A 126,502-nucleotide genomic window follows, 5' to 3' on the forward strand; every position below is an offset into this window, starting at 1 on the left:
CTCTTGGTCTCTCCCTCCCCCTCTGTGGATCAGGTGTCTTGGTTGATAGTCAGCACAGCTGAACAAGTCCTGCTGTCTGATGAGCTACACAGCTACAGCAGCCCCGACCTTTAACCCTACCCCAGGTGTTCTATCCTCTGGGGGGGGGGGGGGGGGGGGGTTGTTGCTATGCCTGCTAGACCCATGCTAACAGTGCCACGTTGTCATGGTTCCTGTGTGTCAGACTTCCCGTTCCCGTTCGGCTGGGTGACGGGCTACATCGCCATCCTGGTGGGCGCGGGGATGACCTTCATCGTCCAGAGCAGCTCCGTCTTCACCTCCGCCATCACGCCCCTCGTAGGTGGGTACCTCTGTTGTCCTCGGTTACCTGTCGGCAACACACGCTAGCATCCAGCCCTGTCCCATGACTAATGTGTCCCCTTTGTCTTTGCTCCATCCATCCATTCTCCCCCTGTCTGTCCATCCCTCAATCCATCCCTCTATCCACCCCTCCATCTACCCTTCCTCTATCCACACCAACCCATCCCTCCCTCCCTCTCTCCGCCCGCCTCCAGGCATTGGTGTGATCAGCATAGAGAGAGCCTACCCCCTGACCCTGGGGTCCAACATCGGCACCACCACCACGGCCATCCTGGCAGCCATGGCCAGTCCTGGAGACAAGCTCGCCAACTCCCTGCAGGTCAGCCCCCCCCCCCCCCCCCCCCCCCCCCCCCGGCGCTGCCAGCGCACTGTGTCCCTGCTGGGGTGTGGTGTGAGTGTGTGAGGGCGCGGGTTTGAGTGTGTGCATGTGTGTGTCTGTGCGTGTCCCCCGCGTGTGTATGCGCGTACGTGTATACGTGTGTGTGTCTGTGTGTGTGTGTACACATCCAGTAGCTGCTATCTGATCCGCCCGTGTCCCTGCCCTCCTCCAGATTGCCCTGTGCCACTTCTTCTTCAACATCGCGGGCATCCTGCTGTGGTACCCCATCCCCATCACGCGCCTGCCCATCCGCATGGCCAAGGCGCTGGGCAACCTGACGGCCCAGTACCGCTGGTTCGCCGCCCTCTACCTCTTCCTCTGCTTCCTCGCCATGCCCCTGACGGTGTTCGGCTTGTCGCTGGCCGGCTGGCAGGTCCTGGTGGGCGTGGGCGTGCCCTTCGTCCTCTTCATCCTCGTCATCGTCCTCGTCAACGTGGCGCAGTCGCGCTGGCCGCGCTACCTGCCCGCCGCGCTGCGCTCCTGGGACTTCCTGCCCCTCCCCCTGCACTCCATGGAGCCGTGGGACCGCGCCGTCAGGTCCTGCATGGCGTTCTGCGGCGCGCGCTGCTGCTGCCGGTGCTGTCGCCGCGGCGCCGAGGACGAGGAGGGAGGGAAGGGCGGGAGGATGAAGAGTTTGGAGGCGTTCGATAACCCCGCCCTGAGCGGGGACGGGGAGGCAGAGGAGGTCGCCAGGCAAACGCAACTGTGAAAGAAGAAAAGGGTGTTTTAAATGTAAAGCTCGAATGTAAGATAGATGTAAGTAGCTTGATGTTTATATGGCATGTTGTTAGTGGTAATTGTTTGAGGTTTCTCAGGCCTTATTGATGCTTCTACCGACCTACTAACAACAGGAAGTGTTTAGTGTATTCCAGGAAGTATTGCATATGACAACAGGAAGTGTTGCATAGAACATTATGAAGTGTTGAATGTACAGTCATTCTGTATGGGACTGGTACTATAATCTGTAGGAGTGGGGGGAAACATTGATTCACATTTGAATTGCGATTCAGTCTTCTAGCGATTCAGATCGATTCACAAATTTAAAAAAATCATTTTTTTATTCTTGTACGTTTAATCACAGTCAAATAGAAACAAGTAGAAAACTGGAATCAAATGTAAGCATATATTGAATCGAAATTTGATTAATTTGTTTTGTTTTTTGGGGGGGGGGGTTAAATCGAATCGTGACCCCAGGAATCGATTCGAATCGAATCGTGAGGTACAAAAAGATTCCCACCCCTAATAATCTGCTACGTGGAGATACCATAGAGCATATTTTGTATTCCTCCTATAAATGTCCTTTCTCTTATGTATATATATAAGTGTTAATATCCTATAGGAACAAGAAAAGATGCATAGATGAATGTCTGTTTAACTTGATGTAGCATCCTTAATATACTGTGCTTGTTTTATGGTATTGGAATGTAAATAAATAAACATATTTATAGTTCTGGTCTCTGATCTCTTCTTGGGTGGTGTGTGTGTTTGAGCTGTGAGCCTATTGTTACATAGCACAACATAGGATGGGCATGTACTGCAAGAACCGTACATCTTACTGAGTGTGATAATCTGATTTTTCGATTTTTACATCTATTTGGACTTCAGTACAAATGGCTAATCTAGTGTTTTAATTTTAGTAAACAACACATACTTAGAGAAACCTTATCAAGTGAAATTGTGCTTCCTGTGTCTCAGAGACACAGTGAGATGAGAGGAAGTGCTCGGGATGAGGACGTGACCAGCGGATAGATATCCCCCTGGGGCCAGGCCCGGGTTTAGAAACCAGCTGAGACACAGCCGAACATGCCTGCCTGCCTGCCGACACTGTCTGGATTGAAATATTATTCATAGGTCAAGTGTTGGGGGTAATCTCATCATTCAGCTTTCATTAGATATCCCTCTAATTAATCAAGTAATAAGCAATCACATAAAAAAAGACAACATTCTAAATTATACTGGGCATAGAAATAATTTCAAGTCTTTATGGATTTGGGATGATTATTGTTGTGGCAATCCTACCACCTTGTGGCATATAAATTCATGACATGTTCATGACAGGCTAATAAATAAGTGACTTAGATTAGAGAAGTGGTCTTCAACCCTGGTCTCCAGAACCCACTGTCCTGTATGTTTCAGATGTTTCTCTGCTGCAAAACACCTGATTTAATTGAATGACTCCCCTCTCATCTTGGAACTGGAGAAATGGAAGGAATCTCCCTATTGGTGTCAGCCTGTTAATCTCTTCCTGGATGCTGAGATGCACATGCTCAGTGATGTATTGCTGTCAGAGCGTGACAGAACGGCCTTCAACAGCTGTAAATGCCAAACTTCCAACGCCACAACAGCCCACCTGTACCTCTCATGCAGTATACAGTTTATGTGCGTAGATGTAATTACAGTATATGCTGAATAGAACTATCGATGACTTTAGTCAATGTCGATCAGAGTTTGTTTCAGGATTGAAACACATGAGGGCGCTTAAGACAGGGGACTGATGGTGGAGGGTGACGTCCATTCGAATAAGGAAATGAAACGAACTTATCGAAATGGTTTGGACTTATCGCCTATTTCCTTATCGCCAAAACGAGTTTGACCCTTTCTCTCTCCCTCCGCAGTGTGTGCATGTGTATAAGTAGTCCTATATGTGAGGGGATTTCTCTAAAAAGATTTATATTTTATTGAGGTATAGAAACTTTCATTTATTACAAAAGAATTGCCAACAAACAATTTAAGGTAGCCTACAAACTGAAACATGAATTCGACTTGTCACATGCCAAATAATGACAATAAATTTAATGAAAAGGGAGTGACATTTTCTCATGTTATAAATAGCTCACAGCTGAAATGCCATGAGGGAAATATATAAGATAAATATTGAAATCTCAGGCAAAAATTACTCTTAAGACAGATACACTCTGAAACATCATCCCCTCCCTTCCTTATTCTCTCTCTACAACCATCCCTCCATTCTTCCACCCATCTCTGCCTCCAGTAAGTCCCTCCATTCTGTGGCTAAGCCTGCTGGTTAGTATCCAGGGGCGAATGGGGGAGGGTGCAGATACTCTGGAGGTAGTCCGTCTACGGGGCTGGAAAGGGCCACGGTGCTGTTTAATGGAGGGGCACTACAGTGCTGTCCTGTCAGCTCCTGGTACTCGTTCTCTGAGGCCTGCTGTTCAACCCTGTCTAAGGCCCCTGGAGTACCCCCCTGGCCCTGCCTCTTCTCCGCATCGACGCATATCTCGGAGTACATGTGATTCTGAGAGGAAGTTCTATTCTTCTGAAACTTCCTCTTGATGTTGTTGATGACTGCAGACTTCCCTTCCTGGATCCTCCCAGGCTGGTTGTGGTTGGAGTCGTTGTGGCCCGTCTGCACGCTGGGTGGAGGGAGGCTTCTCTCGGAGCTGATTACCACGGGGGTTCGTGGAGATCTGTTGGGGGCCGGGCAGGAAGCCTGGCTGGGGCTCAGGTCCCACTGGGCTAAGCAGCCTCTGGCTGGAAGCTTAGGAGGCTGGTCTGCAGGGATGCTCGTGGTCACGGTGGGGACAACAGCAAGTATTTTCCTGGGTAGTGGGATTGGCCTAATGGAGGGTTCCACCTGAATTGTTGAAACAGAGAAAAACCATCGTGAGGTCAGACATGCGCCAACTGTCATCTACCTGCAATACATCATTTCTTGGGGCTCATCGATTTGTCGACAACATGTCATCGTCCGGAGACGAAACAATAATATTCTTAGCTTGTGCCCTCAACAAAGAAAGTACTGGAATAGTCCAGAGATCCAAGGTTGTCTTTACCAGGGTGGAGGACTGTAGTGTGAATGTGAACATCTCTGGGTCCAGGCAGGGATAGAGTCTGGGTGGAGCGCTGATTGGAACAGCAGGAAGTGCTTTGTTGGAGTGAATGGTAGAGGGGGCCTGCTCCTTCATTGTGATTGGTCGAACTGGGAGGGCGGGTGGGGTCTCCTCTGTTGGCTTCAGGTGTGCTGTGTTGTTGTGGGAGGGGGGGTTGGTGGGAGTTGGGGCCTGGCTCGGCTGCATAGGGTCTCTCTTCGTGAAGAGCATTTCTGCGTAGTCAGTCTTGCCTCCAGATAGCTGTGAAAACGGGAAACATGCATGTTGTGCTGAGTCATGTTTCCAGGTCGACGCACCTGCTGGATCAAATGACGGCATATAGGCATGAAAAACGACGACAACTCACCTGTCCACAGGCGACAGTCAGAACTTCGTTGAAAGGCATGATGGGAACTCTGCGGTGAAAGTCGACCAGGTCTTGGAGAGACTGATGCTGCGTGTCCTCCCCAAGGATGTTGTATCGACCGTCGCGCATCACCTCGATAATGAAGTGTCGACAGCGGTCATCCGCACTGAAGGGACAAACAAAGATATATCAAAGACAGACAGTATGTATCTTGTGTGTACAGGTATGAGTGTGTATCTTACAGCTTACAGACTCACCAGTATGAGAGTGTGTATGTCATATAAACTTACCAGTATGAGAGTGTGTGTCATACAGCATAGACTCACCAGTATGAGAGTGTGTGTGTCATATAAACTTACCAGTATGAGAGTGTGTGTCATACAGCATAGACTCACTGGTATGAGAGTGTATATTACGTATAGAAACCTACCGGTATGAGAGTGTGTATCCTATCCTGGTCTCACTGACACGCACAAGGAAGTAACCTGGAGGTTTGGACTGGAGCATTTCCTCTGCATCTCTGTGGATGAACAAATGAGCTCTTGTCTCACTTTCACAGAAGCCATTCACTGCGGTGAAGCTTTGCTAAGTACATGACAACAAGACACATACATTGGCTCTGGACTAGCCCTGTGATACAAAATCTGGTCATTCCTGTATAGCAATGTTGCCTTGATGACATCATGGCAGTCGGTGACACAGTGACTGAGAAATCTTACTTCCTGGAAATGACTCCATGAAACCATTCTGGAACAATTCCATTCCTGATGACACTGTGTAGTTGGAATTCTGTGAACCAGGCGATGGCTGCTGCTGCTGCTTCCTGGGTTTCCTGCATCACTGTTCTGTCCTGTCCTCAGTCTGGCCTGCAACACACAGGGAGACTTTTAAGAATTCATCAGCCAGTGACCCAGACTGGTCCTAAGCTCAGGGTGCGAATTACAGGGGGGTTTGGGGGGGGGTCTGACCCCCATAATTAAGACTTGGACCCCCAAAAGAGGTCAAAACAACAGGTCGGGGGGATCGATACAAGCCCTGGAGAAGAAGTTGACGCCCCCGATTGTCATTATATAATTCGCACTCTGCCTAAGCTTACCGTGTACGAAGATTCTCAATTAGACTTATTAAAATATTTGGCAAACTAGGCTTTTCATAGTACACACAGTTCCACATTCTCACAATTCAAGTTCCACTTATGGCCATAATATTTACTGTTCTTTCACCATGGTGTTTAGTCGACAAGACCTGCACTTTGTTTTGGCTATGACAAAGCTACATTTTATATAATAAAACACATTAAATAAACATATGATGTGGTAGCCTAATCGTTCTTTTATTACTGCAAATAAAAATAAGGAAAACTTTGAAAAAGACCGTTAACAAAGTGACACATTGATAGCTTATTTTATGCAAATCTTTTTTCACACAAGGAAGCGCTCACAAAATGGCAAAACCTTTCATTTGGTCTAACCTACTTATATATTAGGAGATAGAAACACTTTAAAATTATCATCACATTTCCACTAACATCATTTCATAATGGCTTTAAATGTCTCTAGTCTACCCGGAGTATCTTACCTGGTGAGGAGCGACGAGCGATGTAAAACAGTTGACTTCACACACCTTTACCTGTTGACTGCACCCGGGCGAAAGGGCGGGGAAATTCCGTCCAATTTACTGTATATTATCGCTACGTTTAGCTCATAAAGTCAGCAAAGGAGAATAGCAGAAATGGAACAAAGCTGTCAGTTCAGTAAACTTGTGCCTTAAACTTTCGATTCTGAAGTAAGACCCTATAGCGTAAACCATAAAACGAGCTCAAATAACGTAAAATGTTACGTAAAGCAACAGGTGCTATTATAGGACACTCAAGACTGGCGAACTTCACGTCTCTCTATACTGTAGCCTATATAAAAGGTGTGTTAACCTTTTTATAATGAACTCATTACGATTTTATCAAAGTAGTGAAATGAATACAGGTCTGCCAAATAAGCCTGTTTTAAAGAATCTCATTTTAATTATAAATCATCAGATATCACATATCGACAGAACATCTCAATACGATTTTTAAAAAGCATGGTACAATCATCTTAATTTTATCGTATTATTTACATTTTTTAAATTCCAAAATGCAAATTTCTCTCCCATTCAACCCACTAACAAGAAATCAAAATAATGACTTGGACAAGCTAATGACGTTCAAAGAAATAACTTTATAAACGTTTAATGATAGACAAATAAGACAAATAATAGTAATAATTGGGAGGGGAAAACCTTCAGATTATGGTCAAATCAAAAACAATACTGCCACATGAAAATCTGTCAGATTTAAAGAAAACCATGATCGTGAGCCTTCCTGCAAGTGTGGGACTGGGAGGAGCATAGAGTTCTGGAGCTTCAGAGGGTTTTTAAGGCCACTAGAGAAAACAGTTGTGTAAATTCAGAGAAAGGTCATACAGTGAAGTGTTCTATGCTTTTAATTTTCCTATAGACGCTTGCATTGAGGAAGAAACTCACGAGCGACATGAAGACAAAAATAAATCAGGAATGATGGGCGTGAAAGAAAAATGTCGAAAGAGAAACATAAAAGAGAAACCAAACAGAGGAATAGAGACCCTTTGCACATTTCTATTTTCAAAGAGAAGCATGTCTTTTCATCATGTGGAATGTGCTGTGATCCGACAGCCCTCCAGTCTCCAGGTGCATAGTTCAGGCGGCCGCGATTGAGAAGAACGACCCTCAATCAGGCCTTGATAAGACACAATGTGTTGATATGGAACAGGGGCGGGCTCAGAGGAAAGTATAGGGAAGGGAAGGCCAGGCAAACAAAACGATAGGTCAACAATAATGAATCATTCTACACCAGGAAATACAAATAGGAAGACCAGCATGAGAACATCTCAATATTGTGGTCTGGTCTGGAGTAATGTGGAATATAGCATCAAGTTCACCCTCAACTAGTCCTGGAATAAAGAGGGCTACAGGAAAGTGCATGACGAAGACCACAAAAGAGCATCTTTAAACCAGAAACCTATTTCACTCATTGCTTTTTACTGTAGATCTATTGCAAGTCTTTTGCTCCACACTAAAGTATAACAGTATGTTAATTGCGCTGTTTATTATTATTAATACTCTAGCGCCACGAACAAATCGTATGTGAGTAATACTAATATCTGGTAAACTGATCTCCTATTCAAAATCGTCTTCCCGGTCTTGGACATATGCGGTTGCCCCCTGGTGCTTGTATTGTTACTTACAGCTCAAAACCCTGACCAGCTTAATCAAGTGCACAACAGTAGAATGCTGTTGGGAATAATAAGGCCTATTGAAGGGAATAATACTGGTGTGTAAAAACTACAGACCTCAGAGCTACAATACAACACATACAAGGATAAAAGATGAAACTATCAGAAATGGAATGTCACTGTGTATTGAACCCCCCCCCCCCCCATTTTTCAGATGAAACGGAAATCCCATGAGGAAATATGCAATAACCCTGACCATCCATATTTATAATCTAAACAACAACAGGGGTTAGCCTCACTGAACTGTATCACACATCATCTCAAAAGACACAGCAACGAGAACATCCAACAAGGTAGGTGTAAAGTGGCTTTGATTTGGAAAACTTCAGCCCGTACTGGCAACCGTTTCTTGAAAAACTGCTTTCAATCCAAGATGTTGAAGTAAGGATGCTCACCAAGGAAACACACATTTTCAATTGAACATAAGTGGAACTCTGAACAATTGGAACTCAACCTGGCGTGGGAGGAGGAAAATGCCGGAAGGTACAGACTTCACAGTAGAAGTTCACTTGGCATGAGTGCGACTCCGAACTGACAAGCAGTTGAGTACCGATAACAAAACAAACGAGGGCGAGAGACATATAGCGAGAGAGACAGAGAGAGAGAGAGAGAGAGAGAGAGAGAGAGAGAGAGAGAGAGAGAGAGAGAGAGAGAGAGAGAGAAGGGGGGGGAGACAGTGGGAGGAGGACAACCTTGGTGGGACCTTCAGGGTTCAACCTGGTCTGAGGTCTGGACAACGTGATGAAACAGGAGGCACCAGGTCCTCCTTAGACCACTTAATCACCTGACTGATTCCGATGATTGTTAACCTGATAGTAATAAACCAATTAGAGCACCACCGCCCTCAGGACCTGGGCACCATGGTGAGGCACAGGAACCAACCGCCTGCCTCGTAAGGCATGGGAGAGTGGGATCAACTAAGGCAGGGTGAAAGAGGAGGGAGGGAGGGAAGAAAGGAGGAGAGCTCTGAGCACGCCCAGTCCAGTTCTGTCCAATAAGGGACAAGTTAAGGCGGAGGGGGAGGAGCAGACCTCACAGCAGGGAGCAGCGGAAGAAACTGCTCTTCTTGGGCTGTTCTGTGATCTTCACCCCCTGACTACTGCCCTGGGGGCTGTTCCCCTCCTGTGAGGGGGAGAGAGAGACAGACACAGACAAAATAAGTACGTAACACAATAAATTCTGAATTTGTTTTGTGTAATCCCTAGTCATTTTATAGTAACACACACACCAAAATATTTTATAGTTATAGGCGTAGCTCATCATGCTCACCAGTTTCTTGTCCATTTTGGCTTTGATGTCTCTGGCAAGCGTCAAGAAGGCCTGTGCATGACAATAAGTCATATTTTAGAGAGCCAAAGTGAAGTCTACATAGTGATTACTGGGTTCCCGGGACTTTTCTATCAAGGAATTACTGACGATTCTACATTGCCATGTTTCAAGAGTCAACCTGGCAAACCAGCCTCCCGCTTGTGTACCTGAGCCCAGCTCAGATTAGGGTCAGACGTCCCTTCCTCTGTCAAAGAGGTATCGGGAACAACAGTGGCCTGATCTAAAAGGGATAGCTAACTCACATTCTCCACGTTGATGTTGGCCTTTGCACTGGTCTCCATGAACTTGATGCCGTACTCCAACGCCAGCTGACAGCCGGAGATAAGAAAGTCATAAGAACACAGCCAAACAGGAAGCAATTCAATTGTATCACAGTACTGAAACCTGTGAAGACCCGTGTCTTACTCCGATTTTCAGATGTCCATGTTTTTCCCTAGTATATAGATGTGTTGTGTGTGAAGTTGTTCGGGGCTACAAAGTGTGCCTCGGTAAAGGTAGCTAGGTCGCTAGCGGTTCCACAACCGGCGCGAACGACGGGAAACGGCGGCCCACCTTCTCGCCCCTGTCTTTGGACACCTGACGTTTGTCGTTGACGTCACACTTGTTGCCCAGCACCATCTTCTCCACGTCCGCCGAGGCGTGCTGCACAGAGGGACAACGCAGCTCAAAACCCCCCGACACGGATACACAACGCCCTGATGCTGCGGTACGTGATGCCGTGAGGTACGGCGTGCGCATGCACGGCGTGCGTGCTTCCCGTCACTCACCTCCTCGATGTTCCTGATCCAGTTCTTGATGTTGTCGAATGACTTCTCGTTGGTGATGTCGTACACTAACATGATGCCCTGGGGAGGCGGGGGGGGGAAAAAACAACGACACAGAAATGACCAATCCCGAGACACCATCATCTAGGATAAAGGATATTGTGGAGAACCGTGTCTGGTAGGAATTGTAAAGGTCTAATGGTGAAGCTGTGCTGATAGTGAACTTGTCTAACAGGATTCTGGCAGGGGGCGACTCCAGAACTCCCGATCCACAGATCAGGCTTGTAACGTCATACTGACCAACGCAGGTATATCAAGGAATGTGAAAACATGCACGCACGCACGCGCACACATACCAACCAGAAAACTGTGACAAGAACCGCTATGTTTTTAGGGGACGTCAACAGTGGCTGCTGCAAGGACAGCGTTTTATCATTCCCACGGTATGTGGTCAAACTGAACATGGAACAACTTTAACAGCAGGAAAAAAACAGTGAGCCTTGCCTGCTAAAACAAACAAAGATGCCATGGTAATCTGACACACGGACTGTTCAGTCTCTGTGCATTCCTTGACACATTACTTGGCCTCCTTGGCCTCATTACAACAATACAGGGAAGGGTTAGGACTACGGATGTATGTTGGGTTTAACTGCCTCGTTTAGGGATGCACTTCTATACCAGTTCTATACCAGTTCGTATACCCAGTTCTCACACTCGATTCAAACAAATAATGACTTGAGTGCCTAACTGCCCTGCCCACAGCAAGACATCTGAACTCCATCTGGCAGGAGACAAAGGGCCTTATGAAGGTGTTACAGAGGCTTGGCTGAGTCATTCAAACTGATTAATGTGGGTAGGGACCCCATTCACAAGTCTACAAGTTAACACAGTGGAGGTTGACCTTGTCCCGTCCGGCCGTCATAGTAAATAAAGTTTGGTTCTTAATCGTCAAGGATGTGTAAATGAAGGAAATATTGTGTGACTGACCATGGCTCCCCTATAGTAGGCTGTTGTTATTGTTCGGAACCGCTCCTGCCCAGCTGTGTCCCTGCATAGAAACAACATCTTAGTGACAGTCTGTCATGCTCATTTACAACTAATTATGATTGATAGGGAAAAAAGTTGATGAACGGATGCGTGGATGGATGGATCAACAGTGGTAGGCTTCCTTACCATATTTGTAGCTTGATCTTCTTTCCATCTAGCTCTATCGTTCTAATTTTGAAGTCGATGCCTGTGAAACAAGAACACTTTTTTAGTTGAGAGACTAAGTATGTCACACCGTGTCCAATTACTAACGTTATGTTGTAATTGGACAAGTTGGCTAGCTACACAGATTACACCAACATCAGGCTAGCTGCCGATGCTCTGGATGTTTTTATAGCCTGTGAAGTTCTCGAAAACTCCACACTGTGTGTGATGCAGAGAGAAAAGCCGGTTAGGCTGCTTCCAGACTGGAGCCAGACAGATCAGAATGCTAACCAAACTAAGGCTGGGTGGCTGGAAGCTAACTGACTAGCATGACAGGATGGGCGATGCACTGCGAATTGCTAGCGACCTAGCTAGCTACCCATTATACTAAGGCATACTTTGTAGCCCGAACAACATACACAATTCACACACAACATACCTATAGTAGAGATAAACGTTGAATTGAAGGCATCTTCTGAAAATCTGAATAAGACACATGTCTTCCCGACGCCTGAATCTCCGATCAGGAGTAGTTTAAACAAGTAATCGTAAGTCTTCGCCATGTTATTAGCTAATGCGGATATCCCGCCCGGCAGCCGCAAAGCACCAAAGAGAGTCACCGCGTGTCAGTTTATGGGACCGGTGATTGGATGTTCAAAATGTCAACTTTCACAGTCGTAGTGACAACGGAAGCTCAGTACTGACGCTCGTCTAGGCGGCTGTCAATCAACAACAAAAAAACCAGCTGATGTTCTACTTCCATCCGCCCCTTTGCACGCAGTAGCCGAGACAAACACCACAACTGGAACTGAAAGCGAACGAGCAGATACTTTACAGTCAAGTTTATAGCCAAATACGGTATTTGAAATACCGGATTTTTGGGAGACAAGCAATGCCGGTAAGTGGTAATGATATATAAAACGTAATAATAAGATATCTTTATTATCTTTATTTAATTACAAATTACCGTTTACAGTTATTACAGCTATCTAAATTACAGTTATATATAAGTTGATTCTGCTCATTTGTTTTAAATATTTTATTTGACAACTTTGAACAACACTCACAAACACTCATTCTCTAGCACACACTGGCACGGAGATTTTGTCCAGGTTTCTTCATTAAATACGACAAGAACAAAGTTTGGATATACCGTAGGCTGAGTCTGGGATACTTGTCCGGGCATGCCCCTTATCCCAGCCTTTTGCTGTTCCCATATCAGACAGTAGAGGGAATCATTGATCCATATATAAAATGATGTAGTCACAATCAAACAGCACACACCAAAGGGACTACGTCGGATAGAATGTGCTATTAGAGACTTGTTTTGATCCAATGAATTCTTGACCCCCGCTGTAGCTGGCTAAGGACCTAATTCATCCTGATTTGGGGACTGAGAGGAAAAGGCACAAGAAGAAGAGGCTGGTTCAGAGTCCCAACTCCTACTTCATGGATGTCAAATGCCCAGGTGAGAATGCAAACTAACAAACACACAACATCGTGTATGGATATATTTACATTTAGCAGACGATTGACAGTAAGTACAGGGACATTCCCCTGAGGCAAGGGTGAAGTGCCTTACCCAAGGACACATTTTGCACGGCCGGGAATCGAACTGGCAACCTTCCGATTCCCTAACCGCTCAGCCACCTGACTCCACCATATATATTGATACAGAGCATCATTTACCACCTCCCTGTCAATATTTACTGATGAGAAATGTGGACCCTTTGTATAGTTGCGTAGTTGAGGGTAGACGGTTATATGCAGACATAGGATCATTTAACATTCTATTGTCCAGCAGTCACCATTTAAAGGAGCCACGCTAAGACGCTAGTATGAACGAACATGATAATTGATTTCTCCTCTTAATTGTGATCCTCCTGCTCCCTCGTTTCGCCCTGCCTCTCCCCACCCTACCCCCTCCTCCATGCCTCCCAGGCTGCTACAAGATCACCACTGTGTTCAGCCATGCCCAGAGTGTTGTGCCCTGTGGGGGGTGCTCTATCGTCCTGTGCCAACCCAGCGGGGGGAAATGCCGCCTCACCGAGGGTATAAACTGTAAACTGTGTTATCAAAACTCCAGCTGGTCTTCTTTTCCTTTTTTTCATTGATACTTCCCCGCCCTCACTCTTATCTTTTAAATGCTAAATGCTCTCCGGTGGGTTCTCTGAATGCTAAATGAATGTGTTCTCCTCGTTTTTTCTTTACTTTCTCCTCAGGTTGTTCCTTCAGGAAGAAGCCCCGTTGACGCACCAGAGCTGGTAATAGCTTCAGATCTGTTAGCAGACCTGCTCAGTGAGGACCGGAGATTGATGGGCCAGCCTGGTGATTCAGGGCCAGGAATCTAACCGTACCCTCATTTAGGTGATGTCAGGGAGAAACTCTGCTTCAGAGTTGCTGTCCTGCAGCTTGGATGGGTTCCAGCTATAAGGGTTGTTTACCCAATATAAGTACCAAACAAGATCAATAGAATAGAATTGAACTTGAGATTGAAAAGATCAGTTTTTAATCGGTATGTGCAACATCTTAGCACTAGGTGTAATGTTCTTCTATACACTTTTAATATCATGTGTTCTTTTAAGAAGCAGTCACAAATCAGTAACGGTGCACACAAAAGACTGTTCTGTAATTGTATTTTGTACAAATTTATTAGATTGAAAGCTGGAAATAAAGCTGGAATAAAACAATGGAACTGTCTCGAATGCAAGACTTTGACTTCCGTCAGTAACAAAAAATTTGCGTTGGTCACCTTCACATAAAGGCATGACATTTTGGTGTGTGAGTGTGTGTGTATTCTTGGTTTTTGGAGTGTCCTCCTGTAAAGTGGTGGAAGACTAGAGCAACACAGCATATCTTCAACCATAACTAACATTCTACTATATACAATAAGTATCCATGGTTTGTCACAAACTTAACTGAGTCTCCAGTGGTTCTTATTTGGGTTTATATTTGAATATTGCTATTAGCATGTTAACATGTTTGACATTTAGGGGCATAGGTTGTCTTGGTGACCATGTTTAAACACACACACACACACACAAGCAGGCCTTGCTCACTTTGGAGCTTTAACAGACTCACAAGTGACGGTTCACCTGGTTTTTACTTCCCATGAACTGTTCACCTGCCAACCACAAGGTGGTGCTCAGGAGCCACGCTACAAGTTTGACGACACACAAAACACAGACTAATGGCTCAGAGAGGTGTACAGTATGTAAACTTGGGCATAGTCCATTCTCCCTAAAGATGTTCTGAAGGAAATGGAACTTTCCAGACAGGAACATGCTGTAAACATACGTAAGCATATAAAAGAGATCCGAGAGAGGTGGTGGAACAACGCAGCATTTTCTCGTAAGAGGAGAGAGAGAGAGAGAAAAGAGGTGCCTTAAAAGAAAAAAAAAATACAAAAAGGTAAAAGTATTAAGTTAATTGCCATTCGCGTGGAATTAGGCTTTTACAGCTCAGAACATGGAATGAAATGGAATATTTATGGAATGTTGAGAGACGTTGTTCCCCTGTGTGTCATTGGTGTTCTTTATAAGCTGTTCAGCTCCTGCAGAGTCTGGTCCAGGACTTGATGCATTCCCAGGTTCTCTTCCTTGGCACTTGATAATTTTTCTAGAAAATGAAAGTACAGAATTACTTAGTAATAGTAACTCAACTGATCAAATGGATGAAAACCATGCACTAAGGATAGTAAACAATAATTTTATGGGCTAGTGTTTGGTTAAACAATAGATCTTGCATAAATGAATGCAAGGCAATTGATGCTCCAACTGTTTTGCACAATTTCTCTATTGAACGTAAGTTGTTCCATATGCAAACCCCAACCACACAACCATTCCAAGGCCAAAACAAAAGTATTGTCATGCATAAACTGGTGATGGTTACATTCGTTTCAATCACACGTGTGAAATACATTTGTCTGATTCAAAGTCTGTTGGTAAACAGTCCCAAAGACAAACAGCTCCATATGTGCAATCCTATGAGCTGTCATCTGACATCATGATGGAACACAAACCCACAACTGAGAGTGTATTAGGACACAAGCACAAGAGGCAAGTCATCGTGTGATGTTATTTCAAAACAAGTGGATAACCCTGCACAAATCCAGGCCAAACTTCTCACCTTATATGTGGTTCATTCCATCCAATGAGGATGCATTATACAAAAGCACAAGAGATTCGCAAATAACCATCGCTTAAAAGGCAAGGAGGGGAAAAAAAAGAGCTGCAATGTGGATATGAAAGGAAGAACTTTTAATGTGTTCTGTCATTTTTGCAGTTTTTTTTGCAAAGGGGAGACGGATGGAAAGGCACTGAGAATATCAGACAGAGGTAAAAAGGTGAGAGAGAGAGAGAGAGAGAGCAGGTGAGAGAGAAAAAGAGAGCGAGACGTATAGTGGGGAGGGGGGGGGGGGAGCGAACAGAGGAGGAGTGCGTCTACAGGGAGGTCATGTCGTTAAGGGCATGGTCCAGCTCCTCGCTGATGGCCTTGTACTTGAGCTTCTGAGCGTACAGTTCATCTGAGGGTCAAAGGTCGCCAGGAAGAGAAGGCAGGAGTGGGGGGGGGCAAGCGAAGCAGCAGCAGCAGGAGGGAGAGGAGGAGGAAGACGGGCGAGAGGCCGGGGAGAGGGAAGGGAAGAGAGAAGACAGGTCAGCTGCGTTGATACAGGAGGAAGAGATAGCCAACAGTGAGAGATATGCATCTAGAGTCAAGCTTTTTGAAAGAGACAACAAAACCGAGACTACAGCCAAAGAACATAAGAGGAGAGAAGCACCTAGGGTCAAATATCTGTACTTCTGTGAGAAACGCTGTACTTGAATTTCCTCTACAAAGCCCTGTGGCGGCACCACTAACATGCTGACCTGCTAGGATTGAAGCACACTCTGTTCTCAGTTCTGTAGTCACAATAAAGGTGTCCTCAGCAGGCATGGCCGTGTGTTCCTCACACAGAACGGGGCTAGCATATTTCTTTACTCTGGAGACCCCGGACAGTAGTTTATTTTATTAGCTTGTCTCCGAAGTTTCCATGCGTTTGGCAGTGTGGCCACAGAAAGTATTTCCAGCCATTTGAAACACAACGCCCCTGAATGCTCCGTGTCTCTATATACACTAAAACATCGCAAATTTCTTTCTTTGCACAGAAGATAGTATGCGTGTGCCTCCGGCATTTCCCTGACGGCTTGTGACCTTCCACAGAGCATTGTGTGACACCATTTTCTCATACCTTCCAGGTCGTCGATGGACTTCTCCAGTTTGGCCACAGTCCTCTCTGCAAACTCAGCACGAGTTTCCGCCTGCAACAGAGAAAGGAGAGATTGAGAGAGAATAAATGGGAGAGAAAAGAAGAGAGAGAAGGGGAAACAGTATGGGGCAGAGAGAGGGGGAGATGTAGACAGGCACACAGAGAAAGAGGGAGAGAGAGGGGAAGAGAGAGATAGAGGATAGGAGGATAGGGAGGTCAGGGCAGAGCATTACAGAACAGGAAACCATACTGGGCCCCCAGTTACAGGGCGGGAGCCAGTGAAGATTCGTACTGAGGAGATTGGAGGACGCTCACCTCCTTCAGCTTGTCACTGAGAACCTTGATCTCCTCCTCATACTTATCCTCTTTTTCTGAGTACTGAAAGAAACCCAAGACAAACAATGTCAGGAAAGCACACACATTGACCCCAAACACACATACAGACAACTACAACGACAAACGACAGGAAGTAGGTAAGTGGTAAATATCCTTCTTGTCCGCCTTCCTTGCTGGTAAATGGCACCCTTTACCCGGACCATCCGAGTGTGACCAGCATGCAATAGCACGCTGCTGTGATGCCAACCATGAGAGGGGCACAATTTAATCAGGGCAGGAGAATGTGGCGGAGAGCGTGGAGGCACGTCCACAGACTGGCGTTGGAACTGATGGGCAAGAATGCGTGTGTGTGTGAGTGTGTGTGTGTGTGTGCAGCGTGTGTGCATGGGATGCAAAGAGGGTAGAGTAGAGATAGATACAGAGAGAGAAAGAGAGTTGAGAGAAAGAAAAAGAGAGACATGCCCGTGCTGGTAGAACTATTACATTTTTGACTACCACAGTCACTCCTGGAATTAAACCCCCAGCTAGGCAGTTAGCCAACAGATGGAGAGGTATTTCTTCATACACTCCTTGGGCTTGTGGCACCGAATCCCAACACGACGAGGACAGCAAAAAGATGCGCTTGGACACTCTTACTGTTCACACACATACGGATGCAGACGGAAATCCCCACGCTCACACACACGCTCACACACACACGCTCACACACACACCTTCTCAGACGAAGCTTCCAGGGATTTGAGGTTGTTGGTCACATTCTTCAGCTCCTCCTCCAGGTCACTGCATTTCCTGCAGAGGAGATGGGGGGGAAAGAGAGCATTGCTCAGCGCTTAGCTTTTACCTCAGGTAGTCGCACAACCCCTGGGCTGGACTTACAGCTGAAGAAACACCAAGACGTGGCGAAAGCCTTTCAATGAAACTGTTGTGTACCTTAAACTTCTGCCCTTCTTAGAAACATGGTCCATGAGGAACCTTGTAGTGATGGTGTGTACCAGACACAGAGAAGGACGGGAGGGATGGGGGGGGAGTAAAAGAAGAAAAAGAAGCACTTACAGTTCTGCGACTTCAGCCCGCTCCTCTGCCCTCTCCAGCTCCCCCTCCAGGATCACCAGCTTGCGGGCCACCTGAGGAAGGGCAGGGCACAGATGTTTGGCTTTGCTTGTGTTGGATCCCTTTCAGACCGATATTTGGGGCGGTGCTCCTCTCTATATCGAGGATCCAGACCTGTGGTCAGGCAGAGTCTGCATCGTAGGAGTGGTGACCTGAGGAACGGGTCTTTGAGCTGTTCATTTGAATCAGCCAACAGTAGGTGGTTGCCAGTAGTGCAACTCTGTAGGTTTTGGGAGACGGTTGTAATAGGGTTCACCTCTCCCACCCTCCGCTCCAGCCTCAGCCCTATGGCCTCAGCCCTATGGCCTCAGCCCTATGGCCTCAGTCTTGCCCTTAGCAGTAGCCCTGATTTGGTCGTTACCTCCTCATACTTGCGGTCGGCCTCCTCAGCGATGTGTTTCGCCTCCTTCAGCTGCATCTCCTGGATCTCCATCTTCTCCTCATCCTTCATGGCCCGGTTCTCTATCACCTTCATACCTCTGAAGGGACAGGACACACACAGGGCTGTTACAGTGACACACACACACACACACACAAACACACTTCCATAGGTCCGCTCATGGGTGCTCGCTGTCCAACACTGACCTCTCACTCTCGTCCGCTGCCTTCTCAGCCTCCTCCAGTTTCAGCAGCGCGGTAGAGAGCCGCTCCTGGGCCCGATCCAGCTCCTCCTCCACCAGCTGGATCCTGCGGTTCAGACCCGCTACATCTCCTTCAGCCTGGGAGAGCACGTGGCAGGGAGGGAGGGGTGGAGAAGGGCAGGGAGGGAGGGAGGGAGGGAGGGAGGGAGGGAGGGAGGGAGGGAGGGAGGGAGGGAGGGAGGGAGGGAGGGAGGGAGGGAGGGAGGGAGGGAGGGAGGGAGGGAGGGAGGGGGGTTGAGGGAGGGAGGGTGGAGTGGAGAGGGGGAAGAGGGGGAGAGAGAAGAACTAACGGTTAACTTAACCTTATCAGACTTCAAGATTCTGAAAGCAGTGGAGCACAGAACCAGCCTCTGTGTCCTTCTAAGGCTTCCTTAGCAATATCAGGAAACAGTAGAGTGAAACAAATAGCCAAACAAGACCAAAATCTGAGGTAAACATACATCATGTATTTGAGTTTGATCTTCCAAAGACAATATCTTCATGTTTAAAACATACTCCTAAGCGTCAAGTTTCAATAACTTGTGGATTCCGGTTCCTTCCGACTGTGACTGGACTAAGGAAATGGAGGATGAATGAGATGCTCTTTACAATCAATAAACAAACCACCAGTCCAATGAGAAGGCAAACAGGAAAACAAACAAGAATTTCCTCTCAGTCCCTCGGTGTGTGAGCGTGTGTGAGAGAGTGAGTGTGTGTGTGAGAGAGTGAGTGTGTGTGTGTGTGTGTCCACCTCCCAAGGAGTTCTGTTAAACAGAGATTCATCAGCAACACTGTCCCATTCACTAACCATTGTTCTATTGTATATGGATTTACATGACTTTCATTCTATCTGTGTTTTTTTTTAACCCTGCCTGCATTCATCCCCAGAACAAGTCTGTTGCAGGTCTCTAGGCCCTAGTATAGCCCCTTTCCTCATCCATCCAGCCAGCACAACATCTAGTGAGTCAGTGTGATAGATAAAGAAGTCGTGTAGATAGAGAGGTAGTGTAGATTGAGAGGTAGTATAGACCGAGATAGTATAGATAGAGATGTGTGTAGATATAGTGTAGATGGAGAGATAGTGAGATAGACAGAGAGGCTATATAGATGGTCCTGGCAGAGGAGGACTGATTCTCCTGGATCTCTCCACCTACTCTGCTCTGAGAGAAGTGCTGAGCAGGGAGGAGAGTCCTGGCTCCCTCTTTCCATCCATCCATCTCCCTCTCTCTTTCTCATCGCTAACTTTGCCGACATCACGTCAATGAACAGCTCACTCTGAAAAGTGCCATGTTGGAGAGAAAATAGAAACGGTGTCTGGATAAACAGATGCAGTTGTTTCCCCGAGTGAGGCCAGAGCTCCACTGAACAACGCCTCACTCCCACACATACAAACAAACATACTATTCACGAGTGCCGGCCAGTCAGGTATGCAGGTCATTGCAGTAAAACAGCTACACACACTCAGACCAACAGTTAAAGGGCTGTTGCCATAATAGCACACAGAAACATGGGAACCCATGCTTGTCCAGCAGAGACAATGAGGCATACTGTTGCGTTGGTGTAAATCAACAACAGTCTATCTGCCGTTCACAGTTTATACAGTCATATGGTGCATGTGTGTGTGTGTGTGTTTCAAAACGTGTTTGTCCTCAGTCTTGTCAGGTCCTTCACGCTCCACAGTGTAGTAATCCATTCGGGAGGAACTTCCAGATGGAAATATTGATACGGGCCGAGTCCCAAAGCCTTAGATAGCAGAAGTCTATCTCTAGGCGTATGTGCCTATACGTACTCTACTGGTGCATGTATCTGAACCATGAAAAAAAAAAAAGAACTCCCTTAAGTGTTTTCCTATTCAAGCGAATTTGGGTGCTTATGAAACATGCGCTCCCACTGCAAGGGCAGTTGAATGGGTTGTGGGAAAGACGTCGGACAGGAAACCCTCTTACTCTCACCCCTCGTTCCCTCCCTTCTCCGTGTCTCGCTCTCATTTAGTTCAGGGCCCAAATTCCCTTTCCCTCCTCGTCTCTCTCCGTCTCTCTCTTCCCCTCTCCGGCTGGCTGGCCACGCCCCTTCCTTAGTCACACACAGAGCATTCCCCGGCTGCCTGGGATGCACGCCTTATATGGTAAAACATACTCCAGAGAAGGTTTGTGGTGGAGCGCCAGGGAGATGTTAGCGAGAGCGATCACACACGCGCGCACACACACAGACAGACATACAAGGTGCCGGCCCACACCACATACTCACATTCTCAGAGATATAAGAGTTCTTAGGCACGGTCACAAAGACACACACACACACACACGTTTTGAAAGAGAGAGAGAGAGAGAGAAAAGAACTAAATGAAACCATCTGTAGCTACAGGGATCAGGAAAGGGAAAGACAGATGCTACAAGAAGCAGCCCTGTTTGTGCTTTTACTCCATCACCCAGAAATCACTGATCCAATTACCCACCAGTCATAAAACCCAGACACTCTTCTAGGCTATCAGTAAATCAACACATCATACATAAACTGGTGTTAAAAACCGGTAGGTGCATTTGTACAATTTCCGAATGTCAGTACCTGTACAGTTTACGTTTAAAAATAAATAAATAAATAAAAAAGTAAACAGATTTCTATCTGCAACATGGGATTTCTGCCAGTACAGTAATAATGTATCGGGCGATAAGACTTTAGGACAGCGCAGAGTTAGCTAGGATTTCTGTCTGTGCTACCAGTCTGGAGTGCCCAAGAGCCAGCCTACGAGGTCTGCTCAAGCAGGGCCCTCTCAGGTGCAGCTGGCAGCAGATGACAGGAGGGACGCCCGCTGACACGAATAACACGCTGCTCTCGTAGCATCCTCGGCTAGCCACCAACGCTACAATACACACGATGTTCTAGAAAACATCTGGATCCGGCTCACTGAATGGCTCCCTTTGTCGTGTCCCCTCATCTCTCTCTCTCTTTCTCTCTCTGTTCCAGTCTCTCTCTCTCTGTCTCTCTCTCTCTTGTTTCCAAGTGTCTTCCAATCGTTACACTACCAGCAAGTAATACATTGCATTACATAGACTGTATAAGAGTGTAATATATCTACGAGATACTTTATCTATGACCGTTGCCTATCCATGGGTTGCAATTATGTAAATACCCAGCTAAAGGCTACAGAGATACTATACGGTTCCCTCCTTCATCTCTGCCTGCATGAGGCCACCTGCACCAAGTGTATGGGAGCGACGGAGAGAGGTAGCGAGAGAGAGGTAGCGAGAGAGAGGTAGCGAGAGAGAGAGAGAGAGAGAGAGAGAGGTAGCGAGAGAGAGAGAGAGAGGTAGCGAGAGAGAGGTAGCGAGAGAGAGAGAAAGAGGTAGCGAGAGAGAGAGAAAGAGGTAGCGAGAGAGAGAGAGAGAGAGAGAGAGAGAGAGAGAGAGAGAGAGAGAGAGAGAGAGAGAGAGAGAGAGAGAGAGAGAGAGAGAGAGAGAGAGAGAGAGAGAGAGAGAGAGAGAGAGAGAGAAGCAGAAAAATCTGATTAGCGGTTGATTCCAGGGCAGTGGGCTAATGAGGAGCACAAGGCTGTGGAAGTTATTCTATACACCAATGTGTGTGTGTGTGTGTGTGTGTGTGTGAGAAAGAGAGACCGAGAGAGAGCGAGAGAGTGTGTGAATGTCTGCAAGAGAGTCTGTGTGTATGAATATCCTAGTGTGACTGATCCTCTCCTGTTTCTATTGAATTTGAATTAGCAAAGACAGTGTCCTTTAAGCTACCCAGCTCAAAACACAGATATGTAAAGAAAGGGCTGTTAAACTCTCATCCACATGCCTCTACGGAAGCTTTACAGGCCTTCTAAATGCAAATAGGACATGGAGTGACATGACCTAATCTTCCAGACACATCCATATCCTGTTGCAATTCCTTCATTCTGAGCGTAGCTATCCGACTACAGGAAGTTCCTTCGTGCATATGTTCTGTTTGTAAGCCTGAGTTGGACCCAAGGTTCTTCTTTAAATGTCTGACACAACTTAGAAACTAAACGTTTTCCCTCCAAGAGGTTAAAAAAAGACAACCAGATCCCAAAAGCCAGACACTGAGGGTCTCTGTGAAACCTACTGCCAGCCATGGTTCCTGTGGGTCTTGACCTCTGGACCTGACAACGATCCAGAGTTAACCACCGGGAGGCCATGTCAACACAGAGCCAGTAAAACTGTTTACAGGTCCGTATATCACTCTGAGGGCCGGTTCTGGGCAGGTTCAGTCCCAGTACAGGCCAGTGTGTCCGGGCTACCTGTGGGGTCTCATAGAGCAATGCCACCGGTCGAATCACAGCGGTGAGTTTACTCTCTGGGTTTCCGAGGTCAGGCGAGAGCAAGGGAAATGCACTCTTAAATTGTTAAGGTCAAGACAAGGGGTGGCCAACACTGAACAAAGAGGCACGCTCAATACGGAAAAACAGGATTTCATTGAATTGAGTGGTGAAGTGAGACTCCTTTTGTTTTTTTCCAAGGTTTTCCTTCATGTGAAATTCCGTTCTCACCCCGGCACTGCACGTCCGTCAGGCCTGAATCTCCCCATCGTCCCCTCCTTCTGATGCTAAGCAGACATGGGAGTCTCCCAAGGACCTCCAGCTGATGCCTGCCAGTGCAGAGTTATATTGGGAACGTTACAATATTCCCAGGGAGCGACAGAGAGCCCCGGCTTGTGCAATCAGGAAGTCCTTGTTTCCATTCAACATGGAGCTGCATCATCACAGGAGCAGTTAGCGACAGGAAACCACGGTCCAGTTAAACCACAGAAGAGAGCTGAACAGAAGTCCTCCCACACCCAGGCCTGCGCTCACGCGACACGGTCTACACACTCTACTGGAGCCTACACACGCTTGGACCTACCAATTAACAGTTTTAGACGTTAAATAAGGGTGCTGGCTGACTTTGAGGGCTGCAGTTTCAGTCTGTGTGTGCTGTACTTTTCCCTCCGTTGAGGGAAAGGCCCTTGGGAACACTGTCATTACAGTTTGCTCTCTGAACAGAACGTGTTCTTCTGTAGAGTAACCATTACATCACACACAACCCTACGTGTACACCCCTGTGTACTACAATATGCTGTATTGCCGGAGGTGTGTGTTTGAGTGTGTGTGTGCGTGCCTTCCTCCGGCTCTTGTGCTAATCTTCCTGTTGATCAGGGCAAGGGCAGAGCGGGAAAGGAAGTCCTGTAGCAGGGCAGGAAGCTACTTCCTGTTGGGAGTGGTTTGGGAGGGGAAAGCCGGCAATGGACAATGATCTCTGGTCATGGTTATGGTATCTCGTCAGTAATGGTAGGAGTGGTGGATCTGGGGAAGAAAATGTTAGGCCCCAGGGGTAGGGGGTTCAGAGTGGTAAGACTAGAGTATAGAATTAGGACTGTAGTAAGTTAGTGGACTGAGGTAAGATGTAACCTCTGATCCCAGGTCTGTTATGAGGCCCAAGTGAAGGGATGCACAGCTGGGAGGATGTAGTACGTAACTGTAGCATGTAGACCTACTGTGAGTTAAGCCTTTAGGTAGATATCGAATGTTAACTTGATTCCAGCAGCATTTTCTCCTACTTCTCAAGGACTATACTGATCACTTTCTAGAAGAAGTTGTCCAACAACCTCCACAACCAAACGAAGTCCCACAATGCCCTGAAAGCTGATTGTGAAAAACAGAGCTGGTAATCTCGCCTGCTTCCAGGTGTTAAAATGTCAGTAGCGCACCGACAAAAGGCGAAGGTGTTGAGGGACCAGTCGATGGCGCCTTCAAAGGCAAACCCACTTGGAGGAAAATAGCATCAAGCTGGTTCGCTCCAATACAGAGTGAGAGTTCAAGAGACCGATGATCACACACCCTGTTCCTGCTCTCTTTGTCCCATGAAAGGGGGTTGTCGTTTCCCAAGAAATCGCTGGGGCCGGCCACAATCACTCACACATGGGCCAGACTAGCCTACCCCCTCCAGGTAGCAAGTCCCCCCCCCCCCTCATGCCTCCACCTCTCCTCATCCTTGAACCCTGACTCATAGCTGCAGCTGGAGAGTCCTTGAGAGGGTTCTTTGAAAGGATTGAGCTCCTTTAAAAGACAGGAGAATGTGACTTAATTATTCATGAATGCATGTCCGTGAATGCTACCTGGCCACCGGAAATGATGACGTCAGTTATTAGAAAGCCAGACGCACACAGACTTTGTCAACTTCCCCTTTCAAACTAAAACCAGGGTAAACCCCTCCAATACTTTTCCTATGACTTTACCTCACCCATCTCCCTAGACAAGACCTGACACCTCTCTTACCAGCACTCCTCTACAAACAACAGGGCTCATATCATACCATGCCAAGGTGGTTTACATCACCAGACAAGACGGAAGTCTGTGTTGTAAAGAACATTCCAGGCTCTCTTTCGAAAGCCCATGCAGCTTAGTCAGTAGTCGTGATGCTTCCTGGCTCCCTGGAGCCACACCTTTCTGTAGGTTAGGGGGAAACAGCTGACACTGCCTGGCTGGCGGATGGTGTTTGGAGGCCTAGGCAACACTTCTATCACCAAGTTTTGTTTCAGGACTTGATGTACCGTCGTGGATGAGTGACTACAGCATATCTGTATTAGTAGGCTTCTGGAACAATCATAGTCATAACCAAGTGGGAGTATTTATGCTTTGGTCTTTGTACCGGGAAGCCCATGGTCAATTATCGTTTTAGTATCACATTGTATCATATTTTTCACTACTCATCCAAGGATGAGTGGGTAATTCAATGGCCCTGTTTGACCTCATTAGTCAATATCTGCTACAGTTCTCTTTGTTTCTCATAATGATTTATTGGGTCATTATGGGTGAGAGGATAGAGACCTGTTGCTCAAACCTTCTCATGAACAAAGATATTGAATATCTATTTTTATATCAGTGAAGGAACGGTTAAAAGGCACGCGCTAGGACCTTAAGGATTCCATTTTTTTTCTGGAGAGACCAACGCCTTTCACTACACCGGCATTTCCATGAATTAACGTGGCTTTTAACGGTACTGTTATACACGATAAGTTTTATCATGTTAAACTGTTTTCTCATCTCTGACCTGACCACCGGAAGGAACGGTTGGAACGGTTGAAAGAGAGTTTATGATAGAACCGAAAGATAATTAAGAGGAGAGGAGATGCGAGAAAAGTATTGTCTTACTTTTTCCCGATGTTCTCGTTCACCGTCCAGCTCTCTCTGTAAAACCTGTGTTCGGTCTTCTGCGTCGTCGGCTTGCTGTTGCAAACACTGGATCTTTCTCTTAACCGCGTCCAGAGAATTCAAACCTGCCATTGTCGAACTATTTGGCGTGAAACTAAACGTTGCGAATAAAAAACTAAATGTGCAAAAGTAAGTTGCTGCTGCTTTGGTCTATTCAAAGTAATAAAAAAATACGTTACATACACAACCTGAATATTTTAGGTCTGTGGAATGGACAGAAGTGGCAGAATAGAAAAAAGTATTTAAAGTGCAAAAGAAAAACAATTATACAACCCAAAGCAGTGTCCAGGTGTTTCCAAATGTCTTTTTAGAAACTCAGCGTGAGTTGAGAATAGTTTAACAAAGGTACTTAAAGATTATCTTTGGAATGTAAGGACGCGTGAGCTAGCACCGCGCTCCAGTTTGGAGAAGCAGATAAAAGCGTCTGGAATGATGAGAGACGTTAATGCGTGAGCGTCCAACCCAACTAGAAGTGTGATGATTTGGATGAGGTCACAGTTCCAGGATAGGCGGGGCGTGTCTGCGTGATGCTCTGGCTGCGTTTATGTGTGCGGATGTGTGTGCGTGTGTGTTCTATGTGTGCGTATGGTGAGGTTTAAAAGTCTTAAAGTGGCTACAATTTAAGTTATCCTATTATTAATTGGTTTTTATTGTTTTTATTTATTTTGTTGTTTTTTTAAACATTGAGCAGACTTGATAGTTAGTGATAGACTAGTTTAAACATTCACATCATCTAAAGTTTGTGTTGGTGTTAGGACTGGGTATTCAGTTATGAAGTACACCACCCATCCTGGCCAAGGATATCAAACCAAGGAGGTTTTATTCTTGAGTGCCGGTGTTCTGTATTATTCCCCCTGAGAAAGTCAGTCTTATTCTCTCCACCGGAAAAGCTGGGAGCATTGATTTCATTAGGCACATGAGTGTGGGCCGCTCTGTTTGCTTTCTCTGCATTCCTGGCATACCAATCCGGGTCTGGGCCAGAGTAACCCAGCCTCCCCTCCTGGAGCTGCCTGGACCTTATCACTGCCAGACCTGCCTTCTCTCCCAGTCTCTCTCAGTCTCTCTCAGTCTCTCTCAGTGTCTCTCTCTCTCTCTCTCTCTCTCTCTCTCTCTCTCTCTCTCTCTCTCTCTCTCTCTCTCTCTCTCTCTCTCTCTCTCTCTCTCTCTGTCTCTCTCTCTCTCACACACACAATTAGACACACCTATTCATACACCCATGCCCACAAACAAACACACATTAGACCACTCCTTAACGTTGGTAAGATGTCGGTTCACATGATTGTACAAAAGATGCGCTTCAGTGATTCTAACCTAGAGGGGGGGCTGAGAATCAGCACCCTATGGTGTTCCTTTAGCTCAGCAGGCTAACACAATTGACTCAATGCAACCAGGTAATCTATAGTATCATACATATATCACAGTAATTGGCTACTTCAGAATTAGCCTTGGCATACCACAAAGGTTACAGTTGTTGTCTGCCTCAACAGCTAACCTCCCAGGCCCCCCCAGGTTGGGCAGTGTGAATTTAGATGTGTAATGAGTTGACTGCTGCTTCTAATAAGTGACATGTGGCAGAGTACTCGGGAGTCTGGTGTGTTTTCAAGGCAGAGCTGAATTCCTCCCCGCCCAGCTAAGAACACAGAGAGAGAGAGACAGAGGGAGAGAGAGAAGGGGCAGACGGAGAGATGAGCTGGTTTGGCCATAACCCTCTCTTGTCTGTCTCTTTATTTCTCGCCCGGAAACCCAAGACAACTTCCTTGCAACTGCTGGAGGTTAGAACACACACACTCACACACACACACACACACACACACACACACAAGCCTGGAGTAGCTGTTTCAGGACTTGGGGAATTCTCTTTTATCCAATACTTATTCTTGAGTTACTTACAGGAAGTTTTTCAGGAACCGGAGAAGATATGAATAACATGGACATGTTACGTTTTGGTCTGTTTAAAGTCCTACCTTGAGGACACACACACACACACAGCACAGACATTCACACACACACTAGCACGCACTAAGGACAAATGTAAGGAAATGAAACGTGTATCTGGGTAATGGGATTGATACACTAAAATCCTTCTTGCCACGGGCCACATACCAACGCTCGTTTCTCTGAGGAACAGCTACTGTATTCAACCGTGATTTTGTCTGTGAAAACCATCAGACATGGCTACAGCCAGCCAGACAGACGGACAAACATTCACTTTGTCCAGACGTCTGTCCGTTATCCTGCAAGGCAAATGTCCCGTGTTCATTTCAGGAGAGTTCTTTTTCTCTCTTCAGAGTGTTTGTATACAGCAGGAACACCCTCCCCAACAAGGACACTCCTGGTGTTAGATAAACACTTTGACATCTGCGGTGTGGCCAGCAATGTTTTAGCTGGAAAGGGCTGTGTGTTTGTGGCGTGTTTTGCTTCCATGTGTACACTTGTGCGTGCGTCTGTGTGTGTGTGTGTGTGTGCGTGCTTGTCATCATGAGCCTGTCTTTCAGGACTGGGCGCAGAGGAATGCATGCCCCTGTGTGTATTCCTTCAGGCAGGTCTGATCAAAGCGTTTTCTCTCAGCTGGCACTGCGGCAGACAGCCAGTCAGAGAGAGGGAGAGAGGGGGAGAGCGGGAGTGCTGACAGAACAGCCTCTCCCATGGTGATCATCACCACCTGCATGCAGCCCTGGCATTGGGTTAGGCTGGCATGTGCACGTCGGGTGGGTTTGACTGCAATGTGTTTGAATAGGTTGATGGGATGACGATTTAACTGTGCGTGTGTGTGTTTGCTATGTGTACCGTTGTCGTTGTGTGTGTACGTTTTCGTGTGTGTGCTGACAAAAACGCGGACGAGAACACACGCATACAGATGTATGCGTGTGTCTGTATCTGTGTGTCTGCGTGTGTGTGTGTTAAGAGTAGTCTCCACTCACGTCAGCGGCTGTCTTCTCAGACTGTTCCAGTTTCTCCTGGGCATCCTTCAGCGCCTCGGAGTACTTGTCCAGCTCGTCCTCAGTCCCCTTCAGCTTCTTCTGCAGGCCCACCAGCTCGTCCTCCAGCTGCCCCCCAGGAGGACACAGCACATGGTCAGAGCTGTGTTCACAACTCACTTTCTCTCTCACCTGCTCTCTGTCTCCCTCGCTATTTCTTTATCTCTCTCTCTCTCTCTCTCTCTCTCTCTCTCTCTTTCTTTCTTTCTTTCTTTCTTCCTTTCTTCCTTCTCTCTCTCTCTCTCTCTCTCTCTCTCTCTCTCTCTCTCTCTCTCTCTCTCTCTGTCTCTCTCTCTCTCTCTCTCTCTCTCTCTCTCTCTCTCTCTCTCTCTCTCTCTCTCTCTCTTTCTCTCTCTCTAATCCCAACATCAAAGAGGGAGTCGAGTTACTAAATTATGAAGTCAACCTTGTCATTGATGGATCGTGTGGTTATAGGTTGATTAAATGATAGATGTAGCGCAGCAATTTCTACACTCTCGTGGGGCGTCGATAGCTAAGTTTATATTTAGTCTGGACTAACAAGGACACATGGTAGCTATGTACACACACACGCGCGCACACCACACCCACTCAGCAGGGTAAAGTACCTCCCTAATCAAGTCTTCCCTGGGGATGTGTGGGGTCTCTGAAGTGCTGTTGATAATCCCAGAGGATTCCAGCAGGTCTATCTCCTTCTCCTCCGCTCTATAAATACAGCTGCTATCACCTGGTGCCAGGGACGCCTGTCTGACTGCTATCCTCACCCTGGTGATGGAGACACCTGTCAGGTTGCAGGCTGTACTTGCGTGTACTTGACGCAAATGTCCAGCAACTGGATGTGGCACGTTGATTACATGACGTTTTGTCAAGTTTTTGTAGACTGGCCCTGTGCCTCTGTGACTTATTATTAATATTCTGTCTCATGTCCATCCACACAGACAAGAATCCGAGCGCTATCTCTCCGCCCAGTGACAGTGGCGACATGGCTTGTTGGTTTGGATCCTGAGGAATCCATCTCAACCTCGAGGTCTGAGTCTGGAGGTTTAACACCTACGCACTCTCCTGTTGGTTTGACCTACCCCAGGTCACTTTGGCCTGTAGTTTACTCTAACATCGTGCTGTGTCGTGCCCCGGTCAATCACAAGACCACCACAGTGAAAGAGTCCTTCACATTCAAATGGATTGTTTTAGACCATTTAGAACTGCACACTTCGCAGCGGCTGCTTCACAAACGGACATCTTCTGTTGAAGAAGACCATAATGTTGGTGCAGGTTCAAGGTTTTGGATGGAGGTTTGTTATAGCTTCTACTGTACGATCAGACATGGAATCCACAGAGTGTAACTAAACAGACGATAGGTGTGTTTACTTGCACTTTCCTCACAGGCATGCGTGGAATGGCACCAATGTTATGGTTGGTTTACAGGGGGAAGAGCTTGCGTGAGGAGCACAGCAGCAGCACAAATAACGTATTTCATTTTTCTACGGGGCAGCGAAACAGCGTCCCTCTGCTTTTACAACAGAGAAGATTCTAGAGAAGGGGGGACTCTCTATGGGGTCCACGGCCTTTTGAGGAGTCGTATCTCCTTTTCCTCTTTTTCTTTTGCTCCTTCTCCTCTTCCCTTCCTCCTCGCCTTCCCTTCTCCCCAGTTTCCCTCAACTCTCCTATCCTGTCCTGCCTTCACCTCTCCTCCTTTCCCCCTCCCCTCTCCCTCTTCCTCCCCTCCTCTCACCTGTTTGCACTTGTCCTCCGCCGCCTTCTTGTCCGTCTCCGCCTGCTCCGCCCGGTCGATGGCGTTCTCCTTGTCCAGCTTCAGCATCTGCATCTTCTTCTTGATGGCCTCCATGGCTGCGGGGCGTGTGGGTCCTGTGGCTGCTGCGCGGCGCTGAGATGAGAGACGTGTAGCCTGGAGACACGCAGAGTCCTCCGTTCGTCCGCGGGGTCTGAGATGGAGACTGTGTCGAGCTGGAACCTGAGCCCACTGGAGTCAAAGGAGCAGGGAGAGGTGGAGAGAGAGGGATGGGAGAGTGAGGAAGAGACAGAGAGAGAGAGAGAGAGAGAGATAGATAGATAGAGAGGGGGGAGGCGGTACAAGGGGTGGGGGCGCAGACTGCAGCCCACGTAATTCGTCTGGGCTTTAAACACCAACCAAACCTGCCTGTATTCTCGCCCCCGGTCCACCCCGCCCTCCCCCTCTCTCTTTCTCCCTCCATCCCACCCTCCCTCCATCCCGGCCTCCATCCCTCCCTCCACTCCCCAGACTATACCCCCCTCTCTCCCAGGCCTTTCTAAGGAATGGTTGCAGAGTTGCGCTCCAGAGTGGAGCCCAGACCAGCTCCTTATTTGGCTCGCTGTGTTTTCACCCTGACAGGGAGATCAGACAGCAGGCCGAAACACAGAGGTTGTTTCTACATTTAACCCTGCGTCTCTGGAAAACACTGGCTGACACCCTGGGACACACACACACAGGCGCCCAGGGCTCCACACACACATCCCTGATTCAATGCATGAGCTCAGCGTGTGTGCGTGTGTGTGTATGTGTGTTTGTGTGTGGCAGGTAGGGCCCCCTGTGTGGGTAAGACAGAGGAGTCACAGAGCTCGAGAGCTTCCACTCTGCAGTGCTCACCTGGTGAGGTGAGGGAGGGGTGAGCGAGGGGGGGGGGGGGGGGGGCGAGGAAGGGGTGAGCCCGACCGAGATCCGTGACCCAAGTGAACAATGGTGGATCTGTGGAAGGGGTTGTTTATGAGGGGGGGTGTGGAGAGAAGTGCAGGACGGGGGGGCGCGAGAGAAAGGGGAGGAAGAGGGAGGGAGCACCGGGCCAAGGGGTAGATGAAGAGATGGGTGAGAAGGGAGGGGGGGGAGGAATGTGAGGGCGAGGGAGGGATGTGAAGCAGGACGAGTGTAGGGGAGACCGCCGGCGAGAGACGGGGGAGAGGGAAGATGAGGAGAGAGAGGCATACAGAGGGGAGAGAGACGCAGGGCGAGAGAGATGCCATTGATGGAGAAAGGAAGGTTTGGTGGGGACCTGGATTACCCCCATCTCCTCTTTCTCTCCCCAGACCTGCACCCCTTAGCCTGTCTATCTGTTCACAGATTAGACCCAGCAGCTGCCCCGTGCACAGCTAATAAATACAACTAAAAATAACAACTCCATTGGATGGAAACCAATTAGTTTGAACTGACAAATGTTTTCATTGTTGATAAAGTATACCTAGGTAGTGTAATACCTGGCCGTGCTCACTCGACATATCACAGTATGCGCATACACAGTGTGGTGCTGTACAGTTTACAGTAATGTTCTTGGATAATTCCCTTTATTCTGGATACCGAGATCTGTGTCTGGCATCAACCAGTGGCATCAGCCCAGAGCCCCAGCTGGCCAGTGTGAGGTGATGTGGACGATGTGCTAACCTTCCAGAATGTTCATCAACCACCTCCCTTGTCTCTCCCCCGAGGCAGCGGAGCAGGCCAGGAAAAGCCCCATGTTGAGAAGAGGAATTTTTCACTATGTAGACGCCCCCTCCCCCCTTCCCCCAATCAAGTGCCTGCCTGTCAGCCACCCAGCTGAGAAACCACCCAGGTCCATTTAGCATGTCCTAGCGCACGCCTAGGGAGCGCTGGATTGAGTTCACCGAGGGAAGCGGATGGGACGGATTTCTTGGAGATGAAATCGAGTCAAAAGATGCTCAGTACTGTGTCAGGAAGGAAATTCGCTGGCGTGCAGCATTGTGTCTGGGGAACAGGCGGTTTCCACTGATCTGATAGGCTTACAGAATCGGAATCTTCAGATATCTGACAAATCCCTCTTGGTGATTCGCTGGTGGGAGAACAGGGTTGAATATGGAATATGGCTGTTGTGCTGTTGTTGTTGGGATTAAAGGTATTTGACAAAGAAAACCGGAGCGTTGGGGGAGATTTGGTGGGATCGAACCCCAGTTTCCTGCTCGTTAAGCCCAAGCATCTGTCACCGGGCCAAGAGGACCTCCGTAGTATCTGAAGGACACACGAAATTGTCGACGGTTAGCGATTCCTCTCTGCTCCGTCTACCAATCACCCTCCACCTCTTCAGCGTCTCAGACAGAAACCCTATGACTGTAATTACGTTTTTCATATCCCCGTCCTCAGTTCCAGCTCCACAATCCATCGCGAAAGCAGAGCCACAGAAATGTTAACAAGAAGGCTAAGGCTGACATGAAATGTGTTGCAGACGTATGTTGGGGAAGTGATAAAAAAGAGCAAGGTTTAGACGTATGGTAGGACTCATATGTGTGAGGAGTCTGTGTTGGGAAGGGTCAATGGGTTTGAGGTTTGTGGTTTGAGGGACCACAGGGAAGGAAAGTATTGGCCTGGACTGGTGTGTTGGTATTTACAAGTAAACATACCAGTTCTCTTTTATTTTTGTCTAGGGGAGAAAACTAGTTTGGTTATGACCCCACTTAATCTAAATTACTTTCATCTGGTTTATGTTCTTGTGTCATGTCACTAACTCTCCTGTCATTTCACATTCTGACACTCCCTCTTTCCATGAAATCACCTTCGGATTTTCCCTTCCATCTCCTCACTTTCAATTTGAAGTTTTCCAGCATTCTTCATTCCTATTTATTCCAGACCTGCCTGTTTTGGACTCTGGTTGCCTGCTTTCTGGAGCCAGGACCCCCTGCATGCCCGTTGTCAGACTTGTTTCCTGGTGGACTGATCTCCACGTTTTGACCTTGCCTGATTGACTAATGGACTGAACTCTCCTTGCAACTTCGTCTGTTTGCTCGTCATGGTTTCCTTTTTGGTTCAAACCTGCCAGTGTCAGCGAAATATACACAATTTAATGACTGAACAGAAGAGTTTGCAGAAAAGCACTGCTGAGGACCACAATCAAGAGATTATTAAAGTGTTTGATATTGTTGTTTCCTTTAATGTTTTAACATATGTAGCTGTGTGCTAGCCTGTATGTGTTTCGGTTAGATTCTGTAAGACTGTGGGATTTGAATTAACTTCAAACTGCTAATAAGTGCTGCTGGTTCACTTTAGGGCAGTTTAGTTCCCTCTAAACTGATTGTGAATCAGTTTACAGGGGTCAGACCCCCCGGGGAGAGATGAGTCATCCTAGACAGGATACCACCTGGTCAGAGTTAGAACACCGATGATGATGTCGTGCTTCGCACCTGTGCAATCAAGGCACATGTTTTCCTTCTCCTGATTGGCTCCCGTGCCAGATCGAATGACGTCATGAAACCCCCCTGGCCATCCACAGATGTTTGGATCACAGCAAGCCAATCAGATGTGAGAAAGTCCACGGAACTAGGGCAGGAGAACTACGTCATGTACACACACACACACACACAGACAGACATGCTCACAAACACACAGGTACTAAACACATGCACTGGCATGCTTACACAAACACACACACAAACACACCTGTGTGAGTAATGGTCTGCAAAGCTTTGTATGTGGTCACGTGGACGCTCTCCTGTGTCAGTACATCATCATAGTATTGTGCTTCCCAATAGCAACACCCTTCAGAAATGTCCCGGGCTGTCATGACACCACCCTCTCAGAAACTGTATGACACCTCTTCTGCTGTCTGTGACCGTCGAGAATCACACATCAAACACACCGCTCCCAGGATGCCAACAGCCAGGCCCATCAGTTTAATGGACCACGGGACACATGTCGTGTACATACATCACTGTATGATTTCAAGTGACAGTTGAGAAGAGTCATTCGGGTAAGGTAATTAAAGAGTGTCTCCCGGCAACTCAGGTCAGAAACCTGTACCACGAGTTTGGGGGGGGGGGGTAAACATCACTATTTCGATGCGATCAGGGAGACTGAGAACCAGTATTAGAAAAAGAGAGAAAGTACTCAAGTGAAAGAGAGAGAGAGAGATAAAGAGAGAGAGAGAGTATCGGGCTGAGAGAAAGAAAGAGATTGAGAGAGAAAGACGAAGAGGCAGGGAGAACATGTCAAAGCAAAGGTGGGAGAGATAAGTAGAGAGAGAGAGAGCATCAGGCCAAGAGGGAGAGAGATCGATAAAGAGGGAGAGAAAGGTAGAGGCAGAGCTAAAGGATTAGAGATGAGAGCGAGTAGCCATGTTAGCTACAGCATTGCTCTCTCTCCCTGCTTCATCACACTAAGCATCGCACACCATTCCTCGCACTCCGCCCTGTGTCTGACATCTCATACCCATGCTGTGGGACACTGTGTGTATGCACTGTAGTGTGATGAACTCCACAGTCAGTGCCATGATGCAACTCTTCCTGAGTGAGGTCAGGAGGTCGACCAATCCTATCAGTGTTGTCACTCCAACACCTGTGGTCTGTCCCGCACACGGAGCAGGGCAAAGCAGAGGTCCTTATATGGACTTTTTACAGTCTGGTCTCAATAGAATGATGGTTCTAACACTTAGGAAGTCGATGAGATGATTGTCAGTCACACAGACATGCGGCGCGCACGCACGCACCCACACACTCCCTCTTCGTCATTGCTTGTCTTTCCCCATTTTTCTCTGCCCTCTCTCTCACCCTTATTCCCTCCCTCTCTCTCTCTCTCTCTCTCTCTCTCTCTCTCTCTCTCTCTCTCTCTCTCTCTCTCTCTCTCTCTCTCTCTCTCTCTCTCTCTCTCCCCCTCTCTCCCCCTCTCTCTCTCCTCCCTGCTCTGTTCTCCCCTACAAAAGCACACCAGGCAAGACACTGCTTCGCTGTGGTAATTCCCTGTTGAGTAAGAAGGCCAGTCAGGAGTTTGGCGCACAGACGATGGGGGGAGTCATCCTGTAGACACGCACACACATGGGTATACACACGCTTGCATGCACGGTGTAACAGTGTGTGTGCGTGTGTCTGTGTGTTTGTGTGTGTATATATGTATGAGGGAGTGGCCGAGTGAAGTAGCCAGGAAAGCCAGGCTTGCCACTGGAAAAGTAAGGAGAATGAAGGAATGAGAGAAAAGGAGAGAGAGAGAGAGAGAGAGAGAGAGAGAGGGAGGGAGGGAGAGAGAGAGAGAGAGAGAGAGAGAGAGAGAGAGAGAGAGAGAGAGAGAGAGAGAGAGAGAGAGAGAGAGAGAGAGAGAGAGGGAGAAAGGGAGAGAGAGAGAGACAGAGAGAGAGAGGGAGAGAGAGAGAGAGAGAGAGAGAGAGAGAGAGAGAGAGAGAGAGAGAGAGAGAGAGAGAGAGAGAGAGAGAGAGAGAGAGAGAGAGAGAGAGAGAGAGAGAAGGAGCAGGAGCAGAGGAATGACCATGGAGAGTCAACCTCTCAGTTCCACGGTCAGAAGAAGGAAGTCCCTCCCACAGGAAGCCTGAACTGTTCTACTCATGGCCTTTTAAGGTAAAAAAACTCCCCAAAAAGCCGGCTGCCTGGGGAATAGGGCTCAGATATAGCTGCCCTTAAAGCCACAGCTACAGGGAAGGAGGTGGGGCAGCTGTGTTGAACTAACACTAGGTTGGTAGCACTCTGCTAGCTTACAATAACTAGCTGGACGTTTAATATAAAAGAATATCAACAACATGCAGGTTATGAGTCATGTGGCATAGGCATCCTTTGACTTAACTTTACATTCTGACAGAGAAGGATTTCCAGAACTGAATGTGAAGTACATCACACATTCTTCTACCATTTCACTAGCAACAGTGTTTCATTGCATCACACACAAGTCACAGTCCTTCCTGTGTTAGCTTTAGCCAGCTAGCCTAGCGTAGGACCAACGTGAGAATGGTAAACATTCCAATGCGAGGAGTCTTCTGTTCACAGTGTCTGTGGTTCAGCATAATTCATATGGAGGGGTTGTGGGAAATGAAATGTGCAGAGCACATTGGCTTAGCTGGAGGGGGACAGGAAATTTCATAAATTAAAAGGAAGTGCAAACATGAAACATGTCCATAAACTCTAGCTCAACACTCTGGGCACACGGCAAAAAAATAAGAAACTCCTTGCATTTGCTTCACCTCCACTCCCCCCCCCCCCCCCTTTCGGCCAATCCCAGCTGCCCTTTTGCCTTCAGAATCTCTTTTAGCCAATGACGTCCTCCCCCTGCCTCCTTCTCACACCGACCGGCACGGTGGGAGGGTGGCTGTACGTCGCCGGAGTGTTGCTGTGAGGTCAGAACAACAGATATAACTCAGCTCGGGGAGCAGAGGTGACGTCATTGTGTTGGCGATGCCCTCGAGAGCGTTAACATCCAGAGGAGTCGCTTACAAAGACCTGTGTGTTGAGACCAGCCTCGACATGACCCTCGTTCCGTCAAGGTTATCTGCCTCAGCATTTGCCTCCTTCCACTGTCCGGAGAGGCAGTTCAAATAAAGATTGGCGAGTTTGAATGGCCGGGTGGATAGAGGGCGGCGTTGTGTTTACAGTGCTTATCGCCTCATTACTTTCACTCATTGAATGACCTCCACCTCAGGAACAGGTGATGAAAGGAGGAAGGAGTTTGTAGGGAGTTAGGTGGGATGGAGGGTAGACATGAGGCTGTGTCGGGGGAGATGGAGGGATGGAAAGACTGAAAGTCTGGATCAGCAAATGGGCTCAGTTTGCAACTATGAAAAGTTTCTCTCACTGTACAATCCTTTATCTCAGTTACTTTCTGACCTCTTTTCCTCTCTTTATCTAAACTTATTTTTCTCTCTTTCTCACACACACACACACACACACACACACACACACACACACACACACACACACACACACACCACACACACGTACAGTGTATTCACACATATACACACACACACATTCATTCTGACAGCATGAGTTGTACACTGACGCTGGGTTATCTGGGTATTACTCTTGACCATCCAGGAAAAATGTATGACGCGATCTGCCTACCATTCAACTGATAGCGCACCAGCCAGTCTGCCAGAAGTAGCCAGCAAGAAACAGTCACCAGAATCAGCAGGCAGACAAGAAGCCAGCCTACCTCTGACCTTTGACTGCGAAGCCAGCCTACCTCTGCCAGAGACTGCAAGGTCAAAGGTCAGAGCGGGGATGATTGACTGTCCTCTTCGGAGTACTGAGTGGTCAGAAGAAGAGGGGTCAGGAGGGCAGAGGAGGGGGGAGGAGAGGGAGGAGAAGTAAGAGAGAGGGTGGGAGGAGGAAGAGTAGAGGGAGGAGGGAGTTTGAAGAGACGGGGAGGAGGAGGAGGATGAAGAGGAGGAGGAGGAAGAGGAGGAGGATGATGATGAAGAGGAGGCTGAAGAGGAGGAGGAGGAGGAGGATGAAGAGGAGGAGGAGGAGGATGAAGAGGAGGAGGAGGATGAAGAGGAGGAGGAGGAGGAGGAGGATGAAGAGGAGGAGGATGAAGAGGAGGAGGATGAAGAGGAGGATGAAGAGGAGGAGGACGACGAAGAGGAGGAGGAGGAGGAGGAGGATGAAGAGGAGGGCGAGGAGGAGACCTCAACTCAAACCACAGGAAAGAGAAGGCGATCCTTTTGTGCCTCTGCCCCAGAGGGGAGTGTTGGGGCACACCCATTCATCATCCATCTCTGTTTGGGATGACAAAGGGATATATATGACAGGAAGTCCGAGTCAGCAAGAAGGGATTTGGGGGAGTGAAACATCTCCATCGGCAGGAAGAGCGTGGTCGAGGATGAAGAACATCAGAGTGACCAGACTGTCTGACAGCTGTCCCTGGGGTGAATCAAGTCTCACACATGTCTCTGCTGCCCCAGGCAACTAGATACACACACACACACACACACATACCCACACGCACAAACACACACACGCACACACACACTACCACTGGCCCCCTCTCTGCATGTTTCACATGGTGTCAAACACATCGCACCATTTTGAGAGCCTGTGATGATAAGCTGTTGAGCTGAAAGAAATACTGAGAGATAAACAAACAGGCTGACAAATAAACAGATACTCCACTCATGGGGTGGAGGGAGGTTGGGGGGAAGATGGATGACAAGTTGGATGGATTGAGGCCCACCATGCTAAGGTATGTAGATAGAGAGGTACGGGGTGGAGGGATGAAAGGTTGGATGGACAGAGGGATGGTGGGGTAGGTAGATGAGGGGTGGAGGGGTGGAAGGCTCTGCTCTTCCTGTACCACACCCTGCCAGCCTCCCTGGGGGAATGTTCCATACGGAACTGTATGTTTGGTTGCACATGGCAGTCTCCCTCCCTCCCTCCCTTCTCCCTCCCTCCCTCCCTCCTTCCCTCTCCAAGTCGTGGGAGCTGTTTGAGACTATACTGCCACATACTGGTGGGAAGAGGACGTTACAGAAAACACTAGCTCTGCTCTGGGCTCTGGAAGTCCTTCCATCTGGGTGATGGTTATGGCACCCCCTACCGGCCAATGAAAACAGTCTGGCCAGAGCTGGGTTCTGATGTGTCCAAACATCTGCGGAACACTGAACTAAAGACATCAAGGTTCTCCTTCAGAAACATATTATTTCTCCATGCCAGCACCCCCCCCCCCCACCCCCCTCCGTCTCAGTCCAAGTCCTTGTCCAACTTCCTCCTAGTAATCTGTGTCCCGCACCTACCGTCTCTTCATCTTGATGTTGAGGTTCATATATATGTCCAGCAGAGGGTAGTATTGCACAGTTTACAAACATTGAGCTTGAGGTTGGTCTCCCAGAAAGCCGGGACAACCGGTGCTAGTGGTTCAACAGTAGCACCGGTTGATCAGTTATCAGGGACTAAGCTGCCATCAGGCCAAAGAGACGTTCCCCGAGGTCCATGGGGAAATGATTGTCTCCTCGTATTGTCCACTGACAAGAGTTTTACAGGTGTGGATGTTTATGTGTCTATGTGTGTGATTGTCTGTGTGTGTGTGTGTGTGTCCATGTGTTTGTGTGTGAGTGTGTGTCTGTGTGTGTGACATATCCATACCAGCTACATGCGAGCCTCTCACTGGGAAACGTCAGTCACCCTGACGACGGGCCTTGGGAGAACAACTGATGGTTAAAGAGTGTCTCCCGGCAACTCAGGTCAGAAACCTGCACCACGAGTTTGGGGGGGGGGAGGTAAACATCACTATTTTGTGCGATCAGGGAGACTTAGAACCAGTATTAGAAAAAGAGAGAAAGTACTCAAGTGATGCGTGGATTAGATCTGTACACACACACACACACAGGATGTCTCTACGACGCCGCTCAGATTGATGATGTTTAATTTAGAAAGTTGATTACAAGTATTCATCTCATAGTTCGGTCTCAACGATTCTTGAATGATTCTTGAAGGTTTGAGTGTAGATTGTGCACCAGTGAGTGAGGAGACAAAACCAAAGAGAAGCTTACATTCTCCAACTGGAAATGAACCTTTCTCTCTCTCGCTCGCTTCCATTCATTGTTTTGCTCTCTCTCTCCCTCCCTCTCCCTCTCCTTTTCCCTCGTTCCCTCATTCCCTCCCTCTTCCCCTCCTTCCGCGTGGATTGGGATGTGAAACAACATCTTCTTGGTTGATAATATTGTGATGACCTGCACAGAGTCCTAACCCCACCTGCTACCAGTCAGATACCGTACCAACACGTGTGAGAGGAACGTGAAGAGATCCCCCTGAGCCGTGAGCGGAGCCTGTTTTCTGATAACACCTTGCCGGCGCTGCCCTGGCCCAGGATGTTTTATATGTTCTATCTATGCTATGTCCTGAGAGCTGAACCAAAACATTCAAGGAGAAGAGTCTATGTGGAAAGTTTGCTCAGTCACAACAGGAAAAATCAAAAAAAAAAAAAGAGAGGAGGAGGGCAGAGGCGGATGTGTCGAAGAAGGAGCAGGAAGAAGAGAGAGAGGGGGTTGATGAACCTCGGGCACCACGGAGCTTCTTCTGCAGACTGCTCAGCCGCCACCAAGGAGAGGACGGGAGAGGGAGAGGAGGAGGAGAGAGAGGGCTGGAGAAAAAACACGGAGGATGTCTCACTGCGTGTGTATGAGAAAGAGAAATAGAGAAAGAGAGACAGAAAGAGAGAGCGAGGGCAGCAAAAGAGATAGATAGAGGAGAGAGAGAGAGAGAGAGAGAGAGAGGAGAGAGAGAGAGAGAGAGAGAGAGAGAGAGAGAGAGAGAGAGAGAGAGAGAGAGAGAGAGAGAGAGAGAGAGAGAGAGAGAGAGAGAGAGAGAGAGAGAGAGAGAGAGGAGGTGAACAAAATAGACCCCCTCAAAATAGACCTATACCTCAAGAGCTTCTCAGGACAGATAAGAGATCAAACTCCACCCGGATACAGCTGTGGTTGTGCATCGTCAGGATGAGACAGAGATGGAGATAGAGAGAGAGAGAGATAGGATAAAAGAGAGAGAGAGACCAAGAATGACAAGAATGAGAAAAATACTGTTTCATAAAGACTGGCACATGTTCAAATACAAAAGACACATCGTTTGCGGGTGCTGGCAGGTTTGCTGCTCATCCTAACTTAACAATCAAGTACACACACACACACACACACACACATACATACACTGACACCCCCCCACACACACTGTTTATAGTGTTTTAATTGACCAAAACCAAAACCCCAGAACGTCCTCGAGTGACCTTGGGAGGAGAATGATACCATGTGTTTCTGTGTTCCATGTTTGTGACACAATTCTTCAGACATGACTGATCCCCCATAGAGGGAGGCGAGGGACGGGTGTCTGAGGTGGTTAGCTCTGAAGATGAGCCTGCCAGATTGTTTAAACACGTTAAGCTTAGCACCAAAGTAAAAGCTATGCTAGGATATCTAATGGATAACTACAACTCCAAACCCAAACTAACTAGTTACTGGCTGAGGCTCATTCCCAGACCAACAGGCCACAGGTACTGGTCTGGTTTTGACTGGTTGGTTATTAAGAAGAACCGACCAGGGAGGCAACTCATGTCAAAGTGGAACATTTGCAGAAACACACTGAGGTGGAATATATTACTATATATATATAATATATATAATATATTTAATCCACCTCAGAAATGTTCTGTTTTCTGAGAACAGAAAATGTTCTGTTAACTTAACTCATGAACTTATTGAAAATACAGTAGCTGTTGGTTTGCACGTGTAACCTCTACCTTGTTTCTTAACAGGGGTTGTTCAGAGGTCTTTTGTTAATGCGTATTAAACGGTGGTTATCTAAGTGCGAAGTACATTCTTGGCCCCATCTGTTTTTGGCTCCTATACAGTAAGTACTATGTGTTCCAGTGCTTGTTTTGGCATCTATCCAGCCCTCCATGATGGACATAAACACACATGCATGTATTCACACACACACACACACACACACACACACACACACACACACACACACGCACACAGCCGCTCACTTGCACACAAAGCAAAGTGTTTGGACAGAGGCTGCGAGACAGCTTGACCTCACAGAACCATGAGGAGAAGATGCATGTCTCTGCTGTCTCAACCTCTGTCATGGTAGGTTTGCTGAGTGCGAATCAGAGACACACACACACAACAGCATGATTTAGAGGACAACGGCATCCAGCTCTGTTTAGTCTCTATTGACATCCAGACTGTGTGTTTATGTGTGTGTTTGTTTGAGTGTTTGAGGGTATGTGTGTTTGAGTGTGTGTGTGTGTGCGTGCACGTGCGTGTGAGTGTGTGTAAGCGCGTATGTGTATATCAAGATTTATGGCGTTGATGTTCTAAGGCATGTCTAGGCAGGCTCCACACTGGGTGACAATGTCTCTGTGGCACATGCACAAACACCAGACCAGCACACGTTCATGTCTATGACTGACTGGGAGGATCAGATGTGTCTCAATACACAAATATGTTCTGTCTCTTGCACACGTATCAGGCAGCGGGAACTTTACCCTAATGACACCACCTCAAAGTGACAAATAGACAACGTTGTTCCTCAAAATGGCCTAAATTGATCACTGTCATTGGGACCGTACCCCGATTGGCTCAGGGTGGTGTGACACTGGTGTGTAGGCAAGCGAACTGTCCCCCAGTTCGTGCTTTGAGGGGTGGGACACATGCAGAGGAGTGTGTGACATCACTTCCTATCTCTGTGGGATCACATCATGTGGTGACAACACTGGGTCGCATGGATGCATACACACACTCTTGCACACACACAGACTCTTGCACACGCACACACTCTTGCACACACACAGACTCTTGCACACACACACACTCTTGCACACACACACACTCTTGCACACACACAGACTCTTGCACACACACAGACTCTTGCACACACACACACTCTTGCACACACACACAGACTCTTGCACACACAAACACACGTGCACACACCCAACCTATGTTCTCCACGTTAGCTCCGTAGTTAAAGTAGCACAAACGCCAGATTTAAACCTGTCCATAAATTGATTAATAAGATTTGTGTGTCATCAAAGTCTGGAATGTATCCCATAGCTTGGGGGGGGGGGGGGGGGGGGGGTATCTGTGTGTGTAAGTCATGTGTGTATGAATGTTTGTTTGGGGATGAAATGTGTATAAATAAACATCTGTATATTAGGGTTAGCTAACCCTAACCCTTCCTGTTTATTCTAAACACCAAGCTTTGTGTAACTTCCCATTCTTTGTGGGTCACTTAGAGGGTAACATGAATAATCGTGAGTGATGTCCAAAGCCAGATAGCGTGGGAGCCTATTTTAGCAGATGCGTCACCCACAGCTGAGATGTTAACATTTCTGTTGTTTCTGTTTCTGACATTCAATGTCATTTATTGAGTAATAGTTCACGTCAAGCTCTAGACGGAATCCAGGTGTTTAGTCAGTGTGCCTAATTCACAGCAATCTCCTGTCAAATTACAGTTGTTAAGTCATTGTTCGTAATTCACCTAAATCTCTTCACAAATGAATTCTAGATCCATTGTTGGAACCTCCCGGCTGTCTTTAGTATGACTACTAAACAAGTCTGAAACTGCCTTGGCTTGTGTGGGCTCAGCCCAGGCAGGAGCTGCATGAACGAGTCACATTCCACTGAGAAACAGGTAGAGGAAGAGAGAGAGAGAGGGGTAGAGAGAGGGGTAGAGAGAGAGGGAGAGAGAGGGAGAGAGAGAGGGGTAGAGAGAGGAGTAGAGAGAGAGGGAGAGACCATCATGTCGCTTCTCCCGTGCCGCTTGTTGTGTTTGCTGGTCTTCTTCCATGCAGGTAGATACACTTCACCTTTACGCCATCTGACATTGGACACCGCTAGCGTTGGGGTTGGGGTTGCCAGTGTTGGGGTTTAACTGCCAAGCCAGTGTTGGGGTCTGAGTTAGGGTTCATGCTGTGTTGAAAATGTGACTGTTGAGCTATGTGGGAGTGTGACGATGGGATCGTCATGCCGGCGATGTGCTGGGGTTGTGACGTACAGGAGGCCGGTGTTGAGCAGGGGGGCTCTGATGTTGTTTTGGACGTGTGTTGGAGATGTGAGATGTGGCCCGTGGCTGGTGGGCGGGGGGGTGTTGACGGGATGGGATGTGATGGTCGGGGATCTCTGGGGCTGTCGCTGTCCTTTCAGGTGGCTTCCCTTCCCTCTCCTTTTCCTCTGCCCTCTTCGGCCTCTGCTAGACTCCTCCCCCTCTTCTCCTCTACCCTACCACCCGCTCTTTCCCCCTTTGCTACTCCCCCTCCTCCCCTCTTCTCCTCCCACCCTTCACCCATTCCCCCAACATCTCCTACCCCCTCCTCCCATCTTCCTCTCTGTCTTTCCTCCCCCTTCCCTCCCAAGCCCTTGCCCCCTCTTGGCCCCGCCCCCTTGGCCCCGCCCCCACTCTCACCACCTCCCCCTCCTCGCCTATTTCTCCCTTCCCTCTCCTGTCAGCCCAGCTGGGACCTGTCAAACGGATAGTAGATCTGTCTAAACCTGCCCTCCGGTATGCTTGGACCACCACATGGACATATCCTCTGAACACGGTCGACAAAGCCACTTCAGGATCTCTCCAATCACACGACGAGATTGCAAACGACATCGGTGTCGGCTGAGGCAGAGATTGCTCATGTGCGTTTGGGGAAGGGGGTGTTTCTGCGTCTGTGATGCGGTGTTCAGTTTGACTATTTGCGATTACCCAGAGGAAGTGAAACCAGCAATGTTGTCTATAAACAGCAGCGGTGACCTCCACGGGATAAGCCTAGTCAAGTCATCGTGTGTGGTAGTCTTGTCCTCAGGCGACCCTTGCAGCCATCTTGCTGGTTCATCACACACGGTGAACACACATGGCAAATTACAGTCATCTGTTATCCATTCAAGTGATATGAAGGCCAGCCAAGCATTTCACAAGTACTCATTAGAGCCCTGGATGGTGCTGAACTCGATTAATACTAAGCAAACAAGAGTCTGGACCCGTAGGTTGGGAGGATACCATCCCAATCTTGTTTGCACTCTTTTCCCAAATGTTTGTACATAAAAAGAGATGATAATATGTATTACAATAAACCAAGAACTCTCACTTCTGATTACGATTTGGAGTTATGACTGTTCCCCCCTAACGAGACACTAACCTTGACAAATGCGATAGTCTGGCAGAGTCTCTTGGGAGCCCCCTGGGGGTCGGGGCCTGGGATTACAGCTCGTTTGTCTTCTCGTGGTCTGCGACCTCCTGAGGGGAGACGTTAACAACAGAGGATTCCCTTGGTCCACCACTAGGGGCAGTGTCAGGCCTCAGCCCGTTTCTCAGGCGTTACGAGGGCCTGTCCTACGACAGAGAGGAGGTCCACCGGAGACACCAGCGAGTCAGGCGGGAGACACGGCACCAGACCCTGCAGCTCGACTTCCCAGCCTTCAACAGGTGTGTGTGTGTGTGTCCTTGCGTGAGTCTTTAAACACTTGCTGAGAGATTGCCTCTCATTTTAAGCCGGCACGCTTACACACCGATGACGCCCCGAAGCACAGCTAGTCAGTCGAATGAAGCGCACCCGGTGTGTGACGTCGCCTCTCCTCAGGGTGTTCCGTCTGCGTCTGAGGAGGGATACCGGTGCGTTCTCGGAGGGCTTCGCCGTGGAGTTGGAGAGCGGGCCGACCTCGGCTGACCTGTCTCACGTCTACTCAGGACATCTGGAAGGTGTGCATGGCGCGAGATGACCTTCTCCCTGTTTGTCTGTCGGTTTGTCTGTTTGTCCACCATTCATCCACCCACCCCGCTGTCCAGTGATCCGTCAATTCTTTCATCCATCCAGCCGTCCATGCATCTATCTAGCCATCCTTCTAGAGTATGCAGCCATCCATGAATCCTTCCGTCCGTCCCCCATTATGCCCCCTCTGTGTTTCCAGATGAGAGGGGCTCCTCGTGCAGAGGCTCCGTGCTGCAGGGCCAGTTTGAAGGCTTCATCAACACAGCTGGAGGGACCTACCACGTGGAGCCTGCTGAGAGATACACCGGCCAGCCACCCCTGGACCAGCCCCACACCAACCAACCCCACTTAGACCAGCCCCTCGCCAACCAACCCCGACTGAACCATTCTATCATCTACCACATCGATGACCTGGGTGAGAGACACACTTCCTAAAAATAAATAGAACAGAGGAAAGTATTTTCTGTCAAACTGGATGCTGGGATGGGCATTTGTTCAATTTGTTCTCAAGGATGGGCATTTGTTCATTTAGAATTCATTCATTAATCTTGAATGTGGCGTGGGGTATTGAGGGTGTGGCAGTCTCTGAGGCAACAGTGTAAGTGGCTCTGGGTCAACCATCCGGTCTCACCCTCAGCTCAACAGAGCTGAAGGGGTTAAAGCCTCACAGCCGGGTCTGGTTACAGATCTGTGTGTGTGTGTGTGTGCGCGCGCGGGGGGGTACGAGGACTGGGGCTTTGAGCTCCAGCCAAAGAAAAGACAAACCTGAGATGTTGTGCTCGACCGGGAGAAGAGGAGGAGGGGAGGGGGGGAGGAGGAGAGGAGGGGGGAGGAGGACGGGAAAGGGAGGAGTAGGAGGTGGAGGAGTATGATAGAGATCGAGGGGAGTAAGGGGGTCTAGAAGAGGGGAGCGTAGCAGGAAGAGGAGAAAAGGAGGCAGAGAGGCGGGAGAACAGGAGAGGAGAGCGGCAGGAAGGAAGGAAGGAAGGAAGGAAGGAGGGGAGAGGGGGTGCAGGTACAGGAGGAGGAGGAGGGAGGAAGACCAGTGTCACAGGATCAGGTTCGGAGCACATTTGAGTTGGTTCCCACAGCGACTCCTTAGGACCCGATGCAGGAGGCCTGCAAGATCGCCTGTCAGGCGGGCTCCGGAGACCTGACCAGGTGGCATTCATTGGAGCCGTCATCCTGTTTGAAATTGGTCTGTGCGTGAGTGTGTGTTTGTGTGTCCGCCTGTGTGTGTTTCGGCTTTAAAAGAAGTTCCCGGAAAGCAGTTTGCTGGAAGAATAATGTGCAAGGCGAGCCAAGACACACCCCCTCCCTTCCTAAGCAACTCCCTCTCTCTCTCTCTCTCTCTCTCTCTTTCTCCCTCTCTCTTACTCTTTCTCGCTCTATCATTCTCCCTTAAAACAACCTTTCCACAACTGTACTTTATGAGGTTCGTTCACGCTCATGTCCTGTGCTTGGCAGTGGATGAGCAGGAATTTCAGATGTGTGCCGTGCGATTTCTCCCTCTGAAAACGTTTGGTGTCTTATGTCTTGATAAAGCCATGAACAATCAGTGAAATCTATCCACCAGAACCTGAGTTAATGGGTCCATTTATAGATGTACTGCCCGTTGTTCTGGTCTATTTATTTCCACTTCCTGTGGTTGTAGTCTGAGGTCCTGAGGTTGTGTAATTATTCAGAGACAGACTGTCCTATCATAACGGTCACGTGTGCTTTTACGACTTTTGAATCCGGGATGATCATTGGAATTCCCTTTCTGGCTTTTGTTTTTTTTGGCTTGTTTTTGTTTTCACTGGAAGGTCATGTGACAGCAGGAGGAGGGTTGTGTTACCGTGCATGAGGTCAGAACCAGTGCAGGCCCATCATCTCTTCACAACGCTTCCCAGATCTAAGAGTTTCCCTGCAACTCACAACTACAACTTCCGCTGTTGTGTAAGACAGCTCACCAGTACTGGTGTGATCTGTGGGTATCCCTCTCTTTTGTTCAACTCATCTTCTCTCTCTCTCTCTCTCTCTCCCTCTCTCTCTCTCTCTCTCTCTCTCTCTCTCTCTCTCTCTCTCTCTTTCTCTCTCTGCACCTGGAGGTCCAACCCTCCATAGTGTATACACACCGTCTCAGATTCAAGAGTTTGGCAGATGTCCTTATCCAGAGATAATAACATCAAGCTTCTTCAAGTCAAATAGATGAAGATGACACTGTAACGTTGGGCAATTTCATTTGGATGGGCATAAGGATTAAGGAAATAATAAAGTAGGGGTGAGAGTCTGATGAACTAGTGGTTCGAATGAATAACCACTAGTTCATCAGACTCTCACAATAATAAACATGTCCTTCTTTGGTTTAACGTTTTTCCCGCACACATTCTGCCAAACCAACCCAAGCGACAGCTTTGGCTTGGAACACAGGTATCAATCTGCAGATGAACTAATCCACAGTTTCATAGTGAAACCTCATTCGGTTTAGCAATGCATCCCACAAGCAAAGGTTCATCCTCATGTGCACAACATCTCCACCTGATAGTCTTCTTCTACAGTTCTCCGGTCAGATGACCCACTGCTGTGTTTGTGTCTGTCCCGGGTTGAGGAGCAGAACATTTTGGCTTCACTGAAAGGTGACCATGCTGTGCTACGCTGAAAGAAGAAAAGCAGACGCTCCGGTTTCACAATACCAGAGTGAGCATAGTCTGTCTGTGTCTGTGTGTGTGTGTCAGTGCCCTGTAGTTACACAAGGTCACATGACCTCTCTTTTGAAGTAACACCATATAGCCCATGTGAGATAAAGGTAACTATAGGGCAGTTCACATGCTTCCCTGCCGCAGACACACACACACTCTCTCACGCACACACACACACGCATGCTGTTTCTGCTTCCTGCCCAGTGTGCCACCACAGAGATTTCACCCTTAGAAATACACACGCACCGCCTCATGTCCTAAACCTCCATGTTATCATAACATGTAGGACATTAGTATGGGTGAAAAGTCAGCCCGCATTGTCACAGCTCTCTAAATATTCAACCCATGTGGTTTGAGTTACGCAATACCTTTTTTATTTGTGACCAATAAACCATGTATGTGGAGCTTGACAGTCTTGTAAGTAGGCCTGTTAAGAATGGCTGCCATTTTTTCTGATTGCCTGTAAATGAGTGGAAACACCTGCAGAAAACCTACACTTTCCAGATGTGAGGCATCAGCTCTTTACTAATTAACTCTTTAGTTTGATGTGCTCACATTGTTGTCGATCCTTGCCAGCCTTTCTCCACACATTGCCCTGTATCACCGTGAAAGCCAGGATTAGGGCGGAATAGGTTTCAACCCTAAAACAACTCAAAGAATCACATATTGAGGTAAGGCCAAATATTATAACTGTCTAGCAGCTCTAGAAGGGCATCACGGTCTGGTGGGAATGTACTTGTGTTGTGGGGGTGAGGGTGGTTTAGAGGAAAGTGGTTTTAATTCTTCTTCGAGTAAGGGAAGCTAAATCCATACAGTTTACTGGTCTGGTGGGGACCAAGGTGGTCTGTGAGAGGGTAGTCTCAGCCAGATCATTGTAACTCCAGGAAACCCTCCAATGAGACTTAGCCAAAAAACTCAGTTAAAGTGTTTCTAATGAAAAACATGACTGCTGTGGGTTGGCCTGGGCATGACTACAGCAAGCCAGGCCCAGTTCGGTGATACAGTTTGGCAGGGAAGGCTTGTAGACACAGCTCTGGCTGAGCGACCCGCAAACCTCTCCAGCATGTGCTCACCTCTGTCATGTAGACCCTCAGTTCAAGGCAGAGCCTGGCTCTGAAACCCACGGAGGGAGAGCAGGGAGTATAGCGGAAAGGAGGGAAGTAGAGAGGGAGGGAAGGAGGGAGGGAGAGGTCTGGAAATAATTCTGTCAATGGGTCAACTCCCGGTGGTTACATCCCTAACCCTCTGGCCACACCCCGTCCATCTATAGGAGCGAGCCCCTGCCTCTCATTGGCTCTCTGCTTCCCCGGCGTATGGTGTGACCGTGTCGTGCGTTTGTCAGAAATGCAGTGAGCTCATCCAGATGGGTCAGAATGGCCAACATCCAGTCCCTCCTCCCCCATTACGTTCTCTTTACAGTCTCGCTATATCTCTCTCGCCCTCCCTTTCTCTTTTTCTCTCTCACTCTCTCACTTTCTCTGTAGCACTCTGCACTCTGTCAACTGGCAACTCTTTCTTGTACTGTGTATTTGGGTCAGAAAGACGCCCTGGTTTTGCTGTGCTCTGATTAGTGTCGGGCAATTACATGTGAATCAGATTATGTCACAAGATGCCTTTGTGGGTTTTAGAAGTTTTATAAAAAATAAAAATAAATTATGGACTGGACATTAATTAAGGCCTTTCTGCAAAGTTTTGCTTAATACTTTTAGGCTAAGCCGGATCTTGTATTGTGTGCAGCATAGGGGGATTTTATAGTGAATAATCCCACAGAAAATCTTTGATTCTGGTTTGAGGATTTACCTGGTTATCTGAGGGGCGTGTGTTTGTGTGTGTGTGTGTGGGGGGTGGGATTGGGGGGGGTTGGGGTGATGGGGTTGGGGGAGGGTGTGCATGCTCAGTGCACTTGAGGACACAAATAGACAAGTTCAGAGCCACAAGCAGGGAGGTTTCTTTAGTGTGTAAATATTGTTCATCCACATTATTTCCGAGAACAAGCCTACTGTGTGTCTATTGAATTTTGGTTAGACCATTAACACACGATGGGGGAGGCAATCCATATCAGTTTTGATATCTGTTTCTTTCTTTTTGGGGATCTGATGTTTTTTCAATCAAAATACATCCAATGTTGGTTGGTTTTGTCTAGAATAAATTCCTTTTGTCGCAGTCTGTGAGACGTTGGTTCTGCTGGCAGTAATGGCCATTTCAGAAGCGTGTCTCACCGGCCAGTGGCCACACTGCGCGCATTCTTTATAGACAGTACAAAGTTCAAGCCATGAACTCCATGGTCTCTACGGAAGCTGTTGCAGAACAGGGAGCTGCACAGTCCTCTTAGCTGCCTTAAGAAGCCCTGACTGCACAGACCCAAATATCACACCACAGTCCACAAGCCGATCCGTGCGACAGAATGTCTCCCCTGACACTTGTTACTCCATGGTTTCAACATCACAAACGTGTCTGTGTGTGTGTGTCTGTGTGTATAAGTGTGTGTGTGTGTGTATGTAAATGTGTGTGTGTCTAATGACCTTGGTCTTTTACTGCGACTTGATAAGAAGGGAACCTGGTCTTGAGCCTTTTGAACTAATGGCAGCAATAAGGAACTGAAACACAGCTTGCTGTGACATGGGACAGATACTCTAATGTGGGCCTACGCACTGTTACAACACCACAAACAAACACAAACAGGATGTAGTCCCTACCTTCCGCCAAAGATGGCACGCCGTCAATAGTGTGTGAGGTAAATAGACCTACTCATCCAGCACAAACACGCCAATAAGAACACAAACACATAACACGCAAACATCACCCCTGTCCCCCATCCGGCCAAACAGATACAAATGCACACACTCTTCCGTTCCTCCACAAACAACAAGGGACTAATGGTCCACCATTGTTTACCTACCCAGTGGGTACACACACACACATACCATTGTTTACCTGTCCAGTGGGTACAGACACACACACACATACACATGGTGTATTATACAACCAATGAGACTTTCACATCCTTCTAGGTCACAGTGCGCTGAGCGCAGGAAAGGCCACTGGCACACACAAAAGAGCTGATTTCAAAATGAATGTGGAGTACTAAATGTTTCTTTTAAACCAGTGTTGTTTCCATATTAGAAATTGGTGGTTTGTATACACTTAGACTGTGTGTGTGTGTAATCTCCAGATGTGTCAGCTGTAAGAAGCAGCCATGATGGATTCTGTGGTTCGGAACTTCTCCATTACTTTTCTCAGAACCTACAACCAGACCAGGTAGGACAGGCCAGACACCCCCTCATGTGCTACACACATGCGCGCTTGTGCGCACGCACACTCACTCACACACACACACACACACACATTCTCACACTCACATACATGCGCACGCACCTGTTCTCACACAATCGCACACACATGCACATTCCGTAAAGAAGTGAAGCAAATACTCCAGACTAAACAAAACACATGATTCTGATTTGTCAAAAGGACACACAGCATCCATGGACCCTTGTTACTCAAAACATTTCTCGTGGGCACAAAAACCCTAATCTTAAAAAAAGCATTTGACGCATTCATGGGGCAAACATGACATGGCATTGTCTTGTTTCAGCTGGTTTGTATAGTAACTTTATTTAATTAGGAAAACAGCAGGTCTAGTTTATGTGCCAGAACAACATACAATATGTTCCCCTTTGCTATGAAAACCCAACCCATTGTCTCACAAGCATGTTTAATCTGGGACCACTATAGAAAGGTGTTTCTCTGTCAAAGGCTGCATTCCCGCAAACCCACACCTCACTTCCGGGGTTTCTAATGTGTGTGCTTCCATAATGATGGTCAAAACAGATGTATGAAGACATATCCATCCCATACCCTGTCTCTCTAGGGACCATCCCCAAGGCCACCTCTCTTAGTGCGTGTGTTCGTGTGTGTGGGTGTGTCAGAGTGGCACACAATGTCTTTAGGTCTGTAAAGAATGGTGGTTTTTCAATTTTTGGTTCTCCCACATTTTTGCAGCTATTAGCATATCTTATAAATATCAAACACAGCTTGATAATCGACCTGTGGATGACTTAATTCAATTATTTATGTTATTTCTTAGAATGAGTCCTGGTGGTCTTCAGTATGGCTGTCTAGTAACTGTTGCAAGTGTTGTTTCTGTGACCTTCACAGGGGGCGCCATCGTCCAGGTCCCGGAGAGAGGTGGACCAATACAAAACCAGCTGTCTTCTTCATTTCCATGCCGACCACTTGTACTACAAGAAGTTTCGCAGCGTCGATGCCGTAGTGGCTCAGGTGACTGATTGGTCGACAAAGAGGGGAACGTGCTAGGGTTCATTTCGATAGGCCAAGAGGCAACATAGCTTGCATCACTTGTCTTAAAGTAACACTGGGAGGATGGAAAATATTTTCCTTGTTCATAGAATGTATCGACTCAGGTAGATCTCAACACGCTACTGTTTCAACAGGCGGCTTCCTTGAAAACCTGGTATATTGTACGACACCATCACGTCTGTTACGTAACTTCTGTGTGTCAGAGATAAGACCTCAGGACTTGCCTACGGCCATAGTACCCTCCTCTGTTTACCGATGCTGATTTAGGATGAGGTGTTCTGATCTGGAGATGTCCGGGGGTGACATCTGGACAACAGTTCACCAACCCTGTGTTTGGGGACACTCTTCCCCACCAGGTGGTCCATTGTCCAAGTCAAATTCTTTCATCGGTCGTTTGCATAGATCACACAAGGTAACACTGGGCATTTTGAGTGTTGAGTGTTAAAACAGCTTGCCACTGTGAACCTTTATGGACTCGCATATACCCAATGTTTCTCTCCTCCATCTTAACTGTTCCGTTTCTTCGCAAATTTGTGGCAAAGTTGTGTAAAAAATACATTGGGTTTCTGATGCTGTTGCTGTTTGTTGGGGCGACACCCCCAAGTCAAAGATTTTTGAACCTTGGTCGACACTGAGTGGTTTAGTGAGTGCACTGCTAAAGCGTTGTAAATGTGAGTGATTCAGCAATTTTGATAGTTAGAAGTCATGTAATGGACAGGCAACATTCCCACATTCTGATAGGCAATCTTGATTTGTTTTGTTGTGCGGCAATATCTGGGCTAGGAAAACTAGCCATCAACAGAAGATGAAAAGTTTAGCTTTCCTTCCAAAATGTACCAGAAAATCCCATTTACAGAGGTCACTGAACCGCAAACGAAAAACATCACCATGGAATGTTCCATGCATGACATAACTCAGGGGCAGTGAAACCATGTTACTAGAAATGCAGAGGAATTGCAACTAGTTAGATAAGTCACATGATGGAGAATGCTTCAATGAAATAAATACGTTTTATTGAAATCCATCTTTTTAACTTGGGCTAAAAATGTGCATTGTTTGCATTGAGGTTTGCATTGTGGTTAGACACGTTCAGTCAAAAACACCAAAGTCCTTGCAAAATGTCATGAATTGCAGAACTCCATCCCAAACCACCCTGTTCCATCCTTCCTACCTCAAAGGCAAACCCCCTCAGAACCACACAGCTTAGGGTAAGATTAAGAAAAGCACGGTACCACTTGCAGGGCATACAGTTACATTATGGGGGACAGCCAAAGCTGTTTGCCAAGAGTGCCAGTCATCAGAGCTACTTCACTTCCACACATGTCCATGGGTATATCCTTGTTGAGCTGTGAGGGACAGTAGGCCCCCAGAGAACCCAAACGTCTTGAGGTCCTGGAGCCTGGGGCCTGGGGCCTGGAGCCTGGGGCCTGGAGCCTGGGGCCTGGAGCCTGGAGCCTGAAAAGGCTCAGGCAGCATGGTTACCATCTCCTTCCTCCTCTCCAACAGGCTTCTGCTTTGTACTAACTGGAGCGCTGCCCCAACCCTGACACTGTCACAACCAGGCCATGTCCAAAGTGATTATAGCATCAACAAAGGCTGCCAAGATTTCCACTGCCAAGGTGGCTGATGTGAACATTGTGTAGCAGTGTCTTTGCCTCTGCTCCATTTCACTCCACAAAGTTGTTCCCTTTTTCAGGACATTCTGAAATAAGACAAAGCATTAGGACTTCCTACGCTGGGCCAAAGGGTGTTGGCTATGTGCTCTCAGAGTAAAGGACATTGGAGGGAACAACGTTTTAGAACAAGATACAGGCCAAGGCATGTCTTCTCGAGGACAGAGGTCTCAGAGGTTTCTACTCATTCCTTCCTTCCTGTCTGTCTGTCTGTCTGCCTGCCTGCCTGCCTGCTTGATAAGGATTTAAGCGTCTGATTATGTGGAAACAGACCAGGATTGAACAATGACACATTTGGTGAGGGTTCAGATCAGATGTGGTAGTGGGACAAAGGTATCTCACATCTTCATGAGGAAAGTGACGATGTTGTGACACTCTACAGAGGGATTGTTTGATTGTGATCATAGGAAAAGCTTCAGAAGAAAATGTGTTCTTGGTTCTTGACGGGTGTTCAATAAGGTTCATTTTGGATATATTCTGAAGAATGTCCTGCCCTTGTTGTGTCCGATCCTCATCTTTATTTTTAAATGTAACATTGCTTAATAGTACAATGATGTCTGAGGGTAGGTGCTGTTGTGGCAGGTGTGGCTGTCTTCCAGACGGACACTGTTTCCCCACTCCGTGAACGTCACTTTTATTGACATCTGTATCCTCTTTAAGTCTTTATCTACTCTTTAAATAGCTTTTTGTTCATCCAGGTCCTGTTCTGTCCAGTCCTGTTCCTACTTCACCCCATCTGACCACTCCCCCACCTGACCCAACCTGTCTGACCTGGTGCAGCAGAACATGTTCCTCCACGTCCACATCCTCAGAATGATTTCCATTCTGCGTAGATGTTCTAAGTACATACTCTGGTGTCCGGCCAGATTCTTTATTTTTAAATAAACACAGATGATGCAGGTGTGGCATGTGCTGTTGTCGGCCTACGATGACCTCTTCCCTCCTGTCTCCCATCTACTGTCCTTGAGGGGGGGGGCACTGACATTTAAAAAAAAAAATGTATTTGTTCTGAGCATGTGACTGGTATGCACGTGCCCAAGGCACTCAGTCCCCACCCCGCCACACAAACTTTAAGTATGCCTGGATGAAACAACCTTGTTGGAAGGTTACACTGATGGCACAATAACAACATTGGGGACGTGAAAAAAATAAAAATACACTTTCTACCAATGAATGATCTCGTTTTTGTGTGATGATATATTTTTATTTCATTAATATTACATTTAATAGTCAAACTGATCTGTGTGTGTCCTTGTACAGATTGCCACCTACATCCAAGCGGTGAACGACATCTACGACAAGGTGGAGTTTGACAAGATCGAGCTGATCAACTTCAAAGTGAAATCCCTCAGAGTAAGAACTCCTGGAACAGCCCCTCAGTCTCAAATTCATTTCTGATTTCTGATAATACCACCTTTATCCTTGCAGACGCACCCGTTTCAATGAGCCGTCATCTCAATATGTCTCCCTGAGAAGGAGGGGGGGGGGCGTTAGTGCCTTGGATACATATACAAAAATGTAACAGCTGATGTCAGCAGATGCTGGATGTGTCTGGAAGGGTCACGTCTGGGACGGGGGGGCTGCCGTGTGGTGACGTGGTGGTCTCTGTGTGTGTCCCCTCAGGTGGACAAGGAGGAAGATGACACCAACCCCCTGCACAAGCTCTTCCTGGGCCCGGAGAAACTTCTGAGTCTGTACTCGGATCGGAACTGGGGGAACTACTGCCTGTCCTACCTGCTCACCAACAGGGACTACAGTGGGGTTCTGGGGCTGGCCTGGGAGGGCAAGGCAGGTGAGACACCAGGGCTGGGGAGAGAGGCGTGGGACACACACACACACACACATCCTGGATCTGTCATTAAAATTGCTGAGGACCTGTGTGTCTGGATGTTCATCCACCAGGCCTCCTCCGTGCTGCTCTGCATGTAGAGCTTCTGAAACCAACCTGGCAACACACATTATCTAGGATCATTGTCCGGATCTAGACTTGTTTGTTCTATTCTGGGACAAAAGTTCAAACATACCTTCAGCAACAAAACAAACACCCATAATACGATGATATTTATTTTGGCAGTTTGATTTTCCAAGAAGACAGAGTTCCAAATAGTTTTTTTTGACCTAGTTGTGGAAGCGACCTCTCTCTGTTGTTGTGACGATCCTGGCTGGAACGCCGCGGAAGAGCTACAGTGTCTCGGTTAAACCCAAGGAACATTTACATTGTCCCCAGACGAGCAGCCAGAGGGACATTTCAGTATGTCACCGTGCTTCTCAGTGCTCTTGGTGACAAAGGGTTCTCTGTGGTGATTCGGTTGTTGTGGAGTTTGGGGGAGGGGTGATGGGGGAGGCAGGTGGTGGGAAGCGGGATGGGGGTGGGGTGAGGGGGGGGGGGGGTTCCCGCAGTGGGCGTTGTTTCCTGGGCGTTTCCATCCCTGTCAGCTGAGGGGCCTGCGATTGGCTGTTCAGGGGGGCGTGGGAGAGGACTGTGATGGTGACATGTGACCACAAAGCGTTGAACCATGGACCCCCCCCCCCCCCAGACGTCTTCAGAAACCTATAGAGGCGGACCGCATTCCTAAGCGTGTTAACTATGGTGAGGACACAGGAGCGCAGACACACACAGTGTTACACACACACACTCATACACATGCACACGGACAAACAGAGAAGACATTGGCACAAAGCGGACCCTTAACATCCGTAACATTGCTGTGACTTTGAACAACTCAAAGACCATGTGACATGGCTTACAATATGAAAAGACCTAAACGTTAGCTCTCAATTGGGGTTCGACCTCACCGAGACAGACAGAAAGTCATAGGGACACAGGCTATATGATAACATGGTTTAAACCATAGCACGCACGCCCCCATAATCCGGACTGTGGCCAGGATAGTGAGAGGAGGCAGCCTGAACCCAGTGACATGGTGCTAAACTCAAAGACCCGGGTGGTGGACCCAGTCAACCTTGATGGTGGACCCATCGCTCACTCCACCTCCTTTCTCATCCTTCCCTCTCCTGTGATCTCATGTCTCTCTCTATCTCTCTGTCTTTCTCTCTCTCTTTCTTTGTCTCCCTCTCTCTGTGTCTGTCTGTTCTCTCTTGTTCTCTTTCACTCTCTGTTCTCTCAGTTTCTCTGTATTTTTTCTTTCTGGCCAGCTTTTTCCCCTACCTGTATCTGTATTTCTCTCCCTCTCTCTCTCTCTCTCTCTCTCTCTCTCTCTCTCTCTCTCTCTCTCTCTCTCTCTCTCTCTCTCTCTCTCTCTCTCTCTCTCTCTCTCTGCTGCTGTATTCCTCTTTCTTTTTCTATATGTCTCTCTGTCAGTGGAGTGGGGGAGGGGTACAGGCCTTCCACCCTGCCTTTCACCGCCTCCCCCACATTCCTAAACGGGAGTGCAGAGGAAGCAATCAGATTGATGAAGCCACAGCAGAGTGCTCTCTGAGTAGAAGTGCGCAGCACTTTAAACAGAAGTCTCAGAATCAGATTACACTGGCACAGTGTTTTTGGTATATGTTTCTGACTGTAACTGGTCAACCTCTTGGGTGGGGCCTCTTCATATGACAGGAAAGCTATCAATTGACCCTTCGCCCATGGCGACGTGAGAAAATAAAGGAGTTCCAGTTTGTTTCTTGTGAAGTCTGTTCTGTCTGCTGTAGCTAGCTTCTGAGTCTTGTTGCTGTGTTGTTGCAGTGCCGGGCAGAGAGCCAGGCGGCAAACCTGTCTACATATGACATTTTATTTGTTGCTTTTATAAATGTCAATTGATTTGTTACAAACAGTCAACACTGCATGTCCTTGGGGCGTGAGCCACACACCTGCCACATTTCAACTTCATACAATGCCTGGTTCTTGAAATAATCAAGCCACAGACACACCTACACACATATTCCTGGAATTATTGCTACATATTACATGCTGTACCTCCACAAGGATATATTGAAACAAATTCAAACAGATTCACAAACCGACACACTTTTGCACATTCACCATTGTTACACCCATCCACACCCCCCCCACACCCCCCCCCCCCCACACACACACACACACACACACTGTCCCTCTGCTGACAATGAACCCACTGGATTGGTTTTCTTGGAGATAAAGCTAGCAGGTTGCTGTCTGGAACTGTACCAAACATCTCTGGCTCCGCAGCCAGTCACCAGGACCAAAACAACTCTGAGCTCAACGGAAAAACAGCTGATATGGACCCTAGCCCTGGCCCAAGCCAAAACATCCAAGAGAGAATTGCCCCATGTAGCCTACTCTTGTCGGCAACGGTCAGCCTCTCTGACGTCCACACCTCGGACAACACAGTTGTTGTTGTTGTTGTTGTTGTGTTGTTGTTCGATAGGCAGTGCGGCTTTGAGTAAATAAATGGCTGACCACAAAGCTCCTCCTCCCCCTATCTGTTGCCTGGACAACCTCTATGAAGAGAGCACCAATCAGAACCCAATATCCACTCTTGTTTGTTACGGTGAGAGCATGGGAAGGTTTGTTTGTTTGTTGTTACGGTGTTTGTTGGCTGCTATGGTGTCTGTTGGCTGCTATGGTGTTAGCATTACTTTAGGGAGTTTTTCTGGTAGTGTGTGTTTGGCGTGCATGTAGGGAGGTGTGCATGGGTGTGCACATGTCTGTCTGTTTGTGTGTGGACATTATTGCGTGCGCATATGGACACAGGGAGTCAGGTGGCTGAGCGGTGAGGGAATCGGGCTAGTAATCCGAAGGTTGCCAGTTCGATTCCCGGTCAAGCCAACTGACGTTGTGTCCTTGGGCAAGGCACTTCACCCTACTTGCCTCGGGGGAATGTCCCTGTACTTACTGTAAGTCGCTCTGGATAAGAGCGTCTGCTAAATGACTAAATGTAAATGTAATGTTTGTGTCTGTGTCCAAGTTGGTGCACGTGTGTGTTTGAGGAGGCCAATACAACCAACCATTCATTGGTTCTCTTTGTTTGGTGTGGCCTGTTTAGGCAGAGCCCCCAGTTTGGACTGGATCCACACAACTGACCCCAGAGCCAGGATCTTTCTAGGAACCCCAGCTCCCCTAACAGGCCTTCTGGGCGGGCCCTTCGAGGTCATCTGGAAGAACTAGTTTATTTATTTTTTCTTTGTTTACCTTGAACACATCTCCTGGTGTTGATTGGCTGGCTGGCTGGGTTGTAGTCCCACCCCCTGATTTTTGGATTGTTTAATTTCCTTTCCGCGAGTCGGACTCTTGGAAAATCTCAAAGAGCCGGGATTCTGAGAAACTCTATCATGTGGTAGGGAAATACCGGGAGAGGGTCGCACTTTGTGAACACACAGTAACTAACCGTCAGCCTGGCAAGAGACTGGATGGAACTGAATAGAACTGCACTGCAGGGATTAGACATGTTTTGGCTCCAAACCTCTATCTTGTTAAGGTTGACAGTTGGCAGGACGTCAATCCCTCCCCTGGCTTGCCTCCGCCCACAGCCTGCAAGGAAAACAACCAATAGGTTGAACCAATAGAACAGTAGGGGGTGTGTGTGGTGTGTCACTCAATACCCCCTTACTCCCCCACAACAAACACTTGTTTTCCCAAAAACCTTGTACAGGGTAATGCCGCTAAGGTATTGTGCAAGCATCTGTTACATAAAGGCACATGACCGTGAGGCGGAGCCCACCCCCTAAAGCGGACAAGGGCAGGCAGGGTTACATCATGGACGACATCATGACTTGGGAATCTTCCCCGTGGGCATGGTGGTGATGATGATGGTGAAAAGAGGTCGATGGTGATGATGATGATGACTTCTGAACATTCTTTCCTTCCGATAAACATGATCTCCACTGTCAGTCTCCATCCCTTGATTACCGCTACTGCCCTGGGAATCTACTACCAGTCTTCTAAACAGATTCTACCAAGACTGTGTGGGTAAGCCAGACTCACCACTGACTCACAGATCCACTGATAGGCCCCTATCATACATCACCCCTGACTCAACGTCAGCACCGCCAATCCAGTCGTCTGGTAATCCACCATTCATCTTCACAGTCTGACCAATGGGACGGCCCCTTTCTGGTTCCGGCCTCTCCCAGCAAGGGCCCTATATCACTTGGGTTCTTAAAACGGGTCCACTGTGGGGGTGTGGAGGGGGGAGGGGCTTACGTAACCCAGCACGCTGCAGGAGGCCAGCTGAAGGCTTCACGAGGTGTACCAGGCAGTCCTGTGGTGACCTGTCTGTCTGCCTGTCTGTCTGCCTGTCTGCCTGTCTGTCTGCCTGTCTGTCTGTCTGTCTGTCTGCCTGTCTGTCTGCCTGTCTGCCTGTCTGTCTGCCTGTCTGTCTGTCTGTCTGTCTGCCTGTCTGTCTGCCTGTCTGTCTGCCTGTCTGTCTGCCTGTCTGTCTGCCTGTCTGTCTGTCTGGCCTATGCTTGTCTGTCTGCCTGTCTGTCTGTCTGCCTGTCTGTCTGTCTGCCTGTCTGTCTGTCTGGCCTATGCTTGTCTGTCTGTGTTCCTGTCTGTCCCGCTGCATGTCATACCTGCATGCTTGCCAGTGTGTACACCTATTCTGTATGGGCCCAAGGGTGTCAACACAGACCCTTGAAAACAGTATGTGGCCTAAATGCGGGCAGGCGGGCAAAATTTGTTATGTAACCCAGAGTAAAAAGAGGTTAGACATTACATTTAGCAGACGCTCTTATGCAGAGCGACTTACAGTAGTAAGTACAGGGACATTCCCTCGAGGCAAGTAGGGTGAAGCGCCTTGCCCAAGGACACAACGTCATTTCGCACAGCCCGAAATCAAACCGGCAACCTTCTGATTACTAGCCCGATTCCCTAACCGCTCAGCCATCAGACCTAGACAAATATTTACAAGGTTGTCGGACTTGGTCATTAGGTCTGATCTCTGTTCTGTAGAGGACTGTATTTAACGTCCGGGGTCTAGTGATGTGCACATGACAGTGATTAACCATGAAGAGTCTTACCTCCATCTGCTCCCCCTCCCTCAGGGAACTGGGGCGGGATTTGTTCCCAACACACCACCATGCGAAACGGACTGAACAGCAGCCTGAACACGGGACTGATCACGTTGCAGAACTACGGCTACCACCTGCCCGCCGGACACGTCCAGCTCACCTTGGCTCACGAGCTGGGTCACAGTTTGGGAGCTCCGGTTAGTACAGTACCACCTCTCTACCCACTAACCCTACCCACTACCCTCCTACCCACTAACCCTACCCTTCTGTCCACTACCTTCCTACCTACTAAACCTACCTTTCTACCCAGTACCTTCCTTCCCACTCCTACCCTCCTACCCACTAACCCTAACCTCTTATCCATCCCTACCCCTTCATACTTCTAACTTTGATTGTTCAAATGTATTGTTAAAATACCGAATTGTTCACTCGAACAAATTTCAACTGTTTTCATGGCAGAACTGTAAATCGTGACTGATCTGAATACCTAGTCTACTGACAATGACTGAGCACCCTGACAGATCTGGTTTAGTTTACATTCCTGGTTGCAGAACACACAAATGCACACATATGTTGCATTTATCCAGAACAAATTGTGAACGATTTCCTGCGTGTGCCTCCCACAGACATAGTTCATATTGAGCATGTACTACAGACAGCATTTAGTTCCGATCTCACAGACTATTTTGATGAGCTGCCATAAAAGGAGACTTACGTCTCCACACTACAGATGTTGTCTGTCCATCTTCAATCGGTTTATGCAACCAGCTTCCATCACGCACATACATACACACACACACAGTCACACACACGCATACGCACATGCATACACTTTCCCCTACAGAACCACCACCAGGACCACCTGTGACCTTTCTCCCACTGACTTAAATGCCAACAACCCCCCCCCCCCCCCCCACCCCCACATCCTCCCCCCCGCCCGCCCATGCCTCACCCCTACCCCAAAGAGGCCTCACCAGCATGGGTATTAACACCTCCATGGGTTGAGAGGCGCGGGGAGGGGGGGGGGCTCCCTAGGCGTTCCTGGCGACATTAGTTCTGCTGCTGTATGTCAGCCTGCGGCCCTCCACCGTAAACGAAACGGCACATTGGCATGGCCTGCGGCGGACAGGCTCGGCCCCCTCTGACCGGGCCGAGGAGGGGCGGGGCGTGATGGGGTGAGGGGAGGAGAGGGAACGGGGCCATCCCAGCAGCCGACGGCTCCACCTGTGATTTAGGAGTTTGGGGTGGGGGTGGGGGTGGTGATGGGGGCGGGGGCGTGGGGGCTGTGGGATAGAGTTGCTCTGCACCTTTAGCCTACTTCTCATTGGACGCCACGGACAGACTGAAGCCATGCCACGCTCAGTGACTCTCCGGTCCTCACAGGGTGTGCTGAGGCCGAAAGAGAGAGGGAAGAGAAGGATACAAGGGAGAGGGAGGAAGTCAGGAGAGAGGGGGAGAGGGAGAGAGGGAGAGGGCTTATCATCCCCCTCCCCACCTCCCCGTACTCGCTTCAAAGTGGTTCACCTCACTCCCTCGGACCTTGCTCCTTTCATTTGATTCGACGGAATCCAAACAAACTCCCCAGTGTCTCTCTCCTGCCGATTAGTACAATCGTCTTGTTTTGTTTGTGGTGAGCAGAGACGTAGTTCCGTGTAGGCCAGGAGATGGCTTTAGGTTGGGCCTGCTATCTGCTCCATGTCCTTGCTGCCAGTTCCGTGTTGTGAGAACATTTACATTTAGTCATTTAGCAGACGCTCTTATCCAGAGCGACTTACAGTAAGTACAGGGACATTCCCCCGAGGCAAGTAGGGTGAAGTGCCTTGCCCAAGGACACAACGTCATTTGACACAGCCGGGCATCGAACTGGCAACCTTCAGATTACTAGCCCTCTTCCCTAACCGCTCAGCCACCTGACTCCCTAACATGGTGGCTCTCCCTTCAGATCCTCTGGTATAGGCGACTCAGTATTTACCCTTGGCCTGTCATGACCCTGATAAAGTTAACCAAACTCTATCTGAATCCAACAGTAAAAGTGAATGCACTTGTGGTTAAGAGGGGAAATAAACTCTTTGATTCAGCAGAACTTACTACAAGTGGATGACCTATGGACTCAAATCCAGTGAATGCCAGTTCTTTGTATAAAGTGCATCAATTGATGGCTTTATTTTAATCCGGTTATAGATCATTTCGTGGGCAATATTGATGTTGGCCACATCATTGGGCTAGTTGGCCAAATATGATTTCTTACTGTGTCAGCAATACACTAAGAGGAGTCCCTTGCTGCCCCAAAAGCTGCAAAGCATCATGGTAGCTGAACATTTGTCGATTTTTGCCAACAACCTTGCGAAATAAGATGTCCTCTTTCGACACATTTCTTTTTTTGAAAGAAACAAAGAAACAAAGTTGGTTTTCGCGTCATTTTATCACATATTCTGCGTGTCAGAGTGTTCTTCTGTGCTGTGATGTCGTGTTGCGTATTCAGATGTTCTGTATCCGTGTCTGTTCCCCAGCATGACGAGGGTTCTAACTGCGGGAACCTGGGTTCAACAGGAGGGAAAGGCCGGTTCCTCATGTTCTCTCAAGCCACCAACGAGGTGTTGGAGAACAATAACAGGTTATCTCCCTGCAGCATCAAACACATCAGCAAGATTCTCCAACTCAAGAAGGACAATTGCTTTGTGGGTGAGTCTGTCTGTCTGTCTGTCTGTCTGTCCATTAGTTCTGTCGGTCGGTCTGTCTGTCTGTGTCTATACGAACTGTCCGTATCTCAAAAAGCAACCTAGAGGTTAAACCTGTGTGTGTGTGTGTGTTCCTTCGACAGTCAGTGACAATCCCATCTGTGGGAACCATCTAGTGCAGGAGGGGGAGGAGTGCGATGTGGGGCACAATGACACAGACCCCTGCTGCTACAGCAACCTGGAGGCGGCCGGGGTGCAGTGTCGTCTCAAACCAAACAAAGTGTGCAGGTAACTTAACTGTTACATGCAGAGAACACATAATGAGTCCTGAGGCCTCAAAGTGCTCCTCATCATGCCTAGAAGAATGTCTGATAGTAGGTAGAACCATGGAGGTGATGGTTGGAGGACCATGGAGGGCATGTAGGGGAAGACCATTGAAGTGGTGTTAGCAGAATCCGATTTCCACATCGGATTCTGAGCATTTCTGTGGTTGACGTTGAGGAGCCAGTTACCCCCTGTATTGGTATTCAATTCAAAACAACATTCCAGAGGCACATTCTAGAATTGTTATTTAAGTGTGTGTGTGTGTGTGTGTGTGTGTGTCAGTCCCAGCCAGGGCCCGTGCTGTGCTCCAGAGTGTGTGTTCAGGCCCCCTGGGCAGGGCTGTGAGGAGGAATCAGACTGCAAGGAGAAGAGCATGTGTTCCGGTGTCTCTGCCATGTGCCCCAAGCCCAAGGCCAGGCCCGACTTGGCCCTCTGTAGCCTGGGCACACGAGTCTGCGTGAACGGGGTGAGTGCTAAGGGTGGAGGTGACGTAGGGGCATGGAGGTTGCCATGGGGGCTGGGGCTTTGGGGCTGGGGTTGAGGTCTGAGGCTTGGGGAGATGCTGGGGGTGAGGGTCAGACCTTCACTTTCCTAAACCCCTGCTCTTTGAGCTCCTGTCAGAAGGAGCCATATCTTCTTTCAACTTGCACCCATATTCTCCGAGACCATGACTGAATTTCTCCAGTTGTGTTTATGATGATGAATGACTCTCCGATAGGGAATTTAGTCCTACAAAAACAACTGGAAAACATTTTCACTGTAAAGCCTGAATCTATGTCTCTCCTGGGGGCATGCTAGGGTTTGCCTGAAATTCAAGAACTGGGCCAAAAATCTGTTCTCCCACCACACCCCCACAGATCATATGAATAAACACAAAACAGTGTTTTCTAAGAACGAGTTAGGATCTGGAAGAAGTTAGCTGGATGTCTCAGTCCTGCTGTTTGACTTCATTTCACTTCACACCATGAATAACCGTGTTGCTACATCCCAGCCTAATCTCTCTCTCCTCTTCTCTTCGCCCCTCTCTCATCCATCCCTCACACACGCTCTCCCTCTCTCACTCCATCTCTGTGTGTCTCTTCTTCTCCAACTCTCCCAATGTTTCGACGCTCCCTTCTTCTTCTCCTCCCCAGACGTGTGCGGCGTCTCTGTGTCTGAAACACGGCCTGGAGCAGTGCGACTGTCCGGGAGACTCCATGAAAGAGAAATGCCACATGTGTTGCCAGCAACCCGGTAACGCCCCCCCCCCCACACACACACACACACACACATCCCCACCCCCGCCATCCATTCCTCAATCCTTCCATCCCTTCCTCCATCCCTCTGTCCCACTGTGGAATGTGTTTATGATAGACGACAAACAGACTGTGTCAATTTGCGTTCAGATTCACCTCATGCTCTAAGTAGTCTGTGCAAAAAAAAACGAGGCCGTTTCCCCAGTGACAAAGATCTGACCTGTAGTGTTCTCTCTAAACTTCAGCATCCCCCACACTCACAAATCCAGGAGCCATTGTTGGATGCACCACGTCTTAAACATGAAAACATTGTCGTTCATCAACTCTGAAGGAGGATTTACAAAATGTACACCTTTGTCAGATACAGATACAGAGATGGAAAAGTCCGAATACACAAAGATATTCTTTTCCTTCCTCAGAAAAGCCAAAGACCTGTGCCAGCACCATCTCCTCGGTCCTGTCTCGTCAGTTCCAGGGCAAGAGGGTGGCTCTGGTTGCCGGGGCGCCGTGCTCGTCCAATCAGGGCTTCTGTGACATGTTCCAGCTGTGTCGCCTGCTGGATGCCGATGGTCCTATCGCCCGTCTGAAGAACTCCTTCCTCCACCTGAACGACTACGAGGACTTGGCGGACTGGATGAAGGTCAGTTTGGGGGGGCCACATGATCAAAAACCGATTTATCGATCAAGAGATCAAAACAAATATACGGTCGAAGGGGTCTAAAGGTCTGGAGGTCTAGAGATCAATGGTCTGACGATTTAAATTCCCATGACTCCAAAGGTTTGAGAGTGTAGTGTCTACGGCTGATATAAGTGCCTAGGGATCTTTGGTCTCGGGAATGAGTCAAGGTTTTAGAGTTAGCATTCTAGATGTTGGCATGGAATAAGGCCTGAGTGCCTCACTCCATAAGGGTGTGGACTGCTTTCCCGCCACACATTAGCATAGCAACACGTGTCTCAGGACTGCATGCACAGCTTCCTGCATGAGGGCCTTATCCCTCAGGTGCCCCCGGCTCACTTTGCTTTGAGGTATGGTTAAGCAGGAGAGCATGGAGAATCGGGAATGCCCACTGGGGTGAGGAGGTGCCCCATGGGTCATGCTCCAGCCAGAGTTATGTAGACCTCCACCCCGATCAGATGTCTGTTTGTCCCTCGGACACGACCTGACCTACACAGCTCAGTCAATCTTTCTATTTATGATTTATTGATGTACCTTTGCTGCAAAGGGGATACTCTCACCAAGATGGAAATGTGTTCAAATGGGGCACCTGTCCAAGATGGCAGCAATTGTTAACGCCGTCTGTTCCTCTGTAATTAGTGCTATGGTCTGCTGAGGCCTGCTCCAGAGTTCACGCAGGCATGAACCTATTAGGAGCATGTCCTTATACAAGCCTTGTTGAGAGTCTTGCGGTAAAGGCTAGCCAAGGGGATGACGTCAACAGGCTCTGATATGTCAACAATGGTCAGCGTAAGCCCTATCAGTGTTAAGGACTACTGTAACACACTACTGAGCTTCTGCCCTATTGAGGTGTTTGATTGAACTTCTTTTGGGAAAGTTCCGTTGGTTTCGTGTTTAAATATATGAATCAGGAGCACCATAAGTCTGTGTTGTGTGTGGGGTAATTGTGCTTGACCCAAGGCTGGTTGTGTTGCAGGCATACTGGTGGGCAATCCTCTTGGTCATCCTGGTGGTGTCAGGGGTGATGGGCATCATCATCTGTGTGTTTGGACGTGCTCTGGACATGGGTGACCCCTGACCCCTCACCCCTCACCCGTGACCTGACCTCCCTATTTGATGAGGTCATGAGAGCACTTGCACATTGGAGGACAAGACTGATGGCTTCACAGCAGTGCCGATGGTCGGGATTCAACCAAAGAAAGATGCCATCAGTTAGTGTGCTGTCACACTTCATATCTGGTCAACGTTGGTGTCCTGATAGACTCCTTCCTTTCTCAACAATAGGGTTCATTGTGCAGGAGAAGTTGGAAATGTGAACAACCCCAGAATGTGAATATTGGCTGGATTGATTTTAAGACTGTGCTGATCTGCGGTAGGTTCCGAAGCTCCTGGGACATTCTCCTGACACCTGTCCGAAGACTGACACACCCAGGTGCTTCTGACAGGCTAAATGCATTTACGATAACACAACCCTCTTACAGTGTCAATTGTCGGTCCATACATCAACACTCAGGAACCCTTTAAGCCCTACTCCCCTTTCCCCTGAACCACACACGTACACACACACATATATACATAGATATATACACACACAGACACACACACAGAAACCCCATGCACGTGTTTTGGAAAATGCGCTGGGGTTGCCACGTGTGTTTCTTTGACCCTCCTGTGGGTGGAGGGTGTCCTCATTTAGAGGCAGCTGTCCACAGAAAGCTTGTTGGGTTAGGGTTAGGGTTCCCCTCCATCTCCCCTGCATCCAGCCCACGGATATCCGCTAAAGTGTCGTAGGTATGTCATAGGTATTTGAACTTGAGGGCTAATTTCAGTTTTGACTATGGTCCAGGTTACCACTTCAGAGAGAAGGGGTTGTCTGAAGACCCTGGAGGAGAAGCGTCCAGTCCAGGCTCAGGCTCATGTTGGTTTCATGATTCTACATTGTTTGGTGCACCTTAAGAACCGTCTGAATGTGGGTTTTGGTGTAGCCCGACTAGCGTAGCGACGTGTAGACTGTGGATAGGAAGTAGAGGCTATGAGATGTGGGTATTCTCAGCCTGGCCTGAGACAGCTCAAGCAAGGCTGCTCATGTTTTTTCCGATTGCTTAGACACAACATTTACAAATAACACACAGTTAAACCTGACCCTCAAGGAGCAAAACAGCAGCCCAGATCTGGACAACTATAAGCACATTCTCAGCCTCACAATATTTGCTAAATACTACACACAGTGTTTAGCTAATCACGAAACACACTTTTCTACATTAGATAAAGAAATATAAGATGATGTCACTTACAGTAAGCAATCGGAAAAGAATTATGATTTGATGCAGATATGACTGTGAGAACACCCAGTTCCTGTCACATGACAAAGAGACCAGTCTAGGTTTGTTTGGATGTGCGGCACACTGAAGCCCTTTTTTTATAAACCTTGCAAGAGTTCGTCTTACTGTTTTCTTGGTTAGGAAACATGACATGGTAGCCTTTTTACTGTGAATAAATATTCAAATATATTAAAATAGTCTCATCGTTTTGGACAGAACCCCTCATAAAAGTAAAAATGTATACAACGATCAGTAAGTGGTTGAATCTATGTGAGTGGCCTGACTGAACTAGCTTTCTGCAACACAAACAATAGACATGCCCACATGTAGCACTCATCAAAACACAGTCAATCAACCTAGAAATATTGCTAATTTTTATTTTGGTATACTGAAATATATTTACATTTAAGTGTATATACAGAAATATGTACTTTTCATCATAAGGTAAAAACATACAATATTTTTCTGTTCTACCAATGAATGAATAGCTGGAGTGATATGTACACAATATGGACCTCCAGGTAAGCAACTGGTTAAGTAACCCTTTCCTCTGTTTTCAGTGCAAAAATATTACATTTCCACTTCATTAAAAGTCTGAATAAAATTCATACAAATGAATGAGTCACAGAGTCACATGATCGCAGTACCAATCTCTATATCATTTGTTCAGTATTTAACCCACCAAGTGCTTTCAACAATAGAATCTGCAATGAAGAACAAAAGAACTATCAATTCTCAGTGTCTGCCATAGTTCACAGTGCAGAGTCTGTTGATATACAGTACGCTGTCATGTTGTACTTCTTTCAATGGCATTAGGTGCCCTCCAACAAACCACAATTAAACAAAACTTCCTTCTCGACACCAAATGAAACATATTTGGTTTACATACAGCAGAACCTATTGATAGGTAGAAAATATACTGTACCAGGAAAATACTTAGTATTAATAACAGCTTTGTAGTAACACATAGTAGATCTTAGATAACTGACTGATATCAGTTATTACCGCAAATGCCACAACTACATTTGTTACTTAAAAAAAAAAAAAAAGTAGAAAAACTCCTTGCATTGCTGCTCAAGTGCTTGAATAGGTCACAGTTATTGGAATAATGTGCAACTCAGATCTTACTGATACCAATGGTGTCATGTTCCATGTCCGAAACATGTACTTAAACTACAACAATCAACATCAAACAAACTAAATAACATAAAAAAAACACATTGGTTTAGACACAACATTCATTTGCAACAGCATGCATGTGTTGTTGTGTGGCGACCATCTTTAAGGCACACATAGTCTGATCCTGCAGCCACGCATGGTACTGAGGACGACATGGTGAATGCTCAGTCTGGAGAGGGAAGACAACCCACAGGGCCTCTGCGGGCCCCCTGGTGCCCCACTGCCCCCAAACACCACGGCAACCACCACCACTTCTACAGGTGTCCACCTCCAGGAGTAACGGACCAAGTGGTCTTCATCCGCTTTGGGGGAAAGTATGGTTTGATCTGATCAACCCCTTGGCCGACCATGTACTGTGTCGAATCAATATTAACCTTCACCTGTGCATGTTTTCTTTCTACAACTTCTGTTTGGACACTAAGCTCAGCTAAAAAAATAAAAAAAAACAGATATGGAATTGTTTCTAAACGTTCTGAATGGAATCACTTAAGAAAGAGATGCGAGGGTTGCATCTTCCCCACAGCTCTCCCAGGTGTTTGATGGGACAGGGCCGGATGTCTGCAGAGGGCGGGCACAAGCTGGACTCTGCCTGGCTTCAGTAGGATCTGTGGGCTTCTGTCAACCGCAACCTCCACATCTTATACAGTTGCCACCACTTAGTTACAGTAACGTGACACAAATGCAGTGTTTATGAAAATAATATTATTCACATAGCATTCTTTTAAATAACAGACTTTCCTGTACATTGTGTGCAATGGAGTACTGTCTTTGTATAGTCTAAAAGACCAAACAATTTATAGCTTCTGTCTTTTTTTTTTCTTTTTTTTTTTGGAAGTGCAGTGAAGAGGGCGTTCTTTGGTGGCTCCAGCGTTAGGGCTTCTTCAGGGTTATCCTGTCAAAATAAAACTCAAGGTCAGTTCTCTCCAATGACTGCACCTCCAACTAGTAATGACACTTCTAGACAGGAAGGTCAGAGCTGACCAGGTGACTCACCTTCTGGAAGGGCTGTTGCCGGACGACCTCCACTCGTCCTTGCATTTTATAAAGGTGACTTCCTGTTCCAAGATGTGAGCCTGAGAGTTTTTCACACAGAACACCATCCTTGACGAACAAAAACAGAAATGCATGGAAAGTTACCAAACCCATTTGCACTACTACTACTAACCAGTGCCTCAAATCTGTCTGTTCTCAAAACACAGTGAGCCACACAAACTGCATGAGACACTGCATGTGTTTTAGCATGTCTACGTGGTGAATGGACTGCCCAATCAAGACTCACTTTTTCTGCGTCTCCCCCACTCTGATGCGGATCTTGTGGACGTCCATGCTGGAGCCCGAGTCACCTGACCACCAAGAAGACACCATTCTGAGCATGGAGGAGGCTGACCAGCTGGCAGACTCCTCCCACTTAAATTTGAGCATCATGAGGTCCCCAACGTTCTTCTCTGTCACCAGCAGGAACGAGTGGGTCTTATTGGTTGCAATCTTCTCTTTTCTGTACCAATGACAGGGGAGCAAAATAAAGGGGTTGCCATTAAGACACAACAACTAGCAATATGCAATTACAAATCCCTCAGACATCCGGTCTCAGGTTACAAATATAAACAATGAGGTGATGAATGATTTAAGTAAACAGATACTGTTCATTCAATATCAAAGACAGGCTTCCCCGAGGTGTACATTTTGGCCTAAAAAATGACTAAGATCACCATGGCGTTCACACAGGTGTCTGGCAGTTACTCACAGTGTGAGTTCCAGGTTCTCTGCCTCTCCATTGGTCCCGAAGAGAGAGACCGTGAGGGAGGGCTCCATTTCAGACAGTTTCACCTGGCTGGAGAAGTGGATCTTCAGTTGGTAGTGGTAGACTGCAGGGGGGCAGAACAGCAGACCTTAGCAACAACACTGACATGACAACAAGCAAAACACCATGGTCCTGAAATACATGCAAGAATGAAATAGAAGATTTCAAGACCCAGCTAATTGCTATGATACAAAGTCTACAGGCTACATCCGTATTGATATCAGTATTTACTACATCCGTTGTTAATCTCCTTCGACTCCTACTTTCGACCTTCCACCCTCCTGACCTCTGACCCCCGCTACTGACCTCTGAAGGGCATGGAGGCGCGCGTCTTGGTGTACATCTGCACGTCGCGTGCCCGCCGCACCCTGCTGATGTCATAGCCCACCGTGTTGCAGTGGCCCTTCCTGCAGCTGAGGCAGACGCCGCGGTCGAACATGTCGTTGCTGCCGCAGCGGTACGCCTTGGCCGCCTCGTGCTCGTGGAGCAGCGAGTCGATGAACAGGTGGATGGAGCGCTCGTGCTCGCACTTGACCGCGTCGCTGATGGCTGTGCAGACAGAGAAGAGAGGGGGGGGGGGGGGTTGTTATGAAGACTGCCCGCTAAAGACAACGATATATCCATTGCCAAACAGACATAGCTCCAATACTATTAGCTTAATATTCCAACTAAAACAAGGTTTAAACAGCGATGTGATTCCAGGTGAGGAAATAGAGATGGTCTAACTGGCTGCCCTCTGTCTCGGCAAGGGCACTAAGCTTTTCCAGTGTCACTGACCTATTATTCTCTGTTCACAACTACGAACCCTACATTCTTCATTCAGACACGCTACACCTATAAAGCTCTATGGGATGTCTGGAGCAGATGCCTTTATCGATGGTGTAAACATTTGTGAAAAACACGTGGAACAGAGTGTGTGAAAACGAGCCTGAACACATTCTCACCAAATAATCCAAAATTGGCGATCCTCTCCAGGGCCCCCCGCAGGTTGCAGCCCGGCTGGAAGCCCCCTCCGTTGGGGTAGATGTCCACGTGTCCCACGGGCTGTTGGATCCCAATGCTGAGCCCCAGGGAGCCCCGAGTGAAGGTGTGGAGCACGTCCACAAAGTGAGCGTCGTCTGGGGACAAACGTCTGTGCGCGTGCTCCCCCTCAAAATCGGGCCCTGCGGGGTCTAGACCTGCACGGAGACAGAGGAGAGGGAGAACGAGGGAGAGAGCGAGAAGGAAAGAGACAGAGAGGAGGGGAGGGAGGGAGAGAAAGAGGTAATTTACAAAAGTTGTTAAAAGAAAAGATGCCAATAAAAGGACAGCTGGAAGTAGTTGAAAACAGAGTCGGTGAAGGCCCCAACCAGCTGTTTACCTGTTATTCTTCCCACTTTATTGGAGGCGTGGCTTCCAGCAAATCCTGCCACATGAGCTCCAAGGCTGTAGCCAATCAGGTGCAGGTTCTCCAGAGGGATGTTGGTGGTCTCCTGAAAGTAGTCAAAAATGCTATTGTCACAAATACTGTAAGTAGAGGAATGGATGGATGGATAAATGGAAATATGGATGAATGAATAGATGGATGAAAGATAGATGAAGTTTGAGATGGAGTCATCAGATGTTATTGGGTATTCTGACGAAAGGCATTCATGACATGGACTCACCTCCATCCAGTCGATGAAGCGAGCGATCTCCTGGCCCACCATCTTGGTGTTCTGGGCGGCCACCACATAATGGTTCTGGGCAGTGGTGAGCCAGTCCACCACAATGACGTTAGCGTCTCGTTCCCTCTCGTACAGGGCAGACACCAGCTTTGCCACCCAACTCTCAAACATGCCACTCACCTGAAGAGGGGAAGGGAAGGAGAATGAGAAAGAGAGAGAGAGATGTGGGTTGTCACCAACAGGGATTTCCAAACACAAATATAAAGTTACATCTCTACCTCTCCAAGCCTATCTAGGCCTGTCTTGGTGCCTACTTCTAAGACAAGCTTTTGTTAAATCGTCAAATGAGTCTTGAGGAATTTGGGAGGATATCCAGATGAAACAAAGGGTTATCTATAACTGTGAGAGACTAGGGATTGAAGGGCTGGACCAGTGATTGAGCAACAGACTGAAGCTGGTTCGGTGTGCTTGGACCGGCTAGAAGAACCAAACAGGGTCAAATCCAAAGGCTAGCGGTTGCCAGGTTAGGTCACAGCTAACGAAACCTAATGAAGAATAAAGGGAGAAAAAACGTACTGTCCAACCGTGAATGACCAGGAAGGTCTTGGTGGTGCTGTTGAAGGAGCAGGCAGCGAGGGTCTCCGGCTTCCCTGGGACAATGTAACAGAGGTCGTCGTCGGGCTGGGAGGGTTTCCGCAGGGAGAACCTGGCGTTGGCTCCATGGCTCTCATCCGGATGGTCGAACAGGTCCTTCAGCGGGTCCAGGAGGTTACCTGAATGGGGAAGGAGGATGAATGAAGGTTGTTGCCGGATGTGGAAATAGAACATGTAGTCTTACAGAGTTAGTATATTCAGGGCTTCCAAAACAGAATAGAGTGGACTATAATATATTCCTAACGATATGAATGGAATATTCCATTTCTATTTCATTCATTATTTAAGTAGAATATTCTATTCTATTGGAAATTAACAAAGTTCATAATAAACGAAAGAAAAAAAGTGTGGTTGCATTCCTTAGTTCCTTAGCAATTAGTATTGCCATCAAGGTAAATCCTTGCTGTTTCCCTAAGCTGAGGGCTGAAGGTCTGGAGAGCCAGGCTAGGCAGGTGACGCCTGACTGCCCAGCATCTGAAGGCCCTTAGTGGCTGAGCCTGGGAGAGGATCAGGGAGGTTACGGGGTTCAGGCTGCTAGACGGGCCCCTCAGAACAACAAGGTTTCCCAGCTTTGTTCCCTAGCTAGCTCATTCAAAGAATAGCGCAGTAACAGACATCAGCCACCCTGCAGTCCAGCTCAGTTGTCTGGGTAGGGCACAGGAGGGGCATTACTGAAGTGCTCTGACTATAGTTGGTTGGACTTAAATGCGAAATTGATAAATTAACAGGATACAGTTCATTTTTAACTTTTATTTTGAGATAATAAAATGTACTTGGCAGCCGTACGTATGTAGGCTACTGTCTATTAACCTGAACACACAATATTTTCAAACTGTTTAGACTACCTAAAATACTTTTTTTTTATTTACTCATAAAAGTTGATGGGCGTATAAAGTGTACTACGGTCGCTATAAAGACGTTGGCAACGTCATCTCATAAAGACTCATGCACAAGGGGGCATGCAGTCGGTCTCTACAGAAATCGACAGCTGTTTTTCACCGATCAAATCGATTAGATAGCCTACTTCAAAGAGCATGCTACATCTTTGACTGTCATTGGGCAAATGTCAAAATAATGTATTTCTGTAAACCAGAAAGTGAACTCGCTACTCACCAAATATAGAATCAGCGAGCTCTTCTTCCAAGGAGGTCACATGAAGAAAAGTTGCGTTTAACACAAGAAAGAAAAGACATTGGACTTGCCAGCCTTTCATCTCTTTGTCACCGGATGTTTTGGGGGACACGTTTTCGAGATGCCAAACTTGTCTTAATTATTAACTGTAGTCCTAAAGGTTGTTCTCCTTGGCTCAATAATTCCCGTGCGCTCACTCGCTCGTAGAGGGTTGATATCTGAGCCACCTTGAAAAAGCTCAGTTCTTAAATAGCACCTCACCCTCTCGCAAACTCATTGGTTGCTCTCCCCCGTGCGGGGAAGCGCAGTGAGTAGAAAGTAAATAATTTGATTTTATTGCATCTGATGTCCCTCGTCTAAATCTCTCAATGCTGATTTTAATATGAGACATCTGGTCAAACGTATTATTTGTTTGGCTCTGGAAAAACGGAAATTGTCCAACTGTCATAAGATGTACCATACGTCCGATCTAGACCTCGTTTTGACTGTAGCAATGTCATACTGCCATTTAAAGCAACATGGGGTATAAGCTAAAGTTTAATTGTGAGGGAGTCTGATTTAATGGTAACTCATTGTTTTTCCACCTTCACCACTCAGATTTGAATGTGTAGCACTTCAGTGTTGCAGCTCATCCAGTAGTATGAACACTGCATGTTTTACACACCTGGCTTCATATTGGTTTCCCCGGGTTACATTGCGTAACAGAAAATCACCCAGGATTTAAAGCCCTGACATTCTTAGCCGTTTCCCAGCAGGGGCCAGGGTTAAGGTTAGCTAGTTACTACATAGGCCCCCCCAGCCTTCGCAAAGGTGGGCTTCAACCTTGGCCCCTGCCTTCAACCCTGGCCCCTGCCTGACCACCCTCCGTCCGAACCTGGAGGCTAGCACTGCTGAGAAATTAGACTTCCCCACAAACATACCATTATGCTGTAGGCTGCAGGCATCTTCCTACAAATCTGATGTCACTTCTGATTTGCTTGTCATGAGGAACCCCATAAGTACTGTAGATGTGACAATAGCACCTCATCTACACTCCGGAAGCATGCAGGCTGCAGGTCTGTTTTGGTTATTGGGATTTGAATCCTGGTGACCCGTGCAGCTGATACGCTTGTTATTAAGGTGTTATTGCACAGTAGAACCAACTTTGTACCAGTGACCATTGTCACATCTAGCTGGACCACTATTGTTCTGTCATTCATTGTTTCCAAAAGTCAGAGGAGTCGGGTGGACCGTGAATGGCGAGTGCTGGGGTGTAACTGGCATTAGGCTACTGCAGTGTAACCTGACGCAGCCAAGGCTTCCATGAGGCGCCTGTAGTGTTTACACACAACACACACACCACACACACCACACACACTGAGTCACTCTGATAACATTATCACCCGCCAAGCCCACGGGTGTTGCGTTCATTCAAGTATTTAACAATGCAAGTGTGCCCAGTCTCAGTCAAGTGGCTTGTTACTCGAGCGTGACTCTCCAGAGCTGACAGACAGACACAGGCCTCTGCTGTCCCTGACTGAAAACAACGCAGGATTTGGCTCTGACGGCGGAATCTCTCACCATCGACAGGTGGGAGCACACACCACACACACACACACACCACACACACACACACCACACACACACACCCACACACATACTACTGGCTTCGATCTCATCCCACAAGAGGTGGTGGTTCCTCCTGATGCTCTCCAGTTGGCTCAGGCATGTTGGTCTTCTAGGAACAGGTCCACGGGTTTCCTTGTAAAGGGGGAACAGCAGTGTAACGAAAACAGACGCAGCCGCTTTCCCGAGCCGCCCGTCTATTGTCTCTGGGGGTGGGAGAGGAGGAGCTGGGGGCGCCTGGGACGCCGATGACGTCGTTTGTTTTGATGGGAGCAGATCGAGGTCCAGTTGAACAGCAGATTCAGGTTCAGGGGTAGGAAAGGGCTGTTTGAGGAGAACAAAACCCTTTTGGGGAGTTTGAGGAAGTAAACAGAGCTCCCACGAGGCCCACTGCTTGGGTTTGGCTGTGCTTTATGAGGATTTACTTACAACTCTCCTATCATGGAATGTTCCACAAACAGGACGTTGTGCCACAGTCAAGGGGTGGGGTTAGAGCTGTTAGGGTCAGAGGGAAGTGGAGGTGTTACTGTGAGTCATTTGTGTCACAAAAATGTTTGGTAATGCACACGCTAATGGGAGGCGTGTTTGACCTATGTAGGTAGACAGAAAGACAACACTATCTACCTCTCCCCAAGGTCTGACACAAATCAAATACATCATTCAAATACTTTAAAGTAAGGTGAAAAGAATAGGGGCTTTCATCATTCCATTGGTGTGTGTGGTTCCAGGGTAGGGGGGGTGGGGGGTTCTGAGTGTTGATATGGACAGACAAGTGTCACTATAAAGCTTTTTTGAATGATTGATGCATCTTTCAGAGTGCATTTGTTCCCACATGGGCCTTGTATCTCCTCATGATCCACAGTAGAGTTGTCACATCATGACACTATGCTATCTCATGGAAGAACCTAGGGTTGGATTTAGAACATTACCCAATGAAATGACGCAATTCGATGGAAAGCAGAAAGCTTCCACGAAATTAATCCAAATTTAGGGAATGGGGAGTACAGGGAATGCACACGTTGCTTGTGTGATGGTGTGCTCCATATTACACAACTTGTTTTGCATGTGGAGACAGAGTTTGGAGGTCACCAACCGGGCTGGTGGTGGAGTCTTAGCCGCAGCTCGCGGTGCGCGGCAGCTATCAGCTGAGCCACAATGACGGCTCTGTGTGGGAGCCATCGGAGTAATAACACGGTATGAGTTATGTCAGGAATCCAGCGGAGAGAAGCGAAACAGGAGCTGCCTTTCATGACCCATCATAAGTAATGACGGGGTAGCCAACTGTCTCCTACTGTTTTTCTAATATAGTTTAGAATCTTCCTTGCCTTTGATGTGATCACGCCAGGTATGTTGTTTGGCGCTTTTGTATCGGCTGAATGATTGATTTCATTAAAAGTGATTTGTTTACAAAAATCCTGCCATACTACTGTGTGTCGATACGTTCACTGGGCGTTTTCCAGTGATCTTTTTCTCTCTAATTACACACCTTTAAGCTTAACTGAAGAAAACTGTCGCTTCTCCACCCTATGCAGTATACTCAAGGACTGGAAGTCCCCATTGTCAAGGATTTGCAGGGTCCGCATAGACTAAATGATGGAATAATGACCGCCAGAATACCCGAGTGTGGATTGGATTCACTTTATTAAAGTATGATGTTGTTTTTACAGTGCACTGCATTTCAGTTCATTAAAGTAAACCGTCCATGGAGTCTGATTTGATCAGCTACACAGAAAGCCACGCGTGCAAAAAACAAAATCACAATGCTTCTTCTAAAAAAACACAGATTGACAGCATTGGAAACTTGGCCAAATATATTGCAGCTTAATATACAAATATATACATGTACAGGTACATTCAATAAATAGAATGAGATATTCTCTGGATGTAATATGGTTATTATGTAGGGTTGTTCACAGATTACAATGTAGTGACTTGTTCACAGATTACAATGCAGTGACTGCAAAAGGCTTTACATTTACACATTTGATTTATTTTGTTCCAGATAACAGATTGACCCATCAAAAACAAGGGCATTTTAGTGAACTTCACACATTACATCATTGACCCATTTAGGAGGACATATAGGTACTTTAGGGAATCAGAATTTAGCACATGACCTCAGATCTATGTGGGTAAAAAAAACATTTCCAAAACAAACAATGTCATTCTTTGACCTTCAAGAATGTTCCACTGGGATTGCGGGGTACAGAGAGCCCTTAAAGTGACCCGTGCCAGACACAATAACCAAGCAAGAACAAGCATGCATTCACTCATCGATAAACAAATGTTTTCCCCATATATATATAATACTGATTGAGAAAAGCTATTTACACAAAGAAGAGCTAAATATCTTTGGGCCGCAATGTGATATAGCATATGTAGCGTTAGTGGTTGCGGCACAATAAACATAAGCGACGTTAGCCATGATTGTTTTAGCATGAATAGAGATGTGCCAAACAATGCCTATCACTCTCCACCTGTTTAACAATTGATCAAGCTCACATGGGCAAATACTACCTAGATGTAGAGACATCCACAGTTCAAACAAGGCAGACATAAACAGCAAGAATGAAGGACTTAAAACGATATGTTGCCAAAAGGAAGTTAGTCAGTGTTCTCAAAGACAAAATCTTGGCGTATGGTCGAGGCGATCGTAACATTTGCCATGGATATTGGTAAATAAAGGGATGGATGGGTGGTTGGACTGTTGCGTGAAACGATGAATGAAAGACAGAAACACAAAGCAGACTCCAAGCGGGACAAGGTGGTTCAGGCGGTGCTTGGGAGCGTGGAGAAGGCAGAGAAAAGGGAGGAGGAAGAGTAGAAGGCGGAGGACAGGAAAGAGGAGGAGCGGAAGGAAGGAAGAGGAGGAGGGGGAGGAGGGGAAGGAGGGATGACATTGGACAGGAGGAAAGCAGAGGCACGCAGCGAAGGGGATAAGTCTCGTATCCTCTCTGTAACTGTGCAAGAAAGTTCTCCCACTCGTCCTGCTCAGCTTTGGCTGTTGTGGACGGACATGGTGGGGGCAAGGGGGGGGGGCTCGATCGATTCAAGTGCTATAAGCATCATTCTCTTCGAAACGGCTTCCCTCGGTTTTCAGCCTGTGCATTCTGGATGGACAGAGAGAGAGAGAGAGGGGGTCAACAACTAAGAACAAACCAAAAGGACTTTCAGAACAGGAGTGTCCGGTGTTGATGTGGGCCTTACCTCCTCTCCTTGCGGCTCAGAGTTGCCTCCTTGGACTTGACGAAGACGGCGTCCTCGCCCCCTCGGCTGAGGTACGCAAACTCTCCCTCCTTGGACCTGAAGATCACCCTGAAAGTCCACAGACAAGGCAGTCAGGCACCGCACATCTCACACTCAGAGAGCCATCTTTAAAACGACATTAAAGTGAACGAAACGGATTTGAATCGATCCGAACGACTCACTTGGACTGAGTCTCCCCGGCCTTGACGCGAAGCTTCCGGATGTGGAACTTGTTGCTTCCCCACCAGTCCGACCAGCTGAGCAGCGCGTCTTTCTCCCAGCGCAGCTTGACGATCATCAGCTCGCCGATGTCCGTGTCGGTGGTCAGCAGGAAGGAGAGGGTGCTGTTACCGTTCAGGAAGGGCCTGGGGCATCAGGGGTCACGGAAAGGTCAGGGGGTCAGGAGACTATATATAGAGCACGGCGTGTGTTTTTTCGAGTGTTCGAATGACTGTGTTTGTGGGAGGGCGTTGGCTATTTTGCTCTCTTGAAACTATAAATAAACAGAGTTTGTCATGCAGGATCTGTTTGATATCGAGGTGTGTGTATGGGATGGTAGCCAGGTGTGGTGTGTGGGTGTGTTTCTGGTGCCAGTACGTACATGGTGAGAGGGATGTCCTCCTTCTCTGCGTTGGTGCCGTACAAAGACACTCGGAGAGGCTGCTCGCTGAAGCTCATTTCATTCTTGCTGAAGAAATGCACCTTCACTTGGTAATGGAAAACTGTTGGGGGGAGGGGGGGGGGGTGGAGAGAGAGAGAGAGAGAGAGAGAGAGAGAGAGAGAGAGAGAGAGAGAGAGAGAGAGAGAGAGAGAGAGAGAGAGAGCGAAGGAGAGAGAAATAAGGAGGGGTGAGCATTTCTAGCATGAAGGTGCGTACAGTGACACGCACCTGTGGCCTGTGCGGTTCCGACACATCCTCTCGCTGGGCTCGGCCTTCTAGTGACTCATGGGCATTATCCCATCCTGCCTGCCTTGTCTTCAGCCTGCTCTTCCACATGATCTCCCTCTGTACCTCTTACATAACCTCCTCATCACCCTCCAGCCGGCTCAGGTCAGGCCCATAGTTAGTCTCTGCGAGAGGGAAGGCCCTTTTACACCTCTCACCAAGCTGCGCCAGGCTTCCCGGCGAGTTTGTGAATCATTTACATACTGTGCGTCAAGTGAACATGGAGTGCCAGCGCCAAAATAGTGTAGGAAAGAGCCAGCTGTGCAGAGTATCTTGTAAATCAGTAAGCTGCAGTGTCAGGTACCCTTACACCCCCCTACCCTCACCCCGACACGGAAATACCCCCACCGGGCCCCCGGGGTCATGTGACAAGGCTGTGGCGAGCTAGCCCTCTCCTTGTGGTTCCACACTGACGTGTGGCATGTGCGGACGTGGGTGTGTGTGCGTGTGTGTGGCGATTGTGCGTTTGTGCGTGAATTTGTGTGTCTGTGTATGCGAGACATGTTGTGCTTATGTAACAAGCACAGGCTGTTTAAGACTCCAAAAGGCTCTAAAAGTTGGATTAGGCTTTTTCAGCTTTAGGCACAATAACTACATTCAGCAGCAGCAGCACAAACAAAAATAACCTGAAGACGGCAACTCATACACGCAAATTAAAATATTGCGTCAAACTCAAAAGAAGCTGTCTAAATTCCCGTTCTGAAATCTCCCTCTCCCCATCTCTGTATATCTCTCTGCATCTCTCCCTCCCCTCCCTGCCCTCCTCCCGCTAAGCTTTGCAATCACACGGTCGTCGTCCCCCCCCTCCTCCTCTCCCACCCCCTCCTCCTGCCTCCCCTCCTCCCGTCCCTCCCCCCCCCCCGTCCCTCCTCCGCCGGCTCACCTTTGTAAGGCATGGCCTCGCGCGTCTTCAGGTACATCTTGGCGGTGCGCGGCATGCGCACCTTGGTGACGCTGTAGCCCATCTTGTTGCAGCGGTTCTTGCGGCAGCTGAGGCACAGGCCCTGGTTGAAGGCTTCCTTGGTGCTGCAGCGGTAGGCCATGCTTTGGAGCTGCGCGTTCACCAGGGAGTCGATGAACAGGTGGATGGAGCGCTCGTGGGAACACTTGACGATCTGGTCCATGTCTGGGGGTGGTGGGAGGGGCGGGGAGAACAGGCGTGAAACTGGGTCGGTATAGGCACTATCTGGGTCTGGACCCCTGTCCTGTCTCTTAACATGCCAAGTATGACAGTGACTGGCCAGACAGTGGGATCTGTGTGTTTAGTCTATGATGTCACAGACTTGGACAGTTAGACACTGACGCTTTTTGTGAGGGTTAGAAAGCCCCTGAGGCTGTCTGAAATGCAAAGCTACCCCCCTCTTGAAAATGTACAGCTGTGTAGTAAAGGTGTAACAGTGACATTTTAGTTTCTTTGATGTCGAGAAGAAACACTTGGTGACACCGGAAGTAAGATTACGGGTGCTAGAGTAGAGTACAGTACAGTGGAGTAGACTAGATAGTAGAGTAAAACAGAGTACAAGAGTATGGCAGAATCAAGTGAAGTGCGTACTCTGGAAGCCGGAGGAGGCGATCATCAGCATGGTGTTCTGGAGATCGCAGCCCGGCTGGAAGGTGCCTCCATTGGGGTAGATGTCGATGTGGCCCACGGGCCTCTGGATGCCAATGCTGCGGTCGGGGGAGCCCCGGGTGTTGGTGTGGATCACATCCACAAACTCGGCGTCGTCTGGGGACAGCGTGCTCTGCGAGTCGGCGTACTCAAAGCTGGGTCCTGCCGGGTCCAAACCTGGGAGGGGCGATGGAGGGAGGGAAGGAGGGAGGGAGGGGCAGAGAGAAGGAGGCAGGGAAGGAGGGAGGGAAAGAGGGAAGGAGATAAAGAAAGGAACCAAAAACAGAGATGACAGATCAATCCTGATCATAGGGCAACCCCAGAGTTACATGGAGAGGTGGTTTAGGGTGGTGTAGGAAGAGAGACAGGTATCTGGTGGTGACAGACAGGTCTAGGGGTGGTGTAGGGAGAGAGACAGGTATCTGGTGGTGACAGACAGGTCTAGGGTGGTGTAGGAAGAGAGACAGGTATCTGGTGGTGACAGACAGGTCTAGGGGTGGTTAGGAAGAGAGACAGGAAGAGGAGGTGAAAAGAGAGGCAGATTGTTTGCCGTGTGTACCTGTGATCCTGGAGACCTTGTTCTCGGTTAGGGCTCCAGCTATGCCTGCCACATGGGCCCCCAGGCTGTAGCCCAACAGATGCAATTTCTCCCAGGGGTACTGGAGCTCCTTCTGCAGGGGGAGGGGGTGGTGGAGATGAGAAGAGAAGAGATGAACCAGATCCACATGAACCAAACTCTGGCCAAACTCCAACATTCAAGATGTAGGATATGAAGGATTATAGTCCAGGATTAAACTCAATCAAAGTCCAGGAAACCAGATCTGTATTGTATCTCGAGCAGCTGTTTCATCATCTCATATCCAAGGCGAATTCTAAGCTCCACATGCAGTTCTTAATAGCAGTGAGTCTTATAATGACTGGCTAATGCTAGGTTAACACAATCGTAAAAAAAAAACACGGTTAGGTTCTGTATCAAATCATAACCAGGAGAGGAGATCGACCTCCACCTCTGCAGTTCAGAGATGACTTCATCAGCTACACATTTGACAACAACGTGACTTCTGAGGAGGCTGAAATGTACCTCCGACACGATAACTAGACTACTGTTACTCCGACACACTCGCTACGTTTTCCAACTAAACCAGTCCCTCCTCGTTTTCCCAATCCAATAGGGAACATTTGTGTCATATTTGGGTTTTAGATATTACATTAGTGTTGATAGAAAATTGAAAATTCCATTTCTATTTTTTCCACAAAATCTCCTTGTTTATAGTATTTGCAACTAGTATTTGTTCAGAAGGATGCGCCTACCTGTATCCAATTGACAAACTTGGCCACGTCCCGGCCCACTAGCTTGGTATAGGCGGCGGAGGTGGTGTAGTGTTGCTGGGCGCGGGTCAGCCAGTCCACCACGATCACATTGGCACTGGGCTCCCTCTTATACAGGGCAGACACCAGCTTGGGCACCCAGCTCTCAAAGAGCCCGGTGATCTGCAAACGCATATGCCCACACACACACACACACACACACATACAGACACACACACAGACACACACACACAGACAACCAAGATCAGGTCATCCTCTGACTCGATGTGCTCAAGGCTTTTCACCTCATTGTCTAGTCAGTGCTCTGATTGGATGCTGGCCAGACTTCTGCAGGGTCCCGGATAGCATGATTGGTTATTATGACATTGTTGTTAGGCATTGTGCTTGCTACTCATTATGAGGCTGTGTAATTGCTGAACTTGTTTTGGGGGTAAAGGGGAGAAGGGAGAGGTAATGATAGTTTTAAAGAGACAGTTTTTCAGAGGATCTAGGTTGACTTTGCCCCAAACTTAGCATAAAATGAGCATTAATGGCTACAGAAAAACGTATGTTCAAGTAAGTATGCAAAGGATGGCTATATGTAATGTTGACAACCCTTAGCTAGCTCCACTTACCGTCCAGCCATGGATGATGACGAAGGTCTGTGTGTCAGGGTTGAACTCACACTCTGCGATGGTCTTTGGTTGGCCGGGGACAAGGTAGCATAGGTCGTCATCGGGGGTGTCAGCTGTGCGGAGAGAGAACTTGGACACAATGTCAGTGTAGTCCAAGAGCCAATCCGGAGTGGTGGAGAGCGTTAGGCTCTTTGTGGTGTTACCTGGACAACAGAGACACATTAGGTGCATAATGATGATGTCAGACTTTTGGGTAATTTAGAATTGGGTTATGTTGATTATGCAAATGAGTGAGTATTGAGTACAAACTACAAATATTTAGCCTATTACAAGTATTTTCCATAGGTCTACCAAAAAAATCTGGTCTTTATTCAGTCAACTTAGACATGTAGATCGAAAACATCCAGTCATCATAATATGTTACATCATCTAAAATACATTTCCAGCATTTATGGGTTATCTATAGGGGCCTGTTCCATAAAGCGAGTTTACCAAATATGGAACAGGCCCCTGGTGTAACATATTTTAAACTACAACAATATAGTTTTCCCGATTTTAGCAGATCATTTGTGAAAATATTTTTTTATTGGATAAGGGCTGGCAAAACAATGCACAAATACATCTATTAAAGAAAGGTGACAATAAAACTAAATCCAGAATCCGTTTGTTATGCAGTTCAGCTTGATAGGCTATTTCTATTATGAGGTAGGATATCGCCCCCTTTTGTCTCACATGCATTAACCAGCTCGAATCTTTGCTACATGAATCAAGTTTTCGCATTCAATTCAATTGAATAAATGATAGTATTAAGTGCTGAAATTTTACATCTGAATATGTGAAAAACAACGAAATATTAAATAGATTTAAACTGCAAATGGACCTACATTTCTTCCATTTGTAAATAAAATGGAATATAAACGTCTTTAAAATTGTATAAAGTCTGAAAAAACAGACCTCAAATAAATAGAATTATGATTATAAACTATTTCAAGAATGTTGCGCCTCAGCTGAGCAACTGGGAAAGTTTGGAGTCCCTCATCAAATCCCGGATCGTTGCGTGGGTTACTCTCGGTCACTCGCAGCGGACTGAATTAATTATGCCCTCCCGTAAACACTAGTGTTTATTTTATGAGAGCAATTCAACATTGCATGTCATTGTTTTTGCAGCCAGTCTTGTATTTTTTTGCAACCAAACTTTTAAATGTTGATTGCAAGAACCCCTTTAGAACAACCAAAAATACTCACCTAGAAAAGTTGGGTCATTGGTGAAAGAAAGGATTGCACAAATTTTTGACAAAGTTATCCAAAAGGTGAGCAAATAGACATTTTCCTTTCCCATATTATTGTTGGATTTGGTTTGTTCCCCTGATAGGTCCTGAATAAAAAGTTCCTTGAATTTTGTTTTAATAGTGGTATATCCAATTACACGGGTCACTTTTAGACAGACTCCGGCCAAAGAGTGGGTTCTAAATTGCGGTGAAGGCTAAAGGTTCTATGAAGTCTGCCACAATTGCGCTCTAACTTATCTTTATGAGGCGCTCATTTGAATAAACATTCACCATTGGTCTGGAATAAGTGGGCTGGGCTTGAACCCTTTCCAAACTTGCTATTAGCTCTGAAATCATTCACAACTCCCCCTGCGCCAGCACGAACGACCCCATGCTTGGGGGAGGAGGCCAAACATGTGTTAGTTGTAGTTTGCCTGGGTTATTATGCGATGATATGCTTGTTATGACAATGTGATAAATTGACAAATGTATACCTTTTATAGCATATATATAATCTTGCACAACATGTGATTACATCTTAAATAGTCAATAAAAAGTAGGTAGCCTAATAAAAGTTATATTCGTTTTTCAGCGTCATCCAATGATTTCCCTTTTCAAAAACACAAGATAAAAAGACATGCGTTTTGTGAGATCATGTTAAATAGGCCTACATTTCAACTGGCTATGATTTGTCCGACACTAGCCAATACGGCAAAGAATAATAAACAAAAATAAATAGAAAATTGAATTAAAGAAATTGAATTAGACTTTTATTCCAGAACATTATTAGATCAATCCATTGGCACAGTGATTGTTCGTCACAAATGTTTTATAAATTAAACATATTTTTATAGATTTTCATATCTATACATTTTTATAGTAGATTTATATCAACAATGATTGAAGAGTTTAGTTTTATGGAATGGCGAGTTTTGACATGTAAATTATTATTTGGAACCGATTGAGGGGCCACAGTGCTTTCGCGTCAATGATCTGGCCAGGACTGAAGATGTCTTTACTTTCTTGTGCTCGGAGGGTCTGGGTGTGTTGAGAAGCCCGCTTGCTCATTGGTTGGGCTTGTAGAACGGTTACTTGCAAAGGGATTTGGAAACAATGGCAAAGCTCGGTGGACTAACAATGATGCCACGAGTCTAAGAAGTCGGAGAGTGTGCGCGACGAATGTCCTTTGTTCTAAGATGTAGACAGACCTACTTGGTAGGCTAAATGCGTTTCATTGCGACAGTGAAACACAGATGTTAAAAACACAATTACCATTTTATGCCGGCAACAAAACAGTTTTAGATTTTCGTTCACTTGCATGCATCTCTTTTGCACGTAAATGTGAAATTAAAAAATGACACTGATGAGAGACGCATGGGTGTGGAAAAAATTGGTGAGAGAAAGACCGGTTTTATGAACAATTGCAGTTTACGAGAAAGTTAAGCGTGACACACCTTAAATCTAGCCCAATTAGACATGCCGTTCTTATTTGTGTCTGGAAAGTTTAGCGGAAGAAAACAGGTTACCCCAAACGATATCCTTTACATTACTATTATATTATTTGATCTCTATAGACAAAAACATCTAATGTTTGCTTGTTCAGGGTATCCACTGTTCTTCTACATGATCCATGAAACCCCTACTGGACTTAAGCCATGCAGACATCCTCTCCTCTGACGCATGCCCCCTCCTTACTTATCTGTAGTAATATTGTTACATTCAATGTAATCATCTGCAACAGCAAACCTTTCGATGTATTAAACCTGAATTGTGTCAGTGGTTATAGTGAAGGGTTATTAGTGTGGAAACCCCATACCTCCGAATGACCCAGAGTAACCCCCAATCCATGGGCTGACCTGAAGCAAGGGTGTGTCAAAAAAAAACAGGTGTCCTTGATGGACGCTAGACATCCCTGCCATGTACAAATGACCATATTAAGATTCAAGGTATTCTCCAGTTTATCCATGTATCCTTGTAAGATATCTTGTGGACTCCATTCCATTCTTTTGAAACACATTTTGTACAAACCATCACATGCAGCCATCACATTCCCAGTGGTGGGACTAATCAGCTCCTCTTTACCATTAAACTAAACATAGACTGCTTATTCTTCTAATTTGGCCCAATGACAATGTTGGGTCTGACACACCACAAGGAAGTGATGTTTAGGCTTCCCATTCCGGGCACAACCCAGTGGTTATAACAGCCAGAGCAACGCCTAGCCTCTCGATCTTCCTCTGAGCTCTGCTCCTCCCAGCCCTGCTGTGATAGGAGATAAAATAGAAAATGGCAGCAGCTCAACTGAACCTAACCAAAGTACAGATGAGGATGATAATCATGACAGACTTTTTACGTTTTAAAAAGCACTTGATCCGAATCACACACACAAACACACACATACACGCACACACACTCACACACATGCACACACTCTCACTCTACACAGAAAGCCAGTCAGCCACTTAACCAGTCATATGGACAGACAGACAGACAGACAGCCAGAGGTACATTATCTGGTACACATCATGTTTGCTGACTCAGTTTAGTCTCACGCAGTGCTGGGATCACCCTGATTACCACGGCGATGGCGACACTGGAAGTGAGGAAATGAAAGACTAACGGCGAGTACCCTACAGCTGCAGGATGAAAAGGGATCCATTTCCTGTCGGGAAAGAATGTCCTTACTCCTCAACCCCTTGTTGAGTTTTGTCCCAAGAACCTGGGTCAGCCGCGACGCTTCAGGTTCAGAGAGTTTGTTTCAATTTGCTCAAATTTTCTTCCTAGCGTGATGGAGAACCAACCTGCTGGGTTTTTTCACAAACATCCCTCCCTAGACATGAGTTAGGTCTGCTTGACCAGGCAGCCGGCCCCTGGGAGTCCGGGAAACAGCTGAACAGCTGAGGCAGCCTCTTGATGGGTCAACAAGCAGAGTCATCATTAATTACAAACTCATTTACGTGAGTGATAAATACAGCCCCATCTGTGCCACATGCCACCGCAGGCATGCCTGACATGCACCCGGACGCATGCCTGCACACACACACACACACACACAAACACACAGACGGCCATGCATGCATGCAAGCACATACATACACACGCGCACACACAGACACAGACACACACACAGACAGACACATACACACACAGCATAACACAGCTGGGACTGTGGGCCTCTATGTTTACAATACTACTGCTACTTCAAAGGACCCCATCCATCCTAGAAAGCAGAAAGGCACACAGACACGTACATACACATTCAAAAACTCTCTCTCTCCCTCTCCCTCTCCCTCTCCCTCTCCCTCTCCCTCTCCCTCTCCCTCTCCCTCTCTCTCTCTCTCTCTCTCTCTCTCTCTCTCTCTCTCTCTCTCTCTCTCTCTCTCTCTCTCTCTCTCTCTCTCTCTCTCTCTCTCTCTCTCTCTCTCTCTCTCTCTCTCTCTCTCTCTCTCTCTCTCTCTCTCTCTCTCCTTCTCTCTCTCTCTCTCTCTCTCTCTCATCAAACTGTGAGTCTGGAGATGGATCCCATTGCCAAACCCGCGTGTTTACTCACAAAGGGGGACCAGGCGAGGGAAGGGTCTGGTTACACCACAGGATGGAGCAGGCCTCTTAAAGGAAACCAGCAGGGAGCTTGTGTGTACCGCGCACTATGGCAAGTTCTCGCTGTGGAGAAGCCTGCACTCTCAAAGACGTTCAAAGACGTTCTGCACTCTCACGTCCAGGCGAAGCTTCCCTACAGTCGACTCTGGGTGGGGGGGCTTGGGTCCTTCCAGTCCCTTCTGCTCACCTCCTTCACTCACCTTCCTTTCCTCCTCCGCTCATCCTCCTCCCCCCCTCCTCCTTTTACCCTCTTCCTGCCCTCCTCCCTCCTCTCATTTCTCCTCACCTCCTCCTCCACTCGAACGTAAAAAACTATTCAAGTGTCACCGTCCGCCAAACCCCCCCCCCCCTCCCCCACAGCTTATTTCTGTCAGGTCTTTTGAAAGCCAAAGAAAGCGGCTAATTAGCGAGCGCGCGCTACAGATGTTCTCCGTGATTGAAACCCCCTATATAAGAGTCCTTTACAAGAGCCCCGGGGACATGTGGGCGGGGTCGATGGCGGCCCCAGCGCGAGGTGGCTTTTACGACCTCCAAAGAGGGGACCGGGGTCGTAAAGACCAGGAGGAGGACACACGGAAACGTCGCTCCTTTTTCATCCCTCCTTTGTGAGGTGACAGAGGGGAAAGAGGGGAGCACTCGGGCAGAGGGAAGTGGACCGTGTGTGTGTGTGTTTGTCTGTGTGGGCCTGTGTGTGTGAGTTTGTGTGCTCATCGGTTTTCATCCTTCAAAAGTTCTTGGCGTTCTTGGTGTACGCTTAACACGGGGAAATGCAGTCTTCCAGGGGGGTGGGGTATGGTCTGTATGTATGTGTGTGTGTGTGTGTGTGTGTGGGGGGGGGGGGTTGGAACAGTGTGAGGAGGACTAATATAAACCAGACACTGCCATGGTGCCCCCAACCCTCCAGTCCAGAGTGCTGGGCTACACCCAGCCTCCCTCCAGCCTTAACTGGAGGGAGGACAGTGTCAGGTCCACTGGGATGGGTTATGACTGCCAAGTCTGTCTGTTGCAGCTGCACCACACACACGCACGCACGCACGCTTACACACTGCAGATTTGTGCTGTGTCAGCGGGCAGCTCTATATGTGTGTATGCACACATACATGCCCGTAGAATGCACACACGCGCACACATGCCGAGCACAGGCACACGCAACACAAAGCACATCTGCATCTAGGCGCACACACACACACAAAGCTCATGTGTGCACACACATGTACCCACACACTCTTACGCAGACAGATCAGAAAAGGGAAATGTATGTGCTGGTGAATGCTACATGTGTTATGGCTCATGTGCTGCCTGTGGGAGAAACATGCTGTCCTAATGGCGTTCAAAGAAAGACTTCATGTAGGAACAGGGCACACACACACATACATGCACACACACACATACACATTGGGTACCCAGTGTCTTGTCTGGAGAGAGCAGCTCATTCCAGCTGATCTCAGGTCATGGTTATTTCAGAGCCTGAGCACTTGCAATCACTGTTGCACACTTCACACAGTGTGTCTGAGAAGCCTCTGGCACGCGTTTTAGGGCTAGAATGCTAATGTCTAAATACCACCGAATTTGGGAGTATGTGTGCAAGTTTCTAGTGTGTTTGTTATTTGCAAGTACAGGTACACAGGAATTCTTGTTAAAGCTCCTCTCAATAATTGCCGGCCCACTTCTCAATTCCAGTCTAAGTCCTTTGTTGTGGCTTTAAATATTAATGACTAAATAAATATATCAGAATCCTATCAGGGCATTCCTGCGTGTGTGTGTGTGTTTGTGTAGGGCATGAGTTCTGTAGTGTAAAGAGCAGCAGAACCCTAGGTATAAGTATCTCCTTCAATACGCATGCTATGCAGACTGTATGTTAATATTCCACCCAGAACAGTGTACTTATAGCATGGGCAAACACAATGTTTGTAATGCAAACACTGTAATTTATTCTCAATATTTGTTAAGATGTGAAGTTGAATGACTTGTCTCCAATTTTTGCTCTCTCTCTCTCCCTCCAACTCCCTTTCTCTCTATCTCTCTCTGAAGGTCAGAGCTGAGTCTTCTCTGGGAATTTGAAAACCACAATCATATTGAGATACAAACCTACCCTGGACCCACTCTACACACTGCCCCACCTCCTGAATGACACATTCACACACACACACACACACATTGTCATGTAAGTCTTGTGTCACGTTCCATGACATGGCACTAGTCCTTGGCTAACAGATAGGCAGAGAACCATTCATCACTGCCTGCTTAAAGCTTAGACAAGCTGGGGCCAACCGGGGTTTAGGTGGTGGTGGGTGAGGGAGGAGGGGAAGGGGGGGGGGGGGGGGGGTAGAGCTGGCAGGAATGTGCTGAATAGAATCTGAATAGAATCCCAATATCAAACAGTGGCAGAATTCTAGAATCTTAAAATGTTCTGATTCTGGAATACGGACACCTGACAAAACCTCAACAAAGTCCTAGCATATAAAAGTCCAACAAAATGAAAAACGGTTCCATCATAGTAGACACGTGATTCCTGTATAGTTGCTCAACTGGCCCATATTCTCTGTTTCGGGATGTCTTGGACCCAGAACAGTGGAAAAGCAAGAGGCCTATCATATCACTGCCTCTTAGCAAACAGATATCATATCTCTTCCAATAGTGAATTCCCTTGAAAGTAGACAGGTTGAAACCGTGTCGATGGCCGTGAGCCCCCTGACAACAGAGACAGCTCGATCCTCTTTGATGTGGATTCATCTCTTCGTGGTCAGATCTCTATCTCACAGGTGCCTTCTCCTTCTCCTCACGTTCCAACCATGGAGACTTGGCTAAGAGTGCATTGGACTGTTGGATCACGTCGCCCTCTGCAGGGCGTTCTGGGAATGCTGTAATCTATGAGGGGACCAAGACCAAATACAGGAGGTAACGTCAGTTCACAAACTACACTTGTCCTTGGACATCTGTGAAAACTGGGCGAAGTCCTAACAAAAGGGTCCATCCAAAGACCTCTTTCACGCCTTATCAATCCTTCCTTCCTCCTTATAAAGTTTGTCTTTGGATGTTGACAGAAGATACTGTACTTTGAGAGGTCGATGCCTGCTTTGGAACGGGATAACGTAACGGCAAGGTCTCTGCCCTCGCAGTCAGGGTGTGTGTGTGCGAGGGGTATCTTGTTTTAGTCCCTTTTGGTGAGTAAATAGCTGAGCGTGCGGAAAGGACACGAGGGGCTAATTCTACAAGGTGTACGTGGCTGTCATGCCCATCAGGCTCGCACTTGTACTTGAGTACAGATGCGTGAATGGCCTTCTCTCTAAATGAGACATGTTCCATCCGGAGGTACCACTATTAACTAGTCACACTGACTCATCAATGGGGAGAGGGAAACTTCAGTTCCTGAACAAGTCGGAGGAAGTAAAAAGGAGAAGAGGTACAAATGCAATCACATCTGGCTAATTATGGGAGATAGAAAGTATTCAAGAGGAAGAGAACTCTATTTTTGTGAATTCATGACGAAGCAAATATTGAGTCAAGGCTTAAGCAACTGGACCCCCCACCCAGCCCCCCCCCCCCCCTCCTCCCTCCCCAGGCGGCTTCTCACCTTTCATCATGCCGGTCTAGTTCTATATTCTGTGCAACACAGTACAACCAAGCCTACTGGGAAATCTGCTCGGTTGGGCAACAGTCTTCATCTCATCCAAGACGGGCAACGTGATCCCGGGCAACCATCCTAGACTCCAACCAGATGTGGCAACAGAGCAGTATTCTCAAAGGGAACAGTCGTAAACAGCCTACCATACACTGATGTTCTAACACGTTCAACTTTCTAGCCAATGGTTTCGAAACTAATAATGAATATATATCGGGTTTGATTTGATACAGAATATTCAGTATTTGCTAACATCTGATTACATCTGTCAAACTTGAAATTGCTTGGTGAGTTTGGGCAATGTGGGACAGCTAGGCTCTAGTGTTTGTTTTTCCTGCTCCAACAAAAACTAAATTAATTAACAATACTTTTACTCTAGGTGTAGCGAGGATGTCATGCGACTGAAATCACACGTGATTATTTCAGAAAGGCCTAATGAGAGGTTATGTTACCTATTGGATATAGCCACATAACACCAAATGCTGCCATGAACCTAGCAATTGTTACTGCAGCCATTATAAAACATTGCTCTTTGCTTTAAGCCAGAACCTTATGAAGAGAGAGAATGACACCAATGCCAGTTTTAGGCAGTCACACTGCAAAAAGAAAATCCAAAAACCTTTATTCATCAGACAACATTTCAACTCCCTCAGTTTATTTAGCCAACATACGACCTCTAGTGAGGAAACAAGAGAACAGCAACACAAGTTAGCCTGCTGCCTCGTTCGGGTGAGTTTAGCGTTCCAAGTGACCACCTTACAGCATCTCCATACAAAGTCTGAAAAAGGGTTTTATTTACAAAAAACTACGATGAAAACACATGTGATGGTTACAGAAAACAGGAGTCAGAAATACAATTAGCCACAAAGGTTCCTTGGTCGTTCGCCACAGGTTTCAGCGGAGGGGGTTCAAACAATAAAGATCAACACATTCCTGAGCATTCCTTACCACTCACACAAATCACTTAAAAATAGAATGAAAAACAAATTCATGGGAAAAGTACAATTGCTGAACATAGGGTCTACCAAAAAAAAATTAAGGGGAGATCATAACAAAAAGCAATTTTTCTTTTCATTTTGTCGTTTAAAAATGCTTCTCACTATCACCCTTCAGAAAGGATGAGGGGGGGTTGGGGGGTAGGTTTGAAAGGCGATCTACAGGAGGGTGACTGAAGCCATGGCTGGAGCAGTATGTACAAGCTGCAGGACACCGAGTCACTAGACACAGGTGGATGTCAGACACACAAGGAAGCCCCGGTGAGGAGACGAGGCCCTCAGACTTCCACACACCGACCGAGTGTGTGTACCACACCTTGAGGTCTGCGCTGGATCACACTGTGTGTGTGTGTGTGTGTGTGTGTGAGAGATTGGGAACCCTGCAGGACTCTAGTGTCACATGACGAGGGGAAAACCGACCTGACGGTCACAGACTGGGGTCAAATACAGGAACAAACAAACACTCCTGAAACGAAAATAAAAAGGGATTCGTTCTCTTGATTCAGAGGAAGTTGAGGGACACCAAACACACTTGAACTACGCCATTTTGCGCGAGAAAAAAAAGACGACAATATTTGGATATAATTTGCTAGTTGAATTTGACCCGGGTCTGGACACAAGAGATAAACACATCGTTAACCTCTTTATGCAGACAGACAGACGGACGGACCCACGGCGTGATCAATAGCGCCGTCCGAAGGCCGCGCCCTGCATGCTGCTCCCCTGCATCATCTGGTTCTGTCTGTTGAGCGCGCCGGACAGGGACTGGGACGTGCCCGTGGCCAGGTAGCCTCCGCGACTGCAGGGGGCAGCAGAGGAGGAGGTTAGTGGCACGCCAGGACATCCTTCTGAACTATGGAGACAAGGCAGCCGTTCCTGAACGACCGGTGTGAAGAGGTCGGGGGAACGAATCGGTCTACAGAACGTTCCTTGGTAACGTTCCTTTGGGTTTTAAGTTCCAACTCGTATTTTGAACAGTCAATCGTGGCTTTGTGTGTATGAATCCGACCCATGCCCGGGTCAGGCGGCAGTGCTTACCTTGCCATCCCTCCCCGTGCCATGTGACTCTGCCCGGGGATGCCTCCGTCTCGACCTGACCCCCACACACACACACAAACACAGGTAAGACACAGACCCAATGAGCAGAGCCATGTAACTCTCACAGCACTGGAGTCAAACAGGTGGAGCCTCTTACTCTGCCAGGCTCGGTCTGTGTCCAACTTGCGACCAGAGTCCCAGTCACGGCCCCCGTCCCTGTAAGGCCACACACACACACACGCTGTCAGATCCAGGACTGGGAGATGTGTGTGTGTGTGTGTACGTGTGAGTGTGTGTGGAACAATGAGGGGGCCCTGACCTGGGTGTGATGTTGCGCTTGTCATAGCCCCCCCCAGTCCAGGAGTCTCTGGAGTCCCTGCTATGTCGGTCAGCACGGTCTGAGAAGTGCTGCTCAGGAGGAGGGGGGATGGAGAGAGACAGACAGAGAGAGAGACAAAGACAGAGAGAGGAAGATGTACAAAGAGAGAGGCGCAATCAGACACACGACATGAAACCAAAGTGAGCGTCTGAAGAGTGGAGCTCCACTCATCTCTCCCCCTGGCTGTCATGCGTGGACGTGGGTGGGGTGTGACGGGCCCCGTGTCTGGGACCGGGAGGGCCGGCTTCCATACCTGGCTGTCTCGGTCTCCCACCACGTTCCTGGAGGTATCTCTCCTACGAGAGAGAGAGACAACACGCATCAGACACCCAGCTCCCGAGAGCTCAAAACACACGCCGCTCTTCCCGGGTCGCGCTCCCAAGACCAACCAAAACAACCTAGCCGGCTTTCTCGGGTCGCTTCCCGTCCGACGTCGCGCCGGAAATGTTCCACGGGGGCGAGCACCGACCCACCTGTCCATCATGCTGTCGTCCTGGTAACGGCCACGGTCCCGGTGGTCAACGTCCTGGTAGCGGTCCTGGCGGCTGAAGTCGGAGCGGCCGCTGTAGCGGTCGTCCATGGCCAGCCTCTTGTCCTGCCAGTCGTCCTTCCTGTAGGAGAAGGACGACCTGGGGGCGTCAGTGATGGTAACATGCCCTCGTGACGCACTGACGGGAGCAGATGGAGGCCAGGGAAGGGGGGAGGGTGGGTCGCTGAGGGGGTTGAGGGTTACCTGCCGTCCATGTCGTAGGGCCTCTTGGCGGGCCGGCGGTCCTGCTCGAACCTCAGCTGCTCCTGCTGGCGCCGCAGCTCCTCGCGCTCGCGGTGGATGCGCTCCTGCTCGCGCCGGCGCTCGTACACCACGCGCAGGCGCTCGCGCTCCAGGAACTCGCACTCCATCCGGTCGGCGTCCAGGCCCTGCTTCTCCACCTGCGGGGAGGAGGAGGGGGGATGGCGGTGAGGGGGGCTTTAGGGGAGGGGGGGGGGATAACCCCGCCCCCCCCACAGCACCAACACCACCAGCTGAAAGATTTCGGGTTCATTTCCCCCTAGTGCCCCCTGCCGGGCCACATCCATGTGCAGAAATGTGAAACGGCGGTGTCTATGGTGACCGCCCACCACGTGGACTATGCCCCCCCCCCCCAATTATCTTTTAGGAATCAGGCAAACTAATCTCGGGGCAGGTAGGAGAGCTCCAGTCGACAGTAGCCTACCGTCGGGCCCCTGAACAAGGCACCGAGCCCTGCACTGTTGGAGGGGTGCTGCACTGCGGCTGCCCCTGTGCTCCGCTGTGTTTGTGTCTGGGGGGGCGGTTGGGGGGGTGGTTTTAAGAGCAGAGCACAAACGGAAAAAAAAAGAGAGAACATGTTTCCACTGTAACCACTGCAGGCGGGACTAAAACAGTCATCCAATCCCCCCCCCCCCCCCCCATCTCGTTATTTATCCAGCCGTCCCCAATCTTTTTCCTCCATCCTCCCATTGGTCCGGGCCAGCCGTTACTCACCTCCAGCCAGTTCCTCTTCCTCATGAGGCGCTCGCGCTCCTCCTTCTCCCGGAAGAGGCGGATGCGCTCGCGCTCCGAGCGGCTGTCGCGGTCGCGCTCCCTGCGCGGGGGGGGGGGGACAGACAGTGGAACACAGGCAATCACTTCTTTTGTTCCGAGGACAAGCGGGGTGGTTCAATAGGAAGCGCCGACGAGAACGAGTTCTATTCAACGCTTCCCCATTCTAAGCAGACTAAACGTACGATGGAAAGTGGTGATCTGGTACAATTTCGCGGCCATTCCAAATCGACGGCGTATTCCATTATTTAATTACTATACGAGTGGCTTATGGCACATTCATAAAGTAATAAAGCTGGTCGGCTACTACTTGAAAACGGCAAAGATTCCACTCAACAACACATTTAGATTTTGGAGAAATAAAAAAACTGTTCACTGCTTCAAGGAGTGTTAATGGTGATTGTGTGTCTCAGTGAGCAGGCTCTATCAGCCTCTTCCTCCTCCTCCTCCTCACCCAGAGTGTCTGCGTCGCTCCACCTCCCTGATCTCCCTCTCCCGCTGCCTCTGCCTCTCGCGCTCCCTCTGCTCCTTGATCTGGTCGAACGACAGGATGTCCTTCTTCTCTTTGCTCGGCGACTTCCTGTCGCGGCTCTTTGTGCTCTGGGGGGAGTTAAGGGAACAGAGTGAGAGAGGGGGCGGGGCTTGTCGCCCAAACCCAGCCTGACTGGAGCCCTCGGGAGGGAGAACACGGTCTGGCGGCGTCCGTCACTCACTCGCTCCTTGCTCTTGGTTTTGACGCTGATGACGGGCTCCCCCTTCGACTTGTCCATCACCACCGTCCTCTCGTTGCGGCCTGGAGGGGCGGACGGGAGAAACCGTTAATGTTACCGCGTCGCGTCGACCCGGCGGAGGTCTGTAACTTTCCCCCGGCCTTTCAAACTAGCCCCCGCCGCGAGGACCCCGGCGGAGGACTCACCTTTCCCATCCTTCCCTTCGCCGCCTTCAGACTTCTCGTCCTTGACGTCCGACCTGGAGGGAAGACAACGCGCGTGAGGACAGGGGTGGAACTCTGCGGTTGAGCCAGAACCTACATCTTCTGACACAGGGGTTTCTTCCTGGTGTGTGGCGTGTTGGTGACGGGGGGTAAGATCTTACTTTTCAGACTTGGAGTCTGACGAGTGTCTCCGCTCGGCGCCGGCCTTCTTGGGGTCGGCCTTCTCCGCCGGCTTCTTCCCCGCCGGCTCGTTCTTGGCCTGGAAGGGGAACGGGGGGGGGGAAAGGGCGGCGATTATTCACACGGCCGACCGATGGCCTGTCCGGACGGTCCGAGCGAGCGACCGTGCAATCCTCTGCAGTGTGTGTGTGTGTGGGGAGGGTTAGTGGGCGCACCCTCTCCACGGAGATCATGCGTCCGTGGAGCTCGGTGCGGTGGAGGTGGCTGATGCACTTGGTGGCCTCCTCGGCGGAGGACATGGTGACGAAGCCGTAGCAGCGGGCGCCGGGGCTGCGGGCGTTGGTCACCACTTTGGCGCCGACCACCTGGAGGAGGGAGGGGAAAAGGAGGGGCGTTGAGAGTCCAAGCGCTCCTTTATGGCAGAAAACGGAGGCGGTTTCGGGCCGCGGGTCACAGGGGGAGGCGAGGAGGCCGTCGGCGTTGGATACGGACCTTGCCGTACTTGCTGAACAGCGTCTTCAGGTCGGTAGCCCTGGTGGTGGAGGACAGGCCGCTGACCCACAGGTTCTTGCTGCTGCCCGGAGCGCCTGCTCCCCACACACACACACACACACACACACACACACACACACACACGCACACAGTCAGCACCATCTTTGCGACACGCGTGCCAGGGGTCATTAGACCGGCGTGTTTGAAAAGGGCGATCGACAGCACGTACCCTTGTCATCTTTAGAGTCAGGCTTGCTACCCTTCTCCTCATCAGCGCTAGAGAAAAGAAAAGCGCACCGTCAGAGTGCAGCAGTGAGACAGCGGGCCACCTCCTTGTCCGGCCGGCGAGACATACTTACCACCACAGCGATCATTACAGACATACCAAACCCTTTACGTGGCCGTGATGGAACAGTTATAGGATGTCATTAGGATGCCTAAGGTGGCCAAAGACACTCCTGATAGATTACTTAAAAATGGTTAAGAGTTGGGATGGGATAGAGGGGGGGAAGGGGGGAATCATGGCAATAGTGAAAACTTGAGACAAAATGCGCAGACCTTTTTTTTTTTTTTTTTTACCTCCAAAAGAGCATCCAAACTTGCTAACAAAGGAGCCAATGCAACAGAGACAGCCATGTTTGTTCTAGTAGACAGAAAACAACAAACCTCTTTTTCTGATCGCCCTCAACAGAAGAGGACTCTTTCACTGCCGAGGCGGAATCAGCGGCTTGCTCTTCAGTCTTCGTCTCTTCATCTTCCTCGCCCTCGGCCTTAAATACCATTTCGGTATCAACAGCGCATTCGCTCTCGCCCGCGTTATCGCTATCAGCCTTAACAGTATCACCCTTGCCCTCAGTGTCAACTGTCACTTGTTCCGGAACCTTACTGGCGTCCTCCGCGTCTTCCTGTTCGGCATCGCCGGTTAGCTTAGCGTCAACGTCCTTGTCCCCGTCGCTAGCCGACCCCGGTTCGCTCTTCACATTGGCGGACTCGGCGCTGTCGCACACATTATCTTCCCCGGGGGCGCCGGCGGCTTGCTCTTCTTCTGTGGTGTCCTCCAGGTGGTCTTCATTAAGTGGCTCAGACAAACAAGACCCGGCTACTTTTTCATTTTCTACGGATTTAACAGGAATAGAATGGCAGAGTTTAATCACTTCTGAACACACAGCAAAGGTTAACGTGGAACTGGCGAGGCCTGGTTTAGGACGGGGCTCTCCCACCTCTCTGGCACTGAGACACGTAAAACAGATGCACACCCTAGCGTAGCCTAGCCTAGCCTAGCGAGAGACTGGAAATCACCAAGGGCCTAGACAGGAACCAAGCAACTCACTCGGGCTAAACCCTCAACGTGAAGTGGAACCACTCCAGTTCACCTGATCCCAAAGCAGAAAAGAGTGGAGTTAGCTGAAGAAAAGCCACAAGACCAGCTGAGGCTCCAGAAAAGGTCCATTTTGTCACGCAGCCTCTGACTTGACGGGTGTCCATAACACGGAAAGTGATTTAGAAATTGGGGGGAGGGGGGGAGGGTTTGTATACAAGTCCATTAGTCTCATGTCCAATGAGTTTATCGTTGAGTCCTAAAAAGGCATTTTGGAGTCTCCGGTCTTCTTTTTATCTTCATCTTCGTGTGGCAACCTAAAAACATCACCTGCAACAACTGAACGCTCGCTGACCTGAGAAATCATTGCTGGCCGGGAGCTGGAAGATGGTACCCTTTGAGGAAACGTGGTGGGGAGGGAGCGCCTAAGTAGGCTGCCGTGTCCCTTTCTCCAATCACTCAGGTAAGCCTTCCAACCCTCGGCCAGCAAACTACCTTTGGCTTTCCAGTCTCTCTGTGAGGATGCTTTAAACTGAACGATTTGCATTCCGAGGTTTTTAAAACACTGAAGGGAAGAAAAGTGCGCTGGAAAGTAACATTTTTTTTTTTATTTTTTTTTTTTAACAGTACCTATTCCTTCTTTTGAGTCTTCTGCCTCAACTTCTTCCTTCTCTTCCTGTTGAAGGACAAAAGAAAATGGTTCCCATTCAGTGGTGCAGCTATAATGAGTCATCACGAGTCACAACACAGGGTTCAGGTAACCTTGCATAACTTATATTCTGCTCGTGAGCGGAATGCTAGAGAGCCTGTACCTCCGCGGGCGACGGACATATCAGATCTTCATCTTTCTCCTCTGCGTCGCCGACTTCCTCGTCGACGCACGCCTGCGCGGACACAAACACAAAAGGGGAGAGTATTTAAGTATTGGGGCGATTCCGTTTCAACAAGGCGACGACCGCTCGCTAGAAAACGCCACACACACACGGCACGACTCGCCCTCACCTCTTCGGCCTCGTCCAACATCTCCACATCTCCGTTGCCCAGCTCCTCCGCCTCCTCCTCGTCCGCCGCAAGGCTGAAGGGGTGACCCTTCTCCTCGGGGTCCTCGTTCAGGATCTCGTCGTCGTCGTACTCCTCCGCGGGGATCCCCTCGTCGTTCTCGGCGTCGTCCAGCACGCTCATGTCCATGATGTCCATCTCCTGGAGGTTGTCCATGCTGTTGTCGTCGTGGTGCTCGTCCTGTGGTCGGGGGGGGACAGAAGGGGGGGGGGGGGGGGGGGGGTCGGTGAGGGGTTTCCATTTCATTTGATGCTCACGCGGTATAGCAACAGCGGTCTGCGGGTCTATTATATTGACTTGCATAGGTCCATTGACTGGTGTGTGCATCTTCTGCACACACCAAATATCCAAAGGCACTCGACAACATCCTTGGTGATCAGTTGTGTGGGAAAAGCTCACCTGACCGTCACCCGAATCCTCTTCAATAGTATAATCCCCCTGTTCGTCATTGTCCTGTCTTTTCCCTGCTGGTCAAAAAACACGCATGCTTCAGCTGTGAGTCCCCCTCTCGTTAATTAACGTTAGTCCTTTGCACAATGCATCCGCTCAACCTGACTCAATTCAGTAATTCCCTAAGGTGGAAAACGTTGCATACCTTTAGAGGTCCGTCTGACTGGTGTTTTCTTTCCGGCTGTATCTAAAGTAACAGCTATCTCATTCGGATTTCCGCCCTCTTCCTCGATGGCCTGTGAAGACGAAAATGGTGAATACAATCAGAAAATAATTAAATTGATGAGATACATAATGTATCGCTAACGTCGGTAGTCAAGAAGAAGAAAAAAAGACTCGCTCGTGTAAGCCTTGGTCTTCGCCAACATGTGAGGCGCAATGCTCAATTGGGTGGCAAATTCTAACCAACGTGAGCTAACTGGCCAAGTAAGCGTAAGGCCATGCCATGGTCGGGGCCTAACCTGCCAAACAAGCTAGCCTAGCTAGATTACTTCGCTTACTTGCTTCACTCAAATAATATTAATGATGCTATGTTTATACACCTGCAAATGTAATAGTGTAGCTCTAGTTGAGTGTATTATCAGTTAGTATCTATTAACGTTAGCTTTCAGTATTTCAGTAGACCTAGATAAACACAGCTAGTAGCGATAGCCAGCTAGCTAGCACTACAGTACCTTTTTCAGCCTCTCTGACAGCAGGCTCTTGTTGCCGGTGGCGTCCAAATTCCTTTTCTTCAATTCAGCTTTCAGGTCGATGACCCTCAATTCCGACAGTTTTCGAAACCCTACAGTCTCTTGTATCTCAACGGCCCCTGCCTCCACTGCCGAAGAGTTATCAGACATGATTCAACTTCTTTAAATGTACGTATTTGGTTTGCAAGCACTTGTGTGCAACCCTGGCTCGCTTGTCGTGCACGATTACAGGCGCCCGCTAACTGAAACAGAAACAAAATGGAGTCACCAGCTACATACGGGACTACTGCGCATCTGTACAGCTCGATCTTCTTTTTTGAATTTGAGTGGCGGATTACATCCAACATGAGTTTCATACACTGCCACCTACTGTAGAGGAGTAGTTTCCTTCTTCCCAGATTACACAATATACTATACTTTACTGATACTAATACTAATTTGCATTTTTATATTATCCTGTCTTGAAAGTCCTCTTTTCCATTTCATCCACCCTCTCATTCCCCCTCACCCCTACATACCCTGGATCCCATAGAATATTTACAACTGAGAAAAGATTAGGGTTTAATCAAACCAAAGGTTTAACCAAAAAATATCACATTCACAGTTGAAGCTAAGAACCATATGGTTGTAGTCTTTAGTTTGGACCACCTACAGGGGCAGCCTGGAAATATAACATTCAGCCTTACCCGCCTGCTCCCCAGCCAGGGATAACCTAATGCACTCAACATTGTCAAAATAAATAAACTTGTTTTTTTGTTATGTGTGTCTCATTCCACTTCCAGTGCTTTTACAAACACATTTATAAAGGCACAAATGGTGACTATCGGTATATACACAAACATTGCAGGAAAGTTCACAGAATATGTTTGGTGTATGTTGCACAATAAGTTAATGCATTCAGGGTGAAAAAGTAAAGGTGTGTACCACTGAAAATGGAAAACATTAAGTTCACAACATAGGTCACAGAAGTAACAGAAGCAAACAGAACTAATGGAAATTATGTTTTGACCGATCAACAGGAATGGAAGTTGCGCATGTCGCTGAACTGGTATGTATCGTCAACATGGCCATGAGGCAAGCTCTTGCTGGTGGTGAGAGACTGGGGGGCATTACTGTCCAACATGTCAGGACTGTCTGTCTCTTCTGGTTGGTTAACTCTATTGGTGGATGGCGAGAGAAAATCTCCTGATTGGGGGAAGTACGACCAGGAAGTCGAGGTTGAGCCAATGGACGAGGTCTCAGAGCCGGGGTAGCTCGGCCCTAAGCCTTCTAGGAAGGAGGAGGACTCGGGCAAGCTGCAGGACGAAAGCAGGTCTGAGGAGGCGGAGTGGAGCCGCGGCTCGTAGAGGTTGAGCTTGGAGACGAGGGGTTTGCCCACGGCGATCTCCTGCCGCTCTTCGACCTCCTCGTCCAAGTTGGAGTACTGGTACTGGAGACACACTGTGAAGGTCAGCTCCATCTGCGGAGGGGAAGAAGACCACCTTGCATTTTACCACACAGACTCCACACTCAGGGTTCGAATTACGGGGGGGGGGGGCTTGGTGGGGGTTTGACCCCCCCCAATTAAGACTTGGACTCTCCCAAAAGAGGTAAAAACAACAGGTCGGGGGGGTCGATACACGCCCTGGAGAAGAAGTTGACCCCCCCGATTGTCATTGTATTTTTCGCACTCTGTCCACACTGTCCACGGAGATATAAGCGGGATATAACTCCGAAGGTGTTATGCAGACATCCTAACATTTTCACAACTTTACCACCATGGTGCCCTTTCTGACGTGAGGAAAAACCTATTTGGTCCAGTGGGTGAGATGTTTGGGTTTCTGGGCAGAGGGTGAGTGTTGGGGAAGCTGACCTTCAGTCTCTGCAGGTCCTTGATGCGGGTGTAGAGGCTGGGTAGCTCTGGGCTCAGCATGGGGTCCATGGTCAGAAGCAAGCTGCCTGCTTCCTGCAGGCTCGCATGGTTGCTCCTCTTCACATCAATGTCCAAAACCTGACATAGGACACAATAAGACACTGTGAAACAACAACACAAAGCGACGCAGTAACACAGTTGAACAATGAAAATAAACACAAACAACAACCAATGCCTTTTGTGCATTCGAGCTACAGTTCTCCTTTTAGTTTAATTCTTGACTTTTATGTAGGCTTTACCTGTGAAACGTATGTTTGGTATCAACACACCATTTCTTTTTTTACTCTGTAAATACATACACAGTATAGATGATGGAATGCACTTTCTAGTTATTTAAAGTCCATGTCGCACAGTACAAATACTTCTGGACTTGGATGATTAATAAGTCAGAAAGAAAAAACAAGGAGCGCTATGGCTGAATCAATGATCGCACTGCATTAAAGGGAACCACAGGGCTCCTTCATAACACGGCTGCATTTTGAGAACCGACCAACATACCTCTGGTAAGTCAGTGACGTGAGCAGAGCAGTAAGAGATGTCCTTAGGTGTCTCTAATATCCTGGTGTAGATGATCATGATGTTGGAGAACTCCGCAGCGAAGCCCAGCTGCACCTTCACTCCACAGTCAAACTGCAAGTTACGGCTCTCTGGAAGCACTGGACAGACAAATGAGATATGAACTACGGGCAAATATTGTCAATACTCAGGATGCACAAGTTGTACTGTACTAAGTATAATAAACCACCTGGAAAACAACAATTTATTTCATAAAGAACAATCTGTGGATTGTATAACCTCAACTTTCAAGTATTTGACCTATAGGTCGACTGAAACGAGACAAGCCTTCAAGCAATCCAGTTTGTAAAAGTGCCCGTCAGTCACAAGCGCAACTACCAATCGGAGCCTGTGCGGGGATGTCTGACCGTGTGCGATGGCCCAGTGCATGTTGCGAGCAGACGCGGCGGCAGGGCAGGTGGAGCCCTGGATGAGGTCCGTGAGGGCCCTCCTCTCTGACAGGTTGCTGCGTAGCTCCAGAGCCTGCCTCCCGCGCGTGATCGCACAGCGCCCCATGTCTGGGGACAGACACGTTTACATTTAGTCAGTTAGCAGACGCTCTTATCCAGAGCGACTTACAGTAAGTACAGGGACATTCCCCCGAGGCAAGTAGGGTGAAGTGCCTTGCCCAAGGACACAACCTCATTTTTCATGGCCGGGAATCGAACCGGCAACCTTCTGATTACTAGCCCGATTCCCTAACCGCTCAGCCCCATGTCTGGGGACGGACACATTGTGTGTGACAGGGGCACGTGGGACTGGGATGGTGACAGGTGAGGGGTTTGGCCAAGGGTTAGGTAAGGTGGAAAGGATGATTGTGTAGCTCGATGATGAGTGCGTAGCTTGATGATGTGCTAATGAAGTTGTGGTTATAGTGGCACTAGTGACTTCTTATTGAAGAAAGACTGAGATTGTATGTTGGTGAGTGAATTAATAAATGAATGAATGGATGGAAGGACGAACGAATGAAATAGGGAAGAGCTCTGACTCTTACCCTCGGCCACTCTGTCAAGCATCACAGTGACCTTCTCATCTTCACATAGACGCTGTTTGAGGTAGCTGATGAAGATGCCATTGGAAAGGTCATCTTTGTTCACTTCAAAGGCTTCTGCATCCACGCACCTGTAGTCCAACACAAACCTGATCAAACACACGCAAAAGAGGGCCGCTTTTTGACTTTGGGAACTAGACGGATACTGGGAGAGTGTGTGCCTTCTGCCATTACATCTTGGCATATCTCAGCTGTGGGGTCTGCTAAGACGGGCAGTCATGGAAACAGACAGAGAGGCAGGGAGACAGATGTTCCCGGAGGGCGACTCACGTGGCGTAACCAAACACTATGTTTGCCGTCACTTTCAGCGGGCCCGGTTGTTGAATGACGTCATCATTCAGGTTCCTCATGACAACACAGATAAGAGATGCTATAACACTTGAACCCATATCACATATGGGAAATTGCTATGATTGAAGTTGCTTATCGTGCACACATGGACTTTGATCCCAGAAATGGGCGGGGGGGGGGGGTACCTCTTGCGGCACATGTCCAGGAGAAAGACGTTGAGGCCGGTCTCTTTCTCCTGCATTTTCTGGAGGATGTCCTGGACCCACAGGCAGTGCTCCGATGTGTAGGAGGCCGGGGCGTCGATGGGCACCATGAAGCTGTTCCCGTAGTTCTCATAGCCGTGGCCTGCGAAGTACAGCAAGCCTGGGGTGGCAGGAGGGGTGGGGGGTCAGTACAGAGGGTAAGACCAGTGCCCTGGTTCAAGCTGTAATCCTCTGACTTCAAAACCGGCTGGCCACCCCTCACAAACAGCCACCAAAAAATAGCTAGCAGGGTAGCTGTGTTTACGCCGAGTTGAACCCAGTCCACTTGGTTACGCAAACTGACCGTAGACCCCTTTGTCCAGCAACAGAAGGAACTCCATGACGGCGCTGTGCATCTCCTGCCAGCTCAGGTCCAGCAGGGACACGACCTTGAAGTCCAGCTGGCGCAGCTGGTTGGTCAGCTCGTGCACGTCCGCCATGGGCGCCCGCAGTTGGCGGTGGTGCTGGTAGTTCATGTTGCCCATCAGCAGCGCCACCTTGTCGGTGGCTGGGGGGGGGGGGGGGGGGGAGAGAAGAGGGGAGGGGGTGAGGAGAGGGTTAGGAGCTTTGGGGGAGAGGGGAGGGTCAGTTGCTGAGGAGAGAGGAGAGGGACAGTGGCTGGAGGTAGAGGGCAAAAGGAGAGGAGGGGGTCATTGTAGTGCTATTTGACGGTATGGGCCTCTTACAGACAGCTGTAGTGCCGGTTTGTCACGTTTTCAAAATGTCACTTTTCCCAAAAATACAATGATGCACTCACCATAAAAAGTGCTTGTCTGTCTGTCAGGGCCAGGAGTGGCTGCAGTGAGAAATGTAGATAAAGATTTGGATTGGCTCACAGAGAAAGCAGAGCAACAGGTACGGAGTAGAGGAATGGAATTATTCGGCCATACCTGAGCTGTGACCCACTTCTGCCCAGGAGGCCTCTGACGCAAAACTGGGGCCTGAAAACCACAAACCAGTTATTCTCTTCAGCTTCCTTAGACCAAAAACATGTTCCAGAACCGCTCCAGCCTCAGCAAGTTGTTCCAGTTTTCGGATGGTTAAATATGAGACCAAATTTCAAAACTATTGTTTTGAAATTTGAATCCGCTGGCTTCGAGGGTTAAAGCTTAGTTGGGTAAGTATAGTCTAGTCATAGTGATACCGTGACTGCATGTCATTTATGAGAATAAGCGTTAACAAAGTAGGATTGGCTGATTGCTTGATTGATTGATGGCGGTTGAGACAGTAAACCGACAGACTCAACTGACCAATGTTGACGTGGACTTGGTCGCTCCACATCTCGTGGTAGAGGTTAAACACCTTGCAGCTGTACTGGCCTCTATCTGCAGTGGTCACACATTGGATCTGAAGGACGCACACACAGACAAACACACATCAACTTCTATCAAATCCGCAGAGTCCAAATGAACAGAATAAAAGCTATTATCTGGATCTAGCAGACGCTCTGGATAAGATGACTTCTAAATGACTAAATGTATTATATTTCCTATATTTTACATCCACGACTAAACATTACAACAACAAAAGAAACGTCTCCAACACTAAATATACTGAGATGTCCAAAGCAACGACCGCCGTCAAGGCCGAGCGTGATGCAGAGTGTACTGACCCTGAGTGAGCATGTCTGGGCCTGGGGCTGACTCAGGGGCTTCTTGTTGTGGTACCACTGGTACTGGGCTGGAGGATTGGCCTCGGCCAGGCACTCCAGACCCAGAGCTTCCCCCTCGGACAGCACCTGGGCCCGGGGCTGCTGCACGATCTGCAGGCCGCTGGTCGCCGACAGGAAGAAACTGCTGCTGCCACCTGGGAAGACATAGTCACCCCCGGACGGTAGCGTCACAGCAATTAGGACACAGCTTGGCTCCTAACATATTTGAAAGAGAGTGCTTTCATGCGTTCATTGACCCAGAGAAAACACGACTAGAAAGGTTACAAAAAGGTTAACCGTCCTGATGTGTGGGCAACTGTGAAGCCCTTTGTGACATTGCTTGTCAGAAGGGCTGCACAAATAAAGGTCGATTTGAAAGATTTATATTTGAATCGGATTACACGGCAACAGTAATGATCTGGGATCAGGGCCCATGCCTCTCCAATTACGAGGGCTCTCTTCATGTAGTTTCCAAAACTGTTTCCAGATCAGCCCGGTCAGAAAAGAAAAGAAGACATGCAGACGCAACAGAGCTCTGTTAATCCCTCCTGTCTGGTAAAACAAAACACATTATGACACAAGGCCCTGCAGCCCTGGGAAAAATAGTTCAATGTCAGAGTCAACGAGCGATGACAGACGTGACATTGTTTTCCTAGATGGTGTCGGGTGGCGTACCTGAGCTTGTCCCGGTGGGCCGAGCCAGGTGGACCTGGGCCCACTGAGAGAACACGCAGCTGTCTCCGTGGTTGACCCTGCAGATGTAGTAGCCCTGGTGGGCAGAGGTCAGAGGGCTCAGGACCAGTTCTGGACCCCACCCACCAATGATCTGGGAAACAAGAACGAGAGGGTCAAATCATTTCCCAACAGTCGATATCGTTAGAATCAAACCGTTGGTTTATTTGTTATCCCTTGTGTCATTCTCACTTTTCATTTCATCCCTATGTAATTATTTCCAATGTTGTGAAAGATCCCGAAATGGGTCTTCTGAAGAATGACTTGGGGGGAAGCTCTAGATTCTATTGTCGTTCGACTTCCTCGTTTAGTAGGGCTGAGTTAAGAATGTGCTGTCTGCTCTCTGACCTCATCTTTCCCTCTGAACCAGCGGTAGGCTAGTCCCGCAGGACCGGTGGCCCGGCACAACAGCACCACCCTGGCTCCCTCGGACGCATGCTGGGACTGAGGTTGCAACGTCACACGAATCTGCTCCGTCACTACAGAACACACACACACACGCGCGCCCACAAATAAACACACACACACATGCAGACAAGTAAATTCACTTTCTCTTCTTTCTTCCTCTCCAATTGCTTACAATGACTGAAATTGAAACTAAATATAAGGACTGCTTTTAAGCATACAACTGTTCTTAGACAACGGACCTTTGAAAGTTCCACTTTTTCTATAGTATTGTCCTCCATTAAAAGTATTTCCTTTGATCATGATGAACTCAGCAAACTCAAAATTGATCCATCTGAAACCTCAGTTTCACATGTCCTGCTCAGTTCCCTATCAATTCATATTGGGATGTTTGTCACATTATTAGTAGTTCTGTGCCACATTACAGTCATGGCTGGGGGCCAGGGCCCCAAGAAAAACACCTCAGAGCAGGAGAGCCTTTCTAGGGTCTGTGTGAATGTGTGTGTGTGTGTACCTGTGGTAGTGAGGTACTGGACAGCGTCCTGGTGGTCCATCTTCTTCAGGCAGTGCAACAGGAAGCCCAGGGGGCAGGAGCGGTCCCACAGCATGGCCAGGAGGAAGCGTCCGGGACTGCCTGTGGGGCTGAGCACCTGGAGCGAGCAGCTCGTCATCTCCTTCTCACTGCACAGAACCAGTTCAGACAAACTCCCTTTCATCCTGGCCAACTCAGACACTGGCTTTGTCAGGGTTCGTTTCATGAAGTTAACAGCATTCATGAGGCAGCATACAGACTGGAGTGTATGGAATACTTGTATGTATATTGAGTATGCTCAGTTCCCCCCCCCCCCCCCCCCCCCCCCCCCCCCCCCATGGACACCAGTAGCTATAGCATACCCCCTTCTTAACCATCACTTTTGTAAATTAGTTACAATTCAGCAAATTCGCTGTCAGAGTGCCCTGCTTTAGTAGCCATTTCACTAACTATTGAGTAAAGAGACAATTTTTCTCACCTGCAGCGATACCGAGGCTGCTCAGTGACCATACTGGCCAACTGTCTCCATCCACAGTCTGAGTTGTCTAGCAGATGTGCTAATCTGCTGAGAGCTTCTTCACTCAAGGTCCCAAGGCCTATATTCCAGTCACACATCTCTCAGCGTCCGCTCTGTCCGCTTCAAACACGAAACATACTATAAAGCGATACACTCATAGAAGGTTTAAATACGTATTTCAACCAAATGCTCAAAAACACGCCCGTCAAGTTGGCAATTCTATTGTAGTCAATGAATAATTGTCTAGATGCAGTGTTGCTTCGGTACCAGTCACGCCCTATAGGCTAGATTGATTACAGAAGATTCATTGTTGCAACCATCACTGTGTAGGCAACAGTTGAGCATGACGAGTAGGCTATGTAAAAAATAATTAAACAAAGTAATGTAAAGTAAACGAAAACTTTCGGATGCAGTTCTGAAGAAATAAACTGAATGAGGAAAAGGAATGACAGTTTGAATCGCAATCCATGTGCTTTATAGTTGACTACGCTAAATTGAGTGAATGCCAGATTACCTGTATTCAACTGCTTCCGGAATGTAAACCAAAACGTGAATTAATTTTCTCGACTTCAAAACGTTAGAGGCAACTTCTATTGCAGGACCAGTTTCCGTTCAGACGAAGTTTCCGATGAATGATACAGAAAAGGTTAGCTGCGGTGCTTATCAAAAGGAAGAGGTCGGAACAGCACATGTAAAATAACCACAATAACTTCTAAAAAAATATGTTATAAAATGGTCTCCAGTTTGTGCCAGTCTATAGCGACTCGAACTATAATCTGCATTCAGCTTGCCTCATTTTTGTTCCTCTTCTCTGTATTTGCATGAACTAATGTTTCCCCTGTTGCCCAACTTTACTTTCACCTTCCACTGCGCCAATGGGAGTATAGTTTAGCAAAGCGGCACCAATGCACCGAAACCTTAAGTTATCTGATACTGTTTTCGTATTTTTTATGGAAAACAAGCATGAGGTCAAACGCATTAAAAAAGTCATTTATTTCTGTTGGTTTATCACACTGGCGGCTTTCAACCTGTCTTATTTTACCATAAGAAAATGTGTGTAGACTATTAGTCGTTATATTATCACATGCAGCTGAAAAGAAATTGCATACTTTGTCAACATCTTCAAGGAAGACACTCAAACCTAACTTTAACTGTACAAAAACATTCACTTTACCAGTTGACAGTTTGAAACCAGGCAAAATAAATTGTGAATATGAGAATCATGTCTGTCCATTCCTCGCAAGCCCTACAGCCTCTTGCCCTTGTTCAGTCTATTGAAACGCCACATGTGCTCCTTGCGAAGAACCTTGATGTACTCCCAGCTGTCTGGCTCCAACTCCACCAGCTTTTTAGGGGGACCTAGGTCCAACTGGAACAGCCTGAGGAAAGGGCAGTGGAAAATAACAGTCAGGACACAAAATGGTTTGAAGTTACACACTGGACATCATTTACATTTAGTCATTTAGCAGACGCTCTTATCCAGAGCGACTTACAGTAAGTTCAGGGACATGCCCCCCAAAGCAAGTAGGGTGAAGTGCCTTGCCCAAGGACACAACATCATTTGGCACGGCTGGGAATCGAACTAGCAACCTTCAGATTACTAGCCCGACTCCCTCACCGCTCAGCCATCTGACATCATTCATCCATCTTCCCCTACATTCTTCCATGGATTTCTGTCCAAGTTTGGCACAGTAGATTTGAATTAAAATGCTTTAACCCTCGTGCTGCCTTCGGGTCACATGACCCAAAGGTTCATAACGAACCATCGTTGTGTTTACCCAATTTTACCCAATACAAAAACAAATAAAAATAATTTTCTTTTAACCTTCGCAATGTGGGGGGTCTGAGACAGCCCAACGGTTAAAAGAAAATGCTTCACTTTGTTTTTGTATGCGGTAAAGTTGTCGCAATACGACGGTGGGTCACAATGACTGATGGGTCAGAACGACCCGAAGATAACACAAGGGTTAAGTAAATCAAAATGATTATACTTGGTCCATAGAGAGGGATGTGGATATTAACATATTCCGTACTGAGCTCAGACTTGAATGAGGCACACAAGGAGCTTGTTTCCAGTGGCCTAAAAACAGGTGGTACAATGTAGTAGGTTTGAATTTGTATGCCCGTACCACTCTGGGTAATCTTGTGGAGGTCGAAGTTGAGGGTCGTCTCCGGTCTTGAAGATGTTGACCCCCATAGCATGGGAGGTGAGCTTCACAGGGTCCTTACACACCTCCGGACCCTTCACAGCCTCCTTCAACTGGCCTTTCCCCTTTCCTTTGCCCGCTGGGATAGAGATGAGGACAATGGATCAATGGAACACTGAACATGGATGATGCTATGAGACCGCATGATGTAATCCTGGAAATCTGTCTCTGGGATGTCTAATCACATAAATAGGAAGAGAGAAATAGGACTGAGACAGGCGTGACTTGAGCACGCCCTTTGAATCTTTTGAATGCAAGAAAAAAAAAGCCAGTCAAATAACCAAAGATTTGGGTTATGACTACAACAACATTGCTGTGGTAGAAAGAGATCTAATTTGACTTCAACGCATCACAGAGGAAGTTTAAAAGGGAACCGAGTCACTGAAATTAATATATTTTGCATGCACGCAGAGAAAGGGGGGTTTCTCCCGGTTGCTTTACTTGATTTATCAAGGGCAGAAAATAGTGTTGGCTATTCTGAACACACTGATACAGCGTAAAATAATTGTCGAGTATAAAACAAACCTCTGGTTTTCAATCTGTGGTGAAATTGTTTTCTAGATTACTGAAATGTGCGTTTGATTGGCTCGTGTGTGTGTGTGTTCTAAATTGTGGATGTCTGATTGGAGTCGAGGGCTGAAACCTGACTTGATTCATATTTTTATAGTAAAACATCCTTAATTGAAGGTCAATCATTTATCTTTGTAGTGACACTTCATAATATTGATCCGAAGATAGGACTGCAAGCTTACCAACTTTCTTGGCGTATCCACAAGTCGGAATTCTATACAAAAGGTTGTTTATACAAAGCCCCGTCTGTGAGTTGCTTGTCAAACATTTTAGTCGCGTTGCAGAGCGGATTAGATGAAGCCCTGACATCTTTGGGTTGAAGTCAGCTAACAAAACAGACAGCCATGCGTGTTTCGTTTGACATTCGTTGTCTTCCTTTCCGGGTAGTTTCTTCTATCCACTAAAATGCAACGCCTACGGTATAAGAAGCACATTGCTGCCCCCATCAGGAAGGAAATAGTATCCTAAAACATTGGTTGTCTCAGACATTCTCTGGTTGTCTGTAGCTTGAAGTTACAACGTTGTAATGCCTCCCCACAAAGAAGGGTGGCAGCACGTCGTGTGGCAATGGATATCATCAGCCAGTCCATAGACAATAACAACGAGAAGAAGATCTTCCACATCGTTACAAGATGTCGGAGTACGCGACGGTCCAGAAAGGCGCTTTGAATTTGAAAGGACTGGGCTCCCTTTCAGCGGGGAAAAAGTAGGTGTTTCGCTATTTAATTTAATTAAAATTATTTTGTTGATCAAGGTCCCTGTTGGGTCAGACGAGTGTGGGTATTCAGGACTTCTCAAATGTTCAGCCTATGACGCCGTAGGCTGTCTAGCTAGCTAGCTGGTCTCGACATTTTGGCCTTTTGATTATCTCTCATCTAGAGTTGTTTGTTACACACAAATAGAGAAACAGACATTAACGGCGAGAGACACAGTATGTGTGTGTAACTGTTGTCTTTCTGCTGAAAATCCCGTCATCTATGTATCCCATCTGCTTCCAAAGGAAAAAGAAGAAGGACAAGGAGAGAAAGGAGCGTTTGGAGCAGGCCATTGCTAACCAGAATGAAGAGGAAGAAGCCAAGAAGGGATATGTTGACAAGCGAACACCAGCCCAAATGGCCTTTGATAAGATGGGTGAAAAAAGGGTGAGTTGTGTGAATCGCCCTCAGTCATGTTGCTTCTGTCAGTGATTGTTAGTCTTGATACGGTATATAGATAATAATGTACCCAGATCTTGTCTCCCAATGCACCAATTGGTTAGGTGTACAGAATTGACAGGCAGGTATTTAGGCCAAGTTCTATTATTGTGTGTTTTAGTAGGCATACTTACAGCTATTGAAATATAGATATGTTATGTTCTAATTGTAGCCTCTTTGTCTTTTAGCAAATGGAACGGATTTTGAACAAAGCATCCAAAACTCACAAACGCAGAGTTGAGGTAAGATTTGTATGGTCGGAACGTTTTTAAATGTCTTTCTTCTCGCCGACCGAAGGACAATGCTTGACTTGGCATGGGGTTTGAAGTTGGGGTACTTTGACTGGGAGAAAAAAACCTCTATCCCTGTTTTTTAATGCTCAGACTTTTAGTCCGCCATTTGTTTGAACATTGGTTTGTGTTTCCCTTTTCCCAGGATTTTAACAGACACCTGGACAAACTGACAGAACATTACGACATCCCAAAGGTCAGCTGGACCAAGTGAGAAGCAGCGCTGGACTTTTCCTTTTTCCGATGTCTCCAATTTACTTTTTACTTTTTTATGGTTTTGCATTTGGAGACTTGGTGAAAAGCTATCATAATATGAGTAATACATTGTACATTTATAGAACTTAGCGTTAAAGTGTTCTTGCTATTTGACAATTTGAGCGAATATGGGTACACTGACAAATTGTCTTTCAGTTTGAGATTTGGTTTGTTATTTACAATTGAATACATTGGATATAGTTAGCCAATATACCTTATATCCCCATTTTGATGCCATGTATGTAATAAAACTTTAATTTTAATGTTGCTGGTGGTGCAGTCTCACTATTTACTGGTTACACGCACACGTATGTAAACTAACACGCTGGTTACACCCCCAAGCAATTAAGGGATAATGCCCGATGAGGTGTTCAATATGCTATATTAATATCTCCTAGGAATGTCCACGTCTGCAATGGTGAAGATAAATATGCCAAAAGTCAGTCAAACATATTATGCTCGTCATATATTTGATGTGTTCTGTATCTAGGGTACCACCATCAAACATACCAAATGTGGGACGATTACTAAGTTTGTGTGGGACTATGTGGGACATGTTATCAACACTAAAACAACCTGAAACTTATATAATGTCTATCTAACTTCATAAAAACATTTGTATTATGCGTTGTTCTTTAGTACCTTCCAGAAAACACCATTACATCACAATGTAACATAACATGTTAATTTTACATGTCATTTAAATTCAACATCCCTGAGCCCAAAGGCAGCAGGCATCATGCAGATAACTATTTTTGAAACAGTTCTGACCAAGTCCAACTAACCCTAACCCTTCTATCGGCCCCACCCAGGTATGTCCTAGGCAGTCTTTACTAAAAGAACATTTTCTCTTTTTTGTTGCCCTTATGCCGCCTTTTTAAATTTGAATTTACCGAATTATCCATTAGTGAACATGAACATGCTACAGGTAGAATACATACACACATTGTTTGTAAGAACACATAATATATAGATTGGATTATATAATATATAAATATAATATATATGGAATATACACTACCGTTCAAAAGTTTGGGGTCACTTAAAAATGTCCTTATTTTTCAAAGAAAAGCACTGTTTTTTTCAATGAAGATAATGTTAAATTAATCAGAAATACACTATACATTGTTAATGTGGTAAATTACTATTCTAGGTGGAAACGTCTGGTTTTTAATGAAATATCTACATAGGTGTATAGAAGCCCATTTCCAGCAACTATTACTGTATGTGTTCGAATGGTACATTGTGTTTGCTAATTGCCTTAGAAGACTAATGGATGATTAGAAGGATTAGAATTATAATGCCAAAGGTCTGCAATGTTAAAACAGAGTTCCACAGTGCCTCCTAGTTCCACTACTATCCTTTTATTATGGCTTTGGGGTAAAGGAGTTATGAAAATACGTAGAGAGATATTTTCCCAGCAGTTCTTCAGTATAAACTGCCTGATGCTAGTTGGATCACCAGATCTCAAACCTCTTGTCTGTCTGGAAGGGCTCTTTGTCCAGACTCCTGTTATTGAAGAGCCTGTGGAGCAAGGTACAGTATTTGAGAACAGATGCCTTTCTTTTTCTTTCGAATGAAGAAAATAATGTTATGATATCCTCAATGCAGCTACGTTAAAAAACACAAATGTAAACACACTCACCGCACAGCACTAATGGAGCTGTTGATGGAAACCAGTTGGAGTATTCTGTCTGATAGAGCATCAGTGATGTCATTGTGACTCAGGCTATAATCCAGAGAGGGGGGGGGGGGAGATATGGAGAGGAAGAGAGAGAGAGACAGAACAGTCTTGATATAAAGCATGAAACACAAGACCAAACACATACACCCACCCACTCCAGAACACTCACTCCAGGACTTGTGCTTTGTGCAGGTGTGTAAGCAGGAGCTCCAGGTGCTGGTCTGTAAGTTGGCAGTGACTCAAGTCCAGTTCAGACAGGCCCTCAGAATGTTCCAGAACCAGGGCCAGAGACCCACAGGCCCTCTCATCCAGCCTGGTCTCACTGAGGTCCAGCTCCCTCCCCAGGGCACCACAGAGGGAATCAGCATAGCGTGGGGCCGACACCCATGTGACACACTCCTCCATTAGCCGGAGCAACAAGGCTTTACTGGTACTGAGGGGAGGGAAGACAGAGGCATCAAGTCTGACTGTTGTGATTGGATAGCCAGATATAAAAACTGTCTATTCAAAGGAATAAACATCAAAAAACTATTGGCCGATACAGACATGTAGCTGTCTCTCAGCAGCTCCTGTTCAGACAGGTCCACAGAGGAGCAGGACAGATCCAGCCTGAACTGCAGAGTCCTGAGCAGTGCTGCTGAGAGAGATGCTGCTGCTGCCCTCTGCTGGACAGGAGAGGCAGCGCTACAGCGGAGGAAAGTCAGCAGTAGCCTCCTGTCAACACTGGTAGGTTGGAAGACACACAAGGAGACATGTTAGAACAGCTTACTGTAACAACATTTTCATATGCATGTGCTATGAAAATAATGGTCTATCAATTGAAATAGAGATGAAAATACTTTTTTTGCAATACTGATTTGATTTGATGTGTATTTTGGTCCAGAAGTGCTGTTACTGACTTGAGATGCGAGACTCTGTCCAGTAGAGGCAGGATTCTTTCTATCGCCCCCGGTGGTACGGAGGTCCACAGCAGACTGAGTTGGACTCTGGCACGGCTGTGTTGGAGGGTGAAGCACAGAGCAGCACAGTCCACAGTGTTCAGCTCTCTGCTGTTCAGGTTGATAACATGGTTTAGTGACCACAACAAACTGGACACACGGTCACTGGCCCGACTTGCATACATCTCTCTGATGGTGGACAACATAAAGCTGGTACTGGGCCTGGGGACAGAAAAAGCAGGTGTTATTGGTCTTATTATTCTTTTTAAAAAAACATAACAATATGGATGTTAATTCAAATGTGAACAAATCTCCCCTACCTCTTTATAACAATCCTGTCTAGAAAACATAGAAGATCCGAGGTGTTCTTCTCTGAGAGCTTGAGTTTCCTGAGGTCCACCGGAATTTTGGTGTTCCTGGTTGAATTTTGCATCAAATAGAGGAGAACTTCCCAGTCCAGAGAGCAGGTCAGGTCTCTACCAAGCTTCTCCAGTCAAGTCAGCTGCTTGTCCTGAGCTTCATACACAACTACAGCCAGCTGCTGCACAGCTTCGGAACACAGTCTGACAAATACAAGAACGTCAACAAACTAACGTGAAGGAATGGGAGACTTTCATTACACTAAGCAAAGCAAAAGTACCTTATCAAACATACCTTGTGAATAAATGGCTCAGTTTACAATATATGACATACTGCGTAGGCATACAACATACAGGAAACAAGTTGAACTACAATATTGTTTTGAATGAATGTATGTCGTCCATATAAGTGATTATTATATTATAATGTCTCTGCGGGTTGTTACCTGAGAGTCAGAGGGCCGTGGTGGCCCAGAAGTGTGATGAGAGAGTGAGGATGGATGGAGAATTCAGTCAGATCCAGACACTGCACTGACCAGAGTCTCAACAGGGAAGCCACACGGCTCACAACCCTGAACAGAGCTGCTTCTGACAGACAGACTTTCTCTGACACCAGGGAGAGCTCCTTAATGGTCACTTGAGAAGCAAGTTTACCTGTCCTCAACAGTCTGGACAGGTGGACTGCCATGGACTCATTCAGTCTGGAAGATTTAGCATCATTTACCATGAGTGATCATGCTGGACGTGAACAAACAATACTTCCTGTATAGAGAATAAGTGTTACATCCTGTGTGATTCATACCTGAGCTTGTGTAACCGTGCTATATGTGTGAGGAGAAGTCCAGCTCCTTTGAGAGATATCTCGCTCGGGGTTATGGTGAGATCCACTGTGGAGGCACAGAGGCCCAGGACCCTCCCTACAGACCTGCAGGTTTGTCTGGGTAACCTTCCTCTCAGCACCAGTGAGAAGTTCAAGGCCTGGACGAGAGGGACCAGCTGCTGGGCCTCCTCTCTGGACCTCACAGGGATGGTTTCACACACATGCTGGAAGAACCCAGCTTCACAGCTGAAACAGGACAACATTTTCAGTGGAGTTATAACACAATATGTGAAACTTGTATTCTGTGTTTTAAACCATTTCCAAACACGTGCCAGGCTTAGAAACTTACCAGCACTTCTTTAATCTCAGGAAATTACAAATGTTGATTAACGGACAGACATTAAAATGAAAACCCACTAACCTGAGCTGTGAGATGTAGGGCAGACACTGGAGGAAACTCCTCACTTCACTATCCTTATCTGACCAGCCCCTCAAATCTACTGGTTTCTTCTTTGGTTGGAGTTTCAGCACTTCTAGGAGGAGGGAGGTATTTCTATCTGAGAGGTCTATGGACCAGACTGCAGGAGCTGAAAAAATGTGAAAGAGATGTTCATAGCTGTGGGTGCATCCCTAACCATGATAGCTCTCAAAAAAGCTAACTGAACATTGCTTTCTTCACAACTCAGTTCTGTAAAAGTCACCATCTTCTGTTGTGTTGCTGTAAAAGCTATTTTGGCCAAAGACATTATGTTTTCTTTATTCACAGTGACACATTTATCCAGGTGCCTTAAGGATTTGTCACAATGTTTTCGGATGCAGTGGCGTAGGATGTTTATGTAAATCTCTGTTACTGTGCACAGAGGTTTCAAAACCTTTTCTGTGCAGAAAGAAATACACGTAACAACCATAAACGCATACATTGGGACATGGCAGAGACTGAACAACTCCAGATTGCTGAAAACACTGCTCAGGGACTCTGGCTCTGCACTCAGCATCATGTTCAAGTACATTCGGATGGACTCATCACTGAAGCCTTTCACCTCCACTCTCAGAGTAGACCATTCTGACAGGACATCTTCTGATTCAACTTCTGGTCGACATGTGATCACTATCTTAGCGTCACACAGGAGGTCCTTCTCCACAAGTCTCTTTACCACTGAGGGAGAAGAGAGATCTGTGAGTCCATCAAATATGATGATGACGTTTTCAGAGTTCTTCATGATATCCTTTAACACCTCTGTCTTATTTTCTTCTGGCTCACAATACAGGTCAAAGAGAAGACCTCCCAAAGTCATGGGATTTTGAATGCGTGACATCTCTCTCATGTCAAAGTAAAACATGTAATCCAGTTCTTTTGAAACTGTCTCAGTCCAGAGGTTTAACATTTGATGGGTGACAGTTGTCTTTCCAATTGCAGGTTTTCCAACCACAATAATTTTGTTCTGACGTGTCTTTAGCAGATCTTCTGGTGATGTTTCCTGATTGTCCACAGGAATGTAGGTCATCAGCTTTTTGGGCCGGGTTTTCTTGCTTTTTTTGCTTTTCATCTTGATTTTTGAGTGAGCTGAAGTCTCATGTGTGTCTAATACAAGAGGAGTGTAGTAAGACTGAGCTGCTTTATTGTGATTTGGTAGCATGCGACACACCTGTTTTAATTCTTCTTCTTGGATATTCAGAGCTTTTGATTTCAGTTGTGCCTGATATCTGTGACAGGGTTTTGGGCCTATATTCAATTTAAAAGAAGAACACAATATATATATTATATGTCATTAACTAATCAAATGTTAGACTGATTATACTGTGTTGTATATATCAACCATAACTCTAGCTATTGTGTAAACATTTTTGCATAGTTGTATTTATTCTATGGATATATTTACGTGTTGAATATGTCAGACATTTAAAAATAAGGTTCACATTACACTATTACAATTCAACAACTTGCCGAGTGAATAGTTGGTTTGAAGGTATGTGTCTTCTCTAAATGAGAAGCAGCTGATCCAGTAATGTAGGTCAAACTCCACACTGTCCTGAGATGGACCGGTCTGCTCTACTGGTCGCTCCAAGGTCCTCGTCCTCGTAATGTCAATAATCTTCAGGAGCTCATAGCATGCTGCCTCTCCTTTTTTGATGACCCAGTCCAGTATTTTTTCGGTTTTGTCAAAGTCGTCACATTCTGCATTGATCTTACGGACCTGTTCCGCATTGAGAACCTCGCGCTGGTACAGGTTTTCCACAATAACAGATACATTTTTGAGTTTCCCAACCAGGCGACTTCTGGCATTACGTATGTATTGTTTAGCTGATTGGTTAGTACAAGCCATGTTACTCTCCTTCAGTCACACAGCATCTCTGTAAATACAAGGTAAAATTAAGAGTAGCCTATCCCAAACAAACACACTATGATGTGACTCGACTTGCCAATTTGTGAGCAAGCAATCTTGAGACTTTCAATTTCACTTTCGACAAATTCGTTATACCTTCCTGCTTCTAAGCATATGCCTGTCAACACCTCCTTTGAGATCACTTGCAGGACCCACCCAACTATGAGATCTAAGAATCTACAAGTAGTGACCGTAACCGTAAGTAACCGTGCGCAAAAGTCAGGAAATTATATACATAGGGTGACCAGACGTTTAGAGATCTAAAACATGCGTCCGGCAGGGATTCCAAAATTGTCCGGCATTTTGCCGGATATTTGTGTTTCTCTGGGTCTTTCACAAACTATTACGGCCTTACAAGTTTTGGAAAGGGTATTACCACCGTCTTGCGCGAGCTCTGACTGTAGAGAGAACTGTCATGTTAATCAGATAGTGCGGCATGCAATACATGACCAGCGACCACCAGTTTTTTTTATTAAAAACTGCCAGTGTTTGATTCTGTATGATTTAGTATCTCCATAAAGGTTATTAAAATGTCCAGTTAAAAGATTTATGTAAAAACAGAACACGTGGAACACGTGCCGTCCACACCTCCTTCTCACCCTCTCTGAATCTCCTCGTCTGAGATTAGCCAATGATCCTTCAAAAGCGATGAAGCCTACACTGTCTATGGAGGTTCTTGGGGACTGAATGAAGTGTCTTCCTGCTCTGTAACTATAATGCTCACACCTGTTCTGTCAACAGGGAGATGGGGAGCACCATCAAGGCTGACCTACCAGACGTGAGTAGACCTGCAGAATGATAGACCCTGAACAGTGCTGAGATGCTATTTCTAAGTGCTCATGGCGTGTGTGTTTTTCAGCCGCCCATGCCCAGCCTACCAGAGGACGAGTCAGATGGGGAGGAGGGACTAAGGAGGCTGTTTGAGAAGATTGCCAGCTCTGTAAGAACACAGTCAATCAAATCATGTGTCCTGTCCATCCTTGTTTCTGAGGAGACCTCAGATCTTCAGAAGGTTGGATGGGTGAAAGCAGTATAGGCTTGGAAACATGCCGTCACTTATCCAGATCATCAATGATTAGATGACGTGCAAAATGGAAGAATGTCCAAACAAAGCATCAAGGAGGACTTTTCAGCAGGACAAATTCCAGATATACAAATCCTGTACATCAAAGGGGTTGGGCGCCACCTGGTGGTGATGATGCAAATATTATTCCGATTTGTTCTGTCTTCAGGACCAGGCCATCTCTGCGATGGAGCTCCAGCAGGTGTTGAATGGGGTGCTGAGCAGGAGTACGATTCCCTCTCTAAGACATTAATAACAGATCTCAGATAAATGGTTATCTGGATAGATGTCATGGTTAGAGGATTCATTGTTTCTTTTTAATGATCTCCCCCAGTAAAAGAAATCAAGTTTGACGGCTTGAGTCTCAGCACCTAACACAGCATCATCAACCTGATGGATGTATCCTTTAGTTAACAGTTAACCTAAATGTTCTGTTCAGTCAGAAAAACCCAGCCTTGCTGGCCAAATCGTCATAAACAGTGTTAATAACATGTTGGGGTGTATTCATTCCTAAAATTGTCTTGTCTTATCTTATCTTAAGTGTGTGCCATATGTGAATATGCACCTTTCAAAAACATTTGCCTTGATGGAGACATCCAAGTAGAAAATACAGGACAGCTGGAGTTCCAAGAGTTTAAAATCTTCTGGGAAAAGATGAAGAAATGGATTGTAAGCACAAGACAAGGTCTTGTATTCATATGCATTGTTCTGCCTCTAATAGTTTTAACATAACAATTGAATGTGACGCAGAGGTGATGTTGTTGTAGGATGACCACCCCTCCCCCTTTACGTTGTAGCCTACCCCACAGCATTTTCACCAATTGTCCTGCACGTCGCATATTGAGAAAATGTCCCGCATTTTCATCAATCTGTTGGTTTTTATTTATCATATTAAGAAAACATACATCGGTTATTTTGCCTTTTTAAGAAAGCATTTTATTTATTCTTTTTGTAGCGTAGTTTTTCACTTTTTAACAGCGCTTCGTCAGAAGTAGAAGTAGGCTACAAATACAACAGCCGTTTTCTAAAATCCTATCCAATGGTTGAAAATAAAGGTATACACGGTCACTATGGGTTGTGAGTTGTGACGACTGTCAATCAAAATGTGGAGCGGTGATTCGTTCCATGTGTTCCATGTCAGAAAACAAATGGATAATTCGGATAATTTAAATTAAAAAAGGCGGCATAATGGCAACAAAAAAGAGAAAATGTTCTTTTAGTAAAGACTGCCTAGGACATGGGTGAGGCCGATAGAAGGGTTAGGGTTAGTTGGACTTGGTCAGAACTGTTTCAAAAATAGTTATCTGCATGATGCCTGCTGCCTTTGGGCTCAGGGATGTTGAATTTAAATGACATGTAAAATTAAGACATGTTATGTTACATTGTGATGTAATGGTGTTTTTTAGAAGGTAGCCTACTAAATAACAAAGCATAATACAAATGTTTTTATTAAGTTAGATAGACATTAGCTATATAACAGTTTCAGGTTATGTTTTAGTGTTGGTAACATTTCCCACATTGTCCCACACAAACTTAATAATCGTCCCACTATTGGTGACCACCATCAAACAAATCAATACAGATTCTGTATAAGAACTTCTGATACATGCTGCATACAGACCGGAAATACTTAAGAGGAGCGTTGAGGAAGTTGACTGAAACCGGAAAACACTCGTCTTTTTCCGTTTTGTGACGTGTACACAAACCCGGTTCGATGGCAGTGAGGAACATATAGTTAGGTAGCATCTGTGGATGCTACGTTACGGCTTTAACTGTAACCAGCAAGCTATTATTAGCAATTATATATAATCAAATCATTTTTCACCGTCACATACTGTACGTAAGCCGAAGATGTCAGCAAGCGCGGTTTATGTGTTGGACCTCAAAGGCAAGGTATGAGAGCGCAGAGCCAGACTCATGTCATCATGTTAGCATTATAATTAGTGTATAGTGTAAAGCTTGCGTGCTATGATAAGTATGATAACATGACAAGACTTGTTACGCACCATGGATGATTCTCTGTCATTCAGAGAGTTCATTAAACGTCAATGTTAGACGGCCGTAGCACCTTCCAGCTGTTGGTTCGGTGCTGTTGTTGAAGAGGAGGTTTTAAGCCCTTTCTGTGTGGTTGCCTGGATAACTGAAACTGAATGAATGAATCTGAATCAGTCGTATTCAGCTGTAGATTCACATGTTCCAGCCGGGGCAATTCGTCTTGTCTAACATGATGATGACGACGTTTGAAAAGTAGCCTACCTCAATATATTTCTGCCGTGTGCCGTCTATTAAGAATGCTGTCAAAAGTTACGAGTTGATAATGACCCTTGGGTTTTAAGCTGAAAGACCAAGAGTATAGGAGATGAAAGAGGGAGAAATGGATGCAAACAGAAAGTTGCACCTAGTAAGACATCTCAACAGGTTTCATGGAACAGAACACAACAGAAGATCCTATTCCTCTTGTCTGATGTCCTGCAGGTGCTGATCTGCCGTAACTACCGCGGGGACGTGGACATGTCCGAGATCGAGCACTTCATGCCCATCCTCATGGACAAGGAGGAGGAGGGCAACCTGTCACCCATCCTGGCTCACGGAGGGGTGCGCTTCCTGTGGATCAAACACAACAACCTCTACCGTATCCCTCCGCCTATCAGGGACTAGTTGATGCCCCTCTTTGCAGCACAAGCTGTAGTTGCATAGTCAAGGAGGTTGTACTTCTGCTTGTAGAAGGAAATAGTGTATTGATGGGTGTGTCACGCGTGATGTTGTAAGACTTTGCTTTGCAAAGGCCAGGTTGACAATCAAAAGGGTCTAACGACATTCTTGCAAGTAATGTACATGCCTCAACGGTCAAGGACGTTGTACGTCTGCTGGTAGAAGAAAATAATGTCGCTTACTATTTATTAAAGATTCCGCTGTGTTTACTCTGTGTCAACAGTTATGTTGTAAGACTTTGCTTTGCAAAGAAATAGGCCAGGTTACGACATTCTCGCAAGTGCCTCTACCACAGGGCAAGGAAGAAGAGTTATACCAACCCCTGAGGCCTAAATGCGCCCGCAGGCCAATTTTAGCATCTCTTCTGAGGTCGACTGACGCCTGCCCAGTTGTCCATGAGTTCCGGCCACCTTAACTCCGATTCCATCAGTCGTAGCGACGTCGAAGAAGAACGCCTGCGTCTCCCTGGTCTTCTCCTTCCTCTACAAGATCATCCAGGTGGGCTCTCGTTCCATTCTTTCCTTCCTCTCGTGCTTTTCTCTCTCTCTCTCGGGCCTTTCGACCGCACGTTCCAAGTCGTTGCATTCCTTTTCAAAGTTGCAATAGCTCGATATCACGCAGGCCTTAAAAAGAGACATTTCTTGTCTCCGCAGGTGTTCTCAGAGTACTTTAAGGAGCTGGAGGAGGAGAGCATCCGAGATAACTTTGTTATCATCTACGAGCTGATGGACGAGCTGATGGACTTTGGCTACCCCCAGACCACCGACAGCAAGATCCTACAAGAGTAAACATTCCTTGTCAACCCGTTAACCTAGCTTGGTTCAAAACCACAGTTTTTAAGTCTCCGTACTTCTTTTAACCCTTGTGTTCTCCTCGGGTCGTTCTGACCCATCAGTCATTGTGACCCACCGTCGTATTGCGACAACTTTACCGCATACAAAAACAAAGTGAAGCATTTTCTTTTAACCGTCGGGCTGTCTCAGACCCCCCACATTGCGAAGGTTAAAAGAAAAGTATTTTTATTTGTTTTTGTATTGGGTAAAATTGGGTAAACACAACGATGGTTCGTTATGAACCTTTGGGTCATGTGACCCGAAGGCAGCACGAGGGTTAAGATGTAACACGATTGAAGTTGTGAATGAATCCGGACGGCTTTTCGCGAGCCCCTGAGGTGACCTGTGATGTGTGGGTGCTCAGGTACATCACCCAGGAGGGACACAAGCTGGACACGGGCGCCCCACGCCCGCCCGCCACCGTCACACCAACGCCGTGTCCTGGAGGTCTGAGGGGATCAAGTACAGGAAGAACGAGGTCTTCCTCGACGTCATCGAGTCTGTAAACCTGCTGGTGAGGCGCCCCATGCATCGTTTTCAACCTTTCTCTTTCCTTCCGTCTTTCCTTCCTTCCTTCTGTCTTTCCTTCCTTCCGTCTTTCCTTCTGTCTTTCCTTCCTTCCTTCTGTCTTTCCTTCCTTCCTTCCTTCCTTCCGTCTTTCCTTCCGTCTTTCCTTCTGTCTTTCCTTCCTTTCTTCTGTCTTTCCTTCCTTCCTTCCGTCTTTCCTTCTGTCTTTCCTTCTGTCTTTCCTTCCTTTCTTCTGTCTTTCCTTCCTTCCTTCCGTCTTTCCTTCCTTCCTTCCTCCTTACTGTTTTTCTTTCTTCCATCCATCCTTCCACTTGTCCGCCTTTTATTCTAATCTGATCTGATGTGGTGCCCTAAGCATAGGTTTGAAAACAAATCCGGGCTATCTGAAAGGGAGGAAGACATGGAGAGATAGCCTCTGTGTCAGGACTGCCTGGTGGGCCAACAAACGTTCAGTTCCACCTCTCCCCGTTCCTCCCCTCCCCGTTCCTCCCCTCCCCGTTCCACCTCTCCCCGTTCCTCCCCTCCCCGTTCCTCCCCCCTCTGCTCCCAGGTCAGTGCCAACGGGAACGTGCTGTGCAGTGAGATCGTGGGTTCCATCAAGATGCGAGTGTTCCTCTCCGGCATGCCAGAGCTGCGCCTGGGCC

The 126,502-nt window shown here is 47.4% G+C and overlaps 12 protein-coding genes and 2 pseudogenes across 22 annotated transcripts; 5 read left to right on the forward strand and 9 right to left on the reverse strand.

Moving 5' to 3' along the window:
- Positions 1-2,062, forward strand: part of LOC134011368 (sodium-dependent phosphate transport protein 2B-like) — a 7,919-nt pseudogene extending 5,857 nt beyond the window's left edge.
- A 1,342-nt stretch (positions 2,063-3,404) lies between these two features.
- Positions 3,405-6,725, reverse strand: hsh2d (hematopoietic SH2 domain containing). Its single transcript, XM_062450593.1, has 6 exons — positions 6,515-6,725; positions 5,656-5,802; positions 5,367-5,456; positions 4,937-5,102; positions 4,534-4,830; positions 3,405-4,334 (listed from the first exon to the last, which is right to left on the reverse strand). The coding sequence occupies exons 2-6, from the start codon at positions 5,772-5,774 to the stop codon at positions 3,765-3,767; spliced, it is 1,242 nt and encodes a 413-aa protein (XP_062306577.1). The 5' UTR covers positions 5,775-5,802; positions 6,515-6,725; the 3' UTR covers positions 3,405-3,764.
- Positions 6,726-6,929: 204 nt separating this feature from the next.
- LOC134011200 (ras-related protein Rab-8A) lies at positions 6,930-12,131 on the reverse strand. The gene is made up of 8 exons (XM_062450709.1): positions 11,965-12,131; positions 11,508-11,568; positions 11,322-11,382; positions 10,338-10,415; positions 10,123-10,212; positions 9,813-9,878; positions 9,511-9,561; positions 6,930-9,363 (listed from the first exon to the last, which is right to left on the reverse strand). The coding sequence occupies exons 1-8, from the start codon at positions 12,086-12,088 to the stop codon at positions 9,274-9,276; spliced, it is 621 nt and encodes a 206-aa protein (XP_062306693.1). The 5' UTR covers positions 12,089-12,131; the 3' UTR covers positions 6,930-9,273.
- A 143-nt stretch (positions 12,132-12,274) lies between these two features.
- On the forward strand, positions 12,275-14,891 carry LOC134011201 (small ribosomal subunit protein eS27-like). Of its 2 annotated transcripts, none has more exons than XM_062450711.1 (4): positions 12,275-12,423; positions 12,885-12,993; positions 13,467-13,586; positions 13,748-14,891. In XM_062450711.1, the coding sequence occupies exons 1-4, from the start codon at positions 12,418-12,420 to the stop codon at positions 13,774-13,776; spliced, it is 264 nt and encodes an 87-aa protein (XP_062306695.1). In that variant the 5' UTR covers positions 12,275-12,417; the 3' UTR covers positions 13,777-14,891. The 2 variants fall into 2 exon arrangements, with proteins under 2 accessions (XP_062306695.1, XP_062306696.1); XM_062450712.1 differs by having other exon boundaries at positions 13,467-13,577.
- Positions 14,158-31,040, reverse strand: tpm4a (tropomyosin 4a). 4 transcript variants are annotated; one of them, XM_062450706.1, is made up of 9 exons: positions 30,736-31,040; positions 28,968-29,093; positions 18,805-18,938; positions 18,581-18,698; positions 18,163-18,233; positions 17,823-17,898; positions 17,089-17,151; positions 16,756-16,825; positions 14,158-15,143 (listed from the first exon to the last, which is right to left on the reverse strand). In XM_062450706.1, exons 1-9 carry the CDS (start codon positions 30,847-30,849, stop codon positions 15,061-15,063), a joined length of 855 nt encoding a protein of 284 aa, XP_062306690.1. In that variant the 5' UTR covers positions 30,850-31,040; the 3' UTR covers positions 14,158-15,060. The 4 variants fall into 4 exon arrangements, with proteins under 4 accessions (XP_062306690.1, XP_062306692.1, XP_062306689.1 ...); XM_062450705.1 differs by lacking the exon at positions 14,158-15,143 and adding an exon at positions 15,768-16,050 and having other exon boundaries at positions 30,736-31,038; XM_062450708.1 differs by lacking the exons at positions 28,968-29,093; positions 30,736-31,040 and adding an exon at positions 25,987-26,447.
- Positions 31,041-43,930: 12,890 nt separating this feature from the next.
- On the forward strand, positions 43,931-69,926 carry si:ch1073-396h14.1 (disintegrin and metalloproteinase domain-containing protein 10). Of its 2 annotated transcripts, XR_009928359.1 has the most exons (16): positions 43,931-44,046; positions 45,524-45,665; positions 45,820-45,938; positions 46,148-46,363; positions 51,802-51,887; positions 52,788-52,910; positions 55,883-55,975; positions 56,246-56,414; positions 61,589-61,752; positions 64,066-64,237; positions 64,377-64,521; positions 64,840-65,023; positions 65,691-65,790; positions 66,212-66,432; positions 67,445-67,648; positions 67,753-69,926. XR_009928359.1 is itself a non-coding variant. In XM_062450316.1 (15 exons), the coding sequence occupies exons 1-15, from the start codon at positions 43,995-43,997 to the stop codon at positions 67,544-67,546; spliced, it is 2,088 nt and encodes a 695-aa protein (XP_062306300.1). In that variant the 5' UTR covers positions 43,931-43,994; the 3' UTR covers positions 67,547-69,926. The 2 variants fall into 2 exon arrangements, 1 of the variants encoding a protein (XP_062306300.1); XM_062450316.1 differs by having other exon boundaries at positions 67,445-69,926.
- A 781-nt stretch (positions 69,927-70,707) lies between these two features.
- On the reverse strand, positions 70,708-75,435 carry LOC134010968 (lipoprotein lipase). Its single transcript, XM_062450317.1, has 10 exons — positions 75,183-75,435; positions 73,992-74,188; positions 73,416-73,595; positions 73,130-73,241; positions 72,714-72,947; positions 72,076-72,318; positions 71,713-71,833; positions 71,248-71,463; positions 70,962-71,069; positions 70,708-70,860 (listed from the first exon to the last, which is right to left on the reverse strand). Exons 1-10 carry the CDS (start codon positions 75,280-75,282, stop codon positions 70,839-70,841), a joined length of 1,533 nt encoding a protein of 510 aa, XP_062306301.1. The 5' UTR covers positions 75,283-75,435; the 3' UTR covers positions 70,708-70,838.
- Positions 75,436-78,427: 2,992 nt separating this feature from the next.
- lpla (lipoprotein lipase a) lies at positions 78,428-86,058 on the reverse strand. The gene is made up of 10 exons (XM_062450401.1): positions 85,795-86,058; positions 84,550-84,752; positions 83,918-84,097; positions 83,166-83,277; positions 82,550-82,783; positions 81,881-82,123; positions 80,653-80,773; positions 80,234-80,416; positions 80,013-80,120; positions 78,428-79,915 (listed from the first exon to the last, which is right to left on the reverse strand). The coding sequence occupies exons 1-10, from the start codon at positions 85,886-85,888 to the stop codon at positions 79,855-79,857; spliced, it is 1,539 nt and encodes a 512-aa protein (XP_062306385.1). The 5' UTR covers positions 85,889-86,058; the 3' UTR covers positions 78,428-79,854.
- A 7,555-nt stretch (positions 86,059-93,613) lies between these two features.
- safb (scaffold attachment factor B) lies at positions 93,614-102,392 on the reverse strand. 4 transcript variants are annotated; one of them, XM_062450182.1, is made up of 23 exons: positions 102,117-102,392; positions 101,588-101,678; positions 101,392-101,456; positions 100,936-101,172; positions 100,746-100,817; positions 100,564-100,609; positions 99,282-99,729; positions 98,845-98,891; positions 98,616-98,710; positions 98,339-98,488; positions 98,105-98,202; positions 97,926-97,978; positions 97,723-97,802; positions 97,464-97,609; positions 96,953-97,052; positions 96,663-96,749; positions 96,182-96,378; positions 95,922-96,059; positions 95,702-95,744; positions 95,389-95,477; positions 95,227-95,285; positions 95,070-95,124; positions 93,614-94,884 (listed from the first exon to the last, which is right to left on the reverse strand). In XM_062450182.1, the coding sequence occupies exons 1-23, from the start codon at positions 102,282-102,284 to the stop codon at positions 94,713-94,715; spliced, it is 2,736 nt and encodes a 911-aa protein (XP_062306166.1). In that variant the 5' UTR covers positions 102,285-102,392; the 3' UTR covers positions 93,614-94,712. The 4 variants fall into 4 exon arrangements, with proteins under 4 accessions (XP_062306166.1, XP_062306168.1, XP_062306170.1 ...); XM_062450184.1 differs by having other exon boundaries at positions 93,614-94,830; positions 102,117-102,391; XM_062450186.1 differs by lacking the exon at positions 96,663-96,749 and having other exon boundaries at positions 93,614-94,830; positions 102,117-102,391.
- Positions 102,393-102,669: 277 nt separating this feature from the next.
- On the reverse strand, positions 102,670-110,841 carry malt2 (MALT paracaspase 2). 2 transcript variants are annotated; one of them, XM_062450187.1, is made up of 17 exons: positions 110,537-110,841; positions 109,984-110,142; positions 109,488-109,654; positions 108,917-109,047; positions 108,512-108,662; positions 107,798-107,991; positions 107,436-107,532; positions 107,076-107,126; positions 106,943-106,981; positions 106,490-106,693; positions 106,129-106,306; positions 105,923-105,997; positions 105,596-105,723; positions 104,970-105,119; positions 104,545-104,702; positions 103,987-104,124; positions 102,670-103,593 (listed from the first exon to the last, which is right to left on the reverse strand). In XM_062450187.1, the coding sequence occupies exons 2-17, from the start codon at positions 110,118-110,120 to the stop codon at positions 103,147-103,149; spliced, it is 2,445 nt and encodes an 814-aa protein (XP_062306171.1). In that variant the 5' UTR covers positions 110,121-110,142; positions 110,537-110,841; the 3' UTR covers positions 102,670-103,146. The 2 variants fall into 2 exon arrangements, with proteins under 2 accessions (XP_062306171.1, XP_062306172.1); XM_062450188.1 differs by lacking the exon at positions 110,537-110,841 and having other exon boundaries at positions 109,984-110,244.
- Positions 110,842-110,998: 157 nt separating this feature from the next.
- On the reverse strand, positions 110,999-113,197 carry mrpl54 (mitochondrial ribosomal protein L54). The gene is made up of 3 exons (XM_062450808.1): positions 112,982-113,197; positions 112,152-112,308; positions 110,999-111,401 (listed from the first exon to the last, which is right to left on the reverse strand). The coding sequence occupies exons 1-3, from the start codon at positions 113,106-113,108 to the stop codon at positions 111,269-111,271; spliced, it is 417 nt and encodes a 138-aa protein (XP_062306792.1). The 5' UTR covers positions 113,109-113,197; the 3' UTR covers positions 110,999-111,268.
- A 156-nt stretch (positions 113,198-113,353) lies between these two features.
- Positions 113,354-114,804, forward strand: fam32a (family with sequence similarity 32 member A). The gene is made up of 4 exons (XM_062450809.1): positions 113,354-113,505; positions 113,800-113,941; positions 114,181-114,234; positions 114,428-114,804. The coding sequence occupies exons 1-4, from the start codon at positions 113,432-113,434 to the stop codon at positions 114,494-114,496; spliced, it is 339 nt and encodes a 112-aa protein (XP_062306793.1). The 5' UTR covers positions 113,354-113,431; the 3' UTR covers positions 114,497-114,804.
- Positions 114,805-115,067: 263 nt separating this feature from the next.
- On the reverse strand, positions 115,068-120,101 carry LOC134011370 (uncharacterized). Of its 2 annotated transcripts, XM_062450970.1 has the most exons (10): positions 119,985-120,065; positions 118,760-118,925; positions 118,321-118,584; positions 117,965-118,219; positions 117,480-117,722; positions 117,121-117,381; positions 116,768-116,944; positions 116,391-116,654; positions 116,183-116,266; positions 115,068-116,061 (listed from the first exon to the last, which is right to left on the reverse strand). In XM_062450970.1, exons 5-10 carry the CDS (start codon positions 117,590-117,592, stop codon positions 115,995-115,997), a joined length of 966 nt encoding a protein of 321 aa, XP_062306954.1. In that variant the 5' UTR covers positions 117,593-117,722; positions 117,965-118,219; positions 118,321-118,584; positions 118,760-118,925; positions 119,985-120,065; the 3' UTR covers positions 115,068-115,994. The 2 variants fall into 2 exon arrangements, with proteins under 2 accessions (XP_062306954.1, XP_062306953.1); XM_062450969.1 differs by having other exon boundaries at positions 118,760-120,101.
- Positions 120,102-123,462: 3,361 nt separating this feature from the next.
- Positions 123,463-126,502, forward strand: part of LOC134010843 (AP-1 complex subunit mu-1-like) — a 4,439-nt pseudogene continuing 1,399 nt past the window's right edge.

This window comes from Osmerus eperlanus, chromosome 24, assembly GCF_963692335.1.
Source record: "Osmerus eperlanus chromosome 24, fOsmEpe2.1, whole genome shotgun sequence".
NCBI lineage: Eukaryota > Metazoa > Chordata > Actinopteri > Osmeriformes > Osmeridae > Osmerus > Osmerus eperlanus.

What these genes read in the sequence shown, in the direction of transcription:
- hsh2d (XM_062450593.1), bottom strand. Translation starts at nt 5,774, where the DNA reads ATGCAGGAAACCCAGGAAGCAGCAGCAGCAGCCATCGCCTGGTTCACA. An exon ending in GGATACACACTCTCATACCG is followed by an intron (nt 5,103 to 5,366) that starts GTAGGTTTCTAT and finishes TTGTCCCTTCAG; the next exon opens with TGCGGATGACCGCTGTCGAC. An exon ending in TGACTGTCGCCTGTGGACAG is followed by an intron (nt 4,831 to 4,936) that starts GTGAGTTGTCGT and finishes CCGTTTTCACAG; the next exon opens with CTATCTGGAGGCAAGACTGA.
- LOC134011200 (XM_062450709.1), bottom strand. Translation starts at nt 12,088, where the DNA reads ATGGCGAAGACTTACGATTACTTGTTTAAACTACTCCTGATCGGAGAT. An exon ending in AACGTTTATCTCTACTATAG is followed by an intron (nt 11,569 to 11,964) that starts GTATGTTGTGTG and finishes CTTGTTTCACAG; the next exon opens with GCATCGACTTCAAAATTAGA. An exon ending in GGATCAGGAACATCGAGGAG is followed by an intron (nt 10,213 to 10,337) that starts GTGAGTGACGGG and finishes CCCTCTGTGCAG; the next exon opens with CACGCCTCGGCGGACGTGGA.
- LOC134011201 (XM_062450711.1), top strand. An exon ending in CATGGATGTCAAATGCCCAG is followed by an intron (nt 12,994 to 13,466) that starts GTGAGAATGCAA and finishes CATGCCTCCCAG; the next exon opens with GCTGCTACAAGATCACCACT. An exon ending in CCTCACCGAGGGTATAAACT is followed by an intron (nt 13,587 to 13,747) that starts GTAAACTGTGTT and finishes CTTTCTCCTCAG; the next exon opens with GTTGTTCCTTCAGGAAGAAG.
- tpm4a (XM_062450706.1), bottom strand. Translation starts at nt 30,849, where the DNA reads ATGGAGGCCATCAAGAAGAAGATGCAGATGCTGAAGCTGGACAAGGAG. An exon ending in CGGAGGACAAGTGCAAACAG is followed by an intron (nt 29,094 to 30,735) that starts GTGAGAGGAGGG and finishes CCTGGGGGGCAG; the next exon opens with CTGGAGGACGAGCTGGTGGG. An exon ending in CGGGCTGAAGTCGCAGAACT is followed by an intron (nt 17,899 to 18,162) that starts GTAAGTGCTTCT and finishes TCTCCTCTGCAG; the next exon opens with GAAATGCAGTGACCTGGAGG.
- si:ch1073-396h14.1 (XM_062450316.1), top strand. Translation starts at nt 43,995, where the DNA reads ATGTCGCTTCTCCCGTGCCGCTTGTTGTGTTTGCTGGTCTTCTTCCAT. An exon ending in GCTGGTCTTCTTCCATGCAG is followed by an intron (nt 44,047 to 45,523) that starts GTAGATACACTT and finishes GTCCACCACTAG; the next exon opens with GGGCAGTGTCAGGCCTCAGC. An exon ending in GAAGGACAATTGCTTTGTGG is followed by an intron (nt 64,238 to 64,376) that starts GTGAGTCTGTCT and finishes TTCCTTCGACAG; the next exon opens with TCAGTGACAATCCCATCTGT.
- LOC134010968 (XM_062450317.1), bottom strand. Translation starts at nt 75,282, where the DNA reads ATGAAAGGCTGGCAAGTCCAATGTCTTTTCTTTCTTGTGTTAAACGCA. An exon ending in GCTTCATCGACTGGATGGAG is followed by an intron (nt 73,242 to 73,415) that starts GTGAGTCCATGT and finishes GACTACTTTCAG; the next exon opens with GAGACCACCAACATCCCTCT. An exon ending in GGCAACAGCCCTTCCAGAAG is followed by an intron (nt 70,861 to 70,961) that starts GTGAGTCACCTG and finishes TTATTTTGACAG; the next exon opens with GATAACCCTGAAGAAGCCCT.
- lpla (XM_062450401.1), bottom strand. Translation starts at nt 85,888, where the DNA reads ATGGGAAAGGAAAATGTCTATTTGCTCACCTTTTGGATAACTTTGTCA. An exon ending in CAATGACCCAACTTTTCTAG is followed by an intron (nt 84,753 to 85,794) that starts GTGAGTATTTTT and finishes TCTGTTGTCCAG; the next exon opens with GTAACACCACAAAGAGCCTA. An exon ending in CGAGGCCATGCCTTACAAAG is followed by an intron (nt 80,774 to 81,880) that starts GTGAGCCGGCGG and finishes TCCCCCCAACAG; the next exon opens with TTTTCCATTACCAAGTGAAG.
- safb (XM_062450182.1), bottom strand. Translation starts at nt 102,284, where the DNA reads ATGTCTGATAACTCTTCGGCAGTGGAGGCAGGGGCCGTTGAGATACAA. An exon ending in GAGGGCGATCAGAAAAAGAG is followed by an intron (nt 98,892 to 99,281) that starts GTTTGTTGTTTT and finishes TCTTTTCTCTAG; the next exon opens with CGCTGATGAGGAGAAGGGTA. An exon ending in TCAGACTCCAAGTCTGAAAA is followed by an intron (nt 97,979 to 98,104) that starts GTAAGATCTTAC and finishes TCTTCCCTCCAG; the next exon opens with GTCGGACGTCAAGGACGAGA.
- malt2 (XM_062450187.1), bottom strand. Translation starts at nt 110,120, where the DNA reads ATGTGTGACTGGAATATAGGCCTTGGGACCTTGAGTGAAGAAGCTCTC. An exon ending in ACAGACAAGCACTTTTTATG is followed by an intron (nt 106,694 to 106,942) that starts GTGAGTGCATCA and finishes CCCCCCCCCCAG; the next exon opens with CCACCGACAAGGTGGCGCTG. An exon ending in ACGTCACTGACTTACCAGAG is followed by an intron (nt 104,125 to 104,544) that starts GTATGTTGGTCG and finishes GTCCTATGTCAG; the next exon opens with GTTTTGGACATTGATGTGAA.
- mrpl54 (XM_062450808.1), bottom strand. Translation starts at nt 113,108, where the DNA reads ATGTCAGGGCTTCATCTAATCCGCTCTGCAACGCGACTAAAATGTTTG. An exon ending in TGGATACGCCAAGAAAGTTG is followed by an intron (nt 112,309 to 112,981) that starts GTAAGCTTGCAG and finishes TCTCTATCCCAG; the next exon opens with CGGGCAAAGGAAAGGGGAAA. An exon ending in CCACAAGATTACCCAGAGTG is followed by an intron (nt 111,402 to 112,151) that starts GTACGGGCATAC and finishes CCCTTTCCTCAG; the next exon opens with GCTGTTCCAGTTGGACCTAG.
- fam32a (XM_062450809.1), top strand. Translation starts at nt 113,432, where the DNA reads ATGTCGGAGTACGCGACGGTCCAGAAAGGCGCTTTGAATTTGAAAGGA. An exon ending in TCCCTTTCAGCGGGGAAAAA is followed by an intron (nt 113,506 to 113,799) that starts GTAGGTGTTTCG and finishes CTGCTTCCAAAG; the next exon opens with GAAAAAGAAGAAGGACAAGG. An exon ending in ATAAGATGGGTGAAAAAAGG is followed by an intron (nt 113,942 to 114,180) that starts GTGAGTTGTGTG and finishes TTTGTCTTTTAG; the next exon opens with CAAATGGAACGGATTTTGAA.
- LOC134011370 (XM_062450969.1), bottom strand. Translation starts at nt 117,592, where the DNA reads ATGCAAAATTCAACCAGGAACACCAAAATTCCGGTGGACCTCAGGAAA. An exon ending in GACAGGATTGTTATAAAGAG is followed by an intron (nt 117,382 to 117,479) that starts GTAGGGGAGATT and finishes TTCTGTCCCCAG; the next exon opens with GCCCAGTACCAGCTTTATGT. An exon ending in AGCTCCATTAGTGCTGTGCG is followed by an intron (nt 116,062 to 116,182) that starts GTGAGTGTGTTT and finishes CTTGCTCCACAG; the next exon opens with GCTCTTCAATAACAGGAGTC.